Source organism: Rhea pennata, chromosome Z (assembly GCF_028389875.1).
Source record: "Rhea pennata isolate bPtePen1 chromosome Z, bPtePen1.pri, whole genome shotgun sequence".
In the NCBI taxonomy this organism is placed as follows: domain Eukaryota; kingdom Metazoa; phylum Chordata; class Aves; order Rheiformes; family Rheidae; genus Rhea; species Rhea pennata.
In genome coordinates this window covers 40,895,424-41,039,602 of record NC_084702.1, presented here as the reverse complement: position 1 = coordinate 41,039,602, position 144,179 = coordinate 40,895,424, and the positions used below count along the sequence as shown (strand labels likewise).

The 144,179-nt window shown below is 39.0% G+C and overlaps 1 protein-coding gene across 2 annotated transcripts; it reads left to right on the top strand.

Moving 5' to 3' along the window:
- The first annotated feature begins 60,447 nt into the window (after nt 1-60,447).
- On the top strand, nt 60,448-132,510 carry KCNN2 (potassium calcium-activated channel subfamily N member 2). 2 transcript variants are annotated; one of them, XM_062599743.1, is made up of 10 exons: nt 60,448-60,469; nt 60,721-61,826; nt 62,329-62,424; nt 81,323-81,741; nt 90,988-91,029; nt 108,283-108,424; nt 121,933-122,043; nt 124,884-125,011; nt 129,966-130,035; nt 132,021-132,510. In XM_062599743.1, exons 1-10 carry the CDS (start codon nt 60,448-60,450, stop codon nt 132,306-132,308), a joined length of 2,424 nt encoding a protein of 807 aa, XP_062455727.1. In that variant the 3' UTR covers nt 132,309-132,510. The 2 variants fall into 2 exon arrangements, with proteins under 2 accessions (XP_062455727.1, XP_062455728.1); XM_062599744.1 differs by lacking the exon at nt 90,988-91,029.
- Nucleotides 132,511-144,179: the final 11,669 nt, after the last annotated feature.

The following is a 144,179-nucleotide window of genomic DNA, read 5'->3' as shown; positions in this document are numbered from 1 at the left end:
TATTGATCACTTCTGTGGCATGTAACTAAAGCCATATGGGAGTATTTAATCAGTTGAAAAAGTGTATTAATGTAATGCTTAGGCCCCCATCGATAATTATTTCTTTGTGTTTCTTCTCCTCCTACTGAGAAGAAAGTAGAGAGGAGGTAGAAACAAGGATGTTTATTTTCAGATTCCTTTTTTGGCTTCAAGGTATGAGCAAAGGCTCGTATTAGGTGAAATACATTGGCTGATATTCACAGATGCTTTTCTCACACTACTTTCTGTCTTGAAGATAGATGTCTGTTCAACAGCTGCTGAATATAATGAGGATTTTCTATCTGATGCCACAGATCGCCTCCGCATGATCTCCTGGCACTTGTGCTCTTGTCTGTCCACCCTTCTTTTCTCAATTAGCCCCTGGGCAGCAGACAGTGCAGGTGGCCCAGAATATAGCTGTTAAATGGCTGTGAAAAAATCTTGCCAGGCTGATGGCTGTCTTGGCAGCATGCCTCGTGGTAGCGGCATCTTAGAACTGCAGGGCAGAGCGCTGCTGTGTCCTGCTGGGCCACATTCTGGGGCAGTGCTGTGCTTGCAGGAGCACCTTGGGTGTCTGTGCAGCAGTCAGGGCGTTTCAGACTCCTGCTCTCTTCCGTTTCTTCACGCACTGTTTGTGTGCCCTGAGAGCTGCTTCCAGAACAAGTTACCTCAGTCACTGTTTCCTTCTCATACTTTTTATTTCCTACCAGTCAAGTTCAGAGGTCAGGATCTGACTGCAAGTTTTCCCTTTTTGCTTTTGCCTTCTTAGCTCAATGCAGGGGGGCTAGTCTAGGAAAAAGTCATTGCTGGGACACAAAGTAGTCTTTTGCCTTGTAGGCCTCATAACATGATGGAGAAACTGCACTAGTAGGCACAATAAGTCCTGCAGCACTGTAGAGGCATCCCTGTAACTACTGTGTCCTGTTTTAGGTACCATACTTCAGAAAAGGTGTTGATGGTTTGAAAGGGACACAAGAAGAGGAAATCAAGACCAGAAGAGAGCAGTGAGAACGACCTCCTGTCCAGTGAACATGAGCTTTGAGGAGCAGCTAGATAAACTGCAGGAGCTGAGAGGCACACACAGTCTTTCAGTATGTATGGACTGCTGCAGAAGTGGGGAGGGGGCTAATCTGTTCTCTGTGCTGGGATAAGATGTAACAGGCTAAAATTTGTGGCAAGAAGGGTTCAGATTAGGTGGTAAGAAAAATTGTCTAGTGGCAAAATAGGGGAGCACCAGAATAGATTGCGTAAGCTGGCCACGGAGCCTCTGTTTTCAGGAACCTCTCAGAAGAGATGAACAAGTGTGTGTAAAGACTGGTGCAGTGATAATCTTGGAGCAGAGCAACAGAGGGGACCTCAGGAGGTCACCCTATCCCAACCTGTGCTTTTCTGATAACGCACAACAGAAAGAAGTGTGGTAGGTAAATTGGGACTGTAGCTTCTTTTCACAAAGTACTGTCTACAAGCAAATTGAATAAATGATAGCCACATTTGATATTAGTCATGGGATATGAAGGCATACATTCATGCTTTATGCCCACAGTTGGGGACATAGAACTTCCTGATTCTTCCATGTATTTTTGAATTTGAAAGAGAGTATCTGAGACCTGCTTTCTGTCTAACCTTGGTTTGGGCACAGACTTTCTGTCTTGAGCTACTGTGCAAATGTAATATTTACTTACAGAACTTAGAGAGACAAACTGCTTCAACTGGTGATATCAAGAGTGGTCTGACTCCAAAGAGCTCTAGCAGAGAAAGTGTTTCTCTAGGAGCTGTGTGAATGACAGTGCCCTGAGTTGAATGAACATAAAGCAACATCATGGGTAAGTGTCGTAACTAACCAGCAATTAGCTATTCTGATCTCTTTTACTCTCTATTGCTATTGTTGTTCTTGTTTGTGTGTTTTCTTTGGGTTTTCTTCTTTCTTTTTTTTCCCCCAAAACATTGACATCTTGCTAACGCAGAATAGAGAATGTTTTAAGCTTTCTGGAACCAGAAGGCATCTTTCCCACTCATCTGATGTCACAGTCTATGAGTTGATTAGAGTGTGGTGCTGCTAATGCCAAGGTCAAGGGTTCAATCCCCGTATGGGCTATGCTGACGGTTGGACTAGATGATCTCCAGAGGTCCCTTCCAACCTTACCATTCTATGATTCTGTTCTTTTCAATTGTGTTTCTGCTGTCCTTTTCTTTTTTCTTTTATTGCTAACTTTGGTACATTTCAACTTCGAAGTCTTTCAGTGGACAGAAATGCTGCAACACATTTGGCTTTGCTACATCACTGCATGTTTATGGATACTGGTTTTAGAATACCATTTATCAGCTGTTGTCTCTTTTCAAAGTACCTCAAGACACCAAAACTAATAAAAATAAGGTGCCAGTAGAAAAAACAGCTGCGAGCTGTGAGTTCTAGAAACACAGCAGAGTAGCATGCAACAAGTGGTAGGTCATAAATTACAGTCAGGACAGAATACATGACCAGAGCAATTGCCAGTCTGGATTACGTGAATAATTCATACAGTCTGGCACTGTCTTTACTACTAGCTACTGTGACTGTTTCAGGGACTAGTGTCAGAAATTACACAGTAGACAGTTACTGGAATAACCTATTGTCCTGAAACATAGGGCTTCAGATTCACTCCATTTTGTTTATAAATAATCTCCATTAGCTACATTTTAGGAGCTACAATTAATTACATTTCTTCCTGCATTCTGATAGCTACTTGCCTGGATTTATAACATTCATCAGTATTTTCTCAACATCTTCTCTAATCCTAAACAATATTTCCAATGGAGAATTTTATCCTGTCACTGGCTGTGTCATACTCTGTCATTATGCCATTGCCAGCAGTTGCCCTGCTAAGGCTACCTGGCCTGGAGTGCCATTTTGTGTTGATAACCATGTGACCACCTCTAGTCCACCTCAGCTGCAATCTGACTGCTGCCTGGAATGTGCCCCCATCTTTTGCAGCATGCCCTTCTGCTCCCCCCACCATTTCCCTGACACGGGTGCACATCTGCACCCTATAACCCCTCACACTGCCTAGTTTTAAAGATTCTACCTGCCCTTTAATGCCCACAGCAGAGATGTCACAGGAGCATTCTTCTGATGAGCTTTGAGGTTAGCAGATAGGTTCCAGGGGGCTGTTGCTGAAACACTAGGGACCTCTCCAGCACCAGAAACCCTTGTGTTGCCCAGCCTCTGATGGCTCTTTTTGGAGGAGAGGAAGGCTGGGTGCGCCTCAGCAAGGGGCTGCTGCTCGCAGGTCTGTTGTAGCTACTGCCAGTCCTTTCCCAGGACCTGATCTCTGTCTGCTGCGAAAACAATATTCTCTCTGCTGTTTGATCTCATGTTGGAGGGGCTGTGGGAGTTGTTGAGGTTTTCTAGTTGAATATAATCTGTCTCACTCTTTAATCATTTTTTGATCTTACTAAATTCTAGTCTCCAGCAGGTGACCAAGAAACGTTTGCCAAAGTGCAGCTTTACTGCTAAGGCAATGCTGGAGAGACTCCCACAGTAGGAATTTCTGTGAAGGCAGGATGTCATTGAGGTCCAGGTCCTTCTTCTCTTCCCTGGGACAGGCATTGGTAGCTAGAGGCAAATGTTTATCAAAATACCCATTACCAAAAGAAAACTGGCTCTTAGTCTAGATGTGTTTCTAGCTAATGAAGAACTACCTGCTTGTATCTTTTCCCCAGCTAAAGCAAAGTTGATTTATTTTCCACAATTAACACACATCTTTTGGATTAGAAGCAGACTGCTCTGTGTACTACCTCTGCCAAGTACTTAAAATCCTAATTAACTAGGCCTCTTAAGATTTGGTTCCTTTCTATCTGCAGTGCCATTCTGCTAAAATGTGTAGTGTGGTGAATAGCCCATGCTCTCTGCTCAAGACTTCCAGGAACACTCTGTTTGTGCAATAAGATGCATTTTGCTACCTTCATCTTGAGCATTTATTCACATAATTTGATTTGCTGATGGCCCTTTCAGTTTATCCACTTTGATCCAGGAGTAGTCCTTGACCTGTGTATTCCCTAGCTGGTCCATCCCTGCACTGATGCATTTCAGGTGTTGCCAGAGTTGTAGCTCTGTGCATACTCTTACCACATGCAGGTGAGGGAATAATGCTTCTCCCTGCGCAGCTGACACCAGTTACTGCAATAACAGGTTGTCTGTTATCAAAGAGATGCTGTGCTGGGGAAGGGAGAATATATTTTGAATAAGATCCTGAAGAAACTGGGTATAGCATAAGAGGATGGTGATTTGGGCTGTGTAGGATGAAGTTTTGGCCTATGTCCAAAGGTAGAGTTGCAGGAGGTAGGGGCAGGGGCTCTGGGAATGCAGGTTATCCAGATTGCTGGTTTAGGGGTATTTATTTAGAGGGATAACTGGAGGCACTGGAGGGATGAGATGCCTTCTTGAGTTTCATTTGTCAAGGATGGAAGTGCCTGGAGGGCACTCTGACAGTTTGACTGTGTGGGTGAACGGGGGCTTAGGCAAAGGAACAGGACAAATTAATTGCTTCTCAAATCGCTGGTGTGATGGGACCCTGAACCCACCTTTTTCCTAAAGCAAAGTTTCATAAAGAAGGCTTTCAATTTCTATCACTGAGTTTTATTAAAACACAAACGAGAACAAGGTGGCTTTTTAAAATAAAAGAAATTCAGGTGTGTTGGATGAGACATAAAAGACAGGTCTCCTCTCTCTCTCTCTCTACCAGCTGTGTCTTTGTAGGGCAGGTGCTTTCTACTGAGCAAGTTCCAGTAGGCAAGCTCTGTGTAAGCCCTGGGGAGTTCCTAGGGCTGTGTTCCTGCCCCCATGCCCATTACCCAGCTGTGGCTCGTCCCCAGGGTCTCAGAGGGGCTGCTTGTGGTGCTTGCTCCCTGTGCCTGCCTGGCACCCATGGGCTGGTGCTGCTGGGGTGCTCCCTGCTCCCCTGCCTGTGTCCCGTCGCTCAGGAGGGCTGGTCTTGCCTGCTGTGCCGCCACCACTGCTGGGACAGGGTGAACACTGCAGTGACGAGAGTATTAAATACCATGGATTTAGGTAAGGAGCTTTCTGGACACTGAGCTTGCAGCAATGTAGCTCAAAACCTGACTTCTTCTGCTTTTGGCTCGTTGTCTTGAGTATTTGCTGATGCTTTCCTGTTTTAAAAGCTTAGTCTTTTGAAGAGCTGCTTGTGAAAGGCTTTGTCAGCAGTTTTTGGGAACTGCTTTCTCAGAGAAAGGGCTGTCTCTTCACTTGTATTGCTGTGCATAGTCAAGTCCAGAGTTCTGCTAATATTAACTGCTATTAACCTAAGCCCAGCTCATCTGTTTTTGTCTCATTCTGTGTTGCTATATTTTTGGGGGTTTCACGATGCTTAGTTAGCCTTCATGAGGGGTAGGTTCCTCCATTGTATTGAACTTGCTTAGTGAAATGCTTCCTTTTCTCCCTTTACTGCTTTGCTTTTGGCTCATTTGCATTTATTTGTTTTACTTTTAGAAATGCTGCTCTGTTATTATTTAGTTACTTGCATTTGGTTGATAACCATTTCCTAACAAATAGCTTGCTTTCTTTTGCTTAATTCAGGGATATCTTTGTGTTACTAAAAATCTACAAAGGAACTGTTTCACTTGGGGTTTCTGTGAAACCATGTGCAGGTGGAAACTAATTAAAAATGCACAAGACTTGCATAGCTTTACTTAGCTAATATATCTGCAAAATATAGAAGGTGTCACATACATAAAGGAAAAAAGAAAGCTTATGAAGATACATTTTGTCTTGAAGCTTGTTGATTAACAATGGAAATAGTATCTGTAGTTAATGAATGAAGCTGGTTGTTCTTAGGTATGACTTTTCCTCATAGAGCTAGTAGAACTTCTTGTGAACTGGCTATGTAAACTGAAATGAGAAAACTACTCTTCTTACATCTGTTGGAGAAATTTTGCTTAAAAAGATGGTGTAGTGCTGTAACAAACTGTTATTTGCACGTAACCTGTGATATTGATCAGTTCTTCTCTTTAATGTTCAGAAGCGAATGTATTCTGCCTGAATAATGTTGAGATCAAATGACAGTAATTAAACCTTGCCAAAAAGCTATAATATAAACTTCTACATCTTTAAAAGTTAACTTTTTTTTTTTTTCAAGAAGTAAATAAAAATAAATCATCTTTTGTTTCAACTGAACTGCCACTGCAAAGGTATATCTTAATTCTGGCCTATTGATTAGGTTTATCAAGGAAAGAAACTGAAAAGTTGCAGCAATACATGTGCTGTTTAGATGTTTAATAAGTTTAATGATAGGAGTAGATGATTGACTGCATTGAAAACCAAAGTAATGTTCTCCTCAATAATAACATCAATATAGTTTGGGAGTTTTTTTGCTGACAAAATAATTATGGTATAGTGTATCCCCCTTTCATACTTGCTAGGGAACTGCCAGAAGCCCATGTGGAAGCTGATCTAGTGTCTGAGATTGTGACTTGGATTTGTGGAGGAGTCCTGATCTATCTATTCGTTTATCCATGGTAGAATTTGGATTATGGCTGAAGATGAATGAACTAACCTGGGCCTCAGGTTATAATTTAAGGGGGGCAGCACATTCCTGTTGGGTGCTAAAGTCTTACAAACTGGCATAAAACATCTTTGGGATGAAAGGTGCAATGAATAGAGGAAAAAAGAATTGGGATGAAATGGATTTATTTTTTATTTTTTTGGTTAAGGGGTGTGAGACAGGACCAATGGCTCTGTCCAATACTAAATATTCTGTATCTGATGGAAAACCTTAATTTATCAGCTTGTTATCTTCTTTTTAACTGTCCCCTGTACATGTATAAATACCTATAGATAATGATGAGCTTATTACTTGTTGTAGGAGTTAGTATACCTAAAGTAGGCCAGGTGCCTAAGTTGATCCCATTAAATTAGCTATCTATCTAGTGCCAAGAACCAGCCACCAATGAGAGTTGCGATCCTGCAGCTTTTTTTTTTTTTCCTGCTTATTAAAGGCAATGTAAACTCACTGACTTGTATATTATATTCTCGTCTTTCACAGGTGAGGTAACTGGATGCATTAGGTACTCAGGTTGCCTAATAATTTCAAGGTCAATGGTGGTGATATAGTATATATACGTTTGGTTTTTTTTTTTTTTTTTTTTTTTTTTGAGGATGAGCATTTGGAGAAGTATTGATTGGTCAGCCTGATCCCTGGAAAGATTCTCAGTAAAAAGTGGAGGTGGCTCTTATGCCTGTTTGGGGGCCCCAAAGCTGCGGGTGAGGTGGGGTGTCCCGTATGGGGAAGTGCCCATGTCTATGGGGATGGGTGCCTTGGCCAGAGTCTCAGACTGGCAGCAGGAGCAGCATATTTAGACAGCACAGCCTAAGAGGCGTAAGGTGTCATGCAGAGGACGGGAGCTGCTGCCCAAGCCCACCTGGGGAAGAGCAGGAAGGGACTAAATCTGGAAGAAAAGGAACATGTATTTTATAAAGGGAGCTACTTTCTAGTTGTGGATGTTGTTGACTTTGTAGAGATGGGCAGGTTAGACAAACAGCTCTCTGCAGCAGTCAGCCTGAGAGCGTGCAGTTGGATAGAAACCCAGGCAGTCCTTTAGCCTTAACTTCCTTTTGCTGATGTTTCTTTGCCTATTTTGATCAAATTCTCTTTGCACAGTAGCTACTCCTGTGGGCCTACCACTTTGGTTTTCCTTCCTTTACTTTATCTTCTGTGCACCACTCATCGTGTAAAATGACAAGGCAGAATGTAGTTAAGATTTTTATTTTTTTTAAATTAACCTCTTTGACTTCATAACTCTTTCCAGGCAAAAGCTTTTGAAATAAATAGCGAGCCATGGAAAATGTGCATTATTTGGCAATATGATTCCAAAGGAGTTAATACGTGTGCCATATTATCTCTAAAATAATTTGGTCACATTCTTTAGGTAGCATGTTCACCAGATTGCTTTCCTATTTTTATGAGTAACTAGCACATCTATTATGTCCCAAGCAATAAGCGATCTTTAGAATTTACGAAGAGTATCCTCTCGTTAATGCTTTCATCTCGCAGTCCTTTGAGTCCTGTTTTACTAGAGGTTCTAGACTGCAATACCAAGCTGTTCTTTGTCAATGTTTGTACCTGGAGAATTACTTATGCCTAATGTCTGCCCCAAACTATACTTGCATTCCAATATTTACATCTTTAAACTACACCATGAGATATAAAAACAGTTATTTGTTTCTTGTCACTTGCGCTTTCAACTCCTGTTGCCCACCTGCCCACCTTCCCCCTCTCAAAATTATGTCAAGCTGTAAATTCTTTAACAGCAGCAGACCGCTGTTCCGCTTGATAGGGAAAGATGTGTGCGGAGACATGAAACTGAGCATGGTCTGAATGTCCAAAACTCTTTCAAAGAGTAGTAATTGGGTGCAATTAAGAAAAAAAAACAGTGCTGTAGGAAATGTTAAGGCAAGACTGATCTTATAACATCAGTGATTGATTCTTATGCTGGAAAGGCTGTACATATAGAGATAAAACAATTTGTTGCTCTAAAAATATAGAGAAAGCTGAGTGGAGTTGAGGAAAAATGAGCCTATGAATTCATCTGGGAAATAAAACCTATGATCATTAAAAATAAATGAGCCTGTGTGACCTATTGAAGTGCATGTAAGTAGTGGTCTGGTAAGAGCTGTTTCTGCCAAGAGGTTGTTTGTTGTCCTGTCTGAGAGTTAAAGGCAGTCCTGGTATCACCTCTACCTTGTACAATACTGCCAGGATTTGGCAGAAATGGCTTCATCCAAAGTACCTGAGAGTAGCTGGAGACTTTATCTAGGGTTTTAGTGGTCTTTGTCATCTCTCTTGTTAACTTGATGAAGAAATTTAAGAACTTTTTAAGGAAAAAGCTGATTTCTTTTTCATGTCTGTTCTCCTTAGTTTTTATAGCTGATGAAGGGGAGTTTATAGAATCAGTAAGGTTGGAAGGGACCTCTGGAGATCATCTAGTCCAACCTCCCCGCTCAGCAGGGTCACCTAGAGCATGTGAGACAGGGTTGCATCCAGGCAGGCCTTGAAGATCTCCAGAGAAGGAGACTCCACAGCCTCTCTGGGCAGCCTGTGCCAGGGCTCCGTCACTCTCACAGGGAAGAAATTCCCCCTCATGCTCAGGTGGAACTGCCTGTGCTTCAGTTTCTGCCGCACACTTGTGCTTGTTGATGAATTCTGGATAGATGGCAGACTGGTCTCTAAAACTGTCAAGCTGATGCTTCCATTTAGCCTTTTATCAGGACTTAGGGTCGGGTGCTGCTACTGCACTGCTAGCTCAGTGAGAATTTCCACTGAGTAAGCATCGTTGCTAAAATCAATGAGCATGCTTAACGTGCGAAAGCTGACGAAGAATGGTAAAATCTGGCCCTTAACAAATAGTACTGACATTCAGGGTCCCTGGGCCTTTCTAGGTGACCTTCCTCCAATTAGAGGGACAGAAACGCAGGGACTACCCAAGCTTTGAGTATTTAAACAATCCGTCCTTTTGTAGGAGTGAAATCGTTTAAAAACTCAGGATGTTCTGTGGCAGGTACAATAAAGAGTAATCCTGAAATACAAAAGCAGCGAGCGTAGCAAAACCATACATAGAAACGTGTATTTGTTGGGGCTGAGTGAAGAAACAAATAGACTTCATTGTGTGGGGGTACAAAACCAACTAGCGCTGTATTGTCTTCGAATCCATGTGTGCCTCTGTGTGCACTGTGCAGGAGAAAGAAAAGGGAACGAAATGGTACTGTAGGCTGTCAGTCATGCAAATTATTTCTGTAGCCTGTCCCCTCCTCTTCAGTAAGCTGCTTTCCTGGCAGATCTCTCTCCGGTAAGCACAGAAGTTCCTTTCTCTCTCCCCTCCCCCCCCCCCTTATATTTTCCCCTCTTTTTCTCCCAGAGAAGTTGACTGACCCTGAAATAGGTTGTTTTAAACCTCAGGGAGCTTTGTTAGTACTCCTTTTTGAACTTTAAGCCTTGTTTACCAATGGTCATTTTGTCCTGCACCTGCAGTGGTTTAGCTGCTTCAGCCACCCTGTGGGTGAGATGGTAAGAGGATGCTTCAGGGGGAAATGGGGAGTGACTGAAATAGTAAACCTACGTTTTTTGCTCCTCTTTTACTCACTCCTCAAGGAGTTGACATGTACACAGAGGCAAGCAAGACGACTGTGCATGGTAGAAGAGATTGCAGCCCCCGGTTAGGCGCCACATCCTGGGAATAAGAGCCTTTGGGGGGTAGTCGGGCTGCTCCCCAAGGTGGAAAGGCAGCTGTCAGAGCAGGACACCTCTGAACTGACTGTGAGACACAGGTAAACAGGGAGATGATTTTATGTGGGGGTAATTACAGTGCTTGCCACTCAGGTGGTTTTAACAACTGGAATGTTTTTTGATGTGAACAATTTAAACAAGCGAGAACTATATTATACAATTATCACTCATCTCTTTCTTTACATATTTTTACTATTTTGTAATCCATTTTTCTTTAAACTTCTCCAGTGCCTCAGTTGATTAGTACTTGTTTGATCTGAATATGATTTACTTGAGAATGAGTTTTTTTTTTTCCAGATTTCTATTTATGCTACATATTAAGGTTAGCACCTCATAATCTAGGTAGCCCTGCTCATCAATATAATTAAAATAGCTGGTTTAGAGTCTTACCGGATCAACAGGACCTCTCAAGTGTCGGAGATTTGTTGCATACATTTCAGATAACAGGATATGTTGTAACTCTCTACTTGAGGACAATGTCACCTTTGAATACACCATATAATTTTATCATAAGGAGATACAAGGGGAAGATGGGAAATGTTGTCCTTTAGCTTTTATTCCTCTATGCAGTTCGTTTTACTAAAATGAGCAAAGATAGGATTTTTGGAAGCCTTCCTTGTGAAGAGAAAGAATGAAACATGACCTGAAACTGTTATGCATAAAAAACGGTAACATGCATTTTCTTTCTACAGATACTCAGACAATTAATAATTTTATTTTAAACTCAGAAGCACATATGACTGACATCACTGGATTACTTATGAAATGCTGTGTCAGGATACCTTTTATTAAACTTTTAGTGTTCATCATTAATCCGTAAGAACTTTATCGCCGTTAATCTTGAATCTTTTTTAACTCATTAGCATATACTGTGGTTTTATTCTCCTCGCTAATTCTTGGCTGTGCACTGTATCTTGTAGACTCAGCACAAACTTAGCATGACCAAATTCCTATTTTCATTGTTAACACATTTCTATGACCTCTCCTTATTCACAACAGTTGTACCCTTCAGTATAAATCAAGGACATTTTATTGCCTGAGGATTCAGACAAGATCAGAACTTTCACATTATATTTATGTTTATCAGCCTGCTGAAAATGCATCTTAGACTATTTAATTTGCAAGAGATCATTTCCCTGATGACATGTAACAATATACATACCCACATAAATACATTAACGTCATTTAATTTTCATTGGTATAGTACAGTGTGATAAAAAAAATCAGAGTACTTCTAGGATGATAATGTGATCAAGAATATCGTTAATAATAACTCTGCTATGTAGGTGATTCTGTTACGTAAGTAGCTCTGTAAAAAGTCAATTATCCATTTTTATTTGGGGAAAGGACATCTTTTTTGCAAAACTTTTTTCATGCATTATAAACACTATAACACATCATATTATTTCGGTCAGCAGTTTGGAAAACACTAAAGTACAACTTTAGATACATGAGATGAAAGTACCCGAATAATGAATTAAATTCTGTCTCATGAATGAGCACTTTTGGTGCAAAAATGTACTTTTCTTTATTATTTTTTCTAACCTCCTCTTATACTGTGGGGTAAGTTGCTGCCACTCATGCAACTTGAGAAAATATTCAAGCATTTGTGCCATAATAATGGGACATGGCACAAGTATCAAACTAAGTAGAAACCGAGGTTATGGGACATTTGGAGTAGGTGCCTGACAGCTTCCTTAGCAGACATCTGGCTTTGCCTCCATTTGCTGGATTTTCTTTTTTTTCTCCCCCCCCCCCTTTTTTTTAATGTTGTTAGTGGCCATTTTTAACTATTTTTCCCCCGGGGAATTCATATGTTCTTGTGCTTTATCTGAGGGATAGCTCACTAGAGATCCAAAGGGTATAATGTATCTTTAGTGCCTCTTCATGGCAATGTGATTTTTACCAGCTTTTTGGAGTCTGTGCGTATATTCATATATATGGATAGTTCCATATGTATGGATGAGTTTTTCTTCTGGTTTTGGGGGATGGGGGCTTGGTTTTGTTTTTAGCAGTGTATTGACTTGGATGGAGCAAATTAGGATGGCATTAGAAAGTGGAAAAAAAGACTGCTGTAATAACATCCTATACAAGTATGAGGGCTTCTACCAAGAAATGTGTAATTAGTGTAAATATATTTGTGAAATTCAACCCTGATTACTTTAAATATGCTCATTATTTAAGATATTTATTCTTAATATGGTCTAGTTAGATACTGTTTTTTTATTTGTGCATCATAAAAAATTTTGCTTCAGATAATGGTTACATGTTAGTGATTTAGAGGATGTGTAGAATTTTATCAAAAAAAAAGCTTTGTTAGGCTTTTTTCCTTACTGTCTTGTATAAGGTTTGCACCTTGGCTTCTACAAGAGCTAGGTCTTTAGTGTGAACTGCAGATAAATCTGAGTGTAAAAATACTATAACAGTGTTCTGAGATGGCTTCTCAACACTCTGCTGATGCTGTTTGTGTGAGATCTTCGTGATGTGGCTAGTGTGCCCAGAACACTTCCTGCAATCAGCTGTAAGGGCTCTTCAGCCCTAGCCCGGAGGTGCTGCTGCAGGGCTTCTGGTGACGCTGCCCGGGCTGCCCAGGGTTGCTGGTTAGTTGCAGTGTCAGGGCTCCCCGTGGCTGCCTTCCCCTCTCTGTGCCTCGTTGCTGATTACTGCGCAAGTCTGTGCGAATTGTTGGTCTTGCAGCTGTATCTGGTGGGGGTGCAGAGAACTGGATAGCGGTGAGATCCGTTGGCCCAGGAAGCGAGAGAGCTGTTTTCCTCCCCTGGTTTTGCTACCGTGAGTAGTTATGTGACCTTCAGCAAGTCACGTACCTTCTTTTGCTTTGCCTCGTTATGCCTCATCCAGTTATTCCTCCATTGCTTAGTGAAGTGTTTGGAAAGCAGATGACAGGGAGCTCTGTGTCAATGTTAAGTGTTGTTTTATTCTATGACTTGTAATTTCAACTGAAAGACTTTTTTGAGAGCCAAAGGTACTTCATCTATATGGAGCAGAAATCTAACTGTAGACAGAAGCTGTTGAAAGTTGCAAACTCCCCTTTCAGGTCAGAAATGGAAAAATCGGGAATACAGGTCAGAATACAGAAACGGAAAATCGTGAATACAGATTTTTAAAAACAATGCTGGATGTATCATACAACGTAGTTTGTCAGACAATACTTGAGGCTACAGCTTGCATTCATCATCATCAACAAGAATATAGACTTCTATATATTCCGTATATTACATATTTATTCTGAGTTACTTTTTTCAGTTTTAATGAGCAGCAATTTAGGCATTTATTATAAAATAATATCCAGAGGAGATTTGGATTCAACACCCAATTCTGACTAAGTGTCCTAGAACAAATTGCCTGAAGTCATAGGAAAATTCTTTGGACTTTGATAGTGCAGGATGGTGATCTTGAGGAGTGTGGCCGCTTAACTTCAGTGGAGCTAGGATTTTGCTATCTCTGATTCAGCTTTGTATCTGTGAAATTGTGTGATATTTTCTTTTCCTGCATATACTGTTCCTTTCTATTGCCACTCAGAGCTCCCAGGGCAGGGACAGTCTCTCAGCATGTGTGACTGTGCTGAGCTCTGGCTGAACAGTCATTGGCCCCAAACGAGGCTTCTAGATACCTTCTTACACGCAAAATGTCCATGTGTGCGCGTGTGCAAGCACAGGCCTGTTTACCCTCCTGCTTCGCTGCTTGTCAGTTGGGAAGTGTTGGTCCCTGGGCTCCTAGCCCCTGTTATCCCCAAAGGGGGGGGGGGGTGTTGAATGAGAGCAAGTCGAAACCTGACTGCCTCAAGCTGCGAAACTGATTTAGTGTGGGAAACACTAACATATATAACATTATAGCCAAGTGTATAGCTCTACTGAGTCTTTCTCTTCTGATTCACAGTACAGTCAGCTGGTTCAAACTGTAATTGTGTCGCACTCTGTTGAAACCTTGCGCCCTGTGATAATGCCCTGATAGCAAAGCTGGTAGCACATCTGCAGTGCTGCAGTTGCCCACATCATTTATAGGTCATCCTGTGGCAAATATTGAAGAACCCTATCACTGCTGACAGATAGGAACATTTCTGTGTTGAACACGTGGAGAAATGAGGAATAAGAAAACATTTCAAAAGATTTTCTCGCTGTTCATCAAGCAAATGCCTGAGAACTCTCTCTGCGAAATTAGATATGTCTGGAGTCGATCTGTATGTATCTTATGTAGGCATCCTGCGTAACAGAGATCTCTTCAAAATATAACTTGTTTTAAAATGTCGCAGCTTCTATGACACGTTTGGGACTCTTGCATTGAAACCGTGCTGCTGCTTGAGTTTGAGTCAGCAGAAGTCTAGCTTGTTATCTTGACAGAAAGCCTTAAAACTAGAAAGAGCTGAGACAGTAAAAGCTTTAAATACTGTGAATTTGCTTGGCATTGTTAAAATTCACCCAGAATTTGAAAACTAATATTTGTTTCAGCAACAACTTGATGGATATTTCTCCTGGTGGAGAGATGAAGACTTCTCTCACCCCCACTGAGTAGAAGGGGGCTGGGAACAAATATTCTTCCTTCTATTCTAATTCTTGGCAATTTTTAAAAACCTTTAAGATGTGCTTTAAAATGGTGTGATGGCTCACTGGTAAACTAAAATTAGAGTAGATTTTTAAGAATAAACACTTGCTACCTCAGTATAGTTCCAACGTGCTTTTTTTGATGCACTAATGTACTATCTCACTATTTCCAGACACGTTTGCTGCTGCTGGCTCTGACGAATGCAGGAGTCCAGTCTTTGCTCTAACAAGGAGATACCTGTGCTGTAAAAATAGTCACTTGTAAGAGGAATACCGAGCCTCTAGGCATGAGACTTCAGATCACACTGATCGCAATGGTAAAACTTTCACAGACAGGGGAATCCTGAGTGTCTTTGTTGGAAGCCATTGAGTTTACTATGGTTCTCTTTCTGGAGGAATTTTTCCCTGTGCTTCTTGTCCATTGAAAGACCCTCATGTTCTGCTTATGTTTGGTTTCCTTGCTTTCACATCTGCCTCTGAGTTTTGAATTCCTCACTACATGTACTTTTTTTCTAACTTTTCCAGATCTCCTTCTATCAGAGCTTACTGCTTCTGTAGTTAGTATGATTCCTCTGTTTCTAATACTTAGCAATGCCAAAAGCTTTTGCATAGGCTCAGAATGCTATTTTTGGAGCATATTGGCTGAATGGAGTGTCAGACTTGGCAGAACAGTTGAAAAATACCTATGGTACTTAATGTTGAGGTATGAGTGAGGTGCAGTTGGAAGGGAGCCAATCTGAAGGACTTGATGAGAAGCACAATGTAGAGGAGAAAGTGATTGAAACTTCTCTAAGATATCTTTTGACTTTGGGGCTTGAGATGTCACATTTCTTTACTGTACCATCTCTTAAAAAAAAAAAAAAAAGCCCAAACAAAAAAAATATTTCTTGTCATATTGGTGAGCACTGCATAAAACAGTCATCATCAGAACTGACGGGCTTTACAGAATGCAGTATCCACCACCAGTTTTTCTGACTTGTCTCTCTACTTGCAGAATGCTTTTAACCTCTGTTTTTAAGCATTTGTTAGGGCTCCAGGCTGTTGGTTTCAATTAGTCTTCTGCAGCAGTTTGCAGAAATTTCAGTGCTGTAAGCCCTGTATTCTGACAAAACATAGATCTATTTCATAAAATACCCAGTTGCAGAAGAGGAGGAGGTTGACAGCTCAGTCCCAGTCCTCAGGCCTGCAAAGCTTTGCTTGAGGGAATGCTATCGCGGAGCCTGGTTTCTGATAACTAAGTTCTGAAAGGTTAAGTAAAAGGTAGATCTGGAGTTATTTTTGGTAGGATTTTCTTAATAACAATAAACCTGAATAAAACTGGGAAGCTTTATCCGCTCTAGAAAGCTACTTTTTTAAAACACTTCATGTCAAAAAGAAATAAAGTATTTGTATCCTTTTGAGTAATTTAAGTATTTGCTTGCTTTCTTTGGAAGGGAAAGGATTGCCTCTGTGGCAGTCCTAAACCACATGAACATGGCACAATAAAATCTGAGGCTGTCCTGAAACCAAAATCACTTGTTACTCCCCTGGAGTTGTACTGACAGATAGTAAGATGAAGTTTTTTTTGAGTTGTATTTTTGCAGCTTATCTTCCCTGTTTATCTCCAGGTATAAATGATGCCAGTGTATCCAGTCTGTAAACCACCTTCAATTTAAATGAATGTGACATTAGCAGAAGCTAGCATTGAATCTTTTTTTAGGCCAGATGAGAAGATATTGGTGGTGGTGGTTGTGGTTCTGTGTGTGTGCATGCACACATGTGTGTGCAGTGGCCAGGTATGTTCGTCAGAGTTTCTTTTCCAAAGTGCCTGCAGTCTCAATACAACATGTGGTAAGCATTTACAGAATTGAGTTGGCTTCTTGTCACCTTCATGGAGTGTTAATATAAACTTATTCTTTTACTTTAAGAACGCTTCCCTCCTTGGAAAAGGAGCAATGTCCTTGAAGAAATTAAAGTAAGAGGAACTAATACTTCAGGATGAACACAAGTTGGTTTCGTATGGCCAGAGCCTGCCGAACAAAGATGATAGCATAGTACAAGTTGATCTTAAATGCATTTTGTTCAGTAGTCTCTGTGCTGCTGCATCCAACTTTTCTTTCTCAGTGATCATAAGCCTGAAGCCTTTCATTTTTTTGTTACACTTAGGAGTGATGCAGCTGTGCTATGTGTCCTCTTTAATAGCACAGAGAGCTATTTCCTGTGGAGTGCTGGCTGAACTGAATGTCAGACATTGCTAAAGAAAAACCTGTGATAAAGACTTGATAGCAAGTAATAAGAGATGTACTAAAAAGGAACCAACTGCAGGGAAGCAAAAAAGCATGTGGAAAGCCATCCTGCTCGAGGATGGCAACGAGGTTTCTGACTTCACCATCTTATTCTGTAACTTTAGCAGGTCAGAGTTGGTGGCCCTCTGTACCCCAACAGAATAATACTACTGTGTGCAGTAAGATGTTGCTAGTTTTTAAATTAATTCTTAAATTTCTAATTCTAATAGGGATGGAGGAGCATTCTCCTCATATTTTTTTTTCTGCATTTATAACCTGGAAATAATGTAGACTTTCCTTTCTCTGAAGCATTTTCAGCTTTCAGTAAAATTGGAAGTCATAAATTACCAAATGTCTCTGTCTTTGTAATCGTTCTCCATCTACAGATACACACATCTGTACCTGTGTGTATGGCAGTATTGTTTGGCTTCTTGCCATATTTACTAGCCATTGCTATTACCTAAAAGTTATTGCCTGTTATTGGGTAAATAACTTATACAGTCTTTATATACATGTTATTAGAATAACATGATTTGAGTTGAAAATGTTTCATAAAAGCTAGAGAAGCTTTGAAGATGAAAATGTTAATATTTTGGGGGAAAAGGAGAGCGAGAGAGATGAGAGTGGCATGCTGTTACTTTTCTTAGGCTGTCTTGTCCTTCCTTTCTTTCAGACTTCAAATATGTGTTTGAAGAGAAGGAATGACTGTGCTGGTCCTCATCTGTTAAGGCAAGGCAGAGGTGACATAGGACCTGTGCAGTAACGAGTACTTACCCTTACTCATACTCTTACTTACTTTTGCCTATGGTATATATTTATCTGGGGAACGTAGGAGAAACTGAGGAAAGATGTTTACTGGGTCACAAAGACTATTTATTGTATGCACAGCCAGATATGTCATATAATACCTTTCAAAATATGATCAAGTTCCATCTTTAAACCAGCTAGGTATAGTGGTAGCAGAAACATCTGGGATGCTTTCAACTTGATTCCTTTATTGGTTACAAGCTTTTTTCTAGTCTAACTGCAGTCATGGTTGCTTCCTCCCACCTTGCCTCCTCGTTCAGGCAAAACAGGATCTGACATGTTTTAGAGATCAATGTTAACTTCTTGTGACTGCGTAGCTACAAAGCCTACTTTTTGCTCTGCTCTGTTAGGAAACTCTGCTAATGAGGCAGTTTCTGAGTAATTTTGTGAGGAAAGGACAATCATCTGAGGTCAAGAAACAGGTTCATGGTAATGTGGTTACAGCCACAGAGTTGCAGTTGGGTTGGGTCTAGTCATGTTGCTGCGTCCGTGCCAGTAAACGATGTGGCCTGTGAAGAGCTGTTCTCCAGCACAACAACGTTGGTGCCATGGGCCTGCTGTCAGCACCCTCACGGTTTTCAGAGGTGGGGTAGGATTGTTTTGAACAAGCGCTAGACTGGTCCTGCGGCCTGAATGCTCGTTAGCAATTGGAGTGTATTAGGGAATCTGCCTGTTTGATTTAATCCAAGAGAAATCTGGCGTGTATGGTCTGAGACTGCTCCATGACATGAACCAATGCATGTGGAGGTGATTGGGAAATTCTCTTCAAAAGCACATGCCCAATCTGGCCTAAAAAGCTGATGTGTCTACATCCCTATTCCTTCTCACTGTGGAAATTTGTCAGGGATGTTCTTGATGTTGGCACTCCTCTACTGCAGGCTTGTGGTGTTGCCCCTGCAGTACTTGAGATAGAGGGCCAGTATCATTGCAGGTGAAACCCCCAGACTTAAGAGGTTTAAATATAATTGGTTTGGGGAGGTGTTAGTATTTCTTTCAGTATAAAATGACATAGTAGAACCAGGTTCACTGATTGCCCCCTTTGCCCAAAGTTTGTAGTTGATATTTTTAATGGAACTATTGATATGTTTGGTTCTCTGAGGGTTCCCCTCCCCCTCAGGCTGTGCTGTGACCTGCTGAGTTTGTAACTGGAGACAAACTGAAATAGCAGCACTGGAGACTGCGGGAATGATCTCGTTAAAAAGTCAACATTTGCAAATAGAGGAAAAACTGGTGTTGCAAATGTCTTTAGGTCAAAATTTCTAAGAAATCAGGACTTGTCTATAATAATCATTTATATACCTATTAAGACTGCATTTCCTTTTTAGAACTGAGCAGTTTATTGTAGAAATACGGAATGAAGATGTCGTTTCTTTTTTGATATGTCATTTAGAAGTGGACTAAGATGCCATTATTTGCCATGGAAACAGAAAAATGAAAGGCTCCTAAGTCCTGAGCTTTTTACATACTTCAGTTGTTACTGCTGCAATTTAACTGCCCAGTATTTATTTTATCATGTTTAATTTGAAGTCTGCTTTGGTTCAATGAAAAAAAAAATGAAAACAAGGGAAGATAAACACCTGGCAAGTTGGAGGGCTTAATGAAGACTGATTATAATTCGGGTATTGGCCAAAAAAAAAAAAAAAATCTCTTTGCTTCATTTACACCTGCAAATTTGAAAGCACTTGAAAGTGTCTAGGTGATGGTTGTTAACTCTAATAACCAGATTCCTTGGGCAGCTGGTTAAAAGGGTTGTTCTTAGCTGCTAGTTTGTGATGCCCTGAATGATGGATCAAATAGCCTTAAATCCTGCTCAGAATTTCTTGTTAGATTAATTCAGAGTGGAAAAATCCCACCAAGCTGTTGGTGGTTTCAGTGAAAGATGTCCATAAGTCTCTCTGGGACTGATCGTAGTTGTTACACCCAGCAAGGCAATTCACTTCGGGTGTATAAGCAACGTATATGTCTATATAAACTGAACTGCATTGGATTTTTCATACACCAGGCTGGACAATTAAGTTGAGAACTTTTTGGGACTGAAACATAATGGAACATGGAAGAAGTATCATGTGTGGTCAGGCTTACCAGGAAAAAGCTGTAAAAACAGGACTGGTATGAAATACCAGCAGAAGGACAGGATTGCAGAGAAGAAATGAGGTTTGATACAGTTTTGGAAGAGAAGGTCTTTGGAGATAGCAGAGAAGGAATAGAAATAGTAGGGGAGAGGAGGTTTGGGATCAGAGAGCAAAAGAATCCAGAATGAGATGCACAAAGCCAGCTCTTACTGCTTTGATTCTTCATGCAGTGGGGTTTGTGTAAGAAAACAATATCCATTTGTATAAAGTAAATCTGTTAGGGAGAAGTTATAATGAAAGATAATACGTTGGAGTCATCTTTTTTGGTCCTAATGTAGACTTTCTTGTTATTGGCTTTTGTGAATATGAATAAACAAATGGATTGCGTGAGATCTCAGGGGAAGAGGGACCATCACTGACAAAGGCAAACTGCTTGAGATGAATGAAATGTTTCTTGCAGATAGGTAAATGAATCTCATAAAATACATTTCCAAATAGATTAAAAGAAAAATATTGGTTGTGAACAAAAAAACAGCAATGAAACAACATTACAGTAAGGTAATATTTAGCTTTTGGAATTATTTTGCAAAAGTGGAATTTGATTTTTGGTAACAGCAAAGACAATCAAGACCTTGTAGCAGTAGTTTGGCTGGGTATTTCAAATATGAATTGCCAAATGATGGTGAATGAAAAAAATCCCTGCAATGCCAAAATCCTCACTTGCTTGAGGAAGTCCTGGATGTCTCCTGGTTTGTTTGCATCTGTGCTTCCTTTGGGGCATTCAGCTAGAATAAGCAAGGGAATAATTTCAGAATTTCTTCGTGCGTGTGAATGGACTTCCGTGTTCTGTCTGGCACCCACTGCAGTTTCAGAAGTTGTTAGTCATCAATAGTTGATCTAAAATCTCCTAAACCAATGTCCCTAAGAGATGAAGTGTGAAGCCAGACTTTCCTTATGGGAAAGAGAAGATGAAAACCTTCAGTTACTCTTCTATTGCTCCTGAGTGAGTGGGACAAAACAAGGTGAAGTTATGGAGGTTGAAAAACAAACAGAAGCTTTTTGTAACAGAGATGCTGTGAAGGTGTCTGTCACAGCATAGTAGAAGAAAGCAAGTCAAAAGCTTGGGTAAAGCTGTTGTGTGTCCAAAATGGAATCATTCATATGTTGAAGAATAGCCTCTATTCTTCATTTAATGCAAATAAAAGGAATTTGAGGCTTTTTAATTAAAGAAATACTCGTGGAACAGTGGACAAATGACTCAAACAGCAGGGAAGAAGGTCGTGAAAATATGGAGGGGGGAGAGTTAGATAGTGACATTTGGTCAAATGTCTTCTGGTAACTCATCCACAGCCCACTGATATCAATGGTTTCTGCAGGTTTTCGTATTTACCTTTTAGAGGGTGAAATATTTTTAACTTTGAAAAAAAGGTGTTCTGGATTACAGAGGCCAGGACTCTCTCGTTGTAGATAGCACCAGTTTCATGAAATGTAGTAGCTGTCTCTCAAAATTGGTTAAATTTATTGTCACCACTCTTGCTATTAGAGGGCTTCTCTAGAAAATTATTCCTATAGTACTTAAAATAAAAAACTAAAATACCCTCTCTGCTACCTATTTCCTAATTGGGAATGCTATTTTTATTAAATACAAAAGCAACTAATATATCTAAATGTGAAGTAGCTTTGAAAGCTCCATTTTTGTAATTAATCCAAACTAAAATCTTCAAATGAAACTTTCACAGACTCCAAAGTTCAATTTGAATGCAAGCTGATTACCTCTCCATTGTTCAAATATATAACCGACATTTAGTTGTAATTTGGTTTAGAAAAGCTAAACGTTTGTTTAAGCTGTTGTTACCCTTTGCACAGACATGAGTTATTTGAAGCGTCAAGTATACATAGTACCTATCCAAAAAATCATTGAGTTTTTTTTTCCAGTTGTGTTTGCTTTTGTGTGTAATATGGGGAATTGGGGCTTTTCTGGGCTGCTTGCATAAAGTGCTGATACTCTTTGAAATAATAGTGGGTAACTGGTGGCCCTAGTAGCTAGCGCTATCTCTGGATTCGCCGCAGAAGGGACCCACTAACGTGCTACTCAGTGAAGTGTCTCATCCTTCTGCAGGTGGGTGTCAGTAATAACTACTGTCAGCTTTAACGTCTCTGTCAAGCCCACACTTTGAGTCCCAGTACTGCAGACCCTTGAGGTTGCTGTTTGCTCTCCAGGTACAAAAGAGGCGCAAGCCCAGAAGCTGCGGTAGGAGGCAGCTCTGTTACCACTTGCTCCATAGTCCCCTCTTTCCATCACACCTGGCCAGGCCCTGTGGTGGGGCCAGGGACGCCCCGGGGCCCTGCTCCCTGGAGATCGGGGGACGGGCTGGGAGCCGCTGGCAGCGCAGTACCCTGATGTTACCAGTCAGTCTCATCCAGACTCTTTGTTCCATCACAATTAGAGAGGTAGCGCACTGCTCTAATTAGAAGCACAAATTAAACTAGTTGAGGCAAATCTGGAAAAGAGCATAATCCCGAAAACATAACATGCAAGACTGAGTAATACAGTGGGTAAGGTAAATTCCAAACATATAAAATATTTAATAAACTTGAAACCTAAATGGCCTTTCTGTTGCTAAGATTTCTTCTCTTGCGATTATCATTGGCAGGCACTTTCTTAATAAGAATACCTCACATTGGTAACATTCAAATAGGGATAAGATTGTAATGATCTGACAAAGAAAGTCTTGACAGTGATCTGAAATGAAAACAATTACTTTCAACCCCCATCCCTGTTTTTTTCCCCACTGAATCCTTTTTCTACAGTTTGTCGTTGACTTGTAGGCGTCTGAATCTGTAAAGTCACGGAATAATTGGATACCTGCAAAATCTTATACACATTTTAGAAATCTTGTTTTACTACATAAAATTTTTATTAATTAAAGTCCAGAGAATGATAGCAGTGGCTTACTGTTTTCTGCAAAAGTCATGCCTGCTGCATCACCTATGTGTTTTTTCAAAGTCATTAGTTTTTCTTGAATACACAAGTAGTGTACGAATATGCAAGTAGTTGCCAACTTAAGTGTGCGTACTTGAAAAGTACAGTAAGAGAACATGAGATTTTTTTTGGACACACCAGAGAAATCTACTTTAGAGATCTGTGTGCATTGACAGTTCAAAAACCATTTCCTTGATGTGTTATCGCTTTCTACAAATCCTCTGTTATCACTGATAATCCTTTATTAGGCAATTTCCATTTCAAAGAGTTGATGTTAATTTTACAGCATCTCCTTATCTCACCCTTGTATTCTTCATAGAAAAAAGTTAAAGGAAATTTATTTTGATACAAAAGATCAAGTGACCTAGTACTGCCTTTTATAATGTACTTTTGTATATGAGAAGCAAGTAGGATGAAAATTTATTCAGCATAATTATTAATAATCAGAGCTTCATCTCTTTTAAAAATAATTTTATTTTCATTTCTGTTTAAAATTCTGGAAGCAAGTGGATATTTTGCTGCAATATGTTGCATAATGCTTCAAAGAACACCCAGTCTTTACAGACATCTCTGGTTGTGGGGCAAATTTTGATCTTGTTTAATAGTTTTTTTTCTTACCCCAGTGCATTCCACTTTTGTCAGTAGCTTTACCTCTGACTTAAATTTTGTATCGCAAATCAGAAGCAAGACCTCAAAGAAATTTTCTCCATGGACCCTCGTGGCATTCTATAGAGACACCTTTCTTCAAAAAGCAGGCTACATTTACAACAGGATTTACGTATTTAACTTTCTTTGCAAGTGTCTAAATCCAAAATTTAGCTCTTCAAAGCCTTTCACCCGCTTGCCTCCTGGCCTGCAGTCACCGAAGCTTTTAACATGCGTCAGCAACCAAAGCTTCCATGTGGACACCGTTCAACAGTGTGGGTCCCATCTTTGATTAAGCCATCTTGGGCATTTCTTGCATCAGTTTTTGTGTAAAATTACTAGAAGAGGAGCTGATGGCCAGCTCTCCTTTACCGAGTAGCTCAGTGTGGACAGTCTTCTCTTTTCCCACAGAAGTGATTTGATCCCGCGTCTCCTGCTGTGTTGTTTTAACTGCTGAGTTATAATACACATTCTGATGGAATTACTCTTGTTCAGTCCTGTTGAAACTCTTCCTTTCAGTGCTCAGCTTGTACCAATAACTCCTGGCACACTGGATTCTCTCGTGAATAGCGGTGTAATGTATGTGAATGGGGTGAATATGTGAATGGGTCAGCAATGCAATATATGTGAATGCACAAGCAGAGATTTGTAGGTCTTGGGGTTTTCTAGGGCTCTTATTTAAAAGGTGTGTTCAAATATCTTCTAATCATCCAGAAAACTGATCTTCCTTTAGTTGAGTTTAGTATTCCTTTAGACTACTGTAATTTCTGCCTCTCATACTCAGGTAGCATCAGTGACTCAACCTGTGCTGGCTTTTACTTAGATGAGATATTTGGCAATGAATTTCTTGGTTGTTATGCTTGCTGCTGTTAGTCATGTCTGTGGGCAACTGAGGATGGGGCTTTGTTACGCTGAGCAATAAGCAATCTAACTATCCAAATCCCATGAAAGGTGGAGGAGGAGAGAGAGCTCACAAGCAGAGCTTGTCCGTGGCATAGTCAGAGCGTGAGTAGCTTTTGCAATGGTTTCTCTTGGCTGGATTTGCCATCTGGCATCTCTCTCCTTTTTTAAATTATTTTTCCTTTTTTTTTTTTCCTTCCTCTGAGACACTGTAGGTGCTTGTGCATTCGTGTGAGAAGATCCCATCTAATCTTGGCTCGGACCAAGTGGGAGACCCGTGCAGACATGCGCTCTGGCTTACAGTAATGACCGTTTTCTTTGTTCCTCCCAGGGCAGCAGGTGCTGCTGCGGCTGCTTCTGTTGTTTCTTGCCCGCTGGGCTGCGTGGTACCGCTTCGCAGTGGGATGCGTGTTTCTCCTTGAACAGTACTGGCCCTTTGTAAAGGGGTAATGTAACAACCTGCTGCCAGGGCTGTATTGACAGGACAATCTCCAGGCTGCAGCGCTGGGGAACTGAAGTATTTTGTAATCTATGCACGGAATAGTGATGCAGCAGAAAGTACCTTGACAGATACAGAACAAAAACTACTTATTTATTCAGAAATTTAAGGAGAGTTTACATTTTAAATGACAACCCAGAAATGTAATTTTTCCTTACGTAGAAGGTTCAAATGGAAGAGTCAATCCCTAGAACTGCCATTCACCATGATGGTATTGTGTAGGTGCATACACTGTACGGAAGAAAACAAGGGCCTACAGATTGAGGGGTCCGATGGAAGAACATAGTGCAAATGCTGATCCAAGTAAATTTGTTTTTCTTTAACAAATGAATTGAATTCAGCCTAATCAAAAAGGAGTAATTGTTATTCCTCTATATACTGATTCTAAAAGAATGTTGAAAAAGAGCAGTAAAACAAAGCTAAATAATAAAGTAGGGACGTTCTTAAATGATTTATTTTTGCAGGAATAATTTGATTAGAAAAAAGCATTTAAAAAATAGATGTGCTTGTTTATGCTAGCTAGATACTTAGCTCTGATGTTATCTTATTTTCTGTGGTAGGTCACTTTAAACCACAATATTCCTTGCAGCTAAAGATTTGGGTTTCCTCCAATTAGGTGACTGAGGTGAGTTTCTCAGTTCATTTGAGTCTACTTTTAGAGTGTGTCATGGCATTATCACTGGAACAAGAGACGTGAGAATTAACAGGTGTATTTGTTAAATAGATTTGTAGAGCCCCAGATCCTGAAAAGCATGTGTATAGTTCCTCAGTATCAGTTATTGCTGCTTGTAGCACTGATAGGACTGTCAGCAATTTTCCTTACTTTGCCCCGTCCTTTTGCACTTTTTCCCCGAGGAAAGCTGAGCAGACCATCTTTCAGGCTGCTCCCAGTGCTTGTTGGACACCTCCTCTCTCCTGCAATCCAAGCAAGTATGCTTTTCTGTCTGCTGTCTCTCTTAATTAGGCAAAAATTCCAGTGGTGAAAGCATCGAAGCAATACCTTAAGTGACTCGAGATAGCACAGGGCACCAAAAGATTGTTTAGTGTCTAACTTTAGCCCTCAGACGCCTGCGTTAGGGGCAAGGCCATCTTGCATTAGGCACTGTCCACTCAAGCGTCACAAAAATGGCCCTTGCTCCAGGAGAGCTGCTCAAGTATAACTTGAAGATGCGAGCAGACACAATAGATGGACAAAGTGGAGCAGTGGAATAAAATTGGCTGGTAAAATAAGCAGCGGTCAAAGCACACCATCTGCTTTTCTGCAGAGCCTACAAATCACTGAACAATGAAGTGAGTTTAAAAGCATCGGAGGAAAAATAATTACTGTTGCTGTGGTTTCTGAGCGTTTAGGAAGAATGGCTTCCCATCCTTTTCAATAACTCGCAGGCTGTTACAGTCCAAGGCTATTTTATTCAAAAGTGTTTATATTTTTGAGCTGAATTTCTGATGGCCAAAGCAGCAGCTATGTTTATAATTCAGAGGCACAGCTCTGCTGTCAGAACTCCAGAAAAAGCAGCTGTGTTGGAAAACTTTCTAGGAGCTAATGGTAATTTCTTTCTTTTTCTGAAGAAGCATTACTCAAAATTGCTGTGACTTGTGGTTTTGCTTTTCTTCCACGAAGCACGTGGAAAAATTGCTACCTGCAAGCAGGTGATCATGTGTCAGGTGAAAATAATGTTCACTGAGAGGCATCTCATTGCAAATTTACCTGCATGAGAATAATGTTCTTGTACTTCTTCTGACAATTTCAGTGGGAATTGCATTTAGATCAGATAGAGAAGAGAGTTTCCCTTCACTTATGAAAAATGGTTGCTTTTATAGCTAGAGGTACAATAATATGGCAGTACTCCTTCTTTCCCAGATTTGTTAATGGCCCAGAACTTGGATGCAAAATAACACTCTTGAATTCCATGTCAGATACTTTTATGGAATTGTCACCATGGTTATGGAGATCTGCCACAACATTAATAAGATGATGTCAAAATCTATTGTATAATACACCTATTTGATGTAATCTGTTCTCTATCAGCTGTGAAACTCATGCCAGATGCATTTTTTTCCAAATAGATTATATTCCATGCACATTAGAGGAATTTGCAATCCTGCCAGTCTACTATTGTCACAGAGGGCAGGCCATTTCTGCTGGTTTCAGGTTCTTAAAATAACAGTTCTTCAGTTAACTGGAAATAAAAATTTATTTTCTATTTTTAATGATTCTTATCTAGGCAAGAGTCTTGTATAAAGATTCTTATAATCAAAATATTAGAAAGCTGAATTTCTTTGTTTTCTGAAGAAGCATTACTCAAAATGCTGTAACTTGTGGTTTTGCTTTTCTTCTTCAAAGCACATGGGAAAATTACTACCTTCAAGCAGGTGGTCGTATGCTAAGTGAAAATAATGTTCACTGAGAGGCATCTCATTGAAAATCATATATATATATTATGTCAAATTCTGTTTATATGTATCTTTACAGTGGAATATATATATATATATTCCACTGTAATTCTCTCTATTTGATGTATGAAGTTGAGCATGAGAAGCGCCCAGGATTTAGGGCTCTCAGCCCTGTAAACCAAGTTTTCTTTCTCTAATGCCTGTCAAGCTGTACATCTTCAGGACAGATTATATGAGGTATTGCAATTAATAATCATCAAGGGAGCAGTTTAAATTCTGCCCATCCTCTTTCATAGTGTGTGAGCAAATATCTTGAGGCTTCAGTAATCTGTGGGTTTCCTTGTTGTTAGTGAGGTAGGTTTTTCTGTTGAGTTAGATCTGAAGGGATCATTTGCTTATTAATTTCCTAGTAGCTAGCAGGTGCAGTATGTGGATGATCTGCTGTTATGCCATTAGCTCTATAAGAACCTCATATTTTGTCACCCACAATGTAGCTTAATGAGGTGCAAGACTTATTTTTCTGTAGCAAGAATTTGTCACTGTCTTCAGAGAGTGTGCTGGTAAAACAAAAACTTTTTTCCTGCATGCACCCCCACAAGAGCCACGTTCCCACCCTCTACTTGCATCTTTTCTTGCAGTATATTCAGATGATGTTTTGAGATTGGCAGAGCTTGTTACAAAAGGTAAACGTTTGGAGGGTGTTATTGGTGCTATATTTCATACCTATTTCAAAGCAATAAGAAGTGAATAAAATTTTCAGAGTGTATTTTTTTTTCCTGGATACCTAAAATCTTTAGCATATGTGAAGTTTAAACATAATAAGTACTGTTTGTAGTTTTCATACAGGCAGTCTGAAACACAGATTGTTTTGTGTGTGTGTGTGTATATTCTAGTTTTTAGAGGAAGTGTTTGTGGAGGGGAGAGGATGGCTTCTGCAAAAATATTGGACTTTGCCAATCTCTTATTAAATTGGAAAATGTACACAAATGTTGCTTAGTCATGGCTAATTTTTTGCCTTGGATCTGCAAACATGTAACCTAATTAGTTATAAAAGAATAAAACAGTGTTTACTGTAAGCTTTTTCTTGGCCTAATTAGGGAGGATGGCTAAAATGAGAAAAGAAGTGGGCTGAGAGAAACCCTGACTGCTTAGAGCACTCCCTGGGAGTATAAGCAGCGCCGGTTCAAGTGCACAGCCTCTACCAAGTACAACAGTGTCCTGTACCTCAGTTTCCCGTGTTGCAGGCAAATGACATAACTTCTTGAGATGAACATGCCTATTTTTTAACGTGAAATTCTTCCTGGACCTAAGGGGTTATCATTATTGTTACTTAAAATCACTTTAATGTGAAAGGATATCAATGTATCCTAGCTACGTAGTTTATTCCAAGCAAGTGTTGGCATGTATTTGATTTAAAGTAGATCTGGGGCCAAAGTTGTTTATTGCTCAGTTATGGAAAGGAAACTGAAAATGCAGCTGAATGGGAGTTCTTAGTAAGAAGAGAAAAACTCAGTCCTTTCTGTAGGAAATCATGTCCCATGTGGATTTTTCCAGATGGGTCATCTACTTAGGCACAAGTCCAGCTGCTACAGTTGCTGCAGCCTTGCAAGAGCTGCCCCAGAGTGGAAGTTTGATTGCTCTGTCATTCCTTAAAGCTGTTGGAATCACAAGTGCCTCCAGCTTTCATCAGGATATATTGCAACCTCATTGAATTGAATGTGTTACTATAGGACAAGCATTTTATTTATTGCATTAGATTTATTTCAAACAAACCAAATGCTTCCTTCCTTCCATGCAACTCTCAGGTAGCCCTGGAACAAAATCACAGAACAGTTTTTGTGCGAAGTGTAGAGCGTGATAAATACTGAATGTGTGACTAACCAAGAAATCAGTTCCCATAGTAACACGAGCTGCTTGTCAATCCTTAAACTTAGCATCCTGCAGGACCCGTACAAAATATCAGCGTTGTTACTATTTTGGTGGTGGTGCACTGAAGTATCCTAGCTGGAGATAGAGGCTCTATTGTGCTGATAGTGTAGAAACATGTGGAAATATATGTGGTTCTTTGGGGCATGTACTGTTAGCTGAATGGGGGAAAAGGCAGTAGGCAATATGATAAGCAACAGGAGGAGAGTTTTACGGTGTGACGGTGGTTTCACAGCTAACAGCATGCGCAACGTGAGGAGCATTAACCTTGGCTCAGGTTCCTTTCTCCTCTGTCAAGTTGTAACACCCTGGGCGCTCTTAGCATGTCCTTCACTTTGCAAACTTGCGGCTGCGAGGGAGCCAGGTACCACCTGTAAACTCTCTCTTCCTCTCACCTCTTCGCCTGCTTAAGTTTGAGGATCCTTTAAAACAAAAATCCCCAAACTTGTCCTTGCAGTTCTCTTGGAAAAAGGACTTCTCCTTCAGAAAGCGTTTTTTCAGGCACTCCATGTGTTTGTGGTACCTGATACATTAGCCTGGCAGAACATGTCAGGCTTTGAGCTTGGCTGTATCCTTATTACCATGGGAAATAAGCTCTAATTAACAAAAGCACCCTGTACAAAAAGGGAGAAAAAAAAGAAAAAAAGAAAAAAAAGGGCTTTTTACATAAGCTAGACTCGCATGTATTTGTTGCTGAAATTCACTGATGAGTTACACTATACATCTGCTGCATATTAATATTCCTGGTTTGGAGCTGTACAGGTCTCTCAGATCCACTTCTTCCTGCTCTTACCCACAAATTGCTTCCCAAAAGATCTCTAAACAAATCCAGAGCCAACCTTAAACAATCCTAGACCCAGTCTTCAATCAAATCAAGCCAGATGTCAAATCAGCTTGGACCCTTTTTCTGTTTGCAGGTAAAAATCAAATTAAATTCAACAGCTTCAGTGTCTTACTGGTTAGTGGATGTACATATTGCTTAACATTCCTTTTAATTGACTAATCATTACTGGCAGGATCTTTTTGAATCACTTAGATCTCACAGGAAAAGAAGTGTATTTTAAGACCCTGCTTAAAACCGTAATGCGAATAAGCCCAGAAGGTGACTATGTGGTATATTAACTTTAAGCTGGCAGACTGCTGTTACTTGGTTAGTTTTCAAGCCCTGATCTCTGGCTAGTTTAAATTTTGTGTTGCATGTTCAATAAAGAATAGACTTTGCATGCTAGAGAACTTGGTCCATTAAGTCACATTAATGCAACTCCTTTCAGTGTTAGTGAGCCCAGAAGTTAAGTTTCGGCTGGGTTCCCGAAGAAAAAGGGGGCCCACAACCTGTATGCAAACACGTGGTTTCACAACCATCCGTGGAAAGCAGGAGATGGCTCATGAAATAAAAAGTGTTTGTAATAGTCCCCAGCACATTTCAATAGTGTGCTGCGAAGCCTTTCTTCAGCTGATTGTGTTTTCATCGTTTGGTGGGTAGAATTAAAACACTGTTAAAAATGTATCAAGCTGCAGTTAGAGGTTTGCCCCATAGTAGGGGTTGGTTGAAAAGTGGTTTTCCTGGGATTGTTTGCTGCTATCTTTTTGCCAGAACTTCATGCAAATGGGTTCACAGGATCTTTTGAGTGTACACTGTCAGTTTTAGGATAAAGAAAGCAATATTAACCTAACCAACTTGCTGACTTCACCCTGAAAGGAAGAGCATGATTTGTCCCACTGGCTCTGGCGTAGGAAATGACATGAAGCAGTAAGATCTTAACCTGCTGCAGCAATTTCATCAGTGAGCATCTGGCTCTAGCTCCTAGCCTGTCTTGGTGGAAGCGTATGAGGAAAGAGGTTGTTCTGATAACAGTTTTGATAAATTGGGAAAAGATCTTGAAATATGCAATCTTAATTTTGACTATGCAGTAAGAGCAAAACATTTTTTGATGTATTTTGTTTGGACTGCAAAGATGTGAACAGTCATTAACATCAAGAAATATTTTGGGTATTTCCCCTCTGAAATTTTGTGGGAACTTTCCACTCTGTGGGAAGCATCAGAATTTCATCATCCAGTTTGGAACAAAAATTAATTTTGAAATGTCATTTTCCTGTAAAATAGGTTGGTTTCCCACTGGCTCTTCTGAAAGTGTAGGTTTCATGAAAGGCAGCATGTATTAATAACTAAAGCTTTTAAACTTAAGTTCAAAATGCTGTAATATAAGGTTTCCCACTCATTGTAAAAGTACAGCTAGATTATTTCTCATGAGTCCTATTCAAATAAAAAAATATACTTATCTTGTGATTTTAATGTCCCTATAGATATTTAAATTAACACTTTCATTGTCCTACTGAGAGAGAGGTCTTTCGGGTTTATCTTTTGGTCACACCATCATTTTTCCCATTCTTCATGCTTTCTTGAGTTAGATGCAGTTATTTGTCAGTGCAGGACTGTGAACACAAATACTTATGATAAATAAGTAGATCTTTGCTCATAAGATTCAGGTATTGTTCTTTGTTTGATGCACTAAGAAAGCTTACCTGTTTTAAAAAGTCATAAAAGGGAGGAAAAAATATGAAACCCCTAAATAAATCTTTTCTCTCTAGCCTCTAAAAATACTAAGCTGCCTCTTGACTTTTTTCCTGCTCCCATTTCTTTTTCTACTTGCCTCATTTAGTCACTGCTGTGACTTTCTCCATTTTGCAGGAGGCACTTACCGTGACTGTGATACTCTTATGATGTTCACATTTTACATTAAAATGTAAAGTGACGGAAAGGTACCATCTGATGGCTTCCAGCAATTAAGGTGCACTGTTTTACAGGCAGAGATCAAAGATCTAAGGCTAAGAGATCAAAGGCTAACCTGGCTCAAACTTTGAGGTGGTCTGCTTAGATCTTCACCTTTAGTGAACTCCCCATTGAGGACCAAAAGACTTTTAAACTCAGATAAATCCTATTTTTTATTGAACAAAACGCTAGAAGCTTACTTCTGAAGTAAAGAAAACACAAACAACATGTTAAGAAAGAACAGAAATAAAAAGGGATTTGAGTAGGACTCCCTCTCTGCCAATCTCTTGCCAAACCCTGTTATTGCTGGGACTTCCCTCCCAAGATGGCTCATCTGTTTTGAGATCTGTGTGTGCTGGGAGGACTGTGGAGGGAAGTGATTCTTCAGAGCAGTAGTAAAAGATCAAACAAGGAGCTTTCATGCAGTAAAGCTGTAACTTTTTATTGTTTTTATATGGAATTCCTTTCATAAGATATGAAGATACATTAGCATTTTAATTTTTACTTTGGTTGCTGACTGCATGCAGATAATTAATTAAAATATCCTACTGATTGAAATGAAAATATGGTCAGAAAAAACGGGAAGAGAAGCATTCTGATCCAAAAAGACAAAGTATTTTCAAGGTTGCTAAAATATCACTCAGGGATGTAGGAAATAAATGAAGAAAACAAGTTTGGGCAGAGAGATTTTAATTCGTGCTTTTAACTACTCAGATGAGACATCAGTGTACAGAAACCCCAACTGCGAGCAAAATTAATGCTTTGCTGCTATACAAATGTTAAACATGCATAGAAGGATAATAACATGATAACTTAAAGTAGTTACCATGGATTGAAATGTTGCCAGAGGCTGTTGGATCAAAGACAATGTAAAAATTTGATGGTGTGCATCCTGCAGTGATAATGAAGCTATTAACTAGTACACGCCTCTGCGTGCATGCGTATTTGTAGACTATGCAGCTCTCACTAGAGTTGCAGTAGGCCTTGAACACTGGTGCCTGTTCAGGATTTGGTTCTGAATTACTGAATAAATGTTTGCTTACGGTATCAATCTGTGTTATAAAATATCTAAAGCAACTGTCACCTAGGCAATACCCTAGCAAGCTGGATTTGCCAGGCAAGAATGACTGGTTGTTTGCAAGGAGCTTTATTCTTCTTTTCTTGTGCAAAACAATCTACATGAGGGAGGTCTGCCTAGAGCATGTCATTCTTTCTTGTCCCCTTCCCTAGTTATAGTGAGGAAAACTTCTGCAGAGAAAAAATTCTGCAATGTGGCAAGATCAAACTGAGCTCTTGAAGAAATTCAGTCCATAAAGACTTCAAGAGGAAATGTATTTCCCTCTGATTGTCGCTTGCTTCACTCATGGCTTTGCCTTTTCTTGAAAGAATGAAGTGATCTCAGAGGACTTGTGGAGAGAACATGTCCCTAGAGTAACAGTGTCTTTGAAAATCTGCAGTGAAAATAAACTATGAATCTTTGAGCCTCATTTTGACAAACTTTGTTTATTTTATGACCTGCTAAAATCCAGCTAACTGTTTCTCCATTTCTGTTAACTTTCACCAGTATATATTTTTCATAGACAAGGCTTATGCTTGGATGGGGAAGATGCATAGCAAGATCACTGCAGCAGGTTCTCCTCTTTGAGAATTAGTAGTTCCAGTTTAGTTGGAGATGTAAAATGGCAGCTGTGCCGTTTGCATCACCCCATCATCTGAATTTAGTGGTCTGTAAAATGTCATGCCTTTTTGGCAGGTGGAATCAATCTGGGATGCTCAGAAAGGATTATGTTACATTTAGGTTTCTGAGGTAATCTGTCCTCTGACGTGGATTACTCCAGGCCTGCCTGGCATCTCCGTGCTGAAGGTTGATTTTGAATGTTTGAATTTAACTTGCACTGCTTTTTCAACATTTTTCTGAAGTGAGGGTGAGGATGGGGCTATGATAGGGCAGTAGCTGGAGAGTTTTCGGTATCTAATATTGCTATGAAAATCGGAGACGACGACAGATTTGAGACTTGAAAGACATTTATTGGGGGTGGTCACTGTATTTCTCTAGTTTTAGCTGAAGTATGGATCATTTCTGTGAGTTAGGAGTAGAACCTGTTCTCAGCAGTGTTACCCAATTTCCTGTGGAAGAAAAGTTTTACTGGAGATAATTCTGTAGTGATTTAAAAGAGATAGCAGGAAGAGAGAAGAACTTAAATGTGTTTTTTCATCAAATGGTAGATTATCTACACCCATTTTAACATAGTTGTATCTTATAGCTAGCTTTTCTGCAGCAGTAACAGAGGAAAGAATGAATGCACAGCTTTGTTTTCTTTGGATATTAGTCCAACTTTATTACTGCAACTATAGTTGAAATAAAAAAATTTGTCACTCTAAATTAGCAACAGAAAAAAAAAAGTCTGTTGCTCTTCTGATACCTTTGACTCAAGGGGTTATTGCCATCAGCCTGCAGTAAACAAAAGCTCACACATGGCATTGTGTAGCATAGTGTATTGTGCTGCAAGAGTCAAGCTAATTCAATGTTGCTCCCTTTTGCATCGCATGGCATCGGCATAACACCAGATGATGAATAATTTTTTTTCTTTGTATACTGATAGATGGAATTTTATATTGTGTCACTGCAGCGAAACTGCTGATGAAAAAAGAATCACGGCTGAAGCAAACACAAGCTAGGTCTGGAAACATAGGCTTTCCAGTTGTGGTGCTGGAGAGGACAGGGAAAGACAGTAGGACTGACTGTTAAGAATGACATGCGTTGTGTGAGTGAAGTCTATTACAAGAAATTAATGATCTAAGTTGATGAGCCCTTATATATGTTGTTCCAAGAATATGTCATGAGCTTTTGTAAAGCCAGGTGAGAGAACAGAAGCTGGATGGTCAGCTCTTATAGATAGTCTTAGAAGGTCCCTTCTAGCTGTATTCTCTGTTGTTCTATCTAGTTTATCCCCAGCTGTAGGGACCCTACCTGAAAGTTTCCTAACAACGGGTGTTCTAGCTTGTTTTTAAAAATTGTATGCTAGGAAGGAGATGTTGTAATCTTTCCTAGATAGTTAATTCTTGTCGTTCACCATCCACATAATCAAAAACATATGATCTATATGTGACTTAGACCTATTGCTTCTCATTCTACATCTAGTGGACACAAGGAAATATTTATTCATTTTTCTCATCGTAATGTAGTCCCTGGACTAAATAAATTTCCTTATGATCTTCCTTTTCTTTAGATTTCTAACTGTTGTTATACTCTTCTGGCAGCTTTCCACTAATACAATATTTTCTAAAGTATGGTGCTTAGAACAGAGTACTCCATTAACAAGGCTATTTACTTATCTGGATTCCTTGATGTGTCTTTGACTTTTGACACTCCTATTAGCACTGGATAGTATGTCTTTTTGCAAAAGAATGAATTGTGAAACCTCTTTGGTTTGCGGTTAATTCCGCCCCCAGCTCCTTTACTGCAAAGCTGCTGCATAGATATCCTTCATGTTGAATTTCTATAGCTGATTATCCCCACAGAAACATAATATTGTGCACAGATGATTTTCTTGATTTGTCAAGATCATTTTAAATGCTCTCTGCCAAAGTGAGTGCAATTTTTTCCACTTCATGCACATATACAAACTTATTAAGTGCACTGTCTACTCAAAGATCCAGATCATTAATGTGGAACCCCATTTGAAATATTTTTTGTGGTTTGGTGAACTATTATGAGCTACTCTGTGTGTGGTTTTCTTAATCACTTTTATATCTGCTTCATTTTATCTCCCTCCTAGACTGTATCTCTGATGACCTTTCTGTAATGTGCTGGAGAAATAGTCAACAACCTTTCTAAAGTAAGACATATTGCACATCCTGTCTTTTCTCCATCTACAATGCTTATTACCCCATCATAGAAAGGAAATTAGTTTGATGTGATGTTATTTGTCTCAACAAATTCTTGAGGACTTATTATTTATTTCATGGCATATCTGCACTGGCTTTAGCAGAGCTAAATTGTACCAGCTGAGACCTGTAGTATGCATTTTATGGGGATTTTGAGTTAGTTTTATCGCTACTCTTTCTTTGAAATCAATATTCAAGACCTCTTTTGAGTGGGTGATAAAAAGTTGAAAGGTGATAAAAAGTTGAAGTTGAAAGTTCTAAAAATGGCTTCTGGGTACTTGCATTTCCCAGACTGCACCTTAGCATCTAAGATGTGTTTGTCTCTCTATTACGTACACGTGTTCCTCCTTAACCACATGTGTCTTAGTGTGTATGAGGAAGGGATTTAAAAGTCCAGAAGCATGTATAGTGTTTATACAGAGCCATAAATTTATAGGAGAAGGACATCCATAAGGACAAAGCATCATTATTCATTACTGATACGGTCTCAGATGGAAAACTGCTTGTCTGGTTTGGTTTGCTGTACTTGAAGAAATACATGGACCAATGAGTGAGAGTCTAGAAGAAAACAGTGAAAACAATCAGAAGTTTAAAAAAATTTATCTATGAGGAAATGGTGAGAGAATCAGTTTGTTTAGAGAAAACTGAAGAAACTTGAAGTCTTCAAATGCATAAGAAGTAGCTACCAAGAAGTAGCTACAAAGATTGTTTTCCAAGCAATCTGAAGCACACTGAATAAGTAAAAGAAGTAATAGGCTAAAATTGCAGCAGGATACGTGTATGTGGTAAATGTTGAGTGTTAGGAAGCATTTTGTAATAGTAAGAATTCTTTAGCCTTGGAAAAGGTTGTCTTGGAGGGCAACAGCTTTTCTTTCACTTGTGGTTTTAAGGTTAGACAAACTTGTGTCAGGAATGCCCGAAGGGAATTGGTTAAGGCAGTTGGCTGGATGACATCTTGAGGTATATTGCATTCCTGTTTTTTGTGATACAAAGCTAATGCTAGCCTAATTGCTCTTTGGCACTCTGCTAGTTTTACGTGAGCCTGATGAATCCAGCCTACAGAGATTTATCATGTAAAACTCAATTATATGTGCTGCACAAAAGAACTGGAACAAGGAGATATACTGGGGAATTAGTGAAAAGAATCTTTAGGGAAATGGAAAGAGGTTGTTTCAGAAATACCTCTCATCCTTAAGTAAAGCTTGATTCCATAGTAAAATCTTAATGGAGTCTCTGCTTTTGCAAGTTCTTAGTTGGAGATTTTATGCTCCTCAAATGCATATAACTTGTCAGTTTTTACTGGACTCTCTTAGTTTTCCTTCTGCTCTTCTGTCGTTTCGTATTTGCAAATTCACCAACAAGTTTCAAGTGCTTTGACACTGGAGTTCTGAATCGCAGGTGGGTTAAACTGGACCTCATGAAGTTACAGGAGTTCTCCTGCACATCCTTGGTTCAGCCTGGGGCTTGGTTCAAGGGTTTGTGCCCGTTGCTGCCTTCGCAGAGTTGAGGTGTAATACAATTCTGCGTGTAATTTCAGAAAGTACAGTGAGCTGGAAGAGCGGTCTGCGAGCCACACTTTAAACACAGATGCTTTGAGATGTATTGAATAGAGATGTAATAGCTGTTTCTGTTCCCTGCCCTCAGGGTAGGGAATTGGTGGGAAAGGAGTGTAGAGAGGATGTACAGTTTTTGGCTTTAGTTTCACCTGCGTGTAGTAACTCCCTGTTGATGTCGGAGTTGCCTCTAGTCTAAGCCAAAGTTTGCACCCATCTAGCCTCATGGTGATTGCTGTCTTGGCAGTAGAAAAGCTTAGTATTGCTTAGTAAATTCAGTTTAGAAATTGGACTGAGGTCTCTACCAAAATTCAGCTTTTCATCAAGGAATAGTTGTATAACAATGCAATTTTCAATCTGACCCATCCTTAATGTCTTTTATAATTGGTATTTAAAATATAATAGTAGGGGTAGTAATTCCTAACACTATTTCCATGTTTCCTATTGCACAAATACATTAAACAGTTGCATATAAAAATCATATGACATTTTTTTTTTTTTTAATACTTCTCTAAGACCTTAGCTAGCAAGACTGAATGCTACAGAAGGTGGGCAGAGGCAGAAATCAGTTTTGGATATGCCAGTTTTGAAAGCTGGCTACTCTCTTAACTGTTTATGCGCCAAACCTCTTTTCTTCTTCCAGTGAGAAACATAACTTATATCTCTCTTTACAGGGAGAATGGCAATTCCTATGGCAATTCCTATGTTTCCAGTAAATGGGAATTTTGGAATTTGTTATGCTATTTCTTGTTTTCCTCAAAAAACAAAACAATAACCTACTCTGTTTTGATGGGATGGATGTTCTAGAAGTTGCCCTTTTGTGATTTCTGTGTTTCTTTGCTGTCCATATGGTCTGTTAAGTTTGTCAAACTTCCTCAATAACTTTGGTTTCTGTAGGTAAAGCTATTCTAGCTTCTGTCCAGAATATTAAAATAGGTTGACATTTGTTGCATAGAACAATTTATAAGCTCTCATCTCTTATTCTGTAGAGATTAACACATGTATAGAAATTACAAATTACAGTATATTGAGAAGTGGTTAAATCCAGAGCTCCTGCTCACTGAAATATTTCTACTGTTATGTACTTGAGCTCACATATTAGAAGCACAGTTTATTTTCTAGTCCTTTGCCCATTTTTATTAAGATGTTGAATCTCCTATAAAGACACTACAGATTTCCACGTGTCTTTTGTTCACTGAGTTACAAGTGTTACCGGTAGCACAAGTCCTTATGTATGCAGAGTGTAGGCTAGATTCTGCTCTGAGTTGTCATCTCTGGAATAATTACATTGTCTGCGTGGAACAACACTGCTTTAACAGAGATCAGAACCTGCCCCAAGCTTTCACTTGGTTTCTAAAATATTTGGCAGCTCTAGCAAGACTTTTAAAACTGAACCTTTTTCTCTTCAGTTTGTATTAAATGAGCTAATTTTACACAAGATGCAGAAACGCATGTGAGTCAATGCATTCTGGTAGGCTCTTTAGCTTACAGTTGCATGAATACAAGACTACTCAAGGAATATTTCAAATCTCCTGTAGAAAATAAACCAAAATTAATAGTGTCAGAAGCAAGCTTCATGTGTCAAGACCAGTACAAACTGGGACTAGCTTATTAGAAAGAGGGATAAGTGTGTTTGGGGAGACACAGTGATCCATCTGGTCCAATATTAAACATTAACCCCAGTCCACTTTCATAGTCACATGGCAGGGGAGGTGGTTGTTTCCCAGAACCTGACAGTGGCAAGTGTGCAGTGTATGGCTGTGTCCGGATCAGGACATCCAATATTGATGTGACAAGTTTGACTTTGATGTGTAACAGTTGTGGGGTTTCCCCTTCTTTTAATGAGAAGATCAAGCTTGGTACCGAGCTTAGTATGTTGTAGCAGACATTGTTTTAGCATTCAGCTACTGGAGATGTTTCTCAGAAAAGCATTAAAGGGCAACAAATATGTAAAGAACTAAAGTCCTGTTAGCATGGCTACCATGCTGTCGTATAGTGAGGCTGTGGATTACGCTAATGCTTCCGTGATATATTAATACTTACGTCACTTATTTATCAGTGCATAGGATGAAGATTTCCCTAGTTTCATCTATGCCAACACTCAGTGCTTTGTGGCTGTATATGAGATTACAAGGTGAAAGACAATAGGAGTAATAAATATGGAGAGGCTGGGACCCTATGCTATATAAATTCAGGATCGTTGCCATAGAAGTCTTCAATGTTCCTGAAAAAATGGAAAGCTGCCTCTTAAAAATAAGGTTTTTAGTAATAAAAAATACATCATAAAAAATTCTGGACCCACGGGATGATGCTAAACTACTTGCAGAATGGACCTTTTTATGTGAAAGGATTGCTGGGTTTTTTTTGCTTCTCACTAGACACAGACTGATTTTGTTGAATGAGAGATGAATGACAGTTGTTGAGCACAGTGTTGTCTATTTGGAAATATTTATTCTTTTCACTTTGTTATCACATTAAATTCCAAACCATTTTAGTTTCTTTTGTAGACTAGGACACCAAAAAGCCACTGAGGGGCAAGAGCGTTCTATTTTCATCACTTCAAGATGGTTTAGGAGAATGATAGACCACAATTACAGATCACATCTTTAAACATTTATCTATCTTGGGGACTACAGCTTGGATGATGCTGAGCTTAATCTGTTTACAATTGACTTTATTTTTAGAGGCAAACAGTTGGGGTCAAATCCTGCCTTAGTCATGCAGTGTTCAGAATTCAAAAGCTTACATCAATGAGAACTATGAATGCTTATGTTATCAAGATGTTATGAATTATGCTTGCAGGTGTTTAGCCTTCTAAAAGTTTATTGCATAATGTGATTAATCCCATAGGTATGACAGGAAGGATTTCAACCATAGCATTCTGGCTGGTGCGTCTAAGTGTATGTTATTCCAGTGTCGGTACTGCAGATGGGGAAGAGGGAATAGACTACCTGCATACTAGTGTAGCCAAGCTCTGCTTTCCAGTGGGCTAAGCCTCAATATTGCACTTTAGGAAACAAGTCTCCCAAATTTTGAGACCTGAGCAGCATGACTGCAGTGCTTTTACTGCTTACAGACATACCACGTTACTGGAACGTGCGTTAGGAGCTGGCCCACGTGTGGAAAGGTCCCTGGCTATGCTAAGGTAGCAAAGAGAAAATGGAAATTACAGTACCTTTAAAGCACGATGTAAAAACACTTCAGGTTTCATAAAACTAGGGGTAACATGGCTGAGAAGAAAGGAGCGTTTCTGTGCGAATACCAAGTGAAGGTCGCTGATCAAGGCACTCACGGCACTCGTCTCGGTTGTTCTGGCCGTGCGCTGTGACAAGAGTTTGACGAAGAGGCTCTGGGAGCGGAGGGTGGCGCTGGGTAAGTGCAGGGTAAGGAAGCACAGCAGAGCACAAGGGAAGAGTGACGCTTCCTGTTCTGAATAAATGTGATTCTTGCCTTTGAGCTTTCTTATACTTTTTTGAAAAGGTAAAAAAAAAAAAACAAAACAAAAAGAAACGTGCTTACTTTGTGGCTTCCTTATTACATACGCAGTGAACACTCATGTCTCCAATGCTAACCAATTAACCTTTGAAGATGGGAGTATTTGGTATGGCTTTTATGCCTTCCTCTTGAGCATGCCAGAAAAAGCAAAAGGTATAAACACAGAGATACAAAATTTCCCTTACTCAGCCAAAGGTATGTACAATAGAAGAGAAATTTCACCACATCAATGTTTGTTCTCACGTCCAGCAAAATTTATTTGCTGAATCACTTCAGACTTGCAGAAGTTACTGTTGTACCGTTACACAAACATCTGGCGTGCATTGTAAATGCCTGCATTTCTAGCCCTTGTTATGCAGCTATATTTGCCTGCATCACCCTTCTTTCTTGCAAAGAACTGCACAAAGAGAAGACCCAGCTAGTGCTCTAACATTTTACATACTTCTTTCTGTTCATTAAACTTTATTCAAGTAAGTTTCTGTGGCTTCCATGTAGTTATATTTACAAGTATCTACTTGTAGTAGTGGCACCCCGTGACTACACGGTTGAAGTCATGAAAAGTATACAGAAAAGGAAACTGGGAAACGTACATTATTCTTAATCAGTTTGGGAGTAATGAATAGGTTAAATTCTTGTACTGAAGGAAAGAAGTCAGTGATTTCTACAGCTGATAATATATGGTATGTGTATAGTCAGCTGGTTTTAATAACTGCTAATACGTGTTTCAAAGCTGATACTCTTCATTATTGGAAACTTTAAATGCATTTGCTTTAATACTTGTAAAAGAAAGGAAAAAAAGATTTTAAAAGAATTTTTAAACTCATTCTTGTCCAGTGAGTCTTGCTTTCTTTGTACGTAGTGGCCTAACTTCCTCAGGAGAGCCTATGGGTGCCACCTTCCCATCAAGCTGAGCCTGGTGCGAGGTGACAGGCTCTCCCTGATGTGGATTTGGATCGCCTTAAGCAGAGGAGGCATTGAGTCAAAGTCCTGCAAAAATGTCCTTAACTGCATATTTAAGACTATTCTAGTCAGTCTTTTGGTTTTTTCCTTCAAAAAAAGCAGGGGGGGGGGAGAGGGAGAGCGAGGAGGCTTCTACCTCAGAAAGGTAATTCCAGACTATGAATCGAGAGTGAATGGAAGAGACTGTTTGATTAAAGAAGCTTGGCAGAGAGATGAGTGTTTAGGACATTAATCGCACTAATGTGATCAGACTTGAACTTGCTTCCCTATACTGCTCACCTTGAGACCGTAAGTGCAGGGAACAAGGATGTGGGACTTACCTAAGCTGGCTGGATAAGCAATATGTGCTTCCTAGATCAAGGAAATGTATTTTGAACAATGTATTCAGTTTCTATCTATTGCCTTAACAGATCTACAACTCATGTGGGGGGGGGAAAGTAGTTACTGAATGCAGTTAGAAGGATGAATATAGTCAAATGCACCTAATTCTTTACCATTCAGCTCTGTGGAGATATTACATCATCGAATACAGAACTGTTGTTACTGTTTGCCATCTCAGCTGAGTTCAGAAAATATATTTTTACAAAACCTTAAAGCTTTTGCTGATGAATCATAAATAAGAGAATTAAAATGAACCACTGATATTTTATCTTTTCTTTCATATTAGGGACCAGTCACATGGGAGATGTAGGCAGATTCTGAATTACTGGAGCAAGCTAGGCACTCCAAGAAACTGCAACACAAGGGAGCTCAAGACTGCAGCTGTTCTTTGCTGCTTTATAGATAGATATGCAAGATAGGATGGCTTTTTGTAGCGACCTTTCTCCTTGGCCGCCTGGAAGTAACTAGCAAAATAGGAAAGTGTTCACAAAAGCTAATTTTCATATTTTTTTCATGGTTTTCTGGGGGCATTTCAGAGCAGAGGCTTCAACTTCTCTTTCTCTGCTGACTGCAAACAGAATCTAGTCTGCCTCATCCTTCCTAAAGCTAGTCATAACATTGTGTCCATCAAAAGAGGACTCAGGTGTATAAAACAGGAGAGGCAGGCACCTAAAGACTCCTAGTAAGTGATGCTGTGCAGCCTCTGTATAATCTTCGCAGGATGTAATCCACGGTCATCTTAGTGTTCGGCTCCAAACCGAACCCAGGTTTCATAACCCTGGGAACGTTGCCTTGTCACTGTCAAAGAGTTAACACACAATCTCGCTTGGCTGCGGAAGCTGGATGTTATTCCATCAGTCTCTTTGAGGCAGCTGTCTGGTAGGCTTTTGTACAGCACCCATCATGCGAAATCTAGGGGAACTGGGCTTTTCAGCAAATATGGTGCAGCCATTGCTTTCTTCAGAATATAGCTGGAAGAGGTGGAGGAGAAACTTCTGGACTTTTATAGGCTAAATATCAATCTTAAACATCGGGAATCCCTGTCTTTCTGAGTACTGTATACAGCCAGTAGGCTGAACAGTCATGCTCCTTTCTTCCTCTTTTCCTTCCTCAGAGACTTTTTTTTGACACTGGCTGGGGGGGGGGGGGGAGAAAGAGAGTAAAATATTAGTTTGGGAGGTGCTCCAGAACATAGGAGATGAACTTTTAATCCCAAGACAGGGGAAGTTTCAAGCTTTGAATCCAAAGTGGAGAGATGCAGCCTCTGATGCTTACTTATCTGGGAGATAGACTGCAAATAAGGTGCATTTGCATGCTTGTGTTTCCCTGTTAGCTAGCTCTTGTGGGTCCCCTTTGGAAATACCTTTCTTTCTCCTGCACAGGGAGCCTATGGCTGGATTCTACTACCTGCAAGCTAGATTTTTGTAATGCTCAGCGCTGTGATACCAAGTTAGTTTACAACATAGTGTGCTAAATGTAACAGTTACAGAGAAGGTAGAGCAGCTAATATTACTGTAAATAGAGGTTTGATTCAGCATCCATTGAAATTAATATCTTTTCATTTACCCCAGTAGGTACTTGATCCTACTGAATATTTGATTTTTGAGGTGAGGAATTTGACTTGTATTCTTCAGAAAACAAAAGACAAAGAGGTAGGCTCAAACACAATTTTGATAGGGATTTTTAATAAGAGGAAGGTATTACAATTGCTATTTCACCTTACAGTGGTTATATGGGACGAGGGAAGTAAGACAAGATTTTCATAAGCCTGTGAAGATTTTGCAAACCCTGCTTTTAGTGTTCAATCTCATGCATTTAAAGGGCCTAATATTTGAGACTAGATTCTCAGCACTTTCTGAAGTTCAGGTCAAAAAAAAAAAAAAAAAAAAGTAAGTATATCTATCAAAAAATAAGGCAGCCAAATTTTAAAGCTTATTTTAAAGTCTTCTAAAACCTTTAAGCAAAAGCTTAAAAGATATAGAAAGATTGAGTTCTTTGAGCAAAGTTCAAGTGCATACATGAGCACTGCACATGTCAAGATGCAGACTGATGAATTAAGCAAATGAAAGTAAGGTATGGTTATACATATAATGGAATAGAAGACATGCTGTCATACAGCTCTTAACTTACGACAAAGAGATCTAGATTATCTGGTTCTCTCATGCCTCAGTAATTTCCAGTTCTTCCCCCCCCCCCAAATTAAAATCAAAGCTTTTGTACAGAATTTCTCTGCAAAGTACAAATATTATGGGAAGTAGTGCTGAAGTAGAAAGCTGTCTTTTCAGCAATAGCGAGTGCTGCAAAAGCTGTAACTAAAACTAAAATAGATCCTTTTTTGTCTTTGGCTTAACCATGTGAGGGAGTACAATAAAACAAAGGGAGTATGAACCAATGTCCCATATATTTATAGACCGGATATAAATAGTCCGGCTGCAAATGTTAGGGAAGTTCAGCTTCTTCATATTTTTCCTCATTTTCCTTAGACTTGCATGGTTACAGGATAGGTGCAATTATTTTTGTGTAGATTGCTACTGCTGCTCCTGTTAGATGAAAGAGAGAGAACTCAAAAGAGAAATTAATATATAAAGTGGATTTGGCTTATCTTTCATTAACTGAATATCTCTGCTACAGAGGTGCTCCTCTTTTAGTACAATCAGCATTTCTCAACACTGTTCCATTTTTTGCTCTTTCTCTTTCAATAATCCCTCCATATCTTCCCTGTTCATATAATTGAAATCAATACTATGGGCTAAAACTGCCTCCTAAATCCACTGTAAAGGAGTACAGTGGAAAAGGAAAAAAAAATCCTAAAATCTGAAAATTCCCTTTTTTCCCTCATCAGAAACAAATGTTGGGGTAGGAGTCCTTTCGGAAAGGTGAAGGAAAAATGTTGCATGACAGGTATTGACCAGTTGTCAATTGAAAAGTGACTCAAGGACCATATTTCTGTTTTTTCAAATTCAGTCAGCCAGCAATTGCATGTAGTTAAACAAGTATAAGACTCAAGCTATTGCTGCCATATGCACCTAGGATGACAGAGAAACTATTCCTTTTGAAAAGGGCCTATTTATTTTTCACTTTAAAATCTGGTTGCTCTGGTTGTTCAGCCAACTTAATCATATGAATAGTCTTCCTCCAAAATAAGAGCAAAAAAAGCTCTTTCGGGATTAATTTAAGTCCCCTGAATAGTTTACTTGGCGGAGAGTCTCTCTCTGTCCACTGACTATAGTCGGTGAGCAGTGAGCTGGGTTGTTGCGATTGTGCAGCTGCTTAGCCGCCCTTGCTCAGGCATTCCTGCTACAGCATTCGCACTCTTGCTGTCTAAATTGGCAAAATAAAGGTATACTGCTTTTTATTTCAAAGTTTGTTCATGTTCAGCTACCAGTTTCCTTTATTTCATTTGCTGACAGTAGGGCCTTGGTGGAAGAGCAGATAACATTACCAGGACTGCTGTGCATCATCTTAGGACTTACAAACGTAATCTTAAAGCCCATATGCAAAAAGAAGAAAATTAAATATCCTATTAAAAATAAGGAACTTAAAATGTTTTGATAAAGTAACTCTCATTCTGTATCAGTAAACAAAACAATTTAGTATATTTTAGGGCCATGACCTTGCCATATAATAGTCTATTGTAGTCCTTAAGGAAAATTATACAGTAGAAAAAAAAAGTAATGATTTACTGCAAAGAGAGCTTGATTTCAGGGTGCTAGTTAAATGTCTTTTAGCATCCAAGTAAAGGGTATCAAATAATTCTCCCTTGTTAACATGCTTGTGTTGATTTCTTCAAGGAAATCCATCAGATATTTAAATATGCCCCCCAAATCATGTTCATCAATGTGTGCATTCCTCCTTATTTTATTATGTTTTTACTCATGTCGCAGTTCAGAGATCAGGTTTGCTGATCTGTAGTATCACATACCTTTCCAGGAACCTTGACCACTTTCCAGCTGTCTGGTGTTGATGCAGTTTTAAGCAAGAGGTTATATATTCTACAATTAGTAATTCAGCTAGTTCATCTTGAATCACCAAATACCTGGGTGAATCCTGATCTATTATTCTCCCTCCTTTATTTGTTTGTCCAATATCCTCTTTTACTGAGAAATCAATATGAGATAAGCATTCAAAATGTCAGTCTGGATCCCTTCTTTAGAGTGGACTTGTTAGGAAAGACAAGGTTGGCATTTGAGGCTTCAAAGCCTTCATTGCATCATGCAGATGTGCTGTCTTCTACTGGTTGAGTGTTCGGGGCACTTCATTTTGGGGGTGCCTAGAACTAAAGTCTTGCATGTGATGAGCAGTTAAGCACCCAGTTTATGTCTCTGCTCAAAACAGAGCAATCGATCTGGAATGTTTCTTTTACATCTCTCGCTATCTGCAGCCCACTCCAGTAGGCGTCTTTGTAGCTCACTAACTGCGTGGTTGCTTTTCTCCCATCAGTCCCTCTTCAAAATAGAGATGCTGATACCTGTTCCCTCTGGTTCACTTTATTAAATAAACTTAGGTGTTAGGCCTGTCCCTTAGGTTTGACTATGAGACCATGCTGTAGGTCTTGTCTGTGTGATAAAAATCTTAAGTCTGCCTCTCCTCTGTCTGAGCTGAATTCTCTAATTGCCAGAATATAGGGTAAGGTTTTCTGAGTTAGTCTTACTGGTGAACAGAATAATTAAATAGCCACAGCAAGGCTCTGCAGATGAATGGCTGAGGGAGTCATGGGGGACTTGGAAACCTGGATTTCAGCCCCTGTTCTTAATGAGTGTTTAAAGTATGCTCTGTTAGGAGCCCCAGTTCAGAAAACCCTCTAGGTGAGTGGCTAGAGCATTGAGCTAAAAGATGCACATTAAAGCTCCTTGGGCAAAAGAAGATATTAAACCTGTTTTTTCTGCATCTTAGATGTGTGTGATGACCCGACAAAGTACAGCACAGGTCTTGCTGCACCTTTCCTTTCCCACCTTGACCATGTTTGGTGAGGAGTGGGGGTGCCTGTTGTGCGCCAGGCAGAGGTGTGGAGCTGCGTGTCCACCCTGTGTGCTGGTGCTGTAGCATCTTCTTTTGTGAAGTGCTGCAGTTCCTCCAATGGCAGTTGTCTGCTGGCTAGATCAGGTCTCCGTGTAGCAGTGTCGCTTCTGTAATTTCGCAGTTAGATGACTAACTCTTGCTATGTATTGTATAAAGTCTCTAGTTGTAACCCCTAGCTGAAGGGTATGGATTACATTAGGTGACTAGATAGCCAAAAAGTATTACAGTGCTAAGCAGTAGAGCATTTGATTCTACTGTTGATGTGATGTAAAGTTTTTAAACCTTTAGTTCTTGCCTCAGAGGTTAAGTGATGCTCTGTGGAGCTGGGTGAGTATTTAACAGTGAGGAATTTCACTGGATAAATATTTTAGAGTTAAAACATTTATATTCTAATGTAATAGACTTTATCATTTTACACAATTACTGTATAGATGTACTCAGCTGAGAGATAATTAATGTAAATCATGATTAAGAAATCGTTCTACAACTGGGGGATAGTCTGAGACCATTAATTTATTCTATGCAAACTACTGAGCAGTTATTCAAAACAGACAGATCTTGAAATGAGAGAATGTGTTCTGAGATACAAAACACATTTTTCTACTCTAAATGAGCATTTTTTCAAATTCGTTTCTAAACCTGGATAAATCCAAATCCAAAGATAAGATGGTGAGGTACTGTTGAGGCCCTTATCTGGACTCTCTTCTAACAGTTTCTTCTTTTGCCAGCTGTGTTCAGTCCTTCACTGATCATTTGCCATTCCACAAGTGCCAGGACTCTGATGCATCTTTAAGCCAGCTCAGACATGTACCTAGTGTTTAACTGGCTTGCTGGAGGAGGCTGTTAGGTGACCAGCAATTTGGTGGACAAAAATGACCCTCAAAGGGTTTGCTCTTGAGAGAGAGGCAGAGAGACAGCAGGTATTGAGAGGAAATGAAAACAGTGAGAAGGGATTTTGTAACAGAAGTTATACTGATATACTCCTTGCCAATGGAGAGTAGCTTTACTTAGCTTATTGTAAAAAGTAGTTTAGAACCATGATAGATTGGAAACAGTATTGCTGTAAATACAATGTCTATATACAGGAGCTGTGGAAAAGAGAAATTAGCAGTAAATTTTTTATTACTGTAGTTTCAAATTTATTTATGTGGAGTTAAATGATGAATTCACCAGTAACCTTATTCTTTCATTGTGCTTCAGTTAGGTAAAATGAGAGGGATTCTCTTCAGTGAAATAGATGCAAGGGGATAACTGCTTAGCAAGGATAACTTTTGGAATTGCACAAAATCATTATCAAATAGGTCTTCTATTTTTGGAAAGCCAAAGGGGCTATACTGTACCAGACAGCTGTATAAACCTATATTAAGGAGGTACTTCCTCTGAGAAGTATAGATAGTCTTTTTCTGCTTTGAGTCAGCTTGCCTCTTTCATTCCTGAGAAGAACATTCCTTCCTATGTAACTAAGAACGTGCTCAGGAATGTGTTCATGCAAAAAACACATACTTATGCAGTGCCTTTATGCAGAAATCCAAGAGGAGTGCAATAACTGGACAGAACTAACAATATTGTGCACAGTTCTTCAACTTTTAGATGCAAATCTCTTGGGCTTTTCCTTAAAAGTTCTTCTCAGTTAGCACATCTCATCTTATTTGCGTCCACCCTCCTAATGTTCCTGAGAAAGCACTTTCCAATTTTCTAATAGGTCTGCCTTTCAGGCACTTAGTGAGTCTTTTCATATCTCTTCCTCACTGAATTAGCGTAATTCCAGTAATTATTTTTAATATGATGCTTATATTCATTTAATACTCTTACTTACTTTAATGCTAGAAGAGAACAAACACCAGCAAGAAAAATAGCAGTTCTAAATCAAAACTACTGATCAAAGCCACCAAAACTTTCTTCTCAGTACGCAGAATACTCAGTACTCTCAGTATTAGCACATGCTCAGTACTTGTTTTCACCATAATCTTTTGAAAGATACTGTCATGTTTATATTGTTTTTAGAAAAAGGCTTTACATCCAGGGAAGTCATCTGTGTTAGCTGCCACTGTGCCACCACTTCCCTCAGATCTGAAATACTTGCACCCTTCTGCCTTGTTCCGAAAGATAAAACCTTGGACTTGAATTAAGGAACGGTTCTGGATCTTTGTGTTAATGTCTTTGTGTTAATTAAGAGAATAATGCAATTCTCTTAATTTTCAGAGCTGCTGAGCACCCAAACATCTAATTGTCAGTCTGACAGAATAAATCAACTAGGCAGTTGCAAACGGTTTGGCTCAAGGCCTGTAAGAGTTTGCTATAACTTGCTGAACACTTGAGCCATATTCTTCACGGGTAAAATGGAAAAGACACTCTCCTCTCGACGGCACTGCTCTGTTACACGTATGTTAAGGAAAACCTGAACATTCAACAGCCTCCTGAAAGCACACATCTTTGCACATGCCTTAACAGGATGAACTATGTTACTCTAAGCTGTTAACTACTTATTACGAGGTCTTTGCTTGGACAGTCTAGATAAGCTCAGCTTAGACAAATAATTACAGAGAGAAGTTGTGAATCCTGGGGAAACTACTGCTTTAATATAGCAATAAATGAATAATTCTTAACCTCTCACAAAGTGACTTGAGACAGAAGTATTACTTGTGACTGCAGGTAGCTCAGTGAAAAGCTTCAGGATGTGGTTAAAGCCAAACATGTGTAAATAATAGGATGAATAATAACAAGGGGGATAGTTTTATACATCTTCAATTGAAGACAATGCTGTAGTGCCTTTAAAGGGCTGCACTGGACATTTCATTGCAAGAAGGGTATTTTGGTACTAAAGGAGACTGTGAAGGGAATAATTTGCATCAGCAAGACATAGAAAACACTTGTGAAAAACATACTACATGACCTCCTAACTTCTTAGCTTTTTGAGTAAACTTCTAAATATTTGGACATCATAGTGTTACAAGAATAGTGATCTAAATAAAAAAGACTTAAAAAAAAAAAAAAGACATGATATAGAAAAAACATAACAGAACCTGTGTTTTCTCTCTCTGGCTAGAAAAGTTAGTGGCAAATAAATTTTAGAAATGGGAACACTCAAAATTTGCAACAGGATTCTTCATAAAGTGAGAATCTTTGTGAATTATTGCCTTTGTAAGCCGGAGCTTTCAGCTCAGAGAGGTTAAAAGGAGGCTCAGATATCAATTTAGATTTATAGCTGGCATTTCAAATAAGAAACTTTACAAGGGAGATCAAACCTCATATCTCATGTGCACTGCTGTCAAAACTATGAGGGAGCTGAGCCGAGCTGTGTGGGTCCTCGCTGATGAGCTGCCGTGCAGTGGAGAAACGTCTTCAAGGAGCCTCCAGCAGCAACGGAGCTCTGCTCCTCGCAGCTCCGCATCGACGCGTCTATCTGCGCGGAGCACCAGGCTGCCGTTATCCTGGTCACGTAAAGCCAGCTTGAATGCGTCTGCGTTATCCTGCCGTCACCGCGTAAACACCAAGGGGGGCAGCTTGTCCCCATGTCTGTCGCCAAGTTCTCGCAGGATCCCTGCTTAGCTCCTGTTGAAGCTCTCCCTCTTCCCCCAGAGATTTCGAAGAGGGGCAGGCCCGGAGCTCAGCAGGCTGTATCTGGCTTTCTACCAGAGGAGGGACTTAGTGGACAGGGAACAAGCTCGTCTAAACGACGACCTTACTGGTAAGATTGCTCTTTCAAAGAGCATCAGCAAGCCAACTTTTGTTGTTCAGGCCTTATGCCAAAAGTGATACTCGTATTCTGCATGGATAAAATCTATTCCCCAAATTTCTCAGTGGTATTTAGTAAGTGACATTCTTGCTTTTTAAGAAATTCAGTGCTGGTGGCACATCAAATTCAGACAATTCTTTTGTATGCATGTTGTATTTCTGGCCAAAACATCACCTCTTGTTCTTATAATTACAGTTTTTAATTCCTCTGTTTCCATTTTTTTAAAAACATCTGCTTTCACATCTATTTTGGAATTGCAGCTTTTTTTAATTCCTCATTATCATTCTTTCCACTTCACATAGTTCATCTCTATAGTTCCAGTACTTGCTCATAGTGACTGCTGTCTTATTTTCATTTCTAGCTCCACTGTCACGTATTACTTTCGTATTGCATGTCAGAGTGCATTCAAACTGTGTCTACAAAATACGTGTTCCCATCTGCAAAGAGATAGTTTTGCAAAAAGAGATGAGCGGTTGTCCTCCGAGACTTGCATTTGGTCTGTGTAAATAGTTGCCTGTAGAAATGAAAGCTTTACACTTGACATAGAGTCAAGCAAAGTTGGAAGGAGTAAAATTGTGTGAATAATTTATTTTTCAGCAGGAGAATTAGGAAGTTTAGGTTCAGAACAAACCAGATTCAAGAGTGCTTTTTCATCTGTGGTAAAATTAGAAGCTCGCAACGTGTAATGCTATTTAATAATTTAAAAAAAAAAAGTGTTTAGGTGTTGTAATAAAAACAAAAGATATACAAAAAAATAATTTGATAGCAGGTGGTATTACTCTGTCTCTTATTCATATCATTCAACTTGTCACCAAGGGCACTGCAAAGCCTGAATCCCTGGGGACTTCTTTTGTTTAACATTGAATGTAACAGCCTCAGGAGAAAAGAAAAAACTTCTTTTTTCCTCGTGTGCAGAAGGGAACCTTTGTCTCCTACAGCCTGGGAAGTGTTGAACTGGGATCACTGAATAATAGCTGATTCTTTGGACCAAAAAAAACAGCGCTGGGCTTTATTTATTTTTGCCAACACAACTTGAGATAATTTCTCTCTGTCATGAAACAGCTTAGGAACAGCCACTGATTTTGTGAAAAATGTAGTATCTGTCAGGAAAAAAAGTCCTGCATGATTGTGCAGCTTTGAGGGAATTGCGGTTTTAACTAGGAATTTGAAAATGTGACTCTTTCCTCTAACTTGCATTGCAAACATACTTGGCAATGTTACTTTTACTCCTTATCATAGCTATTTCTGAGCTTTATGAAATTGCCACAATGCGTAGTTTTCCAGTCCTGCTTATTTTAGTTGATAGGGCTTTTGTTTATGTAATAGCACTATTTAATTCTAAAAGACAAATATAATCTCAGGTGTAGTTTCTGTAAAGTCATACAGTTTAACAGTAAGTTAGCTGCCCTGTCCATGTTTGTGGCTGTCAAAAAATAAACCAAAGTAGAACCAAGTTACTAACTTCCGTAAAACAGGCCTCTGGGTGGAGAATATAACACAGTTTAACCAGGTCAATCATGAGCTTTCCTTTTTGTCGTCATGGAATACTGATTCGGGATTTTTTTCAGGAGTTTAAAAAGTAAATTTCTGGTAGATCGGAAAAAAACGGTCTAGACATTTTTCGTGAATAAACGTAACCAAGCCTCTTATAATACAGTATTTACTTTTTAAAAAGAAATTGCCACACTTTATAAGTGAAATTATGTACATATTTTATTTCAATTAACAATTTTCTTCCTTTTGTCTGTTATGCAAAACATTGTCATAAAGTACAAATTATAAAAAAGCTTGAGAAAGTTGAAAAAGATCTTGCCAAAACTGAATGGTACTGGGCACTGCTCTTGGAGAGGGGTCTGGGACAGGGTCTCTTCTTCATTTCCTAAGAGAGGATTCCAGGTCCTGCTCTGAAGAGAAAGACAGGTTTTTGGCTAGGTTTGTGTTGTGTCTTGTGTACTCTCATTCTGTCTGACTCAGCAAATCATCACATAATTCTTGGCTAAACAACTGTATGGGGAGGGATGGGCTGCTCCTTCCCCCAGCTGTGTTACAGCTTGATTTTCAGGTCCTGCTCTCCGAGATGGAGTGGGTGCCTAAGCTCCTCCAAGCAGGCAGAAAGGAAAACAGCATTTTCTTCCCTACTGTGTTTAGGTGGAGGAGAAGTCTCCACACCTTTATACCCGAGTATCTTATGTTTTAAGAGAAGAACACAACTGTTGATAGTGTTTAAAAGAAAACACCTAGGCACCTTCTCCATCAGGAGGCAGTTCAAGGCTGTGAAAGGTGAATAGGAGAGTCATTGGTTATGTGCTGGTCTTGAGGAAGCATCCCTATCCTCAGTTCATACTCTTGACTAGCTCAAGCTTTGCATATGTAACCCCTTTAATTCATGGGCTTGAATTCTGCGGTAGAGGGTTAGGTGCTAGAGGCAAGATGTGCAGACACATGTGTAGATGTTACATCATCTTCATCCTTTTGAGAGTACTGATTGTAATTGCTTGTGAATACCGGTGTGAATAACTCTGTGCACCACTGAGTAGTATGTGACATTTTGGCAATTTGTTGCTCCCAACATTGTCTGACATCAGCATTACAATTTCTGAAGGTGGTACAGGGAGGTATCTTACCTATTTACTTTATTTTTTTCTCTGATAACAGTTATGATGACAAAAATGGTTTCCTTCTTTGCCTATGGGTGGCTTAACCAGAGGATAGCTAATTAAGTTTCTGACAGACAAACTAGTTTTATTCTTACCAGCTTGATCACTGATACTTTTTTTAATATTAGGAAAATTAGTCTGAGAAAGAACTTCTAGGACATACTTTATAATAGTTACAGCAGAAACTTCATAATTAAAGCCAGAAGACCTTTTCCATTTTGAACCTGATTTTGACCTTCCAAAAAGATACAGGAGCCAAAATGCTTGTCAGAAGTGAAGAAACCGTGCTTTCCACATATTTCCTGTTTCTGTATCAGACTTCTCTAATGTAGTTCCTCTAGCAGAGTATGAATTTTGAATGTGTGAAATTGTAGATAGAAAGAAAAAAAATAGTCTGGTTTTCTTTTGAGGAATGGTCTGGTTCTCCTGTCTTTAAAAGCAGTCTACAGTGTTACCTGTGTTTTGAAATGTCACATTGTTAATATAAGAGCTACTAGTCTGATGTTTCGGAGATGATTTTTACCTAGTTGGAATGCAGCAGATGTAGCTTTATGGCAGTATTTTCTGAATGGGTTAAGATTTTATGGGCTGTGTGACAAACGTTAATCCTCTTCTCCTTAAACTTAGGTTTTGTAATTAAACCACCTAGTCTTTTTCTCAAAAGCACAGTTAATTTTTGGTTGAGTAATAGGGTAGCATGGGCTATAAAGGAGAAAAGCAAGAATTATTATACTTTAGGGAACACAAATTTTCATAAAATCTTCTGGCATGTACAGTTCCTTCTGCTGGATTTCTCAAATGCAATTGAAACCTGTACTTACTTCAGAAGGGACTGGGTGAGATCCTTTGTCCTCACCTGGTAGATGATCTAGCAGGGAAGATGAACAGCGTGGTCCCATTTCCTCAGTAGTGTTGCTTACACAGAAGCCAGCAAGAGATCATCTATAGCCTTTTGAGACTTTCCTCTCTTCCATGTATAAATGGAAGTCTATCCAAATTACTTGTGGGGAAATACCTCATTTTCCCCCCCATATTTGCCTTCCTTGCCCACCTTTGTATCCATTAGTTATATAAGAAAGGAATAGCACCTCAGGTAGTTGTTGGATTGCTGGGCTGTTCAAACCAGAGCCAGCTTGAAGCACAGATCACTTTAATAACGGCCTATTTTGACAAAAGCTGCTCTCTTCAGAGCAGCATAATTCCTCCCTATCTTCCATCATTTGAACTGGAGGTGCTGTCAGTCACCATAAAAATAAATGCCCTATCACCTCTGCAGAAGGGAGGAGGGTTAAGAAGACCCTGTTACGTGCAGGACAACAGGTTGAAACACATAAGGTGGAGGGAAGCGGAAAGGAGGTGATGCAGACCTGCCTAGCTAGGAAGGGAGAAGTGAGTTGCTCTTCTGCCAGTCCCCACTCCTCTGCCCCAAACTCATTCCCTGAGTCAGCCATCTCAAAAATTAAAAACGCAGCCACACAAATACAATTATGTCTGTATCAAGTAGAATGTGGTGCTAGAGGTGACACAAGACACTGGCTCTCATCTCTTCCTCTACTTCCATTTATTCTGCCAGTGTATTAACTGCAAATTTGTGGGAGGTATTTCTACAAATGGGGCCACCACATATAATAACATTTGTGTATAATATGAATGTATTTAAAAGGCTGAAGGTATGATTTAGTTATGAAAGTGACAATAACAAACCGATGGACTCTTGTGACCTGGGATTTGGATATTCTGTAGAAGCTATAGAGTCTTTCAGGACATCAGAACTGTAAGAACAAATACTGTAAGAACCTAGTATACAACCAAAGAAGCAACTTACTCATCATACATATTTTGAATTGGGATGGCTACTAAATGTAAATATAAGAACCTTACTTAGAGTGCATTTGTCACACATACATACCATATATTTGTCATCTGATAAAAGCAAAATCTATTCTTCATGTTTTATAGCTTGCTAGTGTGAATTTTTCAACTACAATGCTGGCACAAATACATGATAACTATGTTTTGATGGTAAGACAAAAGCACTGATAAAGCATCAATGGAAAAAAATTATTTTGCAAATATGGGCAAATGACACCCGAATCATGTAGCAATTCATTCCAAGCTACTAGAAGTATGATATATTTTATAGAGATGCTCCTAAGATGTTCAACTTGTGCACTGCCAACTTTACAAGATATGCTGTTATATTTAGATGTAAAGACTGTCTTATTGGACTTAACGGATCAAAATTCTTCAAATACTGCATTCTGTAATGTTAAGAGTAGGGTCACACACTTGATAACCCTTCCCCTCGGCCCAAGTCCCTCTCTGTTTTTGCATAGGCTGAAACAGAAATATTAGATGATATTATGATACCAGTGATTGCCCTGTGTTAAAGTTTTGTTACAAAACTGCACCAAACTGTGAACTAATAATAATAAAATGGTAGTTAAATTAAAAATAATGTAGTAGTCACCTGCTGAGCACCTGCAAAGGCTGTACAAAATAGTATTAAAGCTGATGCAAATAGCTAGATAAATTCCTCCTGGGTGGCAGGATCCTCTGATAATGGTGGGGGGGGGGGGGAGCAGAGACAAAAAGGGAAATAACTTCATTTGTCTGATCTCCAAATGCTATAAAGATATCTAGAAAGGGTGGATACATGAATTAAGGGAAGAAATGCTTTTCATAGCTGTTTTGAAGATCCCATCCAATATCTTAAATTTGCTTAAGAGTAATAAAAAGTTTCAAGTTTTATTAGCAAAAAAAAAAATCTAAAAAAGAGGACCCATTTACTGGATGAAAGGCGTGCAGCATTTCTGAACCCTGTTCTTATTTCTTTCCACGTCCCCAGGAAGAAACGCATTCCCGCTTTTGAAAATCTTGATCAGAGTGTAAAAACTGCCAGTCCAGGGCCCTTAACTTTTGCTTATTCTAAGTGTCCTCTTTAACATGTGCTAGTTTTGACCTAGGATGAATCTGCATTGTCATTGGCGATACACTAGAGGAGCAAAGGAATGTGCAGATTAGTGAAAGAGTATGAAATCCAAAGTAGAAACCGTAAAGCATGCCTTCTCCTAGTACGTTGTTGTACCAGTTGTACTATCTGCATGGAGTCATGATTTGGTATTTCCTCTCCTTCCCCCCAATTGTGGTACCGCATCGGAAGTCCTGGAAGCCAGCACAGGGCCAGCAGGGGTGGGATTCCAGCTAGAGCACATAAATAAGTGGCAGAAGTTGCTGGGGTGAATGTCGGAGCCATCTGGTGGGTGAAGCCCTGCCAGATGGTACGCAAAAGGTAGCTTACACGTGTGGCTCACAGGGTTAGTTTTCATCTCATAGTCTTGGCAGTCGTACTGCAATCATTTTGGTGTTGTCTCACAAAGCATTTTTATTGCTGCATGGATTACCCGAACGGTCCTGTGATACCCTATTGCTGCCTGTTAGCTCTATTTTTCTTAATGTGACTTTGCTTTCACTGCATGGCATTTTTCTGCATACATACTCATCTACACACTACTTGCTTTTCTTCTTCTTCTTTTTTTTTTTTTTTCCTGAAGTGTACAAGGCTGCTTTTCCTTTAGTGCTTTCCAGAAACTCCTATGTCTTGTGTAGGATATGCCTTGAGGCCATAATGCTGTTATAAAATAGAATTTTCTAATCTATTCTTTTCTATTTTTTATTTCCTTTTCCTATTTATCTTTTCCTATATTTGGACATTTTTACAAGCACAGAACTCTCGGTGACTGTAACAGGAGTCTGGCATGAATAAGGGCAATAGGATAAAAGCCAAAATAGCTTTCTAATAGCTTTTATTGTATCCTGTAGGTGTTGTATCTTCTTCGGATGTTGTTATGTGAGATTTGAAAATGACTAGCCATTAGCTGTCACTTCAGATATTTCATTGTGGATTTTTTCTTTTTTTTCTTTTCTTGCTCTCAGAAATCTAATTTTTCCTATGTCTGTTGAGCTTCCTGTCCCGCTGTAGTACAGTTTTGCTCAACAGTATCTATCTTGTTCTTGCAATTAGTGGGTTTGGGGGGAAAAAAAAATCTCCTATAATCATTATCAAATGAGATCTGAAGTAATTGCCTCTGCCTCTCTCACACACTTTTTATACAAATGAACACATGTATATGTGTATAAATAGGCTCTTTGGTCTTTGACAAAACAGCAGCAAGACCTATGATAATTAGTAAGAGCGGTTCCACCCAGTATATAAAGAAAAGGTACTAAAAGTAAAAAGCCCCCAACCCCAAAGAGATCATATTTGTGCCATAGGGTTCTCTGTTTCTGTCTTAATAAATCTTAGTGGTTCTAAGCTGCCCATGCTAATTCCTTGGCGATATAAAAGAATATAACAGTTCAATTCACATCAGTACTTTATTTCTGAAATGAAATAACACTCATTTCTAAAAGTGAACTTTAAATATATTTTAAAAGGAAGAATGTTTGTTAGATTAAATAGCATCTTGCTATTCCACCTCATTCATTATTGTTGTAGAGAGGAAGGTTTGCTTCTGTAGCTATCGAGAAGCAAACTGTCACCAGTTCTTACTTTAGACCTTGAAAATGTGATAAGCTACCCCAAACTGTAAACTGTACAATGGAACTGAAATAAAACCTCTAACTGATGAGTTTTATAACATGATGTGTGATTAGTATGACCTCTTGTGTTAAACATAGGAACATTCATTTGCTTATTGGCATAATGAAACTATCCAGCAAGTAGACGAAACATCCAAAAGCTAGTAACAGCAATGTCCTTGCCCAGTTCTACAAATAAATAGGCTATCAGCAGTAGATATATTAAAATTGGAATTTGTAGCTGTTACATATGAATTAGAAAAAGAAATGCAATCATTTCCCCATTTAAACACAACAATCATGTATTTATATTGTTGTCTACTAAGATTTTTAAAAAATCCATTTTGTCTTCAAAATTCTAATAAAGCCCTTACATAATCAGAGTAGATGAAATTCCAGGATGTATTCCTGTTGACTTCCAAATAAAATATGCAGATTTACAAATTCATTGAAGGTCCTTCATGCTAAACTAGATCCTGAGGACTTTATCTTCTGTTAAAAGAACACTTAAAAGTATATTTAAGCAAACATTAGGGACATTACATTTATGCAGAAGGAAGAATGAAAGCTAAACATCTAAACCTTTAATTACTTCATAAAGCATATATTCTGACAGCACATCTGTGTAGAACTTTTATTTACACCATGATAGAAATGTATTTTCACTAAGATTTTTTGATTCATATGCATTTGAAAACATGGGCAAAATAGGACCACTGAGACAAAATTATAGCACTGTGTTTTTTTACAAACAGGCGATGGAAGATCTGAAGCTGTGTGAAACAGCTTGTTCATTCCTAAAATTAATAGCTTCCTTTCTGGGGGGGTGGTCCTGGATGCTTGAGAGAACTGACTGGAAAGGAAAGCATCCAAATACGCTTTATAGTTTTAAAGTGTAGATTGATGCAGTTATGAAGTGCTTTCTCATTCAGGCAAGAATGTCTAAGTGAGTTTTTATTCAGAACTTGATTATTAAACAAATTGTGACATACCAGAAGGCATTAGTGTACTGTGTAATATACACACCTCTATTTATGCATGCTTTTTCAAAATAACCTGTGCTGTGTAAATGTACTCACAGATTCTAATTTTAACTTTCAGAATAAGCTACCTGTATTTTTGAACTATAACATATACTGTATTAGTATTATAATGTATACTGTGAGAGATGTTTGATTGTGTGTATGCAAGACATGCTTGCTTTAGAAAATACATTTTGACTAAGAATTAAGTAATCGAAATTTTATAGCAGAGCATATTTAAAAACAGTCAATCATAGTACTTCACTCAAGTAAATTAAAATGCAAGCCATTCAAGTCTGCAGAGTGTCAAAGGAAACTGAATGCTGTGCAAGCTACAGAAATTATACAGGTGTAGGCTTTTATCCTAGAAAGGCTTTGTGATTTTTGTCTTGTAGAGAAAAGCTGAGAATGTAAAGACACCTTCCATGCTATTAAAGTGCAATTTTACAGCTGAATTTTCAATCTGCAAAGACAGTGATGCCTGACTAGAGGGGGAAAAAAAAAGGCATCTTACAGTGTCAGCTAGGTGACAAGACTGGCATAGCTATAATGGAGTAAACCGCTTACCTTTTCACGATTCTTCCCTGAAATAAATGCAGAGGCGAGCCTCTGTCTCGTTCAGACAGTGCTCCGTGTAAGGGAGCGGCCAGAACGGATCGCCCGGTGAGCTGGGGAAGGAGAGGGAAGCGGGTGGCCGGCTCGGAGCTTGCCTGGAGCGGGTCGGCGGGAGCCTGGCTCCGCGGAGAGGCCCGGGGGCAGGGCGCGGGCGGTGCCGCTCGCCCGTGCGGCCCGCGGAGCGGGGCTCTGACGGGCAGGTCACCCCGCGGCGCGTCCGCCCGGGGCCCGCGCAGCCGCCCGCCACCGTTGCGGCCAGCGCCGAGCAAGCGCTGCCTTTGCCGCGGGCCCGAGAGCGTCGCAATAACCGCGCGTGGCCAGGCCCCGCCGGGCGGCCCCGGCCTGACGCGCCCTGGCTGTGCCTGTCCTGCAGGGCGGCGGCGGCGGGGCGGCGCTGGACAGCTCCGGAGCGCGGCGCGGCGGGCGCCCATGTTCCGGAGGCGGCGCAGATGTGAGTGGCGGCGGCGGCCGGGCCGGGCCGCGGAGGGGAGCGGAGCGGGGCCCGTCCCTGGGGAGGGCGATGCGGGGAGCGGGCGCGCGCGCGGCCTCCCCGCCCCCGGGAGCCCCCGGGATTCCGCGGGGCGGCGGCGGGGAAGCCGCGGCGGCGGCGGCGGCGGGATCCCCCGCGGGCGGGGCGGCGGGGGGACCCCTCGGCCCCGCCCCGCCCCCGCCGCCTCACGCTGCGGCTCGTTCCCCCGCCAGGTGACGTGATGCCCGTTGTTTTGGTCCGCCCGACCAATCGGACGCGGCGGTTGGATTCTACGGGAGCCGGGATGGGCCCTCGGTGGCGACAGCAGGACTCTCCCCTGCCGACCATAACGCATTGCGCAGGGCGCAGCACCGCCTGGTCCTCCTGCGGCTTTAACGGCGCGGGCATGGAAACCCCGCTGCAGTTCCCGCCGGGCTTCTGCGCCGAGCAGCAGCAGCAGCGCCCGCCGCCGCCGCAGTGCCCGCCGCCGCACGGCCAGGACAAGCAGAGCCTCCTCCAGCAGCAGCAACAGCAGCACAGCCCATGCCTCCAGTGCAACAACTGCGCCTACTACGGGGCTGCTGCGGCAGCAGCGGGGGATAACCTGCCCCTGCTGCTCCGCACCTCCTCGCCCCTCTCGGGCGCCTTCCGGACGCACTCGTCGCCGCTCTCCTCCGCCGCCTCCTCCCGGCAGGGCAGCCAGCTGAACGTCAGCGAGCTGACCCCCTCCAGCCATGCCGGCTCGGCCAGGCAGCCCCACCAGTACCCCCAGTACCACCAGTGCCATAGCCTGCAGCAGCAGCAGGCAGCCAGCCCCAGCAGCAGTATCAGCAGCGGCAGCACTCACCACCACCACCACCACCACCACCACCATCATCACCAGCAGCAGCAGCGCCGCGAGAGCAACCCCTTCACCGAAATAGCCATGAGCAGCTGCAGGTACAACGGCGGCGTCATGCGGCCGCTCAGCAACCTGAGCTCGTCCCGCAGGAACCTCCACGAGCTGGACTCCGAGGCGCAGCCGCTCCAGCCGCCGCTCGCCAGCCCCAGCCCCGCCGCTACCGCCCCGGAGATCGTGGTGTCTAAGCCCGAGCACAACAACTCCAACAACCTGGCGCTCTACGGCCCCGCCGGCCCCGGCCCGGGCCCCGGCGCCCCCAACAACGGCGGCAGCAAGTCCAGCAAGAAGAAGAACCAGAACATCGGCTACAAGCTGGGGCACCGCCGGGCGCTCTTTGAGAAGCGCAAGCGCCTCAGCGACTACGCGCTCATCTTCGGCATGTTCGGCATCGTGGTCATGGTCATCGAGACTGAGCTGTCCTGGGGCGCCTACACCAAGGTACCGCCCGCCGCCGCCACGGGCCCCTCAGCGCCGGGCGAGGCGACCCCCGCAGCTCCCCCCCCCCCGGCAGCCGTTAGCCAAGGCGACCCCTGTCGTCGTCGTCCCCCGGCAGCCGTTAGCCGAGGCGACCCCTGTCGTCCCGTCCCCCCCCCCCCCCCCCGGCAGCCGTTAGCCGAGGCGACCCCTGTCGTCCCCTGTCGTCCCGTCCCCCCCCGGCAGCCGTTAGCCGAGGCGACTCCGGTAGCCGTTAGCCGAGGCGACCCCCGCCCCTCTCCGCCCCTCCCCCCCGCCGGCAGCCGTTAGCCGAGGCGACCCCCGCCCCTCTCCGCCCCTCCCCCCCGCCGGCAGCCGTTAGCCGAGGCGACTCCGGTAGCTGTTAGGCGCGGCGACCCCCGCCCCTCCCCCGCCGGCAGCCGTTAGGCGCGGCGACCCCCCGGCGCGGGGCAGCCCGGTGCCTGCGCGCGGGTCCCTGAGGGACGCCCGTGTCTTCCCCTTGCAGGAGTCGCTGTATTCCCTCGCTCTGAAATGCCTTATTAGCCTCTCCACGATTATCCTGCTCGGCCTCATCATTGTGTACCACGCCAGGGAAATCCAGGTAATGCTTCGCTTTGTGAATTCTGTGGGTTGACGTAGCGGCTGTTGCGGAGTCGGTTTTTCTAAAGGTGTTGCTGTGGTAAGTACTTCGCATTTCCCGTGGGTCCAGAAGACAAAAACAATTACTTAGTATTGCCCAAGTTCGTGAACATACTTTGGCTGTGGAGAGAAATAGGATAGATTACATGATATACCTGCTAGGAGGCTTTGCCTGCTGGGGTTGTTACCTGAAATTATGCTGTAGGATCACTTCATCCCAAGGTCACAACACACTTTCTGTGTAACATACCTTTTGTCTTCTCTAGCAGATGTAGAATAGCACTCTTTATTTCCCAATAACTAAATTTCATGTTGTGCATTTCCTTTGAGTGGCAGGCTTAATTGTCAGGGAATAGGCTTTGCTAACTTCTAGGTATGTCATCTTCGTTGTGCTGTTTCAGAAACTAGCATACAGTAGGAAAACATTTAAAGAGATGAGGAACATTTATGTTGGACTTGTTTTATTTAATACAACAGAATTGCAATCACCAGGGAATGTGACAGAGGAAAACTGTCGAGGGAACTGTAGGGCAAAAGGTAGGAGGAATGTAATGGTCAAAGCCACAGAACAAGCCTAACAGATTGTCCCATGTTCTGCTTTACCTGATTGTTTCTGATCAAGAGATGAAAATTTGGAATTTCAGTTAAATTGAAACATATAACAGTTTTCAAAGTTTTGAAGTGAAAAATATCCATAGATATGTTGGTGCTTTTGCTACTTATAATTGGAGAGACCTTGGGATACTGTCTGGAATGACAGTTTTCAAGGATAAAGAAGCTATTTTCAGTTGTACCAGTTAAGAAAAAAAGAGAAATTAAGAATTTTATAGTTCCCTTCTTCTATGCAAATGGGTGCTCTAGTAGCTCTTATGTGAAAGGGTACTCTAGTCTTCTACCTAGACTAATGTTAAAGGAAGTATTGTGTTACTGAACTGTTTGCCGAGTTGGATCTTGCCCCACAGTCTTTACACATGCAAAACTTCTTTATCTGGCACAGAACCCAGTTTCTTTGCATTAGTATCAAAGATGGACAACTGCTTAATCTCATTGTACTCAATAAATAAATATTACTATTTAAAAAAGTATCACTAAGATTATTGGAATGCTGCTGAAGAAGTTTGTTTGTTTGTGGAAAAATAAATGTAGCTGCAGCAATGTAGGAGGCTTCTTTTCCAGTGTACCTTACTATAAGTGGTACTTGAGGAACCAAGAACGAAGCTGAAAAAAACAAGCTCTGTAAGGGTTTGGATTATTTTACGCATTTTCCAGAGACTTTAAGTATGAAATCATATACAAGATAAAACAGTTTTGCGTCTGTACGCATAATCGTATGCATAGCTTCTCTGCATCAGTAGTAAGTTACTCCAGCATGTATTTTTTTTTCAGCTAAAAAGATACTATTTTTAGTCTTTCAAAGATTTGTTACAGATCAGAAAAACAATCTTTTAAAAAACTTCAGTTGTGTTTCTTTAATTTTTTTATTGGTCGTTTTAAAGAGCTTCATATAGTCTTATAATGAGGAAGTTACACAGCTGTGTGACTTCAGGTTAATGTAGTTTTCAACACTGCAAGTTGTATAACGTAAATGTGCCTGTTTGTAAAACAGTTATACCCTATGTTTTTGTCCGAGAGACACTGTAGACGGCAATGATCATGGCAAGGCCTGGACTAAACTGCAACTTCAAAGGGCTCCTATTCATTCTGAAAATGAAAAGGAAGTTCTCTTTTCAAGGAGACTGTTGGAAGGAAAAAAAAAAGTGCATAGGCCCAATAATGTATTTTTTTTGTTTGTTTTTTTTTTGTTTTTTAATAATCTTAAAAGCTGCCTTTTTTCTGAAGAGTCTTCTAAGGTCAATTTCTCTAGTCTTTAATTCAGGCAAGTACTCTCTAAGTGCAGTGGAGTCTTCCATGAATGAGGTGTGTACAGTCATACCTACGGATGATTGGTTGTGTCCTGGCAGACTGTTTATACCAGCTATTTTTTAATCCTGTTCAAATTTTTTTCTGAAAGGTACTTAGACTTTATCAGTAAGTAGAGTGTAAATTAGCAGGAATTCACTGGGAGAACAAAAATTCTTTTTGTGTGTGGAACAGAAGAATGTCAACATACTCTGCAGTGGGTTATGTTTTACAGCCTGATAGAAGCAAACCTGCTAAAAGAAAAAAAAATTCTTCTGTGAAAGATGAATTGAAATATATTGGGAAATAAGGTGAAAGTTTAGCAATTACTACCACTTGCAGATGTAATATTTAGAAATACCTGGTGACCTAAAATACCTGCTAACTGGAATTGGCTTCTTCAGTTTTTTCAGTAGTCTGTTCCCTTGATTTCTTGGTAGGAAGGCTGAAAAACGATGCTGCAAGCAAGCCTATGGCAGTGCCTAATGGCATAGAGGTGACTGTAATCTGTCCATTTAAATGACCTTACTTGTGTTCTTTGCTTTGACAGCAAATAGTTGAATCGGGCTAGTTTGCCTGTCCCAGACCTGCCAAAGGTCCCATTTTGGAAAGGAGATTTAATAAGACTCATAGAGCTTCTTCTCAAGAGCATGACATGGATGTGAGACAAACGAGCTTGCAGTGGTTATTTGTATTATTACTATAGAGCGTATCAGTGAAGGAGCCGGGGCACCTCGCGTGCGCCAGGTGCGTGGGGTGTTCCCCGCCGCCTCCCCGTTCAGCACCGCAGACAGCTCCGCGCGCCGCGCCGCCGCCGGGCGCCCCGGCGGGCCCGGGCCCGGCGGCTGCTGCGGGGCGGCGGCGGGCGCTCCGCCAGCTTCCTGCGGGGCAGCGCTTCCGACATGCTCCTCTCGGCGTTCTGAACCTCTTAGCGAGACAGAATTATTGTTATATAATTTTTTTTTTTTAATTTTCCGAGAAACCTTCCTGGCATTTGACAGGACAATGTCTCCAGAATGGTGTAGCTGTGGTATTCAGACCCGAATCACTGGGCACTGCCTAGTTCTGTGAAATATTTGAAATATGAAAATTTTTTCTTCAGATAGGTTTTCAGTGATTGCAGTGGATTCATTGTTGTGTTTAACTCAGAGTAAAGCGCAAACTCTTACTGTATTTATTAGTGTGAGTTAATGTTAAGATTGTAATAAAAATTAAATAAAACTAAGTTGTTTTAAATGATAATTCTTAGCTTACATTATCATTTACAGAAAAGAAGGAAAAACCCACAAGCAATGCTTCCTTTACCTCCCTCCCCCTGAAAAAAACGAATCCATAAACAACAATAATGACTGGAGTTAAGTGTGGTAACAGCCCTAAATCTATGTATTTGCCTTTTGGTTCATTGATGTCATACTTATAATGTCATTAAAAACATTGCACTTGGGACATTATGAAATATTCATTATTCTTTCTCTAGGCTTGTGTGGTTGTTGAGTCTTCAAAGAAAGTGTCCTTTGTTTGGGAGGCCAGTAGGAAAAATGTAACTCATCATTATCCCAGCCTGGAACAGGTATTTCTCTAACTATTACTACAGTTGGGAAATACATGTTTGAAGAGGTGGAGGAGATAAGAGCGAAGAAGATAGCATCATCCAATTATAATAATGTACAAATTACCCACTTCATGCATGAACAGTTTGTTACTTCGTGGTATTTTACATAATTAAAACAGCACCATACAACATGATTAAAACTGTTGTTTCTGGATAACTGATTGTTCCATTCTACCTTTCTCTAATTAAATTTGCTGTTAAATTAATAATCAGGTGGAAGTTAAGACACTTTTGGATAACATTTCACATGGTAAAGCTGTGGTTTTACTACTTTTACTGGGACAGTAGATCTCGATGTCTCTCTCCTGTACTGCTGGAGATGGAAATGCTTTTTAAATGTACATTCTGAAGTTTTGCTGGCACTTTCTTATATCACTCAGAGCAACTAATTAAACCCCAAATTCCCCAAGGTTTCTCATGAGATGCCCTTAATCCCTTTCACTGGGTGTTCTGTCACAGCCTGGTATTTATTCAGAGATGACTTTAACTGGGTAGGAGGACTATGTCTACAGGGAAATCTGTGCTTTGGTGCTGCAATACTTAGGGTATCCCTTCTGTAAATAAACATGGCTCTTCCATTGCCCTTTTTGGATAATAGTAACCTGTGTTCTCTTGAACTGAATCTGAACCTCTTCTCCCTCTTTTTTACTGATACAGATGTTCTTGCAGAAAAATGAAAATTGGTGATATTTGGAAAAAATGAATAGAGATCTTCAGTTTCTTGTGTGTGTATTGAGATTTTTAAACACTTATAAATTACACTGCCTGAGGTCAGGTGGAACTCCTATGGAAAGTCATGCAAACTTCATAGTTAAGGTTAAGCCATTGCTGTCACAGCAGAATTCCTTTTTAGAATTCAATCCATCACTTTCCAGGCCTTCATGGAGAGAGTACCTTCAGTCCCTAGAGTGTTCTGAAGTGGTGGGAAAATCATGTGGTACTGATTTAGAATGAAATACTTTCAGTCTTCATTAACTTTATGGAAAATTGTCACTGATGTGAGCCCAAATGCCTTGCTGAAGAGTCAAGACTCTTCTCCTTTTCTCTGTCTCCCAAAAAATGAAGAAAAGGAACAGATAGTACAAGTAAACAACAGCAGATATTAATAAATACACTTCATGACTTACTAGTTAAACAAATTCCATAATGCATGATTATAGTAAGCACTGTTTATGGAACTTTAATTATCATACTGGCATCAATGGAAAATTCTTCAGCAGAAATCCTGCACTCGTTAATTAACAAGTACGAAGTTAAACTCTTAGGGTTTCACATCACAAACCGTAATAGATATTCTGCTGACCGATATATTTATTTGTTTATATCTGTGTAATCTTGCCTTTTCTGTGGTGATACATGTTTACCTCATTGACTCTCATGTTGGAAGTTTCTGTGCCAAAAGGGTCTAGCTTGCCTTTACTTAGGTATATTGAATCGTCAGGATTAACAAATAAGACAGTAAAACCTACTGCTGCTGTGAAGACAAATGAGGTTGATTAAGAGTTAGCACAGAAAGCAAGTCTGTTGAATAACAGCTGAAAATCAATAAATAAACTTTGAGTAATAATTTTAATCTAAATCTTGAGAATTACTGAAAATTTTCTTTGTATTTTAATAGACCTTGGATCAGATGATAGCAAAACTTACTATGTGGCAGTTTTGGTCCAGGATACAGTGGCTTCTTGTATAAGGAATCTTTAGAAACTGTATCCTGACAAATTAACACTTTAGACTACCTATGTGGTAAGTATTTTCTTTTAGTTCCATTCAGTGCATTTTTTTAATAGAATATTTCTGTACAAATACTGACCTTGAAAAAGTTATGGATATCCAGCCTGTCTTTGAAAATCGGTGCTGTAACATGTAAGGCACAGAAGGCAGCAAAGGGAATCCTTTAGCAGTCAAGCATCTAATGAAAATCAACTGAAATATTTTGAGGCCTTTTGCTTTTAAGTTAAATGTAGAAGATGCTTATTTCCAACAGCCTCCATTAGGACGTAGGAAGAGGTTATATCTGATGGTCAGATTGCTGAATGGTTGCCCGACAGCAGCTAGCACTGGCCATTCAAATGCACTGTTATTCCCAGTGCTCTTTAATGAGGCTGCTCAAAGTTCATCAAGGCATAGTAATCCATAATAAAGTGCGAGGAGTGTTCTTACACACAGTGGTAGGAGAATGTTTGTAACTAGAGACCAGATCATGAATTTGTATACACTGTTTAGCTTATTTGAAATCAACAGAGTAGGTATTGTGTACTATTTTAGAGGCATTTTGCATGCACATCTTGATGTAACAGCGTGGTATGCATTAGATCCTTCGTTACTGAAACTTTTCTCATTTACTTGACTGCAGCTCTGGTTTACATAGGTTTAAGTGAAAGGAGTACTAAGCTTTACAAATGTAGATTAACATTCTTATGATTCTGTTTATGGCTTATATGTAGTACACTACATGTGGTATTCTGGCCTTTGAATTTGTTTTGAGACATGTTTATGATCTATTTTGAGCAGAGATCAGCATAGCAATAGCTGCTGTGTAGGACTTCTGAGTATCGATGAAGCTGCATGGAAGTTTTTGTGCAGCTTCAGTCAGCTTTTTCACCCTTGATTTTGATGATAAAAATCTTTGTCACAGTCCGTCACTAGAGGATGAATTACTGCTTTAAGGCTACATAGCTCCTTTTAAGACATAAATTACCCTGAAGAGAGGAGGCTGTAATTGATCTTTTAATTAGCTTTCAGGTAAGCTAGATATATTGGTCATTGTGCAATGTTTCTTTTATTAACTGAAAATAAACTCTAAAGCAAGCAGAAAAACAAGTAATTTTGTGAGGAAGTAAATTATAGCTCTGCTCTGTTGAAAAGGGAGTAAACTACACATCATGACAACATAAAGAAAAACAGTGTTCAATATCACTTTTTTTCTTCTTCTTTTGTTTCTAAATAGTATTAGATATATTAAACTGAAAAAAATGAATGGAAAGCTTCCATTCAAAAAATGCGATATATGAAATATCCAGCAAGTTTGCTTCTAGTGGTCAGTGTATTTTTACTGAGGCAAAAAACTGATTTTGTCCAATTATTTTAATTTTGAAAGGTGCGTTAAGTTATTTCTTATGGTTGCCACGAGCCGAGAAGAGATTGTCGTGACAGCATGTTCTACAGCCTTAGACAGATCTCTTTGTCTAAAATGAGTAGTTAAAATAAGCATTCTTCACTTTAAATCAATGTATCTAAACCTAGATTTTTGCAAGTAAAATATTCACTTTATATAATACATGTGGACTTTATAGAATACTGTGTAAATATAGTTACTGGAAATCACAAATTTGTAGCTTACTGCTTCATTGAATCTCCTCCCTTGAACAGTCCTTGCAACTGCTCTCATTCATCTGTGTGAAAGTAGTCCTTAGTAAAAATAGTTTTATACCACTGACGTTTTAAAACCAAGAAAAAGGTGTGAAAGTTCTGTATTCCTCGAAGGTTGAATTCAGAAGAGGGATACGTGCATCTTTTCAGATGCGTCCTTATCTCATTGATTTGGTGGAGAGTGCAGGTCCTTTCAGAATTAAATCCATTTGGGAGAAGTAATAAACATTTACATGATAGATAAGAAGATAAGAAGCATGAGTTTCATATAAACTAAAACCAGTGGCTAGGGTTTAAATACCTTGTATTTGTATTTTGTTATTGCTTATTACTTACTACAGTATTACTTAGTTTATAAGGAGTAATTTGCTGTGTTTTTTTCTCTCCAAATAAGCCTATTTATTTAAAGAAAACACCCTCTGTCACTGTTGTACGGTCTAAACTTTAATTTCTGTTAATACTGTAGAGCTATCCTGATGAAAAGGGGAAGGTTGGGTTCTGGGTTACATGCTCGACCAACAGAATTGCTTATTGAATTCTAACTGAATGCATATGACAAAGTTATTGAAGGCAATAGGTGCTGTGAAAGTCATAAACAGGGAATTAAAAGGCTATCTATATGTAACTGAAAATATAATTTGTCCTGTAAAACCTCTAGTACTTGTAAGGACCAGGGTGCTTAAGGACCTAGCTTGATACTGAGTCCAGGTATTCAGAAGTGGATATCAGAGGAAAAGGAAGACTTTTTGCTTGTAGGAGAGCATGTTTGAAATAAAAATGGTTGAGAAATAAACCTACATAGTCTCATAATCATAGATGGTATTGTCACCGGTGGGAATAGAGCTTCCTGAGCTTTCTCATCAGTACTCTGCAGTAAGTACAGTTGCTTGTAGTGTTTTAAGTGTAGCATTGTGTCTTCCGTGAACAGTTATACGTCAGTTATGTGCTTTAATGGGTAGATGTAAGTTAGCCTGTATATAACAAGCATTTATATTGCATTTATCCTAGTCAAAGGGAATTACCTGGAGAAATCTTCCTTTTTTTTTTCCTGCCAGTTAAATGATAATTTTACAAAGGGAAGACTGAGACTAAGAATTCTTTGCTGTGCTTTGGAAGTCATCTGAGAAAGGCTTCAGCTCTACATTCGAACCTCAGGCTTGCCTAGCTATCATAGTCTTATGCTGAGACAGTCTTTTTTTCACAGAAATAAAATGCAGTTTTCAACCAGCTATGCCTAAAAGTCTAAAATTTTCAAGAACAGCCTGCTGTAGATGACATTCCCAGATGATGCAACGTAAAATGAATCCTAATCAGATACTGTTGGGGATCTTTATGAAGTATTTTGTTCCTTGTTTATTCCAGCTTTCATAGCACTGCAACTTCTGTCATGTAACATTACTACAGATGTGTGTAGTCATTTCCACCTGCCCTATCCCAACCTCTGACAGTGGGGCTACCAGAATAATGCATTGGGAGCCCATGCCTCAATTTCAGTCTCTGAACAAACACAAAGATTCACCCCAGGCTGTAAATGTTATTTCTTGCTTTGAGATAAATCGTTATGCTTTTAAGAAAAAGATCTGCTGCAGCCAGGGAACGAGGCATGACTTAATTAAAAACGACAAAAAATGCATAGTAGCTTTGAATTCAGCCTGTTCTATCGCACCTGTAAAATCTGAATGCATAGAATTCTGCTTTCAGTCTGGGAAACTGGAGAAAGACTGGGATGTTCATGTGTGCCTAGACACCACATGATAAGTTGTTGCTCAGCTGAAACAAATAATAAATGTGATTAATAATAGACATCACTGATTATTCACTGGTAGCACCTAGGTTATTGCTGACTGAAGTTGGCATCAAAAATATTGTCAATGAATTTCTACGTACTATTAGTTTTTATTTTTTTACACCAGCCGTGCACATTTGAGGTATATTTTGACAAAACATAACTTCAGAGAAGAATTCATGTTTGTGAAAGTGTCTGAATTAGTGGGATTTTGGGAGCATTTTAATTTAGAGTGGCTTCATGCTATGCTAGAGGTTTGATCCTTCAAGCCCTCTCACATCAAACTTTGTTATTATTAAAAATTCTTTTAAAAGAGACTCAAAAATTCTTAATTGGACATGGATTTATGAAAAAGTTTAGGCGGCTGTGTACCTATTCTTTCTTTCTCCAGGAAGCTGCTTCCTGGTGTAGCTCTAAGTTCTATTTTGGTGATGTGGCTAGTACAGCCAGATTGTGGTTGCATCTATTCCTTTGATTGTAGGATACTGCCCAAGTATTGTTCTTGGGCTGTGCATAAGGAATGGGCTGATACAGGACAAGTTTTTGTCCATCCACATTCAGAAAGGTACTCCATGACTTTTGCTACAAAATATGAACCTCATCTGAATGGTATCATGGAGTAAAGTGGATTCACAATAAACTCCCTGTTTTTGTTCTCAGTTCAGTTTTGGGCTGTGTAGTACAAGACAGTAATTTCCATTCTTTTGTGATTTATGCAATGCAAAGGCTTAAAATGGTTGCATTATTACAGTAGCATAGATCTGTGCTTGGCCAGAGGTATTTCCAGGTCAGCTTCCAAATATTTATAAGACAGTCTAATGGCAAGATGTGAAAAAAAAAATTTTTTTTTGAAAGAAGGTTACTCGTGGCCAGTCTGCATTCCAGTTTTGGTTGTGAAATAAGAGAATATTTGGTTATCCATCTTTATTTGCAGCCATGTATGAATAGACATTTGTCTGCCTCCCAACAACAGAATAGTATGCAGCACAGCCAGATGAGAAATTTAGCAGTGTGGTCAGGAGCTGGCAGACCATCCTTTTCTCCTGCCATTTGGCACTTAGAAGGAAAATAAAAAAAAGATTAACAGTTCTTTATATCTGGCCTCTGATCAGAGATCTCAACTCATCCCAATTAATAATTCTTATATTTCACCTGTGACTTTTGTAGATGTGTTGTGACTAGTGTTGTCCTATGTTCACTGATGGACGTGAGGCTTCTGCTGACCTGGACTGCCCCATTGGACATAGTTGTGAAAATAAAGCTTCCTAAAACATTTTTGAAAAGCAATTTTATCTTTAAGTCATGGGAGTGGTGTGGTTGGCAGCACTCAGCTCAAACTCGTTCCATTTATTTGACTTGCAGACTTAAAAAAGAAAAAAACCCAGTAACTTTGAGGGTAGACAGAACATCTTTTACTTGAGAGAGTTCCTGTAAAACAGACAGATTTGATGAAGCTGTAAAATTTCGATAGTAACAGGGCATTCTCAAGTAGGGTGTATGCTGGGGGAGGTGTTCAATGGAATGTGCTGGGATTTTTGTTTTGGTATGCACGAGAATTCGTTAGTGAACCCAGCTAGTTCAGTTAAGCTACTTATGCTGATGAAGCAGCTTCAGCCATAGCTAGTAGTCATCAAGTGAAACTTTTTTACCTCTAAAGAAATATATCACTTGTGTCCATGTTTATTCAGCTTGATGTTGAAAATTACCTCTCTTAAAGATATTTTCACTTAATCTTCGAAAAATTATGAGGACTATTTTATCTGCTTATACAGTTTAACCAGAAGCCCACTTCAGGCTTTAGGGAGATAACAGGTACTACCTAATGGTTGTTTATTGCTGCTCCCTCCCCAGTGTTGCCTGACAGCTTGCATTATAGAGGCTATGCTTGTAGGATTGATGCAATACAGTCATGATCAGAGCATGACGACGTTTAAGTAGATTTTTTAAATACACAAGTGCGCCTAACCTCACTGTACTTACCTTGCTGTCCGAGACATTTACTTTATTTAAATGGTGCTGCTTTAGGACAACACTTAACTGCTTAGGTTTTGCATTTCTGTATATGGAGTTATTTTAAATATAACCTTAAATTAGCTTCCAAATTTAAGTGTGTTTATGACATGGTAGACATGTTGCAGGGACCTAGTAAGTCCTATGCTACTGATGTGTATTCACTTGTTAACAGTTAAATAAAATCTAGTTTTTTTTTTAAAAAAAAGCACCTGAACTTCCCCAAATAAGTCATACATAAACCTTAAAGGAGGAAATCAGAAGGAAGATTTTTATGTATATGATGTATTGGTATCAGTCTTTCTTTTTAGAATAAGTTCCGAGGCCTTGAATCACAGGGGTGCTCCTGTGACAAAATGAATGAATAAACTGATTTTATCTAGCTTTAGATTCAGTATTTCTTCCTTCAACTTGTGTTTCATCTATTCCTTTGCAAGAATATTGCCAATTTCTTCAGTAAATACATCCTTTTTTTAATTGGTTCCAGTTTTCCCAGTAGTAATGAAGCTGATCTTCTCTGAAGAGATTGAGGCTTCTCTCACGTTGGAGCAGTGGCAGATGGCAGCCGTTTTGGGAGATGGCAGTTCCTCGTGCAGTGATCTGTAGAACAAATTATTTTTAGTACTGAATGAAGAAAAGCAAATCCAAATGAAAATTTGTAAAATAATGATTTAAAATTAACACACAAAAATACTGAAATGTAAATGGTTCTCAGTGACTTTTTCTTCTGCCAGAAGATTGTACAGTCAGAGTTACTTTATATTTGAGATACCTGAAATGGGGAAGAAATATGACGGAGAGCACTAGGTTTCTTACAGGATTCATTCTAAAAATCAGTTCTGTAAAATAGTACTGTTATTTTGTGGGAAGATGTGCTTCAGACACAAAGTTTTGGAATTGCTGCTTCAGTGCAAAATGAAATTCGTCCCTACCTCTGGAATCTGACGAATGTTTCCATACCAGTACTGCCAAGATTAGCATACCAGTTACAGAAGACCACCTAAAAGACCAGCAAATGTTTTTAAAGAGATATTTTGTTTTTAAAGAGATACTTTGTTTTAGAATTACTTTCTCAGTTTAAGTTTGTTCAGTGCGGTCCTTTGTTGCTTATATTTGTGAAAGTGCAAATTCAGTATTTATTTGCAAGTTTTGCTTCCAGGTGTAATAAAGCTGGAGTAGCTAATATCCTTCTACAGTCTTCTCTTTGTGGTGGGAGTGAGCCAGAACAGTCTAGTGAGAAGCAGGGAGTAATGCAGAGTGGCAGCAAATGGGAGTTGATTTCTGCACAAGCTGTGTTTAAGCAGCTTGGTTGGTGAAAGGTTTCCTAAATATTTGCTACAGGTAAGTAACCTGCTCTGTCCTTAAATTCCTCAGAACAAAAGTATGGTTTTAAAGCCACGTATATTTTTCACTCCACCTCTATCCGTTGTATGGAGCAGCTACTCTGGATTGCTCTGGGTCACCCAGTGTATTTGCTAGTAAACATACCTGTTTTGTAATAACATACACTTATTTTTCTTTTCTTTTTTTTTGTTTCTTCCTTATGTTTTAAATAACAGAACGCTACATAGTATAAAACAAGAAAAAGAAAAATACTTTTTAAATTCACTGGTTCCATTTCTGCCATTTGCGTCTTTGTGTAAATGAAAAGGACAGGAGTCCTACCTAAACTGCTCTTACTGTATTATTCTTCCTGCATTTATGCTAGATATCCTATTCAGAGCTTTAAGTCATGCTCCTTCTGCATCAGCTTGCAGGACATTTTTGATTGTCAAACCCAGTCATAGGAGCTTTTGGGAACTGTTTTTCTGGGATGGAAGCTTTCCAACTATTGTAACTTAAGGAACTTCTCATTGTTTTATCCTTCTAGAGAGAGTGGAGTCTGAATCTACTTAATAGAATAACTGTTAAATGAAGAATATTGTTACAATATAAAAATACATGTAGCAGATACGGACTTTGAAAGAACTCCTTATTCAGTATATTTACTTAAGTCATTTACTGATGGATCTACTAAGTATCTCAAATGAGTATGGTAACCCTGAGCAGTGAACTTTTATTTCTGGAACTCTGATTTGGTTCAAGGGTTCATAATAATTCATATAACTGAAGTATCTCTCATGATTACAAATATGAGGAGGCTCAAGTGTGATTGTTCCAGCAAGTGTCTGAACTAAATTAAATTAGGATATTGCCTCACGAAATACCTTTTTAGTAATGAAAATGAAAAGATATTTTGTTTTGGGCTTAATTATTGACTTTTTGGTAAAAAACCAAAAACCATTCCTTTCTATTAATGAGCTCATTATCAAATTCTTTTGATCATGTTATAAATTTTAAAACTTGTGAGGATTTCTTAGTCCATTATATAATCATGCTTTTCTCAGGGGTTTCTTCTTCATTGCGCTGGGGAAGAAATCTGGATATCGAAGAACATCCCTTTTTCCCTTAGAGTCGTGGGATTTCACTTCTTGACGCTATCTCCTGCATAATGGGTTACTGAATAGAAAGAATTGTAGTTTTAGGGGTATCTCACACACTCTTTGGGTCCCTAAAGCACAAATACATAGGGAGAACTAACGCATGGAAAATGCAATTGCCAAGTGTAATTCCTTGGCATTGTAGGCTGTCAAGGGTCAAGACAATTCATGGTTGTCTGAGACAAATGATAAAGCTCAAACCTGGCCTGTAGCATTTAAAAATACTGAGCAATGCCCTAGAGTATCTTTGGAGAGAGAAAGCAAAAAGGAATACTGTCAATATCCTAAAACAGAAAATATGAGTAGGCAGAATTTAGTTGTATGTTTGTTTACATGATAATAAATGTATTTTCTTTGTTTTAAAAAAATAACCAAAACTCATTCTCATACAATATTGGGGCTAATTTGTCTGTACTGAGCTGAGGGACAGGGATTAAAAAAGATACAGACAAACCTGACAAGTGTGTTGAATAATACTTACGTGTTTATTGAAATGGTTGTGGTTACGTTCCTCTGTGTGTGTGCCCTGTCAAAGTAATTATGACGTATTATTTGGATGTATTTGAACGTGCAATTTTTGATGTTGCCCTTTTGAAAATACAGTACACAAAGATTGTTACGTGGTCAGAGCCTCACTTACTTATGTTTTTGTGAAGATAATGGTCAGGTTTAATGCTGTCTTCAAGGGATGTATTTTGAGTTTACTTAGTCGACAGCACATAGAGATGTTAAGTTTTCTTTACATGTGGTGACATAGACAACCATAGTGCATACAGCAAGATATCAATAACCACAAAAAACTCTATTTGATGCCTACAGGTATCAAATTTATACGAGTAGTGCTACACAAAAAATAATTTTTATGTTGAAACTAAATATCAGACATTCAATTTTCCTTTTAAGTTAGCTTTTTATAATTAGGGATGTAAGTGTGTGTGTGTGTATCTATATGCATGTGCATTTAACTTCTCAATTTAAACAAACAGTAGTACATTCATGTAGACAGTGTGTTGATAAGATTCTGTGGATCAGTTTTTAATGACCTACTAGAAAGTTTGATCTTAACTCCAGATGTGGGAAACATTCTAGAAAATATAAATTAACCAACCTTACGTATAGTTTTGTGAAATACATTATTTTGCCTATTTTGCCTTTGCCTTCTGTGCTTGCATGCAAAAGATGTTTGATGCCTCAGTGCTTGAACTTGCTAACTGCTCTGCTCTGCGGAATTGTATTCAGCATTTGGAGTCCAGTAACCCTCATGAATTCCTGCAGGTGCTCCAAGGTCTGGGACAGTCTTTTGAATAACTTGCAGGGCATGTGATAATAATGAAAAAGTCTTTTTCATCTCTTATTTCAGGGAAATAGTGCTAAGGGCTTGAGATCTCTGTTTCCAGCTGCCAAATAGTTTTCAATCATTTTTACTTAATGGAAAGAGATGGGGACTGTAGTAGTGAGATAAGGGCAATACCTTCTTCCTCTCTGAATGCTATAATGCTAGTTTTGATTGTATAAGTGACATTTTTGGGATTACAAACTATAGAAAAAAGTTTGGTCAAAAAATCCTGTAGATCAGCAGCCACAGATGTTATATTTTGCTTACTTGCTTGATAGTTCTAGTTTAGGTTAAAGTATCTCCAACATTTAACCACTTGAAATCTGGATTTTTTAAATTAGATGATTGCCACACTGCCTTTGTGAGCCAGTTGATTGTCCTTCTGCAAGGAATGCCTGTGATGCTACTTTATCATTGTTTATTGCTTCCTTTATATTTCTATGTTAAGATACCTTCACAGTCTTAGAGCAGAGTAGTGATATTGTTTTCACATCTGTATTTTTACCTGGATTGTAAAAGCATTCTTAGAAACTGGCCAATGTTCTTTGCTCTGCATTCACCAACACCCTCTGATGGCCTGGTATGGACTTGTTTTGATACACAAATCATTTACAAAATTAACTTCTCTACTTCTGTTTTAAAGAACTTTGGGGAGTCTGTGATTTAAGTTGTCACTGTGTGCAGTCTATCTACTCTGAATTTGTTTCTCTTTTTTTTAATCTGGTGATTAATAGTGATGAATTAATCTGGTTAATCTGGTGATGAATTTAACACAAAGTGTTATGTAAATATATACATACCTATATTTATGTCTATGATATGCTGGGTTTTTTTACATTTATACTGTGTGGCAGTAGAAACACCAGGTTTATTTGCTGTTTAAAATTGATGCATGTCTCACTTTCACATGTTTCTCCAATGCATCATATAATTTTAATGAAAATAACTTCTCTTGATTTGTCGTGTGGAGTGCAGATTTAGTAAAGATATACAATAACTCTGTATTAGAAGAAGTTTTGAAGAACACTGATGTGAAACAGTAAATTATTAGTCTAACACTGAACTTTAATGTGAGAAATTTGAAAGCTGTAAACAGACATAACGTTTTTGGCCTTGAATGGAGTTTGGCCTCTTGAATAGACCATGGGATTCAGTTCTATAGGAAAAGCTTGTTCTCTCTTTATTACTAGGATCATTCACCATTGAAATGGGGAGTAGTATCTTGATATTTACCTTAATAACTGGTTATTATAACAGAGGGTTTATATGTATATATACAGCAGCAGAGGGTATATCTGTATCCTTAATATTTTACTATTTAGGTGTTATTGTCGCCTTCTCTCATTTTCCTTCCCTGCTTTCTGAATAGTAAATATACATAGTCAAGCAAGCAGACATGTACAAATGTCACTGCATTTTCAAAATTAAAAATGGACAATTGCATCTTTTAGGTTGCATAATTGCAAATATATAAAATATACATGAAATCTTGTACTAATTCCTATGTATTTACAGTACATACTATTTAAATTGTTATTCCCAGCCTAATTTACAGGCCCATATTTGTTACAGAATGTTTGGTATTCACATATTTCATGATTTGATTCTGGAGACTCAGATTTGTGTGGAAATTCACCTCATAAATATGATTTTGAAATGTTAATATTTTTAGGAAACAGAAGTATTTGTACAGGATCTATGGTCCTCTGTGGCTTCTGATGCTTTCTACCTTCTGTGTTTTCACCACCTAAATCTCATTATGTGACAGCTGAAGGTATTATCACTTTCAAATATTATTTTTCTTAGAAGCAGTTGGCACTGCTGGAGTCAAGGGAGGTTGATAGGGATTTTCTGCACCTGCAAACATAACACATTCCACTTAACACTACTGAGAAACTTCTTTCTTTGCAGCCTATTAGGATTTCTTCTGCTGACAAGTGAATATTTTCTCAAGTATATATTCCATAATGACATCTTAATGTTTGAAAAAATCAAAGTGATTAAATAACATGTTCTTCTATGAAAACTGTAAGATAAATTTTAATGTCTAAGTTTAACTCAACATTCTTCTATTCTCATTTTTTAAAATTGAATCAGTACTTAAAGCATCATTTTTCTTCAATTGCCTTTCTGCATGCAGTATTCTTATTGAAGTCTGTTAAGATGGTAGGTAAAAAGAGAGGACAAAAAGCTATTGCTTTTTCATCAGTTGTGGTACTTCAAAAGATAATGTAAAACACTGCTGGCTTAACGTGTATTTGGAATATAGCTGTGTTGTTCACTTACTCTTTTCTTCGGAAAACCACACAGCAATTGAGGGATTTGATTTTACATATCTCTTCTCCAGTTAAGCTGGTTACTATTCATCTGTATCGTGAGTGCTGTAAATACTGGACCTCTTTATAGCTATTTTACCATTTGCATGATCTGACTGACAGCATTTACAGGCTAGTCATAAGAATCAAAAACACTTGAGCCTCATTGTATTTTGAAAGTTTGGTCCTTTATATCAAATAGTACATTTAGTAAGTGCAAACCAAGCATTTTCTCATAATAATAAATAATTAGAAAGGCAGATTGGCCTCCTTATCATTGTCCGTTTCATTTTTCTGTCTAGCATACAAAGTGTTCAGAAAGACCACAAGTACTAGATGATCTCCAGAGGTCCCTTCCAACCTTACTGATTCTGTGATTCTATGAAGTAAAAGAAAGTGGATGTGCTAGTGTTGCATGTGCTGAATTCACTGACAGTGTTTCTTTTTCTTAATTCAACACTGCTTGTGTTCCTTTGGATTTAATAGTATTGCGGTGGAGGTAAGAACTGTACCTGAGGTAGAGAGAAAACAGAAAGAGGGGAAAAACAGGTCCACAAATACAAGAATTTATTTTGGTTTGGTTTTGTTTCATATTGTGGTTAACTTCTTTCTTTCTTTTAGGTTATAGGGTCAGTTGAACTACAAGAAAGTTAATTTATGGTCATCACTTTCTTAAATGAAGGACTGGAGCATTTTTCTGAAAAGCAAACTGAATTTATTGGCAGGAAAATGTAGAGCGTGTTTTCTGTCTCTAAAGCACATATACAGAGTTCAGAGTTTTATTTATAAATTCTGAAAAGCTGAAGAGGCGCAAAGAGCAATGCAGATGAGGAATTGTTCGGCCCTTTATATGGTGTGTAGCATGCTGGAAATACTTTTCTTATGTTGAGGAGGGTATTCTTTGGGCATTTCTCCTTCTCAGCCCTTGAATTGCTTTTGGATTTTGAGTAATCTTTTACTGTCTACTGAACAGCCTCACCTAAATTCAGACCACAGCTGTAGCAGTGAGTCAGTCTTCTCCTGCTCCTGAATTTGTTGTTTGTATTATGGATTGTTTTCCTTTTTTTCCATTTCTTTCTGTTTTTTTCCCCGAAAGTAGCTTACTTGCAGTTTCTTGCATACTCTTGCTCTCTGCTAGTGACAAATATTATTCGATCACTTATTCAGTAAACCTTCAGGAACAACATTTACTAAACAGTGGGAAATGTTTGGTTACTTTTGTTCCTGGATGATAAACTGAAGCCCTTCATCATGCAAGGACTTGCTTACAAGTGCGTTTAATTTTCAGCAAGTAATAGACACCACCTGGCTGTCTGGGACTACTCTGGTGTTTGTAAGCTTCTTCTCCCTTTTATTTTTTGAAGGTGTGCCTACCGTTCATTTAAATGTGCTCAGCCTAGCTTTATAACACCTAGTTCAGGTATTGCCAGAAGTAGAGCTACAGTTGAACTGATTTTCAATGAGTTACCCTTTTAGGTAATTTTTTTGAATTATTTTGTAGTCTACATTGATCTGTATTGGTACCTGAAGTTACAGACTGGAAGAAAGCTTGGCTGTTTCTACTGAAGCTATAATCTTGTCCTGGCTGGAGCATGGGTGTGCTTTAAACTAAACATTGTAACTTAAAAAGTAGTTTCAACTTGTAATTTAAATCTCCAACCTGAAAACACTTTCTTATTTTTTTCTCAATTTTATAAACTTTGAATAACTAATTGATCTTGAAGGGAAAAGGTTTAATTGGTAGAGAGTTATTTTCTTTTTTTAATAAAAAATCACAATTACACAAGAATATGAGAAATTCTTAGTAAATAATATGTGGAAATTCAGTTCTGTATGTGATTAAAAAAAAAGAAAAAATTCTTTTTGGCTTGGCCAAAATTATGTTTCACTTCATGGTGGCTTGGTAATGTTCTTTTCTGAAATTATGTTATTTCTTCCACTTTTAGTGGTTATTAGTAGCTCTGAAAATTATGTTTTTTTTGTTTTCTTAATGGATTTATAACAAGGTTTGTTAATGACATACTAAAGTTAATTTTATATTTTATTATTTCAGTTGTTCATGGTGGACAATGGAGCAGATGACTGGAGAATAGCCATGACTTATGAGCGTATTTTCTTTATCTGCTTGGAAATACTGGTGTGTGCTATACATCCCATACCTGGGAACTATACATTCACATGGACAGCCCGGCTCGCCTTTTCTTACACTCCATCCACAACAACAGCTGATGTGGATATTATTTTATCTATACCAATGTTCTTAAGACTATATCTTATTGCCAGAGTTATGCTGTTGCATAGCAAACTTTTCACTGATGCCTCATCTAGAAGCATTGGAGCATTAAATAAGATAAACTTCAATACCCGTTTTGTTATGAAGACTTTAATGACAATATGTCCAGGAACTGTACTGTTGGTTTTTAGTATCTCATTATGGATAATTGCTGCATGGACTGTCCGAGCTTGTGAAAGGTAAGGTTGTCTTGTTTGGTTGGTTCTTTCTATTCTCTGTAGTTTTGGGTCTTTGGTTTTATATTAAGGGGACCTAAGTATTCAATAGAATGGAGCTTGCAGGTCCTTGATGTGTTGAGTGCTGCATAGCTTGCGCTGTGTCACGTGTTGTCAGGAGTGCTTCGCCTTCTAATGTGAAGAACTTTTATAGAAAAAGTTAGTACCACAACGTTTTCTGTAGCGTTGCAATTTGAATTTGATGTTTTGATCAAACTTTATATATATTTGCTAAAATGAGGGAAAGATGCCATAAAATGTCTTTAACAGTAGTTGCTGGTACCAGCTTTCATTTATGTTGTTTGTGAGCTAAATTAATAGAGAGTAATGCAGATAGAAATAGCTATGGAAAATTTCAATGAAAAATGTAGTTTTATTGTCCCTTAAAAAAAAGCAAATGCAAAAATGATGTTGGGAAGTGGACAAGATGAAAAGGGGAGAAGAAGCAGAAGTTACAGTGATGTAACTAGTTTTCTTTCTTTCCCTAAAGATCAGAAAAAGTGCATTTGAGAAACAGATTTTCATTCATTTCACCTAGTTTTCAAACTTCCCCTTCCCCCAAACTTCAGTGTTGGTGCAGAACAAATGCTGATACTTTGAAATTGAATTTCTCAAGCATACCTTAAAAAAAAAAAAAAAAAAGAAAAAAAAAAAAAAGAAATGAGCAGGTAACTTCTAGTTGGACAGGACTACTTGGAAATGTTCCCTGTATGAAACAGGCTAACTTGAAGGAAACAATTAGGCTATTCTTTGTGAAAGATTTAATGCCTGGGGCAGCTCTCAGATTCCCTTCTCTCTGTCTCTCTTTTTCACTTCCCTTCCCACCAGTTTTTTTTCAACAAAATGTGTCTACTCAGGAATTTCGCAAATTATCACTTGTTAAGTGATTCTGAGCAACTTCAGCATCTATTGCCATCACTATTTTATATATCACTCATTAATAATTTGTAATATTTTATTATTATGAAATAATATCTTCATTAAAAATATTTTATTACTAACTTTTTAATGCACGTTCAAAATAAATATATAAAGCTTGTGTCTCTCACAGTGAAAATTATGGAACGATAACTGAGGCATTTCTGCATCAGAGAGATCCTTGGGAAGAAGCTTAGTTGTGCAGTCAGGTATGCTGAATGGAGGGTTGCGATCAGGGCTGACTTTTCAACTCTCTGCTGAACTGGCAGATATTGCATACTTCAAATGGCAGTTGCTATTCTTGAAATGACTGTAAGGCGTGGGATGGTAAGCTGGGTAACCAGTGACTCTTTAGAAACAAAACTGAACTAAACTTCAAGCAAGTTAAATATAGAACTGTTTGTTGGACTAGTATGTCCCTAGGATAATTACCTTCTGTCAGTGGAGTCCAGTCAAAGGTCATGTGCCTTAACATGTAATGATACTAATTTTACATTTCAAAACCACTGAAGGGGATATGTTTTGGCTTTAGGAGTTAGATATTCGTATTATTCTTGTTAGTTGCACACCCAGTTTTCTGTGTGTTTTGCCTCAGCTTTTCCCTAGAGGGGATATATAAATGTTCTGCTGAGTGCATGATACTGGTTCTAGTTCCTAGTTACTAATTAGTCCACTGAAAACATGTAGGCCTTTAGCTTACAGAGAAGTACATTTAACATCACTCTCACACACACACCTCTGAAGCACTCTAAATAAATATCCATTTTTGTTTAGCTGTAGGAAGGTACAATAGCCATTTTTCACAGAAAAGGCCACTGAATCCATTCTGTGCTGTGTAGGTTATCACACTCAGAGAATGTCTCCTGGGATCTTAATAGGTTTGTTTTGCTTGATAGTTGAAGTTTAGTTTACAGAAATTAAATACATTTCTTTCCTCTGTGTTTAAGTTGTTTTAAAAAAAAAATGTAACTGGAGGGAATCTGTTTGGTGGAATAGACTATTTTCTGTACACAAAATGATTCAGAAAATAAATGTTACCTTTAGAAAGAGTTCCACTTAACAGTGTGTGTGTATATATACATCTGTGGAACCCTCATGTATTTTGCTACATTTAGCAGAAATTAGGACTTAGTCAGCAATTTGGTGGCTTTTTTGATGAGGGGGAATTTACATGAATGAAACTTAATGGGCTTAGGTGTAAAGAGTTCTCAGAATCACTCTAGCACCAAGCTCATTAAGAAGAATTATACAGAGGTTTTACATAAGGCTTTGCATTAGTGGTTTTAGTATTACTGCTTGTTATTAAAGCAGTTTGCTGGCCATCCAAATTAGAAAAAAATGATGGAGGTAAGATTTAATAGTCAGATTAAAGTATTAGAATTATGGAATGCAATTAACAGTCTCATTCTGTTCCAACTGCTGTTGAAGGTGGAGGTTAGTCACAGTAGGTAGTGTCCTTACTGGGAAGTCACGTATTCTCAGCAGAAGCCAGAGCTGCTGAATGACAGCCTGACTTTGAAACTGTTAGGCTTTTTGAAGTCAGGAGACGTTTCACTAAAAAAATAATAATACTAATAATAATGTCCTGTGAGTGGAAGGAGATTCGGAAGCAGTGCTTTTTGTAGTGAGCAAGGAGACACGAAGGAGCATCATTATCCATCTCTCCCCAGAAGGCTGTGCAGAGACAAGCCATGGGTCCTCGGCAGAGCAGTTCAGCTGTCTGCATTGTGCTGAACGCAGGCTTTCCCGCTGCAACCGTCTGTCACTCGAGGTACACTGAACTGAGGCAGGGCATGTGTCTTTCTCAGTGCCTTAATGGCTTTATTGTTAGCTCCCAGAAAGCTAATTATAGCGCCTGACACTTTGTGTTGGTGAGCAGGGTATTTTCTGGGACTGCAGTTTAAGGTCATTAGTGAGGGGAGAGTGGGGGGCAGATGATGACAGTGGGTAGCCAGCATACACTGAGCGCAAGCGGATTGCTAAGGCTCCAGAGTCATCTGGCCAAGGGAGCTTGCCAGCAGAAGGTGGGGAAAGCACTGAAGGGTTGCTGTATATGCTGTGCCAGAAACTCTTGCTTTTTTATTATATTTTATGTCTATTTTGAGGGGAAGATTACATTACGTAGCTGTGAATAGCAGCCTTTTAACTGCCAGTGACAGTATATTGCTGTCAATCATATGTGGGCTTCATAATGAAACTCTAAATTTTTTATTAGGCCTAACTCAATAGCGGTTTGTGTTCATAACATCTCTGAGGCACATGATCTAGAACACTTGTGAATGTGTTACTTCGATACATGAATCATGAGCCGTGTAAGCGGATTACTTACTGTGATCTCTCATAATGATCTTGTAACTGAAATAGCTCTGTGCACAGCAATTAGTTGGTTTTAGCAGATAAAATAGAAACGTTTCTCAAAAAAAGTTAAAAGTTTATGCAATGTGCACAGTATTGTCTCATTTAAAAACCTGACAGATTTGCTTTACTCTTTTGAAGAAGACCTGCCCCTGCTGTGAGGAGTAGTATGCCTTTCCAGCTTGTATAGAGAGGAGTTGCTGTTGTTGTCCTCCTATTTTTTCCAAGCAAGAGAAAAAAACCTAGCGTTCTGGATGTGAACATGGCCATAATGTATGCTGTGTATCAGGGCAACATGAGCCACGTTTGCCTGCAGTACACTGTTGTGGGTCCAGAACGGCTCCTATCACATGCCTGGAGTTACTGTGGATTTACAGTAGCAGAACTGAGAACGGAACTGAATTTTCTGCCTCCCCAGAGAGCACATTTTTGGCACCATTTTTGGTTCTGTATATGCTTCTGTCTAACTTTGGGGAATGATGTCAGTTCAGATTGAGCAGGTTGTTTAGTCAGCGTTTTTCCTCCATTCAGTTTTTGCTCTGTGTTCTTTCATTGATTTAACGGACAAACAAAAGAGACAACCCTCTGTGTGTGAAGGTGAAATCCTTAAGTGCTCAGTGTTCATTTGTGTTTTCTACAAATAAATTTGTCTTAACTTTTAGAAATATGATGCCATCTCAGAGCTTTCAATAAGCAACTCACAGATGGCAACTGCTAAGCAAATGCTAAGGATTCATTTGATACAAGCATATGGATGCAGCAAGATTCTCAGTTGTATTTCATGCAGAAATAAACTTCCCCTAGCTATCTAATTTCCTTGTGTTATATGTTTGGCTTCTTCGGTTGGCTTGAGGGCCTCATCTGAAATTGTTACACTGCATATATAATGCCATATTGAAAACAGTCTTCAGCAGTTTCTGCAATGCCAGTGCAGAGATTTGTAGTAGCAATTTTTAGAAAGCCAAGTTGAGGTATTTAATTTTAAACCTATTTTTAGCCCCCAAAGCCCAGAAGCAATGACCTCTCATTTTTTCCTTTTTCTAGCTAATATTTCTGATCACTGTCAGCAGATAAAATAATGTTTGTGTATTGACAATACTGACTATGTATGACAGTTCTCTAATTTCACTTGGTTTGACTGGACCCCAAATCTGCTACTGACAGTCAGGTTTCTCCAGTGGTTGTAAAGGTAGCTGTTAAATGTCCTACACCATAGTGATCAAATGTGCCTTAATATCACCTTGACTTGGTCTGAACCTGTCAATGATCAAATGACTCTTTGCTTTCCAGTTTCCTTGTAGTTCCTGATTTTGCAGAGTCAATGTAGATTGACTGTAAATGTTATGTCATTCTTTTATAATATTTACATCTCAAAGCAATTCATAAATAAAATCAGATGTAACTGTTTATGAAATTATCCTTTTTGACTGCAAATTTACCAATAGACATCAGATATTTTATCAAATAATCAAGACAGCAAGGGAGTCCATCACAGAAGTATATCAGAGTATGTCTGATATACATAACCAGATTCAAAAGAGGGTAATGGATCCAAATAAAAAATTGGCTTTTTTGGTAGATCCAGAAGGAGCAATAGGTAAATGCTATATTCTTCTACAGCTGCTTGAAAACTGAAAACAGTTTATGTAGGTATAATAAAGAACGCATGGAAACCTGTTGTAAGGCATATAGAGTTTGACTGTAATTCTTTTGGATTTGTGTTTTCCTTTGGAACAATGCTACTAGTGAGATTTATTAAGAATATAGTATATGCTGTCTTTGAAGCAATACAACGTATTATAGTACAAAAAGAAGGCATGGTAGAATGGTTAAAGGTAAAAGAGTAAGACAAGATAATGGGTTAATGCTGATGTAGTCTCTGGATTATGTTCCAGTTTGTGGTGTGCGATAGATATATTGTTCACCAGTTCCTTCAAGCTGCATATACTTTGTTATGATGGCATAGTAAAGCAGGTGGTGATCATGTTAGGAGGTATTCTTAATAATCCTAAACTCGAGAATAAATCTGTAGATACAAGCGTAGTCATAGTCATTTAACATGTTGTCTCATGTGACAAGTTGTATTAAAATATTTTCAATTGTATGTAACCTTGGAGTAAAAAACAAGAAGGTTTTGAAAACCTAGGAACTGAGAGTTGTGTGGGCCAAACACACAAACATATTCTTTCAAAGATGAGGATTTTGTATAAAAAGATTAGGATTTAGATTACTCTAAACTAGATTTGCCAAAGTCCCCTTTGCAATCTAGGGATTAACTAATGATGTTAACTACATCTTTAATTTCCTTACCTGTAATGCTCTGCTCTGACCTTCTTTTGGTCCAAGTGTTTGGTAGCCTTCAGCCAGGTAAAAAGGGCTGTGTGAGCAGGGTATGCATGACTTAGATGTACAAAGCAATTATATGCTTGTTAAAATCTAAGAGCTCTAGCTAGGATTTTGTGTGCTGTTCAGCTAAGTATTGGTATTTTTAGCACCCCAATAAGACCCCTGAGAGGCTTTGCTGAGCCAGTGGAGAAGGGTGACCTCGGTGGCTCCCAAGGATGGGTCTTCAGTGCTGCTTTGGTGCCATCCAGCACCTCCACGCTGGTGGCCGAGCAATGCCTTACCAGTCCTGGCTATACAAGCCATCCTGTCTGGCCTTCCTGTTTTTTTCCTTTAAGATTTTATACCTTTCCAGACTGGAGCTTTTCCCTCTTAAATGCTTGAGCTAGTAACCATCTCATCCCAACTGTCTTGCCTCTATCTGTAATTTTAACCTTTCTTGTCTCTGTATAGACTTCTCACAACTCTTTTCAGGAGCTGGGGTCAGGGTGGTGACGTCATGCCATATCAAGGAGGCAGGAAGACTGCAACAGGGTTTGCAGAGAGAGATGCAATAAAAAGGGGATAATAATTTTCTCTTTTGTCAAATTCCATGTTTACAAGGCACTAAGAGGGTTTTCGACTGAATAATCTTACGACAGTGAAAGTGTTTTAATTTTAAAATCCCTATTGGGAGACTATGCCTTGTTGAACCTGATTGAAAGACTCTTACAAACATGTTTAATTTAAGTGAAAGAAATTCCAAAGTGACAACTGCCACTAGCTGTTTGATTTTAATGAAGTACCTTTTTATAGGCTGTTTGTAGTTGCTGTTGCTTATATATTGGGGTTTTGGTGATCCTGTGTTGCCAGGTCCTCTGAGAGACAAGAATCTGCGTGTAAGTGAAATTCATCCTTGTCTGATTCATCTTACTTAATCATGTCTCAAACGTGTTTTTGTGGGAAGCACTCTTTTGTATATGTAGAATATAATTTGTGTTAACTCACAAAAGTATCTGTGTTAACATCTGTAATCAAATAGGTGATAGCATTTTTAATTGCTGTTATCATGGAGGGGGAGGAGAATTTGTAGTCCTTCTATTTAGAGGAAAAATTAGTGATTGTGACCCCAGGCAGTGCTAGCTCTAGCTTATGCATATCCATTTTTGAACATGTTCTTAATTGTAGAATATTAAACATTTGCATCTTGGTACTTGACCAGAGTAGCTAGACATCCATTTTTAATTCATCCTTGTATCTCTGATTGAGTGCTGCATTTCTTAGCATAAATAGGAAAACTGTAAAGGACACAATTTCAAAGTAATATGCCTCAGATAGTCACACAGCAGAGCAAACACGTTTGTAGAGATGTGATTAAAATCTTTAAAAATTTGGGGGCTCAGCTGATGAAACCTCAGCGTAGTCAAGCTGTGACCTCACGCTCTCATAAGCTAAGGCAACCTGAGCCATGAAAACCCAGGTTCAGGAACGGGTCTGATGCAGTACCTGGTGCTCAGTCATCCTTGGAATTAAAAATTTTGCAGTACGGAAGTGTCATTTTTGAATAAGACTTACAGTGATGGCTGATTGTTGTCTTTCAAAGCTATGATCTTTTTCACGAATAAAAATATTAGTATCAAAAAGCTGAATTCAAGCACTGTGTCTTTGCTTGCAAAAAGCATTCTAAGTCAGTAGTGCGTTTCTGTCCTTTGTCTCCTGCATATTAGCTGTTTCATGCTGTCAGGGTGTTTTTGCAACAAAACAAAACAACAGAGAGTCAAACGAGATTATTTCCCATGTTTACTGTGCGAGTGTTAAACAGAAGGATTTGATCTCAAAGAGAGACAAAAAGTGCTCGTCCCATTGCAGCATGATGCTGCTGGAGGGGAGAGGAGGATGTTTGCCGAACACTTGTTTTTCTTTTTTTGGCTTATTTTCTACTGCTGCTGCCTCTCTAGTTGGACGAATATCAAACATGAAACCCAGAGAAGAGAACCTGCTCCCTCTATTCAACTCTGGAGAAGAGCAGGGCAGAGCATGGAAAGTATCTCTGTTAATAATCAGTCATGTCAGAACATTCAATGACTGCTTCTAGAATTTAAGATTTGGGCTATGATGCATCTTGTGGGGATTAAATGTGTTTATAAAACACTGCTTGCCGACTGCTGGGTTTGGAGTGGGGTCACAGTAGGAGAATGCGGAGCCAACGCTGCTGCCGGTGCTGTTTGGCAAGCACACTGTCTGCTTGCTGTTTCAGCCTGGCCTCTTGTAGGTACATATCGTTGAGGGACGGCCCTAATCTCTGTGTCCTGTCTCCTTCAGTCAGACCTGATCTCTGTTGTTACTGAATACCATAAATTTATCGTTTGCACAGTCACTTAGTTTAATTGTGTTCACCTGAGAATTATCCAAAATGTTTCCTTTGGGATATAAGTGTTGACCAGGGGCTGGATTTCATATTTCGGAGTCTCTGGTAGAGTATGTAGGAAGTGCCCTTGCAGATGATTTACGTTAAGTACTGGTCTTCAAATGAAAGCAAGTTATCTCTTAGCTGTGTTTCAGAAAAAACAGTCGCTGTTCCGATTCCTTGAGTTAAAGGTGATCTCCTATATTTTGAAAAATGCAGTAGATAATAGCTTGAAAATCTTCCCATAAACCAAAATGGTAAAGTGCAACATTATCTGAAACTGAACAGTGAGATTTCAGATCAAATATTCATGCCCAAATGTCTTTTCTTTTGACTTTGTTTTTCAGAAAATTATCATCTTTTCAGAAAATTGTCATACACCTTCAGACTAATGAGCTTCTAAAATTGTATCCCTGCCTGTTCGAACTTTGGTGTAAAAGTGGAATCTTTTGCAGTAGATTCTTTCCAAGGCATTCAAAAGCAAATTATATGTTGCATTTAGTTAATTTAGCATTAAAGAGGCTTGTCAGCTCTCAGTAATGCCTGCAGCATTAATTTTCCTCCTTTTCCAAGCATACCAATGTTTGACAAAAGTTGTGCTTGATAATTCTTAATAATACTGCATTTAGAGTGGTACTTGCTCTAACAATTGCATCTCCTTGCAAGCAGATCACATCAGTTACCTTCCCTGTTCTCTATATGCTGGTAGGTAGATGACCTGCTGACACAATCAGAGTACCACAGCAGGACACTGTTGTCCTTCAGTGATTGTATTTCTGATGGCAAGGAATATAATTTTTCTTAGTTTTGCAAGATGAGGTTTGGCGCAGACAATCAGTCAAGAAGCAGATGCTGTGGCCTGATGTTCAGTGTCCGTTGGAGACACAACAATCTGCACCAGGAATTACAGAGCACACCAGTTCATTTTCATTTTATTCAAAAGGAAAAAAAAATCAGGCTCAAAGAATTTTTTTATGTTCTTAATAGGATCAACCCTAGTACTTTGCTATCATTCAATTAACAGGGTATAGTTCTGTAGATAGCATGGAATATTGAAATGAATGTTTTAGTATACCAACAAAAGAATGCTAAATGTATAGAAATATTTATAAATTCATAAAGATGTAGAAAAATAAAAAGTGGAAAGGTTTAGTGGAAAATGCAGTTATTTAATTATACAAATGGTGTTCTACTTGTTAAAGCATGAGATGGAGCATCCATCTTACAGCTCTGTTGAGACCTTTGACAAAGTCATTTACGCTCTTTGTGTCTGTTCCATGCAGGTAATGATATTTATCTTTACGGTTTGGCATGGTATCCTTATACTGAATAACAAAATGGTTTGAACAGTGATAATGCTTTTATGTCACATAAAGTCATCATAGAGGTAGAGAGATACAATCTAGCGGCACTTATTCTGAGTAGGAAGAGTGAAAATGCAGGAAACACGGTTATTCTGTATGGTTACTTTATGCTTGCTTACTTTCTGGGAACAGTTTTTCAGGAAACATGGTCCATCCTCTGCAGAAGGCTTTGTGGCCATTCTTCAGCTCGATTTCTACTTCTATTTCATCACAGCTTCTGAACCTAAAGGAGAAAATAACTGGAGCTATGTGGAGTGGAAAAGTAAGACTGTGGATCTAATAATATATTTTTCAGGGATTTGTGATCAGTGCAGTTGGAGGTCTGTCCTCTTCCCCCTTGAGAGACTCAGAACTCCATTTCTTGAACTCAAAAGTGGGTTTAAAGAAGCCTAAGATTGTTTTCTCAGTAATTTGACCTTTACTCGCATCTTTTTTTTGAGTTCTATAAAAGGTAACATTCAAAGGAACTGTTATAGGAATTTTCAATCTGTTAAATTTAGTGAATGAATGAATGTTTGAATGAATATTTTGTAGCTCCAGAAATATGACTTACGCATAAAGTGGTCCCAGGTCTGGTAGAGTAACACATATCTTCAGTTCTGTGTCTAGACCTTTTCTTCCTCTCTCAAACCAAACTTACTCTGCTGTGTATTTTTGCTAATGGAATAAGGTATCTTTGACCTATAAGCTAGTGGTCGTTACTCATTTAATATTAGGGACAAATAGCAAAAATGTTGCTATCTTTGTGATGCTTTCAAATGATAATCTCAGGGACTTCTATGAAGCAAGAACCCGGAAACAGTCAAGATACCAGAATAAGCTGCAGTTCCACAATCACATTTGTAAAAGGAAGCTCTACAATTGCTCTACATTTTTTTTTTTTTTGTAATTGGATTCCGTTCCTATTGTGTAGGTAAAGTCTTGCAGAAGACCAGTTCTGCCAAGCAAGTGAATGGTGGAGGATTAGCATTATTTTGTCTAGAACTATACCTCGTGCGTGCATGCTTCCCCATGTTTGCCCCACCAATGCCACCTCATTTTTAGGGCCAAGAGAGCATTGTAAATTAGAGTTCAAGCTCATTTAACATTTCATCTTCCTGTTTGGACTCTCTTTGTTGCAGTTTAATACTAATTATATTGACAGCTTTTTGTGAACACCAGTTGAAATTCATCTGGCATTCATATCAAATCAGTAAAGCTGTAGGTAGCCTCCTCAAAGTCACGGATTCCTCTCCTATAAATCCTTAGTTCAGTGCGACCCCAATTGTGTGCTTGCTTGCTTGAATAATGGCATGAGAGTTGAGTTTAAATATGAAAGTCACATAGATATCTCACATGTGTATGATTTGCATAGAAATTACCAATAGAGCAGTCAAGAGACTTTGGTCAAAAATCTCTGTGTTATTATTAAAAGATTTTTCTGACATGTACCAGTTGTAGACTGCAAAATACATGATATAGGTGTAGAGAGTTCCAAAAATAAGTTCTGTTGCCACTGAGGCTGCTTCCCTCCAGTAGAACATGGAGTGACAACATGTAACTGCAGTTTCTTGCTAAAAAAGTCACCTCCCTGAGTTCCTTCAGAGTATAGCATTTCACTACTTTCTCCAGTTCTTCAATGAATTCACTGGAGATGAACGATGAGAAAGCCTTGAATGAAGGCCAAGAGATCAGGCAACAAAATGTTCCTGGTAAAAAGAACTTGGCAGTAGAAAGAACTCTCGTGTATGGTGTTTGGAGAAAATACTGCAAGATTTTTTTCTTTTTTGATAAATTCCTACCATTAAAATGAGGATGATCTCTATAGGGTTAATCATCCTTAGTGTTATGCTATCCTGAAATCAAGCAAGCTAATAAACTTGAGACTGCAAAATTAGCAAAATTGAGAAGTTCTATTTTACTTTTTTTCTTTTTACTTTTTTTTTTTAATGAGGAAAAAATATGGGAAGAAAGTAGAAGATTCAGGCTCCGTAGAATCTCAAGCTTCTAGTACTACAGAGTTCAGTGGTGACATGCCGTTTCTTAAGCATTTTCTTTCAGATGTATTTGGCTGAGCACTATTTCTTCAAATCTAACAAAGAGAATGAAAGCAAAAGAGGATGATATTCTTTAATTACCAATACCTTAGTTAAGTACTATGGTTATATTTTGTTTCTAATAGCTTGATAGAAACTATGGTATTTCTTTTAATTTGTGTTAGCCGTAAGAGAGTTGTGACAGAAATTCTGCCCTATAGTTTATCTTTTATTTGTTATTATCTATAATTTCATACCCATTCACTCTAGTGTAAGGTGTACAGCAATATGTTAGTAGTGCCAGAGAGAAAGAAAATTTTTTCTTCTCTACAGATAACCAGTTATGAGCTCTAGCAAATGACTGTCTCTAGTTAAAGACATTTGTAAAGAGTTAAATTCCTGAAATCTGGGAGCTTGGAATGCAAAAATCTCCTATATAAACTGGTGAAATATGATTGTCACCTGCTGTCCTTCATTTGTAGCTCCAAGATGTATTGGCAGGTGTGTTGGTGCTATGAAGAAAGCAAAACCAGCTATTTTTCTTTGTTTCTTAGTGTCAACCAGCAGAAGAAATTAGTAGTTTGTCTATTTCAGCCATTTACTGAACTAAATTCTCTGGTGTAGGTCAGGTAATTGTACCACATACTATACTTGGAGAAGATTCTGTGTTCTTTGAATGTGGCTGTAAAATGACTAATACATCTACTGATTTATATAGACTCATGTCATCACAGGAATTCACCTGGAAGTATTTTTCTAACTGTCTTATTAGTGTGATGAAAAGAATAAAACTGAAAAAGGGAGAACACTTTAAAAAAAAAATTGACAACCTCATGCTAAAGTTTCATACATAAATACTTTTCCACTTAGATTTTTATCTTACAAGTGCTTTCTTGCTTCATTTGCTATATAACAATATATAATTATGTTTCTATACTTCCTTATATTTCATGAAATTAAATGTATTTATTGTCCCCAATACATCAGTAACAGACTGTTAGTGAAAGCTGGCACAACTTTTGGATGACTCTCAAGTACACAGACTTCATGTGTGGAATTGTCTTTATAAATATTCAGTAAAATCTGTCTTAATTCCAAGCAGTGTGACTTATGGAAGTGGTAAACTAAATACAACCTTTCCTTTACATAATAGACATTAAAATTTATTCAAGGAACAAATATACTTTGCATTAATTTATGTTAAATACATGAGGCTAGCATTGCCAATGATGTAGGGTATGAGCTTCATCCAAGATCTGAGGCAGTCAATGAAGTTGTTTGTACTGACCACAGACTTCGTCTTAGACCCAAAGTTAGCTAAAAACAGTTCTGCCTTGGTTTTGTAAAATCATTACTTCCATGAGAAGTAATGGAACTGTGCTATCCTATATAGCACAGTTTTATCCTCCAGTCTGTTCAGAACGTATATTTGGATAAATCTGCTGATTATATTGTTTTTTAATTCTAGGCGAGATTTCTAGGGGAAAAAATAGCTTGAGCTGTTTTTGTTATCTGTTTCCAATGTGCATTTCATTAGAAAACATGCTTGTGTTGGTAAAATAGTTTATATTTTCAAGACGTTTTGACATTAAAATGAAATTTTGTGACTGTGAACTTGTCCTTCAGTACTTTTTATGGAAGGCATTAGGTTCTGCTGTAGAAAAACAAAGAATTAAAAAATAATAATTTGTATGGTGATAAATGAAATTAGTTCCATCAGAGAAAAATACCTTCCAACTGCTCAGATTGCAACAGTCTTCTCTGACAATTTAGCATTGTCTTTGATGGGTAATTTTGCCCTCCTCCTCTTTTCCCCCATCCTTTCCACCATATGTGCCCACAAAAGAAAGGCTAGCCTTTACCTAGTTCAGGTAGTGGGCTTGGTTTTAAATGCATAATGATTAGTTTTGTTTCTAGATTCTGATTTCTAAAACAGAAGTTTCTGAAGTTTTTCTTCAGCAAAATCCTTCAGATTTTTTAGCTCTCAATTGATTCTGTTTGATGATCTAAACTTAAAAAACAAAGCAAAAAACAGAGCAAAACACAACTCTTCCTCTTCCTGAGAGGTATGAAATAGTAGCACACTATCTCCAGAGAAAATGTAAAATGCAAGATAAAGGAAAATTTCAGGAAAATTAGTTGCTAGTGAATATACCAAATGATTCACAGTGGAACTTATTAAGAGACTTTCTTTGATTTTTTTTTTTTTTTTTTGAATGATTGATACGCCAATAACACAGGTGTAGCTAATGCTGTTAGATTTTGAAGAATTAAAGATCTTGTGAAAAATAAGATTTTTTGTATCAAAAATTTGAAAAATTATACTGTGTAACAGAAGTATGACTGCAGAAATAAAATATTCATGCATATATACATTTTTAAAATAAGTATACAAACTAAAACACTCAAAAATTTTACCTTAGAGTTGATTATGGCACTTACAATGCATTAGAATATTTCTTTTGTGTGTCTGTTTACAGTAGCTTCTTTTAATGACTCTCATTTGATGACGGTACAGAACTACAGAAGGAGTAGCTCTTGACTATTTTGTTTTTTATTTACATTAGTCAGTATGTGTGTGCTCTCTATACTTTCTCAAATGTTTGCTAAAAGTTACTTTGAAAGCAGAACTGATGTTTACTCGGTGTTTTGTCAGGAGTTAGAATCAACACGTCCGCTTTGCCGACTCCTGCGCTGGTCCTTTCAGGCAGTATCTCTCTCCGTTAGATCACAGAAGCAGGCTCTCTCCATTCTGAATTCAATTTAAAGTTGACATGGCTTCAAGAAGAAGGTCTGAGATGATTTCACAACCTGTATCCTAATGGCTAGGACAGGGAGAGAGTAACATTGCTTCGAATCAGCTTTGGGCTTGAGAAGAGAATTAAATTGAGTTTGCTGCCTATGGTGGGTGCTCCGATTGTTGAGGTGCTAGGAAAAGGGTATCAGCAGCTCTTTTTCCTGTGCCTTGTGGGAAGCCCATGGGAAGTGTACTCCAAGAATTTTTCCATCCATTTTGCTTGGCTTATAGGTACTGAGGCTTTTGTCATTATAGAGAACTTAGAGTCCATTGTTTAGTTGCAGCTTTGAGCATCCATGACTTTGGCAACCCAAACTTGAAAGTACAGAGCTGAAAGCTCAGAATGTGAAGACCACCAAAATAAGGATGAACTGTTACAAACATGGTTAATGTCATGCATGAAATGTGTCGCAGAACTATGAAAAGTTAAAACCTGAATTTTTATTTCAGAAAAATGAAGCAGAAAGACATATGAAAATAAATATTTTCAAATATTCATATAAATATGTTCATATACTCATATAAACATTTTTTGCTACTGTTCCTCCCTGGTGCAGACCTGTCCTTTAGGACAGGACTAGGTAGTTGTGCATTTTTGTGAAGGGTAAGTAGTAGTATATGATAATGGAGGTAGAGTTCATTGTAATATACAAGCCCAAAGAGCGTGAATTATGATTGCTCGTTTCAGCCTATTTGCTACTCTTGCTCAAACAGCTAAAAAAGACTATTGGAGTCTCTTTCAGTTTGTGTCTTGAGAGCCGGAGCTGCATAGAGCACGTTCAGTTCCTCTGTGCAGTCCGGACATGTGTCTAGGAGCTGAGAAGGGAGAGTTGAGTCTCTAACCTCTAGGACAGCTTTGTGGAATGTGTGAAAACTGTTTTTGTTTTTCTCAAAGACCCAGAATGAGACCAAATGCAAGTGAATTTCAACAAAGCTGGCAAAAGCTGAATCCCTGAGCCTGCTCCCTAGCATAAGGAAGCTAGGTCTGTTTGGGAAAAAAAAAAAAAAGATCATCTAAATGGAATAAAGTGTATTAGTCCAAATAATTAACATTGTGCAAAATTCTACACAATGCATAATTAATAAAAGATTTCTGAAATGGAAAGAATCAGTCATGTAGCCATAACAATAGCTATTACTAGTAGTCCCAGCTATAGTTTCTGAGAGGAAGAAAGGAGTGTTCTTACTGGCTTTGTTTTGTTTGCTATTTCTCTTGTGTGTTTTTGATTAAAACAAGTCACGTTTAGAAACAGTGAAACTGATTCTTTCCTTCTGCTGCTGATTTCCATCCCTGTAGTGAAGGAACAATTTGAACATTTTTGTTCAATCTCACACTTCCAGTGAGACCAATGGCACACAGACTTGTGCGTGACCCACGGGTGAGAGATGATTCCTTTGGTGATTAGAACAATGGCTACAAAGAATATTCAGTTTTTTTCTGAGTTTGGAGTTTTTTCTGTGTTTCGTTGTTTTTTTTTTTTTTTTGCTCTTTGAGACAGTTCATATAAAATTCCTAGATGTAACTTTAAGGAAAAAGAAATCTAAGGTAAATAAGCTGTGTGAAGAACATAATTATTCTGAAGCTCTGTGTGATAGGCAGACCTCAGGTCTTATGACAGGTGACAGAAAAGCTTTTTGAACTTGCTTCTCCCTTGCTCACTTGGCCATCGCAGAAGGAAAGAGATCTTTGGGGCTTGGCAAGTTTTGAAGATGGACGTTTCTTGTCTTGAACCAAGTTCTCTGATTTCCAAAGCCATTTCTGTGCTGGGCTGTGGTGGAGCCTATGTGCAGCATGAGGCCCTCCAGGCCCCTGACCACCCTCCAGGGTTTCTGTTCACCTGTGGGGCTGGCAGTGCCGACCAGGCTCTTGCACTCCTGTGGGTTGGGATGTGTCATATGGGCTTATACCGAGCAATGGGCCTACCCTGGTTATTCTTGCTTGCTTATTCCACCTTCTTGTCTCATGGCTTTGAAGGGTTTGTGCCTTTTGGGCACTCTGTGTGCAGCTCTGGATTTTAGCAATGATGCTTGGCGTGCAGCCTTGCCATGAGCTATCACTTTGAAACTAACTCCTAACTGCTCCTTAAGATACAGGTTTGTATCGTTCATTTTTCTGCTTTGAATCAGATATACGAATTGCAGAGATTAATAGATCTATGACAACAGCCTATAGGCAAAACTTCTTCCTAATCCCTGACATTTAGTATTTTCCTTATGCTATGAAACATCAAGATTAATATACATTTCATCTTGCTACTGTAACCTTGGTTTTTCTTGTTATGCATATAATACAGTTCAGTTTGGAATCCTCATAAAATCTAGTTCTCTCGTGATACCTAGTGTCAAGAAATACTATATATTTAATAATGGTACCTTCTTTATCCATATTTAGCTTGTTTTTTGCCGTTTTTGTTGGGTCAGCTGTATCAAATGCAATGTGTATGAATTCTGTTTCTAAACTGTATACAGTTTTTGTGAAAAAGGTCTTTTTAGTAGCTTGGATCAAAGACAAAAATGACTGGAATCTTTGAAATCTTGAAGTCAGTTTTGTTCCTATGTAACCTTATTGTTACCAGAGTAGTTTATCTTTAAACAGTGCTTTCTTCTCCTTTCCTCCAGGATTGCTAATTGCGAGTTAAGCTGGGTAGTTGAGTATGTAGTAATATACAGCCTATATACTGTAACAGAGTTATCATCTAGGTGTTGTCCTTTGTGACTTGAAGTAGAAGAGAGGAATCTGTAATCCTGTAGAATTTTTGTACATTTTTGTAATTTCTTGCCCTGACCAAAATCTCGCAGTTTTGACACAGGCAAAACAATCCTTTAAAAGTAACAAGGTGAACAAGCGTAGTATCACATTAAATGCTTTTTAATGTCTTCAAGTCTAATATATTATACTTTATAAAGACATAATGTGCACAGGGGTGAAAGGGAAGGGGAAACTCTTCGAATGTTGCAGATGGTGTGGTGGTAGCAGACTCAGTGGGAGAAACAGTGCTGTTTTTACTTCAGAAGGGGCACAGCTGCCCTTTAGCCAGTGTATCTTGGGTCCATTTCACTGTGCTGTTGCCTTGATCTTATAGGACAGGTGATTAAAGGAATGCAGAAATTGCTATCAAGAAGCTGGGACAAGGTCTATCAAAATAAGCAATTTGTTTCTCAAAATGGTCATGGCAGATATTTAAAAGAACATGATGTAGGCAGATGGAAGGCAGGCTAGTCCAGCAGAACTTGGCCTCTAAGAGGCAGTGGTTGGTTTAAGACTTCAGGTCTGGCTTTCCAAGATCTTCAGCATTATTCATTATGATACTGGATCACAGCAAACATACTGGGAATAAACATGTAAGTAATAGCTAAATTCAAACCTCCAGATGAGTATTTTGTTTCATTATTACACTTCTAAATGTTAACAAGAAGTATATTTTTACATTTTCTTTTCAGTTTAGTTAACTTAGCTATTTTATTAGAAAGTTTCTTGACATATTGAATTATATTCAACAATGAAGCTTTATTGGTTTCCAAAATCTGAGATGAAGGCAAAGGCAAAGTAAGAATTCCGAAGCGTGTGAGTGTGGAAACACTGTGTGGAAATGTTTTAAGGGCTGATCAGCTGAAACTCCAGCAAAAAAAATAAGAACAGAAATCCTGGTCCCACTGAAGTCAACAAGTGTTTTGCTGGTGACCTGAACGGAGATAAGACTTGATTTGTGTTATGCCACGGCAGGAACAAAATAGCTTGAAATTGCTGAAAAGAACACAGTGAGAATAAGAGTATGATTATATTGGGGGATAAGCCAAAAAGGAGGGGTTTTGGAGGGGTGTTTGTGGCGAGGGCAGGGGGCTGTTAAGCAAGGCCAGAAAAAATCCTTTTTGAACAAAACAATTTTAAAGCTTTAACAAGACCTTAGAATTTTCATATGACCTAAGGCCTAGTGAAACTACAGCATTGTTCATGTTCATTGGGAAAATATGAGGAAAGGACATTTTTCCGTAGGAAATCAGGATACACATGAAAGAGTTGTCCGTGGGGCACTGGGGAGGCATCTCCTGTTCTTGCCTCTGGGTCTGTGGGAATTGTTTCCCAGGAAGTCTGGCCATACTTATTGCCCATCATAGAGAAAAGTCCTCATAGAGGAGTGGACATAGTAGAGATAAATTAAAGAAGTCTTCAATCTGGGATACATAAAGAATATTGCGGAAGGACTTCACTGGATTGAGCCTCTTGATGTGATCTATCTGAGAGTAACTTGTTAGAATAAATGTTATCTGTTTATGCAAAATCAATGCACAGGTCAACAGTGGCATGTGACCTAGTATTTACTTCACTAAAAAACAAATGTGAAATAATTCCTGGGTGATTTTGCTTGAGGAATGAGTTCTTCCTATTGCTAGTCAAATAATGTATGGGCTCTTCAGTTAAGTTAAAAAATTGCAATAAAACCATGAAGAGCAGTTCATTTGTATCTGAAATCTGTTCCAGCTGAGAGGAAAAAAAGATATGTTCATGTGCTGTTGTTCAGGTCCAAGTCTTCAGAGTCTGGAATTTCTTTGTTGCTTCTACAAATACAAAGGTTTTATATTTCAGAAAATTGGAGATATCAGTAGTAAGAAGTGGTTCTTTTAAAATGTCTGGAAAAAAAGATGACTTTTTTAAATTGTGTCATGTATTGTACATCTAGGCATCAGTTTCTGGAAGAGGCCTGTGTAAGACCTTAAATTTTGGCACTGGCTTTTTATAACACAACTGCATTTGTTTACTAATGTCTGTGGTCCAGTGAACAGCATTTTAATGATGTTAGGAGGAAATGAGTAACTAACATATTTTTGCTGTTCAAAGAGAACTTTCAAGTAGAAGACAAACCCTTTCAGACAAAACACATTTATTAGCTAAAAAAATTATGTGTTTGGATTTGCCCCAAAATGCAGTGTTTGTTTACACTAGAATTTTAATTTTATTCAATTTTCAAGCCAGGGAAATACATAATTGGAACATAGTATCCTAAACTAATTTAAAGGAAGAAAAATGTTTCAAACGGTGTCTAGTTGTAACTGTTCATTCAAATTCACAGTAGAAAGAAAAGAATTCCTGTCATCGCATCTGCAAAAATTTAATCTTAAGCATTTTAACAATAGTTAAAGTGGAAATCAGAAATAGGAAAGATATCTAAATGAATCTCAACCATTTTATTGGTATAGTTAGGCCCTACAAAACATGTAAGGAAGATTCTAACTTGTTATAAATTGTCATAACTCCACTTCATCCAGCCTCAAATGTGCTGTATTCTGTGTTTGTATTTACTGGAAAAACAAATTGGTTTCAGAGTGTTAGAAGCTACAGAATTGGTGTATTTGTTAAAAGTTATTTGGGGGCAAAAGTTGATAAATATGGTTAGCATGCCAGTATATCATATCCTTTCTAGAGGGGACCCGTTAGGATCACAAACAATTTTTATTCCTACAGAAAAGAAAGTTAAATGGAATCTTAGTGGATTGCTGTCTGTTACATTATTAAAAGATTGCCAATCATTCTACATGTAAAATTGTTCCCGCACAATCTCCTTGAAACTCTTTCATGTTTATTTAAGGCAGCTAAAAATATTTTTGGTAATGACAGAACTGAGATGGTCTACATGCTTTGGAAAGGGATGTGTGTGACGTACCTTTCAGGCAACACTATGAACTTCATGCCGACATTCAGAATTATGCCCAGTCTTCAGAACAACTGCAGCATCTTTGTTACATCCAGTTTAAGTTGTAGCCAAATGTATTCTTCTGGGATGATGGGAACTCCTTCCATCTCCCAAAGCTGCACACAGGCATACCAATTTAGTATGCTTATTTAGTGGAATATCAGCTCTGTGCTGCTCCAAGAAAACAAGCCAAGACTTTGGCCAGTTGAGGCCGAACAGAAGTTCAGTACCCTTTGGGAAAAAATAGCAATTAGTCTTCATTTCTCTACTAGGGGGTTACCCTAGGGGGATACCCAGGCATCGTGAGGTAGATCTCTGAAAGCAGCTAGAGCTTTAGATTCTTTTCTGTCTGCTTGCTTATGTTTAAACTGCAATTTATATTCAAGCATAATGATGTTTCTTAAAACATGCCATCTCACCCTTCTATTTCTGCATTGATTTCTCTGTCTCCTCTGTCATTCTTTCTCTTTGAGACTATTCTTTCTATCCATTTTAGTTAACATATCATAAATGCTAGTTATGTAATTTAACATTCTTCTGCTGGATTTGTTAGTTTTCATTACTCCACAAATATTCTTAATTAAGAGAAAAATAATTAACATTTTAACCATTGCAGAAGCAATCCAGTCTGTTTACTTACACCTGCTCTCTTAGGTTGAGTTTAGAATTGTTACAGTTCTGAATCTCTGTAAAATCTAGATGTTCATATTAGCATCTTGCACTTCCATGAAGCCTTTTTGGGACAAGAGCATTTTAGCTGCTGTTCGTAAATTTTTGGGGTGTGTCAGGAGATTTGTTAGCAAAAAAGAAGAGTGACATCCACTTCACAAACCATCTCTCTGATCCTGAACCCACTACGGGAGGCAGAACTTCTTCCATTGACTTCATTAGTCTCAGAGTCAAGGCCTTTGTTTCATCTTCTTTTTTCTTTCTTTCTTCCTTTTAATTGGGAGGAAATGAGAAGGAATAAAAGGACTTGTCTGTGACTGTTGCTATATTAAAAGAAAAAAATCTGCCAGTAGTTACTATCTAACTAAGACCAAAAAGGCACTTAGTAACACAAAGGCTTAACACTGTAGGAAAGCTCTAATGGCTAGTTAGATACATCTGTCTCTTGACTGAGTCTTGACAAGAATCTGATTTAATGGGCTGAGCCTGTTCCCAGCCATTATTAGTCTAAAAGTTTTTAAGGTTTAACAAGACCAAACTGCCTAGATTGGCGTTGTATTGCTAGATGGGAATTTTGGTGTGATTACTATACAAGCAGTCTATTTTCTATCCTACAGAAAGAGTGATCTTTTCAACTTATTTTTCGGTTGTTTCCTTGAGTTGTCCTGGAAAGCAAAACCGAAGAGTGCAGAGTTATCGGAGGCTGTCCAGGGAGGCCAAATAAACTGCACTAAAGTTGCTAAGTGTGAATAAATGCATCAGTGGTTAAGTTAATGTTACATTTTATTTCTTCTTACTCATTACTTTTTTTAGATGAATATGAATTAGATGTCAAGATTAAATCAATGGGTGATAACTGTATGCAACTAAAAAGTGGATGTTGTATCAGGTAATTGAAACATTATCAAATATGCACATAATTCTGAAGAAAAACAATACTGAAAATCATATGGAGAGTGAATCTAGAAGAAAAGGACTGTTGTTTGGTGAGGAATCTGGAATATTGCCTTGACAACCCAAGCCACTGCAGTACTGTCAGTTGAAGAATATATTTATGTCTTCTTGAGATGAATGGTAAAACTCCCACGCAGTTTGGCTTGAGGAGGAATCAAGTCATTCTATTTTTGCACAGATCTAATCATTCAGCTGTTTTTTGGCTTAAATTAGAATATTTTCAGGACTGATATATGCTGGTTTCTGAGAACTGAATAGTGACTTTTCACAGAATGAGGAATGGCTGGAGAGAAGCATGTTCTAGCTCTAGTACCACTTACCTACCAGCACATTCCCTATCAGAGAAGAAAAGAAAAGGTGATAAGACTTATGCCTGTGTGCCTTCAGCCAAGGATTTTCCTGCCTCAGGGAAATACACTGCTATTCTAAATGGCCCTTTATTCTGTTGCTGTGTGAGGCTGGATGTGATCCAGAAAATCAGCCTGTTCATACCTGCAGTTTTAACATAATAAATACTAGCTCTTATCTGCTATTTTGAGTGGCTCACTATATTTCTAGTGCTGTTTTTTATTGACTGAGAATAGTAGGCTTTAAGTAGTTAAATACTTTTTTTCAGTAAGTCTAATTAAAAAACCAGCATCTTTATCAAAATAAAAATCATAAACTAAGGATTAATGCTAAAAGGTCTAAGTTTGGAATTTGGTTGGTAATGACTGGATTTTATTTTGTGTTGAATTTGTTTTCTTAAAAAAAAGTTTGTCTTTTTTTTTCCTAAAGCTTTTAGTTTGTTTTTCCAAGCTTTTCTTAGTGTCTATGCCAATTAACCATATGTTCTTCTCAAGTTTGAGAGCTCTCAACTGTAGGTGAATGGATAATTTAGGAACATTATAGGTGTGTTCTGGTCTTAGTTACATTGAAGTTGGCTTTCAAATTCCAGCCAGAATGAGGAAATGCTTGTATTAGCTGATGGCTGCTTAATGACAGTGAACAAGATAGCTTTGTTCTGGCTGGTTGTGTGCATGAGTTTTCTCCTTACTGTAATCTCCATTACAGCTGACTGTGTTGAACATAGTCTCACTACTGAAGTGAAAAATAGTGGTGTGAATGACTCATCTCAATACTGTGTCCCGTTCTGGGCTCCCCAGTACAAGCAAGACATGGAGCTACTGGAGAGAGTCCAGCGTAGGGCTACGAGGATGGTCAGAGGGCTGGAGCACCTGCCCTGTGAGGAACGGCTGCGAGAGCTGGGCCTCTTCAGCCTGGGGAAGAGCAGACTGAGGGGGGATCTTATCAGTGTGTACAAGTACCTGAAGGGAGGGTGTCAAGGGGACGGGGACAAACTCTTTTCAGTTGTCCAGTGTGACAGGGCAAGAGGCAACGGGCAGAAATTGAAGCACAGGCAGTTCCACCTGAACATGAGGGGGAATTTCTTCCCTGTGAGAGTGACGGAGCACTGGCCCAGGTTGCCCAGAGAGGCTGTGGAGTCTCCTCTGGAGATCTTCAAGGCCCGCCTGGATGCAACCCTGTCTCACATGCTCTAGGTGACCCTGCTGAGCAGGGAGGTTGGACTAGATGATCTCCAGAGGTCCCTTCCAACCTTACCGATTCTATGATTCGATGACTTTTTTCTAGTGACTGGAGTGCAACACATTAGAGCTGGATTGATGCAAAAACTTGGGGAAGTTTGATTGTTGCCCTTATGCATTTTATTGTTCCTTGGAAAAATGGAAGAGTCTTGGGGTTGTGATAAGTGTGAAAACAAGTCAGAGAGGTAATGAGGAATTCCCCAGCTCTCCCCTCCTTCCCCCAAACTAAGCCATTTAAAAGTCTCCTATACTCATTTTCAATAGTTGTTCCCAGGGCTGAACAAATATGATATTGCCATCTCTACTTTTTAAGAAATTCCTCTTCATGCCCTCCATTTTTTTATATGATATAGAGGTAATGATTCTTTATTTGATGGTAGACACAGTGTAGCCAAAATCAAAACTTTTAATTTCTTTTGTTGCCTCCACTCAACTCAAAAGGAAAACTCCCCTGGCTATTCTAGTTCGTGCCTCAGTGCTCATTTTAAATAAATACATAATGAAGCACTTGAAAATCTATAACACTCCTGTAATGTTACAAAAATCAGAAGGATTTAGGCATGTAACAGAATTATTAACCTCAGAAATTCAAAAAGCATGAGTCAAGCTACAAAAAAAACAAAAAAAAAACAAAAAAAAAAAAACAAAAAAAAAACCACCCTCATTCCTCTAAGTCTGTCTTAGACAGTATGAAATTATCAGGACTGTAGCCTCCCTTTCAGGTTGTCTCTGTTTTTCTAATGGATTTTTAATGTGAGAACTTACTCTTTCAACTTTCTCCATGCAGTTGTGATAGAAAGGATTTTTTTTATGTTGTTGAAAGATGAAATTATGTTTTAATTGCCATGCTTGAGGAGGGGATACAAAGTATCTTTTGTACTTGGTCACAATAAAATCGTAAGTATTGATGATGATTTAAAAATTAAGTGTGCATATCATTTGTTTGCTGAACTATAATCTTAAAATCGTAACCAGATGAAATATTCAGAGTAGGAAATCCAAAAGAGCTGAGCTAACAAAATAAAAACATTTGAACAGGTCCTTCAGGTGTGTTACTGAATATGGATGCAGATGGCTTTAATGAATATTTCGTCTAAGGGACCTTACTAATTAAGATCCACATTTCCAATGAAACCTAAAAAACTGTTGTTAATCGTTGTGCTTTTTTAGCATAACCCTGTCACCTTTATTAAATGGTCTATATATAGATCATTTTCTGTATTTTCTATATTGAATAAAGGGGGATCTATAAAGACTCCATTATTTTTACCCTGTATTGCTCAAGGTTTGAGAGAGAAGTTTTGGCAGTCTTTGTCTGAAACAGGTGTTTATTTCCAGAGCACAGTGATTTATATTCAAATGTTCTGTTTTCAGCCATATCAACATTTCTAAAGTTATCTCCACATAGGGCTGAAATTTTGTAAGGATGTAACAATTTGGACATTAATGTAGGGAAAAAAAAAAAAAAAAAAAAAGCATTGTTTCCTATTTTCACCTTTGTAGGTAAATTATTTTCTGTCTGAAATACAGAAATGGCCAGGTTCAAAACTGAAACATGGGCATTATAGAAAGTGCCAGTATTTATTTGTATTTAATTGAGCTGCCCACTTTGGAGTGCCTGCAGTGGTTTAGCTCTTTTCTATGAAGCTTACCCAAAATCTATGTTTTATGGCACTTGTGTGATATTCTGAGGGGACTTGCATGATACATAGGCTTTCTTCCTTTCTTCTGACCTACTGAATGGGATGAATACATCTCTCTCTGTGCATCCGTATATTTCACACTGCTTAATTTCCAAGTTCATTAAATGAAGTCTAAAACCTATAATATTTAGTGTAATGTGGAAAAAAAAAAGCAATGAGAGATCTCTCTGTGATTAGGCAGAGCTCTGTGATAATGTGTTAAATCTTGCTGTTGTTTTTGTTCCTACTCTTGTTGCTGTTGTGGTTATTGTTATTTGTGCCACTGTCATCCTTAGGCACTCCAATGGCAGACTGTTACGGTATTGTTCTAGATGCTGCAATAACAGAACAAAAAATGTTCAGAAATTTGTATAAAGTATGTGAAAAAGACAACATTGCCACCAACAGAGAGAAGAGTGCAGGTGCCCGGTGGAACAGCTTGGGTTTCAATCAGCACTGTAGTCTCTGGCAGGCAAAGAGTTTGTAGGTCCTTGTAACCATCAGGGCATAGGTGAGACTCTGAAGAAGAGAATGAAGCTATTTTGCAGATACATGCAAGGAATATATTGCAAGTGAGAGAACAGGGATGTCCTGAGGCTGGTTTTGTGTTCGCTTTGCATTCCTGCTTCGTCATTGAGAGTGAGGTCTGGAAAGGAAGAAAACTGAAGCAATTATTTCAGTGGTGGAAAGTAGGTTGCTTATGGATTTGTGAGTTAATTCCCTTGTGGCACCCTGTGACCCACTGTGAGACACTGATTGGGGGATTAGCTAAAATAATACCCTTGAGGATCCAACAGCATAGATAACTAACCTGAGGCTTCACAGCAGCTGCAGGGGTTATCGCAACCTTGAGATTGACTCTGTTGCAGAGCTACTCTGTATCTGAGAAGCAAAATTCCATCTACATTAATTCATTAGGCCTTTCTTCCTGCAGAGAGAGTGGTAACAGCAGGTTTTATCCCTAAAACATGTCCTAATGGCTTCTCAGTTGATTAGTTCTATACATAATGTGAAGACTAGATTATTCATTTGAGCTTGTTTTCTTTAAAAGAGAAAATGAACATATTCTATTAGAATATTAAAACTAAGACACCAAATGGCACATCAGAAAATTGCATTTAATAGCTGACATTAACACAAAAGGGAGGCTTTCTTGTTTTTAAGGTGAAGATCTTGTGGTGATGAGGAATACAGTAGCACACAGTTCTATTTATCTTGAACATGCTGAAGGAGAGTGAGGATCCTAGGTTGTTTAATTCAGCATTCACGTGACAATTCTTTATTAGATTTCTGATTACAGAGTTGCATTTAGGCTGAGGAGCTGGAGATCTGCTCTGCTCTCTGCTTGCCCACACATCCATCTCTGACTTCCATATATGCCTGAGACAACAGCATCTATAGTAGACTCATGTCTTATGCAACTGCAGAGGATTAAAAGGACTTGTACCCCCCCCCCATGAAGAGATTCTATTAAAAAACAAGGTTTCTGATAATAACAACAGAATACTGAAATATAAAATGCCATGAGCATCTCTGCTTCTTCTGCCATTGCTGTACCTTCTGTTTCTTTGCTGCTAATGTCATTGTATTTGAATTTTATATTTTCTCTTATAATTCCTTTTAAAAAAGAAATAACGGCAGAATACATGAAGAGTTGGATCACCAGTTAGTGATATCCCTTTCTGACAGCACAAAAATTTACTACAAGTTTTTGTGATAATGAAATTGTTTTCTTTTCCTTTTCAGGTACCATGATCAACAAGATGTTACTAGCAACTTTCTTGGAGCAATGTGGTTGATTTCAATAACTTTTCTATCCATTGGATATGGTGACATGGTACCTAATACATACTGTGGGAAAGGAGTCTGTTTACTCACTGGAATCATGGTGAGTGTTCCTGAAATTATTTACTGGATATGAGATTAAGTTTGCTGGAATTGGTCCCCAAACTCTTGGCTGTCATAACAAAAAGTTTGCCGAGTGTATAGGCTTACTTTCACCACTCCCATAGTCTCTCGTTCCATACTATGGAACAGAGGGCTTTCATCCTCTAGAGGTAAAATGAAGAGCTGTGTAATAAAGTACATAGAAACAAATTCCACCCCGATGTAATTCGTAGCTTCAAAACCTCAAAAGAGTATTTATTAGACATAGCTCACATCTAATTTAAGTTTTTGTGTATTGCACCATTTGGCCAAAGGTACAGTTTGGCAGGGAGCAAGACAATAAATCACTGTGTCTGGGAAACTTCTGTGTATCTACTGTAAATTAAAAGTAATAGAGCTCCTGATCCTGCCACTTCTATTTGTGTAAAGCTCCTCTGTAAATTTCCCTGTGAGTGAGAAAAACAGAATGGGTAGTATATGTATATATTTGTTTCTGCTTTCTTATCTATTGATCATAAAAGTGATGTAGCTCAAATATCTACCTTTTATTAAACAGGTATTTTGGGATTATGGCTGCAAAAAATGATGGCAAAAAGTTTTGTCTTTTTTTTAAGAGGTGTTTCGGTAAATCTATTATTTATAAAAGTATGTATGTTATGTCCAAAGAGTAAAATAGATCAATGCATTCTTTTATTGTTGAAGATTTCTTTCCAAATGCTGCTGTTGCTTTTTAATTTTCAGTATTTGACAGATTTCAGGTCCTTGGCCTTTATTGAGAAGGACTTTTTGTACATTTTGGTGGTGGTGCCACATGCATGTCTCTTTAAATACTGAGTTTTAAATTTAGTTGGAAAATACAGGCTGAAGAAGAATGACTCAGAAGGCTTTTCTAAAGGCTGTCGACTAAGCTCAAATCTGCCATCTTCTGGGGTATTTGTCTTTGTTCCTCATTCTCAGAAGGATTTTGATTCCAAAGAGGATAAATAGTGCAGTAAGTTCATTATGGAAAAGAGGAGAAGTAGCAGCACATATTGCCATGGGGATATGCAGAAAGGGGACACAACTCTGTTATAATGCTTTTCTTCTTCTCAGAAACCATTTAGAAGTAAGAAGCAAATGCTTTGGCATGCAGGTATCCGACCATTATCCCTTCTCATTACCATCTCTGGCTAGGCTTTTCTGAACAAAACCAGCCAAGTTAACCGGGTTGACTTGTGTTGAATATGCACTCAAACCAAATTGTTCTGCACGCGTGGCATTTTCAGTATGAAGAAACATACAGTAACAGAAATCTTCGGAGTTTCAAATCCCTGCTGAAGTGTCGTAAGAGTATTAGTATTGATACAAATCACCTGTGAGTTTCACACTGTTACTTGGTTTATGTTGATATAATGACATTAGTATCTTGACTGGACTTAAAGTTTTGATAGCTGTGGGCAGTGTATCTGATTTTATTATAATGAGAACAGGAACAGGGCAAAAATAAAACCACAGAAACACTCTCCAAATTATTTCAAGTATTACTCTACATGCTAATGAATGAACCACATAGAAGGTTAAATTCTAAGCTGTATTTGTCATTTTACTTATGATAGCACCATTTGACTTCTGGTCTAAAATTATTTACAGTGATTGTTTCTATTGTTTTGGAAAAAAGGCTTAAAGTACTGGATAATGTATGATTATGTTTGAATGTATAGCTTTTCTTTTTCCCAGCTGAAACAGAATCTCTTTGAAAATTTGGTTTGTAAAATGTACAGATGATATTCATCTTCATGTCTTTGATTTTTTTTTTCTTTTCTCCATGATTTTAAAATTTTGCAACTGCCTTGGAAACACTAACGTTCTGAACACTCAGAAATACTTACATAGTCAGAATTGTATGATAATGAGTTTAGGATAAATACCTAGAGAGACAGAAAGCATCCTTAACAAAAAAGGAGTTGGGTAGTTAGAGTGCTGTTAGTTAAAGCAGCATGGGATGTCTTGACACTTAATTGCATTTTAAAGGACATCAGTAATAAGGCTTTGGTAAACTGTCATCTTTGACAGGAAAATTTCGGAGCAAGGGGACAAATTCAGATGTTGAAATTAATGATTTCGTCTATCTAAAGATATGCAGAATGAAATAGGGAATATATTAATGGAGTTTAGGCCAGAAGAGCTGTTTAAGATCAAAAAGCTCATAGGTTTTAGACAAAATTCTTTAAAAACAGCCAATTTTTTTGAAACCTGTATAGTAACTAATTCATGTTTATTGTGGAAAAGATAACATCCTAAAAGAACAGACTTACAAGTTTCCATTTGCAGAGGAATGATTGATAGTCTAATTAAAGGATACACTAGAATAACTGAAATGAATATAACAAGTCAAATCGAACCATTCGTGTGGTTTTTAGAGAAAAATGTAATTCCCTAGCACGTGAAGCAGCAAGTACATTGTTAGACTAGTGTGGGTCAGTACCGCAGGAGGCCTCCTTTTGTATCCTGACCCCCTTCACAGGTGAGCCCAGGTGTGTGCTGGCTCTCCTCCCACTTCTGCCTCAGGAATGGCTTTCTGTGGGATGGAAATTAGACTGCATGGGCTGAACCCCGCATTGAGCTCCAGCCAGGGAAGTCAACTTTATGCAGTCTGCTGACGGCACCAAGTTGTGCTAGTTGTTAAAACTCATTGCTGTCTTGAGATATTGGTTCAAGTGATGTGTTTTAAATTCTGCAAATACATACTCCTGGAAAACAGGATAAACTTTAAATATATTCTGACAACACTAGAAGAAAAAAAGCACTTGTGAATCATTAAGAGTAGGCCAGTAAAGAAAGAACTCTAATGAATATATCAGCAGAATTAAATAAGCAAAAAGAAAACCATGGACCATTTGGCTCTTGAAAAAAAAGGGAAATACCAAAAGAATGTGTTCTGCCAAATTGAACAATTCAATTTTTGATCTTGCAGAGCACATAAATATGTGAATTGTTAACGAAAGCATCGAAACAGATCAAAACAGAGTTGGTAGCATGAGCAAATACAGAACTGGGTAACCCCCTCTAAATTACCAATCAGTGTTTTCTCTGATGTAACTTCACTTGGCAGCAACAGGAGACCATGGACAAGGTAGCCCATAAATCTAATAGTGAATGTGCCTGCTGCCCTCTTTTCGCTTCAGGTAGGCACACAGTTAGTGATGGTGGATGGAAATATGAATGTCATCTTCTTTACCAGAACAGCATATGGAAGAGAGAGGGAGATCGACACAGTCTTCACCGTGCCATGCGATCAGTCTGAATTTTTTCCCTCCACCAAATACGCAGTTGTTGTCAGTGCACACCCAGCAGCCCTCATAGGCCCGCGTCAGTAGGCCAAGCTCAGCTACAGGTGCAGCGCTTTGTTTGTGCCACTATGTCAGTGGCACTGCTTATACATGGACAGTGTTTTCACCTGCTGAACTATTTCATAGCATCAGGACATCAGAGAGGTTTGGCAAATTTTCTTTCCTTTATGAGGAGCGTATTGAAGATAGCAAAAATGTAAAGAAGGATAGTAGAAACTAGTAGAAATAAAAGGAAAAGCAAGAATGAGAAGCTATGGGAAGATGCATCATAACTGATGGAGAAGAATGAGAATGAATGAGTTAACTGTTGAAAATACATGCAGAATATGGAGGCTATTGAATAGCTCTTTGCCTTATATGAGAACACGGTGTCTGTTTGACTCCATTAATAGCCATTACATTTGGAATAAATAAGTAGAAATGCTTCCTCCTGCTACAATAGTCATTCTATGCAATTCATGTGGCATTTGCTGAGTAAATCTATATTTATGGATAATTTTTACAGATCTTTATGACCTTTTGGAGTTATGCAAGGTAAAATAATAGCAATACATTTTAATAGTGTAAAATACAAGATCCTCTGCAAGGTTTAAGAAGGGTGCTCTTGCTTTTAAACACAGCATTATATGGGGAGCTAGTGCATTATTGTGTGGTGCAGAATTAAGGATCACCTTCCTGAAGAGCACTGCCAACAGCAAGAAGATAGAACTGGTTTTTGATAGAAATAGTAGGTCAAACTTGTGTTCCTACGATCAAATGAGTGAGTTGCAATTGTTATAACTGTTCAATCACAGGCTGCACGGCATAGCTGGCTAAAGCTTGAATAAAGGTTGTTTTAGATCAAATAAATATCCTATAGGATTTTCACATTGACCTCATTGTTGCTGAAATTGCAGCTCAAAAGCCCTTCTTATTAGAATTAACACCAGAGAGCTCATTAAGCCTACAAAGGAAGGAAAAAAAGTGTTGAAGGTGTTCTTCAAGTTGCATCACAGAGGTGGATAAGGAGGAAACTAGGTGTTTCTTCTAAAAAAAATTTTTAAGTAGCAGCTTTTAACTCCTGGATCTGAATTTTACTCAGGTAAGTGAGTAATTGTTTAACTGCAGAGTTAACGTTGCCTGCAGATCTCCCACGACCATTCCTGAATAAAAGAAAAGGAAGGTAAACATCAGATTTCAGTGATGATTTCAAAAATTATTTTATTTTACAGAACTTTCCATGGATAATGTACCATAAGGTCATAAATCATTTTCATTCTAATACCTAAAACATTGTGGGATTCTTACAACACTTTTCTTCACATTGTTTAATTCTGTAATTAGATGGAGAAACACAGAATTATTTACAAAACACAGAAATGTATTCTGAGTTACACTCAGAAGAGCTGAAAAGATATTAATACACTGCCTTATGAGTATTGTTGAACTGTAGAAGTGACTCAATTTTCTGTAATGGCAGTAAGAGGATAATAGATTTTACTGTCATTTGAAGGTTTATCTAGAACATTCTACACATTTATCAAGAATCTATAATATTTTTATCATTTTTTGTATCTGGTGGTAAACGGTCAGAGCAATGACAGCTTTGTCAATGAGAAGCCTACTGGAGGAATTTCAAAAATCTCAAACACAGCTTGGTTTTTACTTTCCTGACAGTACAGGAAAATGTGAAAGGTCTTTCATGCAGCTTGGTAGCATTTCAGGTCCACTTCTCAGCTATGAGAATTCAGTAATAAATGCAAGTGACCTCAGGGTTCAGAACAGTTTGTGTTCGTTCCTTCTAATGTAATACAATGTGAGTGGATGATGGGTCAAGCAGAAACATACAATGGAGAAGACAGTTAATGATGCTTGAATTATTGGGGTTGAAACTAATAGTAGTGGGGCTGGTCAGAATTTTTTCAGCTCCTTTGTTGTTGTTCCAGCACTCCAATTTGCCAAAATGGAAACTTTTCTCAGGTTACTTTTGGGTTATTTCATGACTGTGGCTTGTAAGGATGAAATTTTTAGCTAAGTAAAAAAAGCTAAGGAAAAGGAGGAACATAAAATTACAAAAATGAAGTTGAATAGCTCCTGAGAGCAGAAGAGAGTGGGTGTGTGAGCGATCCCTGAAGCAGTACTGGTTAGGGCAGTAAGCTGGACTGAAGGAACAACAGAGGCTGTCCTCTGCCCCCAGGTGAATAAACAAAATCTTCTGGAAGGTGTAACCATCTTTAGAATGGGGGGGGGGGGGACAAAACAAACAAAAAAACCACTCACTCACTCAGAAGGTCGTAATTTCATCCTGATAGAATAGGGAAGTTTTTGAAGTGTCAGGGGACATAGAAACCGTGTCCCTCTTAGATCTAATTAGGAATTATGGTTGCATTTCAGCAAGTTCAAAGGCAGTCAGTTAATGACTGGAATGAACAGTAGTTCTCCCGAGATATCCTTGTTTACATAAATATGACTGGAGCACAATGTTGTTGTAGGAAAACTTCTGCTTTATTTTGAAAAAAATGCAATTTGATTTGGTTTCATTGGCAATACCTTTGGATTTTAATACAGCAATTGTTTTATATCTTCACAAGTATTCTCATGAAAGTTTTGTGTTTACGCTCTCCGGGTTGCATGATTTCCTGTTACAGACACTGAACAAGAGCATGGTCGGTAGCCTTGTCCTGAATTGTTAAACTAATGTTTCCCACCAGCTAAACAGGCTGTTCAGCCTGCCAGTTCAGGGAAATCAGATTTCACCTCCTTGCTCAGCAAAGAGGTTTTGCATGCCAGGCTGAACAATTTCATCATGACTGTCACGATCTCCAGTGGGCTTTTCAGCTGTTATGATGATGGAGGCTTCCCAGGAGCCCAGCTGTGGGGCACACTCACTTTTTGGGCTTGTCTGAGTTAGCACTTTCATCATTTACAGTGGAGAACAGTGGAGAACAGATTGGCTTTGTTTTACAAACCATTACTTCCCACGCTGTCCCAGGAGCCTTCTCAGTACTCCTCTTGCATTACTAAAGAAAAAGAGTTTATTTCGTAGCCATCACTCACCTGCTAGTATCCCTTACGGCTCATCTGCTGTATTACGGAATAGAAGTTGAAATGTTGCAACCAAATTTAGGTCTGGTACAGACTTCCAAATCCCACTAAGGACATTAGTAGCCGGGTGAAATATTGAATATATGGAAGTATAAATAATGCAAAACTATTTTAGGTCACATTTTTGGCTGAGATGGTATAGTTGTTGTCCTATTGCTCATCCTGCTTTGTTTCAGTATTGCAAGGTTACATCTCTCTCCCCATGAACAACGACAAATGCAAAACCGCACTTGTATAATACCATTTCCATAGTCTCTGTCTGTCTCATGGATGGATTCCTCCCTCAACTCTTGCATTGCTTGTTTTGGAGTTTTTTTTTTTTAATTACTTCAAGCAAGATTTTTTTATTATTTTTTTTTCCTCCTTGGGTAGTCCAATAAGTCCACCTTCTAGAGAGCCAAATGAGCAGAGTATCTGTTTAAATTCTTACAGGCTTTTCATTTTATGCAGAGCAGCAGGAAGAATGTTGTGCCTTTTCTGGTGCAGAGCTAAATTTCCCACCAGAGCCATATGTCTGCAAAGCGGACCTTCTCTCTCCCTCAGTGGATCCCAAGGGATATGAGCAAGAAATGTGGCAGCTGCCTCCTTTCAGCTACAGGCAAGTATAGCAGGACATTTTTGTGACCACTACAGCACTAAAGACTGCGCTTCACTTCCAGTCCAGCTAAACCAAAGCTGCCAGCAGACTTTCAACAGAGCCAGTGATACACTGTATTGCTTCCTTTCTCAGCAATAGCACCCTCGAGGCGTATATATGACCCCCAGGCAGTCTAAGTAGTTGCAGAAATTGCCCAATTCATTGTTGTCACGTAAATGCATTTTGGAACCCTACCAAAGAAGGAACCAAGTGGAAATGCCAGAGGCATTTACTTAAAGGAGTATAGGATGTTTTGAGTCCCAGGCTTTTAAGCTGCTGACCAAATGCTGCGTTCAGTGCAGCTTCTCAGACAGTGCTAACCATTCTTTGTCTTAGCTTTTAAAGAAGACAACAAAAAGAATTCCAAAACGTAACCTTTAAGTGAAGACTTGCAAGCAGCTTTCTTTGATTATCACTAAAATTGGGCCCTTACCAGAATGCTAAGCCCAAGCACTAGACGTTGTCAAAGTCTGAGTCTGAACAGCAGGGTCTTGCACTCGCTATGTAGTGTCAGTATGAACCTTCAGTAGCACTTGCAAACTACAGGAAAGGCATGTTGCTGATCCACGCTTCATAGTCTCATCCTCATCAGATACGGTTTTAGTCAGTTTGGGCAACAGCAGCTTTTTCCCCTGTAAAGCAGCTGTTGCATTTGAGCATGGCTATATCTGCTGTGGTGTACCATAACCTAAGTTTTCTGTGATAGCTTTAAATTAGATAGCTCAAGACTGGCAACCTTGATGATGACAACAGAAAGCTCAAGGTGGGCTGCATCAGCAAAGAGCAGGATAGTGGGCTGTGATGAGACTGCTACAGGTACCTCAACTGATACAGTATATAATGTGTATCCTGATAGGTATCTATCTGTAGAGCACAGTGGGAAAAAAAGAACAAAAACAGGTCTAGTGTTGTGATGTGTACAGTATAGAGCTACTATCTTCATTCATTGTTATTTATATTACTGTAGAACTTCTGAGCTGCATCTGATCCCATTGAGTCAGGGGTTATATAAAGACAGGAGAAATACATAGTTTCAGCTGCTTACTGTCCCCATATAGGGAAGACAGAGAGGACCAAGGAGGCCATACGATACAGTATTAGAGCAAGTGATCATGAAACACCAGGAATCTAACTATCATCAGTGGTTTTGCTAGGTTTTGTGGAAAGTAAATAATATACTAAAAAAAAAAAGGGAGGGGGGATTTGAAAGAAAACGGTATGTTAGATTTGTATGTGTTTTCTGAGTCAAGAGATGTTGCAAAGAGTTTTATATGAGAGTTTTACTAGTGGGAAATGAGTGCTGGCATCATGGGTTTATTAGAGCCAGGGTTCACTGGTGTCCCTGTTGATGGGATGGAAGAACCCAAGGGCGTAAAATAACCAAAATGAGGGCAAATGTTCTATATTTGATGCCACAGAGAAGGAAGTAGAGGGACACAGAGCAGAGTAAAAAATGACGGGTAAAGAAATTAACTATTGCTGCAACTGCTTGATTGTAGATATGAAGGGGATAAATTGCTTTGTCCAAGTAGATGAGAGAGAGTTTGCAACAATTCAGAACTAAATGCCAAGATACGAGTTTTAGCTGTGTGGACAGATAGGAAAAGCTGCAGTTCATGGGGCTTAAGGGCAAAGTGAATAGTAACACCAAGTAATAGTTCTTTCATTTGGGGGAATGGAAGATGCATTTTAGCCTTTTTTTCAGTTGCTAAATTCAAAGTATCACTTAAAACACAATGAATTTTACCCTTCTTTTCTTGTTTTGAAATAGTGCGGGCTTGATGTCAGAAAGTATGTATCTATTGACAGGGTCTGTTTTTCCCCCTCAACTTACCTATTCTTCCATGTTCATTTTTCTGAGGAACGTCAGTCATCATATAGACTTGTGTAACCAAAAAAAAAAAAAAAGAATTAATAAGCACCTAAAAGTGCATATGTGAATTGAATATCCACACAAATTTGTTTTCTATTTATTTGTGCCATTTACTTTGGACTGTAGGCATCAAAGAGCTTACCTAAGGATAACTTTCATGGGCTATGGCTGTGGCTTGCCTGGATGAGCATTTTGATCTAAGTCATCATTCCTTGTTAGAAACAGGAGCAGAATCTTTAAAATTGGAGCTGTGAAGAACGTTCTTAAGTGGTTTGCAGACATATCAAAATGTTTTCATACAGGCTAGCAGCTAAACGGATCAATGGTCAAAGAAGACTCTGTGCAGTATAAATGGCTGTAGACCTTGTGTTTTAAGGACATACTGCTCATTTGATGCCACTCTGCAGTAAAATCCAATCCTTCGTTTGTTCCTCTGCCTGACTGAAAGGCTGTGTCATATGTTTGTTTTCAGACTTCTTAGCAAGGACTGCTACACACCATTTCCTGTGGAGCAACAAATACTGTGCACTCAGGATGAGGTTCACATGCTTCAGTTTCAGCTCACTGCAGGTAGAAGCCAGGCACTGCTTAGCCAGGCACGCAGGTGGTGTGCTGGTCCGGAGCATTTCTGAGAAGCCTATTTTCAACAGTCTTATCTTTTGGGGCTTCTCCTGGTTTAGTAGACAGTTTTCTTTGGCCTGTGTGTGCTTTCTGGAGAACAATAATCCAAGGACATCAGCTTTTAAAACTGATGGTTGCTGGCGAACCCTTGACCATACAGGACTTGAAGGAGAGCAGATGCTGGATAGTTAATTCTGTTACTAGCTTCTTGCGATAAATGGAGCAGTTGAGCAATACGGGCAAACTTTAACTTTGGCTTGCCTAGGATGCTTATGTTGTATGTGTTTTAATAGCTTATGTCCAGATCTTTTAACAGACGTGTCAGAATTTGTCAACACAGTTTGTAAGTGTTTAATGCTTCACACAAAAGCTTTTCAGCACTGAAAAGGGAGAATTTTGCAGTTTTGAAAAAATGCAAAAGATGAATCATCTTTCTTTCAAATTTGCCTCAAATCATTCAAAATCTAAACAGTGACAATGAGTGAATGAATTTTTTTGCTTATTTTGGCTCTTTTCTGAAATAGTCTCAAGACAGAAAGTTTAGGTCTGATGTACACAGTTGTGAACAGCATTTACTATTTAGGACAAACTACTGCTTTTTACTTTTTTGAAATCGGTCACCTGCCTTTGCATCTTTTATTTTACCTGCCCCTTGAATAGAGAGTTCAGTGGGGTGGAGGCTTGGGTGGCTTTCAGCTGTATAGCTGTAGCTAAAGCTTCAGAGGCCTGATGATGAACATTATGAGTATTCTTTTAATTTTCTTTTTCTCTCCAGTTTTGATGTAATGGAAGTTCCAAATGCCCTTAAAGTCATGCTCTTTACCAACACAAAATACACAATTTAAAATAACATTGTAATGGAAGAGCCAAATAAGGGCCTGACTGAGGAGTGCAGATTCCAAGTAGAATTAATTCCTGCCTTGATACTTGAAAAATTGTACATTCTTCCCTTTTTCTCTTGCTTTTAATGATATGTAATTCTGCTCAAAGTTGAGCAGGAGCTTGAAGTGGTGTATTACTTACTTGAAAACAGGATAAGAAGAATTATGTTGGAAATTAAAAATACAGTAATTTAAAGGAAGACATTTTGGGAATTTTTATATTCTCAAAAGAGACTTCCTTGGAGTTGAAGCATGGGCTTTTACTTAGCACAAGTTATTTTAATAAGCCAAAGGCTTCTGCTTTGTATAGTATTGATAAATGAAAAAAATAGGTGTATGAGCATGAACTCATTGAATTCATGTTACTGATTTTAATGTGAACAGGTATGTACCAAAACATAGTGAGTCTGATGCTACCATTGTAAAAATAACAGTACTGTTTGCATTTCATTGCTGCAGTTTGGGATAATTCTCACTTTATTATTATTTTTAAGGATGCTGAGCTCATCGGGGAAACCATATAAAAGTGCAGAGCAGTAACATAAAATATTGATTAGAATCATACACTTTAAGGAGAATTTCAGTATGTTATTCTGTAAACTTTTAGTTGTTTAAAGAATAATTTGCTGTTCCTCAAGGTACTGCAAAAAAAATAAACAAGCAGCCAGTATTTTACTACTCTCTTTTATAGAAACATTAGAAGAGCCTGATTTCATATCCTGAGATCATGTCATAGCCCATGAAGCCAAGAGTGGTAATCTGGATGGAGAATAACTTGCAATTGTAATGTGGCGGTGAGAAAGCTAGCAGGCCACGCAAATCATGGTGGTGGTTTCCATAATGTGCCGTGACTATATGCTACGGCTGCAGGCGCTGTCTTTCATGTGAGATACAAAGCTCCTGTCCTTTAAGAGCTTTGGTCGTTGTGACTGCTGTGATGAGCATCAGAGATGATCCCAAACGCCTGGAATAATTTCAGCTGAAATTTCTTTTGTCTGTCATGCCATTCCTCTTCATATCCCTCTTTTCACATCCTTTTTTTTTTTTTTTTTTTTAATTCATATAATATTTCTCTTCCATAGTCGCTTGGCATAAACAGCTGTTTTGTACCATTTTGCCAGTGGCGAGCAAGCTGCTCCATATTAATAGTCTTATACCAGCTTGGCAGTCAGTGAGTGCAAGTGTGTTGTTGTAAGCAGGTATAGTGCTGAGTTATGTCACTGAATCAGTGTTTGGCCCACTGACTGCGAGCCTCACTTACGGGCCAAAAGACTTCTGTTCTTCTCTTCATATTCTTGCTGTTGCAGGGAGTAGGGTTTTTTTGCCCACACAGAAGGATATTAGCTGTTCCCTCCAGCTCTCCACGGGAAGGGCGACTGGAGAAGAATTGCCTGCTTCCTCAGGAGTTTCTTTCAGTTGTATCACGTAGGGTTGCCTTGTCCTCATCTTGAAAGGCTGAGTGGGTTTCGGGAGTCCTCAGCCTTAAGGTAGCATTAGCTACCTTCTTCCTCATTAACTCCTAGCAGAATGCAGAGAAGCAAAGAACCTATTGTATCCCCATTTTGCTTTCATCCCATGATTAGAGAGTAAGCCTCCAAGTACACGAGCAACTACAGCAAAATTATAAGGGACTTACTTGAGGGCTTTCTGAGGGTTACTGGGGGATAGAAACTCTGATAGATCAGAACTAATTGAAGACGATGGGTCTCTGTGAGGGAGCAGATGAATTTACTGATACAATCTACCAGTGGAAGGAATTTGGAGACTAATTAACTGGAGGCTTTCGCAAAATTGAGTAGATCGGTAATGCATTTTTTGAGAACAGTATGTGAATAAAGGCTTCCAATGAGTTGGTTTGTTTTGGCATCTCTGTGCATTTAGTAGTGGAATTTGTGCCTGGGAAGCTAGGTTCAACAATGTTCTTCTGCATTTTCCAGAGATAGTAAAGCACGTATAGAGGAGAAATGGGGCGACAGTAAATTAATGAGCAGAATATGAAAAGAGTGTAATAAAGTTGTGTGGCTGAAAATGTAGTAAGCTTCAACCAGAGATGGTTTTTCACTAGGAAAGTGACAGATACAGATGCCCTAAGCAGCTAGATTTGGGTGAACCTGCAAGTTAAGCACAGCTGTAGTATATTTAATGTGATGTTATACCTTTTTAAAAACAATCTATGAAGCATGTTTTTTAAAAAAATACTAATGCAGTAGAATTTGGGAATGGTGTCAGAGTAAATGGTACCTAGAGCTGTGTATAATATATGCTGTTTCTAGTTACCCTACTCATTCTAGCTTCCTTTTCCTTCCATTAAAAAATTTTAATCTTGCAATGCTGATAAAGGTCCTGTCATTTCAAAGGACCTGGCTCATGTTGGCTTGGGCCTGTTATGAACACGTATGGCTGTGCATATATACGGGTATACATATAGATACACAGCACAAATTAGAAACTTGCAACTTTCTCCAAGTTTTGAAGTAATGGTATCGTGGTTGTATATTATTTTAAATGATAGTAACAGATAAAGAAATTCTATAGGGAGAAGATCATTGTAGGCCTCAGAAAACAACAGAGAAGTATACTGCAGTGGTTAAAAACTAAATTTATGACAACTTTACCTTTAGACCTTAAAAAAAATCCTAAGAAAGCTTTCTTTTTTGTGTGCTAAGTACTGATCTAATCTAATTTCTTCTTTAGCAATTAGCATACACTGTAGTCAATTGTTAAGAACAGGATATTCTGCATTTATTTACTAATATTCTGGGTTTTAAAACTTGTTCTGATAACCCCCTTTGCTTATGCGCTAGAAATGGGATGTGTTTGAATTTTCACCCCCTGCAGGAGAAAAAGCAGAACTTCTAAATCATGCTGCTCACTAATTATTTTGATGCCTTGACAGTTTACTAGCCTGCAGTTGCTGACTCTTCCTATTACTCTGAACTGAAATAGCTGTAGAATGTTCACGATATTTACCAGGGATGATCAATCACCTGATGCCTGCTATATTTCTACAGCAAAGGAGAAAACTCCATTAAAAAATGCAAAATGCAGCAGTAACATCTTGGGGATTTGTTTTATTGTTTTCAGGGTGCTGGGTGCACTGCACTGGTGGTAGCTGTGGTTGCAAGGAAGTTAGAACTTACCAAAGCTGAAAAACACGTGCATAATTTCATGATGGACACCCAGCTAACTAAAAGAGTAAGTCACACTTTATATTCACAAATGAAAAGGAAATGTATGTTCAATCTATTTCTGCATTTGTTTTAATGATCTCGTGCTCCATTCTCTTATTAAACTTTTCCGTAAGTGTGAAATTGCAAGGTGCCATGTGAAGGAAGTGAATACCCTGAGCTCTCTGAAGTCAAGGGTAACAGCAGGTTTCCAGCAGATTTTGAGGGTTTGCTTATTTTTTTTATAGAGGGTCCTTGATTCTGGAAGACAACTGATGTAACCAGCAGTTAAAAGCTATGAAACTAGAGACTAATACATTAAACTGACAAACTCTCATATAGCCTATGAGAAGAATACATAGAATTCTTGTGGCTAAAATAGATGAAATGACTGATATATTTCAGAATTTCAAGCTATGAAGGACTGTCCTTTAGAAAAAGATATGCCTTCTTATACTTAAAAATAAATGTCAAGTATTCATAGTTTGTGAGTGAGGTAGTCATTGCAATTGCTTTGTGTACTGAACACATGGCTCTCACAGCTGCACACAGTAATGCAGCACCCTGAAAGATGTTTCACAGATAATAAAAATATTTGAAAGAGCTATTAATAAGAACAAAAACTTCAGAAATCATTAAAATTCATAAAGAAAAGTTTTAAGCAGTTTTTAAAAGATATAACTTAATTTTTGTTCACAAATAAGATCTTGGAAAATGAAGGAACACAGCAAAAGAGGCAGTAGAAATCCTGTATCCAAGAAAAACTGGTTAGTCTTGAGGAAACTCAAAAATGAGTGGGAGCTACAACATCCTCTCCACTTGATTAATCTTCATTATTGAGGAGAACCAATAATGAGAGGAAAGCCTTCACACTCAGAATGGGAACTCACGAGAGCTTGTCCTTGCTGATGGATGGAGAGCCCTGAAGGAGAATGCGAGCTCCGCTCCGGTTCGGGAAGGCCAGCTGCGTCAGCAGAGCTCCTTGCAGTGGTGCCGCATGGTGCTGCCTCGCCTCAGCTCTTCTGCACAGGAGACCCAGGGAATGTCTCCACTGGAGAAGATGCTCCTCTTGGGGACGTCAAAACATTTCTCTGGTTGTATTAGCTTCTACATCTCTGTGCCAGTCTCCAGGGAAAAGGATACATCTCCCTTAAGTAGTTATAGTGGGAAAAACCAAAGACAAGTGGGAAGATAGTTCTTACATAGGCATAAAGGGTGAGGTTACTGTAACCTACCTTTAAGTGTCTAGTGGAGCTTGCTGCTTCACACTCCCTGTATAATCAATTAAGGTCCATTTGATACTAGGTCACAGTTTGTTCCTTCCTAACAGAGACATATACTTCTGGAAAATCCACCCTGGTGGTACTAAACATGAGGTGAATCTTATCTGAGTCAGTTCACTGAATTAGAGTAGGAATCTACTGTAAATTTAGGCATTTGGCCAGATGAATCCCACTGCAGGAAACTAATATGTGAGGAGTATAGAGAAACAGGTAGCTAAAATAGTCTCGCTCACAGATGGTGATTTAGCGGCAGATTTCAAATGCAGCAAACTGCTTTGATGCTTGTCCATGATGAGGTAAGCCATTCAAGGAGCTGACAAGAAAACTTTGTAATCTGACAGCTGAGCTGAAAATTAATTTCAGGAGGAAAAAATTTCATGAAGATTGGCCAGATTTTGAGAGTCTGGTGCTCATTTGTGCCTTTTAAGTTTATTCCATTCAGCTATCCTTCACAGAAATCTAAATACCAGTTCAGTAGGGTATCCAAGTAGTGCTTTGATAGCTTCAGTACTCACAAAACTCAAAGCAAATGAAGAGCAGACCAACCCTTTAATTTGGAGATGCCTATCATAAATCAGTTCCTCAGATACTGGAGAGGTTTCCTCCCAGCCTGAAGACAGCCAGGCCTACGGAAAGGACTGGAGATCTGGAAGGGGGCTCTGAAACCTGATTCCGCTTCCACTGAAGTCGAGGCCAAAGTTCTCCAGGGCTTTTACAGGTGCAAGGTGGGAGCTCCTGCCCGGCGGGAGTGACTCCCCGGCATTGCCACGGAGTCTGAACCGATTCACTGGCTTAGCTCTGACGCTGCAGTGGCTGGCATGACAGAAAGCCAGAGGGAGAGAAAACAGAGGTGAATAATGAGGACTGTTTGCCTTTATAAGTAACCTACTAAATGTGTCATTAATCAACATTACATTTAAATTGTCTATTGTTTTCAAGTATTTCTCAGGTTATTGGAGGGCATAGGAAGGAACTGTGGGTACTCTAACATTTTATAGACCTGCTAAAAAATAATCAAAGAACTCAAGAAATAGAACACTAGCTACATTCATTAACAAGGTATTTTTCATCTCTTGTGAGAATGGTAAGAAAGAAACCAGAATAAGGAAACAAATGCAGAAAAACAAAATCTGTTTGAATAGCTCTGGAAATTTAAGACTGTTAAGTTGCGCAGAGAAATAGGAGGTAATAATCATACAACAAGAAAAGAGGAACTTTATGGTCCTATGAAATACATCTAGTTATTTACCATACAGATAATGCACTAATATTCCCTTACTGTAATTTATAGTGCCATGAACACCAAATGATCCAAACTCTTTTCAAGAGTGACAAGTAATTCCCAAATGCAAAGAAAGCTGGTCCCAGTATCACTCTTACAAGCAGCACAGAAATTGCTCAGCAGTCTTTCTGGTCAGACCATTTTTTTTTTCTGGCCTCACTGCCACAGCTTCCTCATATACCCACTTCCCACAGGCAGAGTCCTAAGGTGCTTTAGAAAAGATTTACACTAGAATTTTTTTTTTTTAAAAAAAAGAACATAATCGTATTTTTGTCAGCCTGGTGTTTTTCTTTTATTAAACAGGTGAAAAACGCAGCGGCCAATGTACTCAGGGAAACATGGTTAATTTATAAAAACACAAAGCTGGTTAAAAAGATAGACCATGCGAAAGTAAGGAAACATCAACGCAAATTCTTGCAAGCTATTCATCAGTAAGTACTATTTTGCTTTGGTTTCTTGTCCAAGCGTTTTCTTTCCCTCACTTTCTCTCCCCCTACTGAGAACTTTGCTGTTGAGTTTGCATTTTCTCCTCCTTTCAGAAAGTAAGCCAATTTTTTTTATTATTATTATTTTAGTATCTATTTAGAAAACAAAGTATGCTCTCTGTGTATGCTGAACACAGGATAAATCAAAATTGTTCATAGTTTTTTTTTTCCATAGGTATTCATAACGTTTCACGAATTAGCTGAGCTGCTGTGTGTGTGTGTATGTGTGTGGTATCTATTTATTTGCTCTACAAGTAAAAAGCAGTAAAACACCACAGATGATGATAAGGGGAAAAAATAGTTTCATTTGTAGCAAATGCTTTAATAATTTCACTTCAGAACGATGTGATAGAACAGCTGCTATGAATAAGTATGTTGTGCTTAATGAAAAGCACACACAATCAAGTTCTTGGCTTGCTCTGTCTAGCTCAACAGCAGTTAGCTGCTTCCCTCCTCCGTATTTTCTTAGTGGTTAAAATCAAAAGTAGATAGGTTAACTATTACCCCTAGCATCAGGTGTAGAGAATGGGAGTATATGCCAGCAACCACTGTATGGCTTGGATACTGCTAGTGTAATTCAGGTCAGCGCTTCCCATCTGCTGAACACTCAAAAGCATTGAACACAGGCCTGAGAACTGTGACCAACAGTAGGATTAGGCTGAATTATAGTATGCTAGTCTATAAGTATTTAGCCAAAATTTGTAATATGTATTTGTTATAAAGCTATCTCACCACTAGAATTGTACAATGAATCAGTTGCTATTTCTTAGCTTTAGGAAAAAAAGGCCTTTTGTCCTCAGGAACCACAGATTGATCATACTGAGTGGCCAGGACCCATGCCACTATTTGTGTGCTCTGTTTGACATACATACCATCCAGCCTGTGGCAGCCATTTGTACAGCCAACAAAATATGTTTTCCTGCCATATTGTGGAAAGGCACCTAAATTAATTAAGGTCCAGTTTGAACTTCTAAGGGAGAAAGCGGGGGGGGTGCACACGCACACATGCGCGAGTGCTGCAAGCAAGGCTACGTATTACTGACCCACCTGCATTCATGCAGGCTCTCCTGTGTGGCGTCATTTTGCGTGACAGACAGAAGAGGGAAGGCCGGGTTATCATATTTCTTGTTAGTAAATCGAGGGTAACAGTCACTGCTTCTCTGTCCCATAGCGTTGTTCTAAGGAATAGGTATCTAAGTTTTAAAATATGAAATATTTTACAAACGTTAACTAACAACTACTGTGTCATATTTTGCTAACTTGCAATATTAACTGTTACTATGCTCTTGTAGAAAAAGTCGAGGCAATAACAAGGCCACAAAAGCTGATTCTTTTTTGTTTGTTTGGTTGTTTTTTTTGGTAGAAAAAGACCTATATTGGCTCAATTCTGACATGTTGCTCAGCTTGAGTGACCTGGGGGGGGAGGGGGTAGAGGAGAGGGAGAGGTTCGGGGGGTAGAGGATGGTATGTCTTGCACAGCCTTTGAAGCCTTACTTGAATCTCTCTCTGATTGCAAAAGTTATGCCTTAACATTTTAACCTTAGTATTTATTCTGTGTGTGTGTGTGTGTGTGTGTGTGTGTATGTGTGTGTGTGTGTGTGTGTGTGTGTGCGTGCGCGTGTGTGCGTGCGCGTGCACGCACGTGCACACAAAGAGGAACCTAAAATAAAAAGCACAGCAGGCTCGATCTGCAGCTTTGCATTATCATTCAAGCCCAGAAGAGCTTCACAGGTTGTAAGCAGTGCTGTTGTGCACCTGCCTTAAAAAGAAGTCATTAATCAGGTGGGGGGGGAGAGGGTGGAGTGGAGAAGGTGGCAGCAGTTGTGTTTTTTTTCCCCCTAGCTGTACCAGCCAAACTTTGAACAGCTATCTATCTTCTCAATAATACATTTCCCTCTGTCCTTTAGCACTTTGCTTCCCATTCCAAAAGCAGTTTTATTTAAGAAAAAAAAAAAAAAAAGGATAGCTTTCTCCATATGCTGAGGAATGTGCTTTGGATGGAAACATTGCTCTAGCAGTCTGCTTTCTTCCAGTGGCTGCAGAGTAGCTGGGTGCAATTTGTTTGCTCTCCCCTTGCATCTCTGAACTTTTCTCAAATGACCAGGGGACTCACCGCAGCATATGGCGCTCTCCCATCTTTCCAGATTCTCAGGTTTTTATTGGTCTCTCTCCTGCACTTCCTCAACCGTTGGGCTGGAGATGGGGATGAAAGGAGTGATGCTAAGGGCCACTATTATACGAGAAATGAGAGCAGGGCACGGTAGCACTCCCAAACTCATAGCCCTAAAAGGTCAATATATTGCCTGTGACTGTGCAACCCTCAGCTGGTCTGGATCTTTTTTCCTCCTCATATACACTAAATAAAGTGAAGGTGAAATTGGCACTCACTCTAAACAACAATATTGGATCTTTATGTATTGTATGAATACAAAAAAATCTACAGCTGAAAGCTAATGGGAAGGTTTCAACATACCGCAAATTCCCTTCTCATAAACACAAACAAATTAGACACCACGTGAGGCAGTTTCTGAGTAGAAGCAGTAGCAAGTCCCTAGGACATCCCACATGCTGAATCGAGCCCACTGTGCTCATTTGGTTGTTTTAGTATATTTTACAGTTTGTTTTCTTTTGTTTTGTCTTTTTATTTCAACAAAATGAAAATAGAGCTCGGAAGTAAGTTGTATGAGCTGTTCCTTTCTAAATTTGCAGAATTTACCACTGTCTGCATGCAAAAAATAGAGTCTTTATTTGTGAACTTCGATGGTCTGATTGCTGCCATGGAAACGCGATCCAGAATCATGATCTTTTGCTGTGATAAGTGAAGTTTATAAAATCAGGATGTTGCATATTTCCTCTTAATGAACTTGAGAACAAAAGCCTGCCACTTTTCTTGTAATCTGGCTGCTGCAGCTAAAGACTTGCCATTACCTAGAGAGCCATTTTTACAGTCTGGGTGGGTTTGGGGCTCGTTACCATTAGGTGCTGTTACACTGATGTCAGCTGGTGCTGCTTTTGATAACAGATGATTGCCTCACAGAGGTCAGCCTAGACGTGAAAGGCAAATATTTGGTAACTAAAGGTCTGAGTACAGACTCCCTGATTTTGGAGCATCTCCCAAAAGGCTTTTCTTTTTATTTAGATAGATGAACAGACAGACACACAGACAGCTGGAAATACAGATATGTATAGCTACATGTATGTATGTATACAAACAAACAAAAACCCAACCAACAAAATACATTGTTGAAGCTACCAGCCTTCATCTGCTTCTCCGGATTTAAGTGGTAATTTGTTTCTGTTTTCTCCAATTTAGTTTAGAAAAACAAACATCACAGAATAGGACTTCTTCCCCCAAATCTGCTTCCAGTTTAAAATAATTTATAGCCACTTGGCAAATGTTAAGCTATTGGAGATGAGCAGAGGGGTTGGCTTCCAGGAGTCTAAGGATATACTCCTGATCCCTCTGAAAGCCTCAGCAGTTTTGTTACTAACTTACTTAATGGAGTCAGAATTTCATCTGGTATTTATTCAAAATACAGAGAAGGCAAAAGTATTTTCCACATCTGGGCTGAGGCTGGAGCATTGTGAGGCAAAGACGTTCTTCTTCACCTCATGGCTTTGTATGCAACTGCCATGACCGTACCGCACAAGCTGGCAGCGGCCTGGAGCTCTTTTGTGCCACTGCCAGAGCTTCAGTTTTTGTTTACAAGAGCAGTTGTATATGCTTTTGTAAAGTCATGCTTGCTTTGTGAGATATACATAACTTTCTAAGTAACACAGTAATTGAGAGAGGGGCGGTGCGTGTGTGTGTGTGTGTTAGCAACCCACATGCCATAAAATACTGCCGTTATTTGAGAGCTAATCATTTGGTTGCCTCTTGAGATACTTACTAGAACATTGCATGGCATCTATCATTCACGTGTTACAAATTTCTGTGGTGTTTCTGACAAAAATGCTATTTGTAGCTCGGAACATCCACTAGAAAAGTCACTGAAAGTCCTATTTAAGCTCTGGAAAATGTTTAACAAACCACTCATACACTTAAGAGCGAAATGGCTTATTTTTGAAAAATCACATACAGAAACCAGTCCTATGGAAGTTAGTTAATCTGAAAACCATGGAGTATAAGTAAGTCAGCGAACACAGAGAGAGGGTCGTGTATATATCATCTTTCAAAGTACGTGCATAACATAATAAAGTTAGGTAAGCATCAAAGATGATAAAATTATGCTCATTTTTTTCATAATATTTTTGAATACTTGATTGAAAAGGTATGTCTAAAGTTTAAAATTCAATCATATTTAGATTTGCAAGCTATATACAGAAAGGTAAGGAAATTAAATGTATTGGCAAGCATATAGCTTATTTAGCTGCTGGTCAGATGACAGTTATGTTTAAAGTAGTGGGAAACTCACTTATCACTGTATTTCCATCAGGTTCAAACACCTGCTAACCCAATCCATTTCCGACTGAACAGGGCTAATACCTGTATCTAGTCATGTAGGCATGGGAAGATTCTTGATTACTACAACATTAATGACAAAAATAATTTCTTTCATGTTTCTTCCTATATCTACTTGTCACGATACTGAGGCTTTGAGGAATGTTTTGGCTTCCTTTCATGTAGCCTGGATAAACTGTTATCTCCCTTTTTGAATTCAACCATGGCAAACAGTAGTTTCAAGGACATCACATTTCCTTGCTCTTTCTTTTTTGCGGTGTTGAAGAAGCATGCTCCTCATTGACCAGACACATGACCAGTTCTGACTTTACACAAAATACTCGAGGCATTGTCCATGCAGTTATTTGTCCTTGTAAGTTTTATGCATGCTTTTTAGAAAGCCTCAGGTGACTACAGAGCCACCCACCCAATCTGACTTCTTTAAATTCCACTTTTTAGATTAAGAAGTGTGAAAATGGAACAAAGGAAACTGAATGATCAAGCCAACACTTTGGTGGACCTGGCAAAGGTTAGTAGGCAATTACAGTTGTCTTGCATTAACTTTCATCCTTTCAAAATGAAGAGCGTGTAAGTAAGTAAGTGAAAATGTTAACAGTATTTGCCTGCATAATGCATAACAATTTTATTATCTGTAGAAAAAGAAAATCTATATCTATTCTTTCTGAGTTAATATTTATTAAATGAAATACTGCATTTACAGCACTGGTCAAGGTTTGAATGCACTTTTTTTTTTTTTTTTTTTTTTGATATTTGAAAAACATTTTCATAACTGATGGGCTGATTCCAAGGGCTGCTGTAGTGATGATGGTGAATGCTTAGCCTGAACAGTGACGGGGCAGCATTTGTGTAGAGCCATATCATAAAGGATTCTCCTTTCCAGCTACAGCAACTGTACTATGAAAAATCACAGTTTTGAGGTGCTCACACAGATGAAAATCAGAGGTTCTGTGTCTCCACTGTAGCTTTTCTGTGAAGCAGTGACTTTGGTCTTTAAATGACTGAGTTTCTATTTGTTCCAGATTTTTATAACGAATAGTAACTGGACTGGATATTATAAGGCTTTCTTAATCTTTTGAAAGCCATTTGAGATGAGATAAGAGGCTTTTCAAGCACAAACTACTTGCCTGTTGTTTTATAAATATAAAACAATAAATAATGAGACACAGGCAGCTGAGTGCATTTTGGGTTTCACATTAGACTACTAACATGTAACAATTACTTTGTTTGGACTTCTGGTGAGGTTACATTAGAAGTGTTTGTATACTTTTCCTAGTGGTTCCTCATACACATATCTTCAGGCAACTCAAAAGTTATCTCAATATAAAGTAAGTGTATCATCAAGGCCAAGATTAGACATGGCAGTGTGTGTTTGTTCCCTGTTTGCTGTAGAGAACCACCTGCCTTAGCTTCAGATGCTGAAAATACATTTCACATTGCTGCTTCTGGCAACTGATAAGGACTTTTCAGATATTATTTCATGTAGACTAATTTGCTTTCAGGGATTATGCTAGCATCTTGAAACAGGGGCAGGGAAAATGGATTATAGACACTCATCTGATACTTCAGTTCTTTGCACTTCAGGTAGTCAGTCATTCAATTAATTTTTCATTCCCATATAATGGGTTATAAACTTCAGCCAGTGTGTCTACTGAATTACATCCAATTATTTTAAACTTCAGTTAGTCTAATCTGAAGTCTTAGACAATAAGGGTTAGAAATTCCATCATTACTTTTAACCACTTCTGTGCATCATTGCAAGAAAAAAAACAAACAAAAATGAAAGAATAAAAACTGACAGACTCTATGAAATAATACACTTTAGATTACATTTGTACCTATCATTATGACAGTTTAAATTTTACTTGCATACTTTCCATTAAGAAACACTGTTTTGCGGAGGGTAGATAGGTAGGAGAAGGCAGAAGCAGAGAACTGTACGCTTGAGGCTTTACTTCATGCTCTACGTTTCAAAAAGAGTCCCACCTACTGCTCTTAGTTACAACCAGTTCAAGAAATCCTGCTCGACATACTTACTTAAGGAGAAAACAAAACTATTCTGCTTAAAACTGTCAAGTCTTTTAAAATATGAGAGGAAGAACAGGAGAGTCAAGAGTGTATCAATCACTGCACTTCGCAACTTCGGTCTACTCATGACTTAGACTATTAATTCTGTTCACAAATCTTATGATGGTGCATTTCTAAACACCTGAACTTCTAAAAAGGTTTATCTAATTCATTACGAGCTTGACATTTAAAATGCTACTGAAAATATCAGTGTTACATTTACATTCAAAAAATTTAGCGCTAATAGAAAGTAAGTTTTGTTGAGAATCTAGAAGTAACATTATTTCATAACACTAGATCTTTTATTCTAATATTCATATCCTCTTTTGTGAGGTGCAGAACCATTTAGGAACCATTGCAAAGCTGTGTTGCACGTTGCAATGTTTGTAAGAGCTCTCTAAACCTTTGCTTACATCCTTCTACTTTCAGACTCAAAACATCATGTACGACATGATTTCTGACTTAAATGAAAGAAGCGAAGATTTTGAGAAGAGAATTGTTACTCTGGAAACTAAACTGGAAACTTTAATTGGTAGCATTCAAGCTCTCCCAGGACTGATTAGCCAGACAATCAGCCAGCAGCAGAGGGATTTCCTCGAGGCTCAGATACAAAATTATGATAAGCATGTTGCCTACAGTGCTGAGCGATCACGGTCTTTGTCAAGAAGAAGGAGATCCTCCTCCACAGCACCACCAACTTCATCAGAGAGTAGCTAGAAGAGAATAAGTTAACCACAAAATAAAGACTTTTTTGCCATCATATGGTCAATATTTTAGCTTTTATTGTAAAGCCCTATGGTTCTAATCAGCGTTATCTGGGTTCTGATGTCAGAATCCTGGAAACCTGAACACAATGTTTTAGGCCAAAATGAGTGAAAACTCTTTTTTTTTTCCCCCTCTTCCTCCTCTCAGATGCACAGTGAATGCACCTATTATTGCTATATTAGATTGTTCCTCCTGTAATTTCACTAACTTTTTATTCATGCACTTCAAACAAACTTTACTACTACAGTATATAATATAATAAAAAGGTTAATTTCTGCACTTACTTGCTTGGTTGCTTGGACTTTAACAGTTAAAAAAAATTGTTATCAAAAGCCCTTTAAGAAACAAAATTCAAGCTTAATTATCCCACAGCATAGAAACTCATTCTTTAAACTTTGTTTGCAGTGGAGGGGGGAAAAAAATCAATGTTCCTCTAACAGTGTGCTGTGTATATATACTCATTTTAAAAGGTCACTAACTGCTTCAGTTACTGAAGTGATTAGTTGAAAATACAATTTATCCTAGAAAATCAGTTATGAAGTATGCCATGAGTTTTTAAAAATCTTATGGCTTTTGTTTAGCACTTCTGTTTAATAATGCATTTGTACACACGCACACGTTCTAAATTATTTATGCAGTGCCCATGGCAAAGACTTTTTAAACTGGGTGTGCAAAAAAAAGCATGGCTGAATTCCCATTAATTTATTGAGCTCTGGAGTCTCATAGTTGTACCAGGTAAGTATATCCAGAAAGAAGCATCACTTTTAAGTTGGTAGCCTTCCATTAAAACCATTTGGGCTTTGAAAGTCTTAGGTTGATCCTTTTTCCACTCCCATCTTTGTGTTAAAGTTTCTGGAGTGACTGAAGACGCAGCGGTGCAGGACACACGATGGTGTGCGAGCAGCACAAGGTTCTGCGCACATCCCGTGCAGGCAGTCCCCGCGGGGCCTCTGCTCCACTGCCAACTTCGAAAGGCGCTTTTATCAGTATTTTCAAACACGGTGGAAACACACCTGGCACAGACTGAGCTACACCAGTGGGTATCTATCATCTGTGGTACTTTCATGCACAAATAATAAGTAAGTCTCCTGCTTTTCATAGAAAGCATATGGTACACTTTTTTGTCAAACAGTTCCAGCTGCCTTTTCATTTCCATTGCAGAGCAGCAATCATAGGTAAGCACAAATGCATACATACACACATACATACAACTTGCACTTATGATTTGTATTTATAAATAGGATATTACTTTATAAAATATTTCATAATATTTTCTCTTTTATAAATAGCAAATTATATTAGCCTCTGTTAATTTACAGACAAGAGTTACAACTATTGCTAAATGTAGCCAGTAAGGGGTGGGAGTAATTAATTGTTTCCTAGGAATAATAAGCTTGTCTTGATCTAACTAACTAATACGCACGATGAAAGAAACGAGGGTTGCTTTATGGAAGGATCACAAGTTCTGGTTAGTCGTGACAGCCAGAAAAGACAGTAACACAGGAAGTCAGGCACAACAGAACTATTCTCAACACTCAAAATTTCCCAAACCAAATGCATGACCTTTCATAATCTCAAAACCAGCACACACTTTAGACCTATTTATAAAAAAAAAAGGACGTGTCTTTTTTTAGTACAAAATTTATAATTGATGAATATGAGTTATATCCAGAGGCACGGTTTGGTTATAAAAAAAAAGCTCAAGAGAGTCTCCAACACCTTTCCATCCTTTGGAAAGAAAGATTCTTTACAGTGCTTTCCACCCCCCAAGATAGGCAGCACAGTTGCATGCCTGAAGTGCTACTTCTTTACACACTGTAGTATTTTGTGACTGGAAATGGTAAGCACTATGTACAGTATTTACAATTCTGCTTTGTTTTTCCAGAAGTTCCTCTCCTTTGAGTTAGTTAGTTACCAAAGGCAAAAATGATGGATGATACTATATTGTGCTACTACTGTACCAGCCCTGTCACAGTAAATCCTGAACAACTAAATGCAGTTTCGAAGGCCACGAAGTCATCTGCTTTGCCCAGGTGGCAGGATTAGAAGTATTGATTAGTAACATTGGGATGAAGTTAGGCAGCAGGATTTTTTTCTTAAGATTTTCATTTTGTCATTCTCACATTTTTTTATATATAGTCATATGCTGTCATTGAATGCAAAATACCCTTTCTGAGCTTAAATCATTGTTTGTTGACAGCTTGAACTAGCTCTTATCTTGCTTACAACTTTCTGTTTATATAATTTGTACGACCTCTTTTATTATTACTTCCCCCCCACCCCCGACTGTATAACTAACTATATTTCCATATTGAAAAATCCTGCTGATCTCTCGGGGTTAAGGTTGAGTCAGGATCTGGCTACAAGCATTGAGCTGGCTGATCCTGCTGTGAAAGAGCAGAAAGATCTGTCACCTCAACCTCTCCAACCTCTGTTACAGAGTGGGACTGAGCCTACTAAATTCTTGCAAGCAGTCCTGTTAGATTTAATGGGACTAATCACATCAACAGGATTTTGTAATAGTCTGCCAAACTCTTTCATTCCTATGATATGATAACACCATAGAATACTGTGGTTCCATTTCTTGATTTACTCTACAGCTCACTACAGATTCTACCTGAATTTTTAACATCATTGATAATTCTTTCCTTCTAATATCATCTGGCTTAGAAAAGCAGTACACGTGAATCTCGTTCAAGAAAGTACAGATAGAGACTTACAGTCAGGAGAGCACAAAAGTACTATGGCTTTAACTTTCTTACTCCTAATATAAAGTTCCTTTTCATTTTTCCCTGCTTGAATCTTGCACCACGAATGCCATTACTAACTTTTAAAAATTTATTTCTGAAACATAAGCTCCTTCACAGTGTTCACTGTATCAGCTCACCAAAAGAAGAAAGTAGCATTATGGTAGATCTCCAAAACTGCTTCTGTAGTTACAGTTAGATTTTTTCTTTGAATGATTGTTTACAAATAACAAGGAATCTCTCAAAAGAAGCACACGGCATATTTACTATATTACAAGAACCTCATGCATACGTTCATTTAGTCTCATGGATTGGAAAATTCACTTTTGTTTGCTGCTGAATTTCTCTGTTTCATTGCATTCCACATACTGATTCCACTTACCAGTTGCTTTGAAGTCTTGCTACTAATACTTGCATTTTTAGTGACTCTTACCAAGACACCTTGCTAGTAAAGGCAATCACAAACAAACAAACAGGCATATCCACCATGTTTAAGACTAAGTAAGTAAGTACATCACTGATGAAAATAGTGTAGGTTATTATTATTCCCATCCTGCAAAGACTGAAATACATGTTCACAGCAAAATGCTCTGCAGATCTTAATTCTGCATGTCAGTAGCTGTCGTAAGCCTGCAGGTGCTGCGCAATTCAGATTTTCTTTACCCCCCCCCGCAACTCCATAGCCTTGGCTCTGACATGGAAGAAACTTCACAACCTAGAAGTTAAGCATCCAGCTTAGGAGCTCTGAACGCCGCCTGGAAGCCCAAGCCTTTCCTCACGATTTAAAACCCCTAGGCTGAGGGCTCTGAATCGCTGTCATCGTCACAGGTCAGAGAGAGGCAACAGGCATATTCTGCTGCTGCTGTTCTCTTTTAACGACTCTTCCTACATCAGCTCATACACGAGCATTCAAAGTGACATACAGGATACTATTTAAATATAAAAGAAGAATAAATAGTTTAAACATGAGTGCTAATATCCAGAATAGAACCTATTACCCATGTTTTCCAGATGGAAATTGTCCCAAAGCTCTTCTTCCCCTAGTGAAGGATTACAAAACAAATCTCAGTGAGTGAGTTCCATCTTCAGAGGAAAAATTTTCTAGTAAGTCAGTCAGTCAGTCTGTTCCTCCATTTATCAAAAATTGTTGCGCACGTCATTTTTTTCCTTTTTCAAAAGGAAGAAAAGAAAACCCAAGCCCCTCCTTTGGCCTTTTTTTGTCCACCCTTCTCAGAATAATTAAGCAGTGAGGAACAGCGAACGAAGAGAAAAAGGGAGGAAAGAGCTACCACTGCAATGCCTAACTTTTAGGAACCTGGTCCCTAGCAGTATATCTGCAAGTGTGGGTAGAAACAGTCACAAACTTCCTCCACCAACACTCCTGGCTGCTTAGATACGAGCCAGCTGTGGCCCAAGAAAAGCACTGCTGTATTAGCACAGCAGTCCTGAGGTGGAGCTTATCCACACTTACAGCCAATCATTTAGGTGTGTTGTACTTCGTGTGTACTTAAGAATAAAATTACTGTACATTTGTCAGTCAGGGCTTATGAATCTGATTCTATACGTGGGAGATTAAGGAAAGAGATGTTCAGGAAATGTCTTTGCAGTCCGCCGTGCACCAGAATGCCCCCGGCCTCCCTGAGCTCCACGTTAGCTGCACATCAGCGCTGGTCCACAGACATGACAGTGAGTTAACAGCAGTGGGCAAATAAGCCCCATCTCTCAGCAACGGGCGAATGTGCGAGATTATCGGGAGAGGCGAGTTCTGTTCGTTTATGTAACTGTCCTCAGGACGGGAGGCTTAGCACCGCACCAAGCCTACTGCAGACACTTGACTTTCAGCCAAGAATTTGCTTGCAGCCAGGCAGTTCAGCATATGGATGGAGCAGGTGCAGTGCAGTCTGGCCAGGCTGTACAGATATGCTCTAAGAAAACTGAAATGGAATCAGCTGCCAGAATTAGCACGAGTATGTTGCCCTGTATTACTCTACATCACAGTGATACAGTTCAAGTTCCATTAAGTCAACAATTTTCAGGCTTTTACATGAAGAAGTTTCTCCTGTGGAAAACCGCAAGCCTTTCCACATAACAGAAAAGATGCAATACAGGTGCTGTGCTAATAAAACTGTAAGCCATAAACATGAACCTGCTGCAGTCTAACACGGCAAGTAACCAAACTGTATGTAAAACATAAAATGCTTTATGTTGACTTCCCTTGCATTGAGATTCACTTGAGCCCATTAGCATCTCGAAATACCTTAGGAGTATCTAGATTGTTTTCAATTATACATGAAGAAAACAAGCTTTTAGTTTGAGTCAGAGGTTCTACTTTAAAACAATGCTTATTTTGACCTCTCACTGTCTTCCAAACTTGCATTTCCAAATATCCTAAGATGAGTCCAAAGAGTAGCTGCATGTTCTGTTACATTACAACAAAACCAGTCTCTAGGCAGAAAAGCATCTCCAGGCCAGATGGAGCATCAATCACGTGGTGCCAGGAACGATAAAGAAGTTAGAGAATGTGTTGAAGATAAGTGAACTGGCCAGTTACAAGCTTCAGAGCTTATAAGAGATTTAAGCGAAGCTTTGCGTTGCGTTTGAAAGCCGTGCGTATCAGTGCAGAGGAAGAGCCAATGCAATTATGTTTCCTGCCAAGGAGCAATGGGGATGCACTGTTGGTGATTAATAGCATCCATCACCTTATGCAGCAAAAGTTGTCAAACAGTTACAGAAATACGAGGGCCACTCATCACACCAAACAAAACAATTCCCTCCCCCCCCCCAAAAAAAAAAATCCTCCAAAGCTCCACAGTAGAAAGCAGAAGAAAACATGAAAGAGCTTATAATAAATTAGCATCTGAAAAGCCAGCCTTGCCCGGCAGCTGGCCTCCAGAAAAACTGGGAGAAATGAAGTTATAAACAAAAGCAAACAAAACCAAAACAAGGGTTAAAAACTGCCTCAGGAACATTCTGGACACTCTGAATTGCCCTTTAAGAAAAACTTCACGATGTGCAGAGCAGCAAAGGCCGGCCTGCCCAAAACAAAGCGTGGCAGTGCTCTGCCATCCCAAAGGGACCCAAAACCCAAATTCCAACAGGAGAAGTTAGAAAGGTCCACAGAGAGAAACCTGGCCGGCACATGAGCTTCACACGCACATAGGAAGACAAGAAATCTGTCTTAAGAATCACCCCTAAATTTATCCTGCACTTTCAAATACTTGCTTGAAAGGAGTGTGTGTGTGTATATGCGTGTGTGTGTGTGTGTGTGTGTATAGAGATATATATAGAGAGAGAGAGAAAGGTGTGTGTATATATATAATTATGTATGCGTGCATGTGTGTGCGTATACACACACACACATATATATTTAGGGTAACGTTACAGAAATGATCAAATCCCCCAAACCTGAATTTCATAAACATCATTTAGCAGAAGGCACCACGTTAAAGGCCAGTCACTGACAGAGGCATTGCGCAAAGACATGATGGGGTACGGTATAACACGTCCTCAGGCAGCACGTGGTGGCCAGGAGAAAACCCCATTACAATTACAAACACGTAGGCTTAAGCTACGAAGTCTTTCAAGAGTGCCTGGCAGCCCGCTCCGCCACTGCCGCCGCCCACTCATTTTGACAACGCTCGTTTTGACAGCCCTGTGCCGCTGCTGCAAGGAAAACCCAGCGTCTGCTGCTCCCCCGCACACACGAGGCAACGCTGTGCTGCTCTGCAGCACCTTTTCGAGGCAACCACCCGCTTCTACGATCACATCAACCACCGCTCGTCAGCAGCGGTTCTCTGACTCAAGGGAAGCAAACAAACAAAACCCCCCAAACAACAGCAAAAGAAGTTGAGGCCTAGTGTCAGGACAGACATTGATTTCTGGCTGATGCTCCTTAGCACTTACTGATATCTTTGCTCGCCGGAGCTCAGACCGGAGCTCAGACTTGCACTGCACAGCAGCGAGTCAGGAGGCTGAGGGATTCACTCCCCAGCGCACGAGCTCGGAGCACGTCCCCCAGGCAGAAACGTGCCAGCAAGCCACCCAGCTTCATCAGCTTCCCTTGAGGCAGAGCTTGCAATACAGCTGACGAATAACTGCAACTCAAACTTGCTGCATTATCAGTGGTTTCAACAGGCTTTTAAAGCACTTTGTGCCGCTGGGCTTGGGATCCCTTGAGCAGCGCACCGAATTCCGGCAGCTCAGCCAGCACCACTGCGGGTTCACTTCCGCAGAAGGGACGAGAAACGTCCGTGCCCATTGAGGTCACCTGCTCAGCAGGTTCTTGGCACCTTCAGGGTGCTTAGCACATCCCAAACTAACTCCACAGAGAAGCATCTTTCCCGTGAATCCCAAGCAACTTTGGAATAAAACACAGGAGTAGCTGGATGGGCTTCTGCTCTTTTAGCTGTTTTAGTTACAACCTACACACAGAGGAAGCTGCTCAGGTAGCAAAAGTGCAGTGGTAGGAAATTAGGCCATACTTCACTTACTTCAGTTATCAAGTGCATGAAAAGAAACTTAAAAATTGTACATGAGAAATAGATTACTTTTCCAGTGCCACAAGGATTCAGGGTTATACTTCCTGCCATGCTACCCCATTTTCTCCAGCCTCTAAAATATATTTAGTGATATTTATTTGGGGTTTGAAGCAATTACTGTAATACAGCAGCATGAAATAAGTGCACTTTCAGAATTGCAGATATTCTTCTCAGCAGAATGGAAGTGGAAAAGACATGGGCAAATTGTGGGCAGGCTTTCCAAACAAGTTCTGCAACAAATTCCAGAGGTAGAAATAGGACCGAGACAGAGTTTGATCCTCAACTGTCACAGCCTGGAGCCTGTCTATTAATGGCCAATGGATAGGTCTGAACTGTCCTTTGAAGGCCATGCCCAGCTCTGCCTTGACAAAGAGATGGGCCACCTCTACAGGCAACACTGACATGGGCTGGTATTGGTGGCAGTTCAAGAGTTTCTGTTCTTGGCCCAGATTTCATCAGTATGAACATCCACTTCATCTGCCAGGGAAGTCAGCTTCCTCTCAAGGATCTCCAGCTGTAGCATATAACATTCAAAGATGACTAGACATTAAACTAAAGACAGCTAGACTCCTACCATAGAAAATATTTGCTTTTAACTGTTTAACATTTGCCTTCTTTTTCCTTTGCATCAAAAAGATTAAGAAGGAAGAAGTATGAAGCGCAGTATTGGTTTTATTCAGAAGGAACAGCTTGTTTCCATGACATTTATACATTAAGCTTTTTCTAAATGACAAGCAGATTGGTAAAGTCTCTCTCCCCCTACAAGCTGTCTTCACCCTCCCCACTTTGGTCCTTGCTCAGTGGCTCTAAGAAAGACATTGTCAGACGCAGAGGCCTTTTGCAAGCTTCTAGGCTGGTGAAGAAAATGCCAGTTACTTGTGTGTAGAGTGGTCAGATACTCACTGGTGGCTCACCACCAGTTCAGGTTACGAAGTTCCCTCTGCCTTGACTCTCTGTCAGCACTGCAAGAAGCTAAAGAGCAGCACACCTTGCACTGCCACTCAAGCTGTCTGATAGTTATTTGAATATTTTTGGTTAAGTCTTAGTGAGTGTTGCAGAAGCTGAGCAAGGACAGTATTTTGTTCCAAGCGTTTTGACCACTGCAGATGCTTATTTTTCTCTCCATCTCAGAGCAGGAAGGGAACAACAAGGAGGAGAACCTGAAAGTCATCTACAAGTCAAAATGCTACCCAGAGCTTTCCCAGTCTACACAGCATGGCTCTGTGGAACAAATAATAAAACTCAGCTCGAAGATTAAGGAAAGCTATCTGATGCCTGACCTATATTCTTTTTCCTGACGAAAGAGGACACATTGCTTCTGCAAGGTATCTCAATTATTCCATAGAATCATAGAATTAAATACCAACATTTTCCAGTCACAAAAGGGATATAGTGACAGCCATGTCAGAAGCATATGGAGAAGGGGGAAAATGGGCTGATGATATATTTAGGTACAAGGCAACTGCATAAAGGAGCCCAGAAAGGGATATGCTGACATTCACCTCATAAAGAGTCAGTCAGGAAGCAAATCCCCCACCGCTCACCAATTCATTTAACAGAGACAGAAGCTAACCTGAAGCTGCACGCATACTACTGCTCCAAGTAACTTGCAAGACGACTGTCAGAATATGTTGATGGCAAGTAAACTCATATTAATTGCACACCCTGGTAGCCTGTACCATTTCTGGTACACAAGTTGCCCATGAAAGAGGGGTCACAGCGAACAATTTATCAATCCAAATTAATCTATAGGAAATATGACTCTTTTCCCCAAGATTTGATTCCTGTCCCCCGGGGGTGGATGTACGTAACCCACACCTGTTAACATACTTGGAGATCTGTGTGTCTACCAAAAGAGAAATTCCTCTTTTTTTTCTTTTTCTTTTCTTTCTCTATTTTTTTTTTTTTGAGGAAAAGCAGCTGAAATAATCAAAAAGCTTGCAAGCAAGGATGTTCATTGGAGAGGAAATATTTTCATTTCTGGAAGAGGATTTGGTTTAGCTGTGTCATTTTCTGTATGTGCTCAGATGACCAGAATACAAAGATACATATAACAGCAAGAACCAGAATGCATGTTTCTTCTCCCGCTCCTTTCCAGGTGCATGCTGTAACGACTGCACATCAGCCAGTGCCACTCTCCCTGTCAGAGGAGACTCTCCTCTAAACAGCTGGAAGGCTGCGCTCAAATCCTCATATGAAAAACAAGAAGTGTCGAGCGCACGTTTCCTGACAGCCTCCCTCTTGCCTTATTAGACGGGAGGGAGCACCAGTGACTTGGTGCTTTGCTTCTTTCCGTTCAGAGATGATCTGAACATTTGCATCGGGCAACGCCCTTTTATATGTAACAGAAATCCATGAGACAGTCTCACAGTAAGTAAACGAATCAAAGGGAATGTGCTTTATTGTATATTTTTATTGCTTTAGGAAAGCAGAATTATTAGCTTAATAGCTCTCAGAGATGACTGCTTAGAATTCTACTAAGAAGTGCTGCGCTGACTTTCCTGCTATTAAAAGACGTGTTTGTATTTGTACTGGATGTTGTGTTTAACGTATTCCAAAATGCAAACAAGAAGACAACACTACCTAAAGTTATTTCTTACTTCACTATTGCTGTCACACAGGCAAAACTAGCAAGCTGGTAACAGTTAGGCTGAATGCAATTTGGGTGATGGTTACAGGCAAGCTTAATCTGATCAAGGTTAAAATTTCCACTGTATATTTCCATGTTGAAGAAATACTAACAACCACTTTAATGCTCATTTCTCACTAAAGGTTTTGAGTCTATTGTCCTGTTAAGGGATGAACTAGAAAACAAGGATTATTTTTCTTCGGCTGTGATTTAAGAGGCATCATGTGTAATAGGAGAGAGCTTAACTTCAGCAGACAGAGCAGGGTGATGAGCCTAGACAGACAGAATTAACTCCTTGCTAAGGGCCTAAGTCCTTTCCCCCAATCATTTTACTCAACTTTGTGCATTTAATTATTTTTCTTCTAAACCTTCTTCCTACCTCCCCCTAAAACAAGCTGACCCACTACAAAGCAATCTTTGTTTCATGAGTTAATTCTCCCTGTTATTCAAGGGGAGGCTTTGAGCACCTAAACCAGGTCTGAGGATTGCACTAGACAGCTTGATCTTCAGAAAAGGTATGAAAAAAGTTCAAGTAGAGTGGCACTCACTCTCTTTTGGGACTCCAATACTAAAATATCATAAAAATTGTTTTAAAAATCTCAGTTCCCCCTCAATTCAAGTGGGGTTAACAGCATAAAATAGAAGATGCTCACACAAACACAAGTGCCATGAAAGTACTTAGCTATACAGTAAATGAATGGGAAAAGCTAAAATGTCAGTGTTACTGCAGTTTACTTTTCACTTAAAGCATTGCAAGAAGTTAATGATATGTGAAATGCCGTAAGTGCTTTATTTTACAAGAGGTGCAACCATTTCAGAGGTAATTTGTAACATGCAACCATTTGGGCATTAACCAGTCACTTAGGAAAAACACATGAGAATTTGCTGCTGAAATATTTATGCAACTTCACTGTTTGTGACTACACTAGACTCCACAGAAAGAACGTGGGATGAGTTGAAGTGTTATATTTCTCCCTTCCTTCTTTCATATTTGCATGATTTGAATATTTCTTGAATTGCTGGCAAGAGATTAGTGCTGTGGTTGGAAGAAAACCCTCTGCACGAAATTCTTTTTTTTTTATATATACATATATACGTGTTTTTAAAAGCAGGGATGCTCCTTTCAAGCCGTAGATCAAAACGTGCTCCTGCATTGACAATCCATACACATTCAGACTCCTATACTTCAAACTTGTCCAATTAATATTTTCTTTAAGTGCTGTCAAACACAGAAGTCTAGCACAGATACCACTTGCCCATCAGCTGGTCTGAAGTCATGTTTTTGTTACTGAACGCCTCGCTCCTCCCCTGAGGGGTTCAAAAAAATCACTGGATTATGGAAAACTTGCAGTCACGGCCATGAACCTAACCTCGGCCAGTCCCTAGTAGATCTGTAACCCACAAAGACAGAAGCTTATGCAGCCAGAAGAAAAATCTCAAAAATATCAATAACAGGGAATGGGGTGGGAGACAGGATTATAGAAAGAGTAATAAGAACATTGGTTAAAAACAAACAAACAAGAAAATCACCATGGAAGCAAGGAAATCCAAGGAAAATCAGTCTAGATTAACAGTAGCCTTTTAAAAAGACACCAGTAGGCTTTAGATAAAGCCCTTAATGGTTTAATGTGATCAGAAAGGGTACGTACTATGCCTCACCCCTAGGTCAAAACCGAAACCCAGTGCAACTTTAGTTATTGGAGCTGCACAGGAGTTCAGTTAACACAACTGTCAACAGTGCCCTAAAACCAAGCAGCTCCTTTGCTCCTCCCTCAAGGGGACCCTCTTGTTTCCAGGAATTAAAAAGGGTTAATTTTCACGTATGGTAAACTGCATCACACAAGGTGGGCTGGCAGGTAGCCAGAGACCTCCCAGTGGATTTTCATCCAGTGGTAACTAACTGTTAAGA

Excerpts from the sequence above, each read along its gene's own strand:
- KCNN2 (XM_062599743.1), top strand. The coding sequence starts at position 60,448 with ATGTTCCGGAGGCGGCGCAGAT. Across the intron at positions 81,742-90,987 it reads ACTGTCCGAGCTTGTGAAAG|ATGGAGCATCCATCTTACAG; the intron begins GTAAGGTTGTCT and ends TTAAAGCATGAG. Across the intron at positions 130,036-132,020 it reads CTTTGGTGGACCTGGCAAAG|ACTCAAAACATCATGTACGA; the intron begins GTTAGTAGGCAA and ends TTCTACTTTCAG.